The following is a 144,179-nucleotide window of genomic DNA, read 5'->3' as shown; positions in this document are numbered from 1 at the left end:
TAAAACCAAAACCAACTCCTTGTGGGTCAAAGTAATTTCAAACATTTATGGGTCTGCGGGGGGTCTTATTCGTGATGATGATAAATTACAATTTCTTATTCTTCGGTGTGGTCTAACATAATTAAAGCAGGGCTTTCCATTGACTATATTGGTGTTCCATTTTCTAACTCTTTCGTTCGAAAGTTTGGAGACGGGTTGTCAACGTCGTTTTGGAATGATATTTGGGTCGAGAATATAAAACTTAAAAACAGGTTCAAGAGACTTGCACATTTGGAAACTGATTTGGAGGCAACTGTGGGTCAAAGAGTGCTGCGAAACGGGTCAGAGACTTGGTTCAGCGGGTCGTGGGTCAGAATTCCTTCAGGACGAGCTGGTTCAGAACTGACGGGTCTACAAAATCTCGTGCAGTCCATCGAGATAAATCCAGGCAAATGTGATTCATGGTGGTGGAATTTATGTAATACAGGAACATTCAAAACAAAGGTTCTATCCGGATTAATTGATGAAAAGATCCTTCATCCTAATGCCTCTTCTTCTTCGGGTACAATGCGCAACTTGCTTATGCCCAAAAAGGTTGAAGTATTCGTTTGGCAGGTCCTAAAAGGAAAAATTCCGGTATTGGTTGAGTTGGATAAAAGGGGTTTCGATCTACATTCGGTCTGTTGTCCAAATTGTGATAATGATATCGAGAGTATTAGTCACTCCCTTCTATCGTGTGATAAAGTTCGTGATGTTTGAGGTACAATTTTTTGATTGGTGGAGCATCCCTCATCCTCCAAACTTAAATCTTACCTCCCTTCTAAAAAATAATAATGTGCAATATATTGGGTCGGATATATGTAAAATCATATGGCAAGCGGTCACGTGGACAAGTGTTTATCTTTTGTGGAAATTCCGGAATGAGAAGGTCTTCAAGAATAAAGTGTGGAACGTGCCGGTTGCGTTGAGTGAAATACAAGTTAAAATTTTCGAATGGGTTGCGAGAAGATACAAAGACAATGACATCGAGTGGCATGCATGGCTCCATAATCCATGTAGTTTTCTTATATAAACGTTATTAACTTGTACATATTGTGCCATCTTGGCACTCGTTGTGTTGTATGTTGAGAACTTTGATAGTTTGCTTTTTTGAGCGCTACCTGTTTTTTATTAATAAAATGTTTGATTTCCTTTCAAAAAAAAAAAATTGTATACCTACTATTTGGCTCCTTAAGGTTGGTCGTTTCAACATGATGAAAACCACATCAAAAAATATATTTTCAAAAAAGTCCCTCAAACTATATTACGTGCGCAAAATTTTCAAACGTAAAATAGTAAAATCATTATTTTATTTAAAAACTTTAAACAAACTCTACCCAAATTTACAACGGACCGTATCTTCCCGCTCGCATCGAGTTAAATTTTTCCTACTTCACCGTTCAATTCGAAATAATTTTACGAACACAACACAACTACCTATAGGTGAAACAGATTGTTTTTAAAAAATGCTAAATATTTTGAGATATTCTTTATACATATACGTACTGAAATGCCCCGTTTATATACATTATAAACGATTCACAATAGTTGATTTCATTGCGAGGTATTTGACCTCTATATGATACATTTTACAAACATTGCATTCGTTTTTAAAAGACAAACTTTCTTTACATCGAAAGTTGATGACATGCATAACATTTCATAATACATCCAACTATAGTTGACTTAATAATAATCTTGATGAACTCATCGACTCGAATGCAGCATCTTTTGAAATATGTCATGAATGACTCTAAGTAATATCTCTAAAATGAGCAAATGCACAGCGGAAGATTTCTTTCATACCTGAGAATAAACATGCTTTAAAGTGTTAACCAAAAGGTTGGTGAGTTCATTAATTTATCATAAACAATCATTTCCAATAATATAATAGACCACAAGATACTCATATTTAGAAAACAATCTGTGCAGGTCTACTCCTACTATAAAATCATTCATATGAAGAACACCGAAACCTTTCAAAATAACTCACCAATGGTAGCTAATGCATCATGCAATGCAAAATCATCTCACCGTGGTAGTTAATACAATATAATTTCAATAACGGTAGCTAATGCATCATGCAATGCAAAAATTTCTCACCATAAATAATTTTACAACGGTAGCTAATGCGTCGTGCAATGCAAAATCATCTCACCGAGGGTAGCTAAAACGGTAGCTAATGCGTCGTGCAATGCAAAATCATCTCACCGTTACTAACTACTAAACAATATTACAACGGTACCTAATGCGTCGTCCAATGCAAAATCATCTCATCGTGGGTAGCTAAAACGGTAGCTAATGCGTCGTGCAATGCAAAATCATCTCACCGTTACTAACTACTAAATCGAACCATTTCGGTAGCTAATGCGTCGCGCAATGCAAAATCATCTCACCGATGGTCGATAATACAATCTTATAGAAATCGAACCTCTGAATCCAAATAATTCTATCATAGAATGTAGTTTTGAATACTTGTGTCTATTTCGTCAATCATTTATAAAAACAGTTCATGTATTCTCAGTTCAAAATATATCTCAAAAGCATTTAATAACACATTTATAAAAACATCGCATGTATTCCCAGTCCCAAAAATGTAAAGAGTAAAAGGGAATCAAATGAACTCACTCTACAATATTTTGTAGTAAAAATATTCATACGACGAAACTGAACAATGCAGGGTTTGCCTCGGATTCACGAACCTATATCATTCGTATATATATTAAAACATATACTTGTAATCGAACAAATATACATATTATTATTAGTGATGTAATTTTCATATTAGTAACTTATTTATTTCATTATTAATATATATTCATTTTATATATGTAAAATGTAAATTTTGTTATGTTATACGTATTAAATATTTTACATATATATATATATATATATATATATATATATATATATATACACACACATATATATATATATATATATATATATATATATATATATATATACATATATATATACATATATATATATATATATTTCATTTGCTTGTTAAAATAATAATTATAATAATACTAAAATAATATTAGTAGTGATTGAAATAATATTAATAATGATAATACTAGTATTGATAATAATGATAATAATATTAATGATTCTATTAATAATAATATTAATGATAGTTTTAATAATAATTCTTATAATAATGATAATAACGGTAAAAATACCCAATGATAATATTAATAATGCTTATAATAATAATAATAATTGCTATAATACTTATAACTATGATAAAACTAATAATTCTTATAATTCTTATAATAACAATATTAATAACAACAACAATAATAATAATCATGATAATAACAATAATAATAATAATAATAATAATAATAATAATAATAATAATAATAATAATAATAATAATAATAATAATAATAATAATAATAATAATAATAATAATAATAATAATAATAATAATAATAATAATAATAATAATAATAATAATTGAAATAAAAGTAATAAAAATATACCCTTTAAAAGCTTTTTGTAAAGAGAATTTCCCCGGACCGGACTCGAACCCGAGACCTCTCGAATACCGATTAACACTCTAAACCGTTGGGCTGTTGCCCATTTCCTGATTAAAACCCAGTCGAATAATACTTGATCTATCCTTCTGTTTCTTTCTTCTTCTTCCTCAAAACTTAATCAATTAAAACCAATTCAATCAATTAATTGATAATTTTAAGTTCATTAATTGAAACAGAATTAACCATTTGTGGTTATTTGAATTAATCCTAATCAGAAAATAAAAAACAATAAAGAAAATAGCTGAAGAACACGTTTTGAACTCAAAATCAAATTTGGATTTCTAGAATGTTTTAGACCCTGAATCCTTCATGAGAAAGATTCTAAATTGACCCTGTAAACTTTCTCCATCATCAATTTAATCTGAAACACCAAAACAAACGCGAATTTCTTGATGAACACTTTAGTTGACTTTGAAAACCCAAGATTTTGACCTCAAAATTTGAATTTGATATGGAAAATTGGAATTTAAGATTTTGCGGATAGTTTGAAATGGAGATTACAAACACAACTGCATTAATACATTTTGAATTTTAATACGAAATCGTGATTTGGCCAAAAAGTTCAAGAGAATAGAATAACTCTCTAATTTCTGTTTAATTTCAAAATGCAGAGAAAATTGAATGGGTCTGAGTGATTGAATGGGTAATAATACTTATAATAGATCCTAATTTGTTGTGTATTGAATTAAGATGTTGATGCTTAACAGAATTCACCATTTAGTCGACAAAAAAGATTATTCGTTCTGTAAAATAGAATAAAAATCGAATTGTAAAATCAAAAAATTGGTACGATTGATCCTTCATGTTTAACACTTTAGAAGACATAAACAAAATCGCTCACAGTAAGATAGTTACGTGAAACCGATTCAATCATATACGTGATTCTCTGATTTTTTTTTATAATCAGTATTATTTTATAATATAATAATAATAATTATATATATATTAATAAAAAAAATTAATAACAGTATTATCAATTATGATAATAAAAATTAATAATAATGATTATATTAATAATGTTTAAAAAATGGTATTTATAAAATTAATAATATTAATATTAATAACAATACTAATTATAATACTAATATTAATAATATTATTAATATCATTGATAAATATACTAATAATAATAATAATTAATATAATATTTACATTTCATCTTTACTTTCAATAATCATAACCTTTTTATTATAATTATAACATAACAATAATAATAATAATGATAGTATTAATAATACAAATATTAATATTAATAGTATGTATGAAAGTAATAATAATATTACTAATACATTTATATTTTAAACTTGTAATTACATTCCATATATTACAACTTACTAACTATTTATATTTACTATCTATATAATATATAATAACATATATTTAATATTTAATATTATAGTATATATAATAATAATAATCATATTAATAATATTAATAATAATATTACTTAATAATAATAATACTAGTAATGATAACAATATTAATACAACAATTAAATTCATCTTGTAATTAAGTTTAATATATTTCCAGTTATTATATCATGTCCACCGATTATATATTTTATTGAATCTTCAATATTTATTAATTATCTATATATTACAATATATATATATATATAATATTACATATGTATAGAATTCATATATATTTACATATTTATTTACACATAATTGTTCGTGAATCGTCGGGAACAGTCAAAGTCAAATGCATTCATGAAAAAAATAGTTCAAGCATTTTGAGACTCGGTTTAATAGACTTTGCTTATCTTGTTGAAATCATATAAAGATTAAGTATAAATTTGGTCGAAAATTTTCGGGTCGTCACAGTACCTACCCGTTAAAGAAATTTCGTCCCGAAATTTGAGTGAGGTGGTCATGGCTAACAATAAAAATGTTTTCATGACGAGTATGAGTTGATAAATAGAGTTTTATCATCATTGAGTAATATAGATAAAACAATTCGATTGTTCGAAGAGTACGAATGAAGCTGTCACAAAAGAGTGAATTGAAGAAATAAAGTTTCGTCTTATCTTTTGACGTAGATATGGTTAATTTCTGAAGTTCGAGGGATTTAGGAAAAATCTTCTTAATAATATTTGATTCTTCGGTAATTAAGGAGCTTAGGATCTTCTTTGATTAAATGCGTTAACTTGTCTCGATTGCTCTGTCGGATATTTCATTATAAATTCATTCCCTTCGTTTCCCTTATATTTTGGAGTTCCATACTTTTGTTTTCTCTTCTCGAATTTAAGTCAAGCAAATAGTGGTCCAGAATTCGTAGGTATGGAGTTTCAAATGAACATGACTAATGTTCTAAGAGATAGATTGTAATAGCCCGATCTTGATTGGTTATATTACCAGAATTTAAGAGAAAAGATAGAACTATCAGGAAGATATATTCTTGATATGTTTAGAGATTAGGTAGAATGTAAGAGTCATGTAACATGGCACATGATGACGTTATGATCTGTGAATCATCACGTTCCATTAGAAACTCAGCATGACTTACTGTAATATAATCACGTTGATCAAGTGTCATTATATTATACTAACTCATGCTTCAGTTCCTAACATTACTTCAAAAACATTCATATTTTAAATTCGAATTTTCAGAATTTAGAAACTAAAACAGTTTCCTTTCTGATGTAATACAGATAACGCGAAGAGATAAATGATTTCAGATAAGAATAGTTAAGAAAATATCTTCAGAAATATCGAGGATATTTATAACCAAAGATATGATGATATCTTAGAATTTGTAGTATCGATGGATGATGATGAAGGTTTGTCCGTAAAGGTTTAGAGTTAGGAGCCAGGTATTCGTTAATAACTTCAGCAGATACTGGATCATTTGGATTCTTTGAAGGCAGGTTTAGTCGTTGTAATTTGTCCACAGCCTTTTTCATGGTTTGGTCAATCCGTACTCCAGTTCCAACATTTTTGAGCGTTGTCAACATACTATACTTTATCATCAAACTATTGGCTGTTAAGACCGTTTACAGTTTTTGCTGCTTTATTCTATTTTTTCAACATTCCGAGTATTAATTCGCAGACTGGGTGCTTTTCAGAATTTCAGAATTGAAGATCATAATTCTAAGAGATAAATGTTATATGTATACATATAACTATTGATGTAGAAATACTGCGAGATTCAAAATACTGATTGCTGATTTTCCCGGTACTTGGTATGGCAATTCTCGTTACAAGATGCGGATAAGTATATGATAGGGTTTTAATGAACAAATATAATGGTTTTTCGGATAGACTTAAGCTGATGAGTAATGAAGTTGCTGGTAAGTTTACTGCTAATGTGATGGGATATAAACGGTTCGCCAGTAACGACAACGAAAGACAAACTTATATATCAAAGTTATAATAAGGCTAATCCGAATGAAAAGTAAAAATTGATTTGCTGGAGCTGTGACAAAATTGGCTACTTGGAGAGGGATTGCAAAGTTATTTTTGGTAATAACAATGCCAAAGGAGCTAGCACAGATACGTGTTAACGTTTACTCAGGTTCCGAGTATTTTCCAGGTGTATAACTATATGCATAAATCTTTCCTTTCGTAGATGAAGTGCGGTAGGTTCATCCTCTCGATTGAGGTATTTTCAAGAATCATGAAAGATTTGAATGCAGATTGAAATTGTCAAGATACAAATGAGGTTTAAGATGAAATCAAGTGGCAAACTTGAAGAAATGTTTAGTTTTATATGTTATAATCAATATTTTTAATTCATTTTAATTGTCCAATGTTAATAGTCCACAGTTAGTAGTCCACAATTAGTAGTTCAACAATTCATATATAGTTTAATATATGATATTCGAATTAATTAATACGTGTCGTGACCCATTGTATACAAGTCTCAGACTCGATCACAACTCAAAGTATATATATTATTTATAATCAACATCAACCCTGTATAGCTAACTCGAGCATTACCGCATATAGAGTGTCTATGGTTATTTCAAATAATATATATATATGATGTCGATATGCTATGTCAAAACATTGTATATGTGTCCCGATTTATACGACGATATTTAAAGTGCGTAAAATAAATAACAGAAATTAAATGACGATAAAAAAAATTGCGAGAATTAAAATTGCGATAAATAAATTGCGATAAATAAATGTAATAAGGAATTAACAGTTAGCTAGGAACAGTTAGCTAGGATTTTGTTAGCGTGGATTCTTAACAAAATTTCTCATGGTTAACTTGTTTGTTTCTAACAAATTTTATTTTGTCAAATATTTTCTTCATTATGCCACTTGTTGGATTCTGATAGGTCAAAATCTAAATATGAAATTGAATGAAAATGGTTATTCTGCGGTGAACGGATTCGTATATCTGTGGATGTAAGTAGGATAGTAAATGACTATTGAATCAGATTCGATGACTGTACAGTGTAGCTTATTAATGTGAAATTTAAATATTCCTCCGGTATTACCTACCCGTTAAAATATTTTTACCATTAACAGTTTGTACAAAAGAATTTTTAATTACAATCTTTATGAAAACATATATACATATATATTTTCTTTAGATGTAATCATGGATTTAATGAGTCAATATGATATTAAACTCATTTGATTTACCATTAGAACAAGAATATATAATCTCTAAAACATTAGAGATTACATAATCGCCATGTCGAACGAAGATAAATGATATAGCACGATTACGTAGAACAAAGATAATCGATGTAGAACAGATATGTAGAATACATAATCTCTAAGACTTTAGAGATTACATAATCGCCGCCTAATAGTTCTCTAATGAAGTTATGAATCAATACTTCATCGTTGATTTTTATTAGTACTTCTTGGTATCTATGGTGCGTACGACGTTGATGCTCGAGGTACAGATTGTGATGTTGAATCATGGGATGTGGATGTTGTGGATGGTGGTACTGGTTATGCTGCTGGTGCTGCTGATGCTCGTAGATATTGTACCATATTCTCCAGAGTCACTATTCGAGCGCGAAGCTCGTTGACTTCTTCTATTATACCGGTATGATTGTTGGTTCGGACGAGCGGACAAATAAGATCCAGAATTTGCGATAGTATATAATCATGACGAGATACTCTGGAAATGAGTAAGAAAATAGTATTACGAACAGGTTCGCGGGTAAATACTTCAGGTTCTTCACCAAGAGGTGAATTCGGTTGGTGGAAGGGATCGCCTTCTTCGCATCTCCATTGATTAAGTTGACTACGAACCCATCCCTAATTCATCCAGAATTGATGATGGCTGATTGGTTGATCCATTCCGGTCACACTGCTTTCGGATCTTGAGTAAAACCCCATATCAAAATCTAAGGGACTTGAACTAGTGGCGAATTCCATTTCGTACGATTGAATAAAGAATTTTTTGATATGAAATAATTTTAGACTATCGGATGGTATTCTAATTATATAGAATATCTATATATATAGAACAAAAGATTTCGTAGATTATGGAGGAATTTACGGAATATGTCAGGCAAAGTTTACAGTAACAGATACGCTAAGATATGAACTAGCAGATACGCTAAGATATGAATTTTGTCTATACACTATTCATTTAATTAACGCAGTAAGATGTATCTAGACTAGGAATGATAATCATGTAATTTTCTAAGGATGATAAGCAGGTAATTTTCGACATGAAATGATAAGCAAAACTTTTGACATGTAGACACTGTCGATGTTCAAACTCACTAATGCATCTAAACAACTACCTGTTAGACACACTAATGCAAGACCTGGTTCGCTAAGATCACCGCTCTGATACCAACTGAAATGCCCCGTTCATATACATTATAAACGATTCAAAATAGTTGATTTCATTACGAGGTATTTGACCTCTATATGATACATTTTACAAACATTGCATTCGTTTTTAAAAGACAAACTTTTTTTACATCAAAAGTTGACTACATGCATACCATTTCATAATACATCCAACTATAGTTGACTTAATAATAATCTTGATGAACTCATCGACTCGAATGCAACATCTTTTGAAATATGTCATGAATGACTCCAAGTAATATCTCTAAAATGAGCAAATGCACAGCGGAAGATTTCTTTCATACCTGAGAATAAACATGCTTTAAAGTGTCAACCAAAAGGTTGGTGAGTTCATTAGTTTATTATAAACAATCATTTTCAGTAATATAATAGACCACAAGATACTCATATTTAGAAAACAATCTGTGCAGGTCTACTCCTGCTATAAAATCATTCATATGAAGAACACCGTAACCTTTCAAAACAACTCACCAACGGTAGCTAATGGGTCGTGCAATACAAAATCATCTCACTGTGGTAGTTAATACAATATAATTTTAATAACGGTAGCTAATGCATCGTGCAATGCAAAAATTTCTCACCGTAAATAATTTTACAATGGTAGCTAATGCGTCGTGCAATGGAAAATCATCTCACCGAGGGTAGCTAAAACGATAGCTAATGCGTCATGCAATGCAAAATCATCTCACCGTTACTAACTACTAAACAATATTACAACGGTAGCTAATGCATCGTGCAATGCAAAATCATCTCACCGAGGGTAGCTAAAACGGTAGCTAATACGTCGTGCAATACAAAATCGTCTCATCGTTACTAACTACTAAATTGAACCATTTCGGTAGCTAATGCGTCGTGCAATGCAAAATCATCTCACCGATGGTCGATAATACAATCTTATAGAAATCGAACCTCTGAATCCAAATAATTCTATCATAGAATGTAGTTTTGAATACTTGTGTCTATTTCATTAATCATTTATAAAAATAGTTCATGTATTCTCAGTTCAAAATATATCTCAAAAGCATTTAATAACACATTTATAAAAACAGCGCATGTATTCCCAGTCCCAAAAATGTAAAGAGTAAAAGGGAATCAAATGAACTCACTCTACAATATTTTGTAGTAAAAATATTCATACGACGAAACTGAACAATGCAAGGTTTGCCTCGGATTCACGAACCTATATCATTCGTATATATATTAAAACATATACTTGTAATCGAACAAATATACATATTATTATTAGTGATGTAATTTTCATATTAGTAACTTATTTATTTCATTATTATTATATATTCATTTTATATATGTAAAATGTAAATTTTGTTATGTTATACATATTAAATATTTTACATATATATATATATATATATATATATATATATATATATATATATATATATATATATATATATATATATTTCATTTGCTTGTTAAAATAATAATTATAATAATACTAAAATAATATTAGTAGTGATTGAAATAATATTAATAATAATAATACTAGTATTGATAATAATGATAATAATATTAATGATTCTATTAATAATAATATTAGTGATAGTTTTAATATTAATTCTTATAATAATGATAATAACGGTAATAATACCCAATGATAATATTAATAATGCTTATAATAATAATAATAATTGTTATAATACTTATAACTATGATAAAACTAATAATTCTTATAATTCTTATAATAACAATATTAATAACAACAACAATAATAATAATCATGATAATAACAATAATAATAATAATAATAATAATAATAATAATAATAATAATAATAATAATAATAATAATAATAATAATAATAATAATAATCATAATCATAATAATAATAATAATTGAAATAAAAGTAATAAAAATATATCCTTTAAAAGCTTTTTGTAAAAAGAATTTCCCCTGGACCGGACTCGAACCCGAGACCTCTCGAATGCCGGTTAACACTCTAAACTGTTGGGCTGTTGCCCATTTCTTGATTAAAACCCAGTCGAATAATACTTGATCTATCCTTCTGTTTCTTTCTTCTTCTTCCTCAAAATGTAATCGATTAAAACCAATTCAATCAATTAATTAACTGGATAATTTTAAGTTCGTTAATTGAAACAGAATTAACCAGTTGTGGTTATTTGAATTAATCCTAAACATAAAATAAAAATAAATAAAAAAAATAGCTGAAGAACACGTTTTGAACTCGAAATCAAATTTGGATTTCTAGAATGTTTTAGACCCTGAATCCTTCATGAGAAAGATTCTAAATTGACCTTGTAAACTTTCTCCATCATCAATTTAATCTGAAATACCAAAACGAACGCGAATTTCTTGATGAACACTTTAGTTGACTTTGAAAAGCCAAGACTTTGACCTCAAAATTTGAGTTCGATATGGAAAATTGGAATTTAAGATTTTGTAGATAGTTTGAAATGGAGATTACAAACACAACTGCATTAATACATTTCGAATTTTAATACGAAATTGTGATTTAGCCGAAAAGTTCAAGAATAATTTCTGTTTAATTTTTGAAATGCAGAGAAAATTGAATGGGTCTGAGTGATTGAATGGGTAATAATACTTATAATAGATCCTAATTTGTTGTGTATTGAATTAAGATGTTGATGCTTAACAGAATTCACCATTTAGTCGACAAAAAAGATTATTCGTTCTGTAAAATAGAATAAAAATTGAATTGTAAAATCAACAAATTGGTACGATTGATCCTTCATGTTTAACACTTTAGGAGACATAAACAAAATCGCTCACAGTAAGATAGTTACATGAAACCGATTCAATCATATACGTGATTCTCTGATTTTTTTTATAATCAGTATTGTTTTATAATATAATAATAATTATTATATATATATTAATAAAAAAATTAATAACAGTATTATCAATTATGATAATAAAAATCAATAATAATGATTATATTAATAATGTTTAAAAAATGGTATTTATAAAAGTAATAATATTAATATCAATAATAATACTAATTATAATACTAATATTAATAATATTATTAATATCATTGATAAATATACTAATAATAATAATAATTAATATAATATTTACATTTCATCTTTACTTTCAATAATCATAACCTTTTTATTATAATTATAACATAACAATAATAATAATAATAATAATAATGATAGTATTGATAAAACAAATGTTAATATTAATAGTATGTATGAAAGTAATAATAATATTACTAATACAATTATATTTTAAACTTGTAATTACATTCAATATATTACAACTTACTAACTATTTATATTTACTATCTATATAATATATAATAACATATAACATATATTTAATATTTAATATTACAGTATATATAATAATAACAATCATATTAATAATATTAATAATAATATTACTTAATAATAATAATACTAGTAATGATAACAATATTAATACAACAATTAAATTCATCTTGTAATTAAGTTTAATATATTTCCATTTATTATATCATGTCCATCGATTATATATTTTATTGAATCTTTAATATTTATTAATTATCTATATATTACAATATATATAATATTACATAAGTATAGAATTCATATATATTTACATATTTATTTACACATAATTGTTCGTGAATCATCGGTAACAGTCAAAGTCAAATGTATTCATGAAAAAAAAATATTTCAAGCATTTTGAGACTCGGTTTAATAGACTTTGCTTATCGTGTTGAAATCATATAAAGATTAAGTTTAAATTTGGTTGAAAATTTTCGGGTCGTCACACGTACGTATATGTATAATAAACAACCTAAACTAACCGCATCATATCAATGGTTCTTTTCCCCTTTTATGCAATTTTCCTGGCATTAAAAATGCCGAGTCCATTAGGTAATACCCGTAGCAACGCGTTTTTATTTCTCTAAATACTCAACGCTACGTTAAATATAAATATGCAAGCCGAACAACCCGCCGCAACACGCGGGCTGATCTGGATCTCGTTTGACCTATTTGAAACTTTGGTCAATTTGAAAAGTAAGGTCAAAGAATAGCTCAATGTTTCGATCTTTTTCAAGACCTCCAAATATATGATGTCGTAACATGTATCACCGTGAATCAAATGTCACTCGTTTGTAAATGACTAAAGTATGTCTTTACTGGTGTCTTACTCAAAATATTGAAGTAAATATTGCTCATTTGGTTGCTTCCGCAATGAATCAGCTTCGTTATGCAGAACAAGACCTCTTCCGTACGGAGCGTTTCTGAATCGTTTATTTGGTAAAATTAGTGTCCTTGAAGGTCTTGTGGGATGACAGTCGATAACAACATTACCAATCAACATGCATGGCCTTCATTGGTGAAACTTCGGCATCATCGAGCTCAGATTCAGGAAATTCGTCCACTGCTCGTAGTCATGCTCGTCGTTAGTTGTGTTTCATTACTAAGTTTTCTAACTAGTACGAATGCTTGTCGTTATTAGTGTGATTTAATTTCTATAACTTTGTATGGTCTTCATTTAATTCCCGTCATTGAAATGTGTTTTAATTTCAGTAACTTTGTATCATATTCAATTAATGTTTGTAGTTGAAATGTGTTTTAATTTCAGTAACGTTAATTGTTAGAAACTGAATATAACTAAAATTATCCATTCATTTAATAGAAAATACAAAATTTATCTTACATAACTAGAAACAGAAAATAAATTAATCAAATTAAATAACTTAACACTAAACAGAAAAACATAACATATATGACCCAACTACTAATTAACATTAATTTCACGTTTCTAGCTCGATGTTTTTCAATTTTGAGTTTGTCTTCAAGCTTATTCTTTTCCCTTAACAATCCGGGTATAATCTGCGCGACACTAGCACACATGGGTGAATCATACTAGTTTATCCAACCGCAACTTGAGAACTACGAACAAAACATGAAATTAGTTTGTCGTTACTGGGCACAAATATTAAACAAAGTATTTTACCATACCGGATAACTAGGACAACCATAGAACCGACGTCCTAGATTCCGTTCTGACCAAGACGTTTGGAGAACAGCAACTTCACCACACTCACAGTATACCTCCATTTACAATGTAAAGATGATAGAGTTTGAGGTTAAGAAAATGTTAATAACAGTGTTTAAATAAGCAGAAATGGTCAGCTGAGAATGTCGTCTCAGATGATCTTTTGGGATGACATATTGTCCACGAAAGTTATGTGTGAAATTTTCCACTTCTTTGGAGCCAAAAATAATTTCTACGATTGAAAAAAGGACAGGATTTTTGTCGGGCGACATTCGGGAACGACAAGTCGTACGGGAAAATATGGTGCGCAATTTTATGCCATTTGGAGCCACTTTTTTCCCGAAAAATTATTAACAAAATGAATATTACTTTTCAGGACGACATGTCATCCTGAAAGAATCGTCCAGGAAAAAAAGTTGAAGATTTTAGAAAAGCTAGTCAAAATATTTTGTTTTGTCTTTTAGTGGACTTTTCTGGATGACATTTTGTAGTCCCGAAAAGTGTGGTTCATTTTTGTGTTTTTTTTAGTGATTCCCCCTATCGAGACTTAGTATTACTAAAAAGGTTAATAGAAGATCACAACGGAAAACATATTTTGATATTTCATGTTGCAGACAACTAGCAAATACGTCAACTGTTTTCATAACAATTTGTTCGGTAGTAAACTCATAACGACACAAGAAGGATTAAATAAGTGAATGGAACCTTGAATTTGAACGAAAAGTATGGTTGATAGGTATTGAGCACTATATGTGATAAATCTGTATTTTTAACCATGGGTGATAGGATTGGAAACATAAAACAACACAGCCAATCTATAATCAATGTCACAAACCACATCATGTATAATAAGCTGTAACACCCTGAAATTTCAAGAAATTATAGTTACCTTTTTTTGTAAGGTTATGTGACTAGTTTTATTTATTTAAGTTAAATGAAAATTTAAAGAATGTTAAATAAAAAAGCTGTAGTTAGTTGAAACTAACGAAGGACCTTATGTGAAAGTTAGAATAAGGACTTTTCAAATTACTTTGTGGTGGAGAGGGTTAAAAGTGACAAGTTAACCAAATTTGGTAAGAATTAAATTTGGAAATGTGAGGGTCAACATACACTTGAGCAAAAATTAGAAATTGAGTGAGCTTTGTGAGGGTGTCAACTAGGAGCAAGAAAGAAGAAGATCAAAGCCCCAAAATTGAGTGTTAAATTCGCACGCAATCATGAAGTTAAGTAATTTGTAGCGATTTAACCTTGTTGGAGCTATCAATCCATCCATATCTTCCACAATCTAAGTGTAGTTAGGGTTCTAAACCCAAGAAGAACAAAGGTACGATTTTTATAAAAATTTGTGATTTAAGGTTTATTTATGTTATGTGTAGTCGCTAGACATGGATTATGATATATGTTTTTAAAGAAAAAGAATTTGGGAAAGAAGTGCTTGTAAATCATGTTTAAGAAAAAGAAAATGAAAGTGGGTTTAATGCAAAAGATGAGGATGCAAACAAATCTATAGTTGAAATTGGAAAAACTTGAAATTTATTAGTGATTTATTAATGATTTTGAACTAAGTTAATAAATAGAATTGTTGGTTAACTAGTATTTATGTTGAATTTAAGTTGTTAGGTGAAGGGAGTATTAAGGGATTTAACTCTTATGACTTAAAGTGTATGTTTGTGTAATTATTTATATATGATTTATGGAATAGCGATATTGTGATGGGTGCTAGTAGGGTGCAAGAGATCAAGGTAGCTAGCACATCGTCGCAAGGTGAGTTTCATAGGTAAATTCATTTACTAATTTAATGTGTCAATTATATGTTCGATTTTATGATGTGTTAATCGTTATGTTCATGAATATTATTGTTGAACGGAGCAAGTATTTTGTTTATGGTAAATCAATAAGGTAAAGATTTTGATAAAGCTAATTTTACTAGTTTAAGTACGATTGTGATATTGAGAAAGATACACTTCTTAACAAGTTGAGAATTTAAGTGTTAAGTATTTCAAATGTGTTACAGTGTTTATTTATTTCATGATTTAATTGATGAACGAATATGACAATATTGCTAGAAGATTAATACTTATTGCGCAATATAATTGTGATGTACTTATGTAGATTATAAAATACGGTTAAGGAAATTGAAAGTGTCTACGGACTAACTCATGAGTTCGTAGAGGAGTATTACGATAGTCAAATTATTACAGATACGATTGTTAATGACTAGTTAGTGTTGAATATGGTGGACGATATTATAATGTTGATGTGTAAAGTCACTAATACAATTTCAAGATGTTAAAGAAGTCCTTCAAAGATGTTAATAGTAAAGGAACTCGAGTAGAGCAATGGATATGAGTTTATGATGGACTAATAATGAAAAAGTGCCGCTATGACAAGCCGATCATGAAGGCCACAATAGGTAAGTGATGATGCACTTGTACATACACGAGTAAGCAAGGTAAGTATTATGAGAATGATGATTTATGATTATTGATAATGTTAAAAACGAACATATATTTCATAGCATTATTCCTCAAGAAAGACAAGCTTTTAGTTGCAATTGTTCTATTTACAAGTGATATTCGTTTAAATAATAAAAGGTGAAGACAAAAGACAGATTCGACGAATTGAAGACGCAAACGACCAAAAAGCTCAAAAGAACAAAAGACAATCAAAGAGGTTCCAATTATTGATAAGAAACGTCTCGAAATCACAAGAGTACAAGATTCAAAACGCAAAGTACAAAATATAAAATTGTACGCAAGGACGTTCGAAAATCCGGAACCGGGACCAGAGTCAACTCTTAACGCTCGACGCAACGGACTAAAAATTACAAGTTAACTATGCATATAAATATAATATAATATATAATTAATTATATTAATTATATATATATTATAAACCGTCGGTAAACAAAGAGCCAAACTCCTCTGAGCTGTAAAAGTAACCTCCGCGACTCGCGGAGTTTGAAGAGGTTTTCACCGCGAGTTGCGGAGCCCCAAAATTCGACTTTTCCTATAAAAGCAACCGAATTCTGATCGCAATTCATAATCTTTTTTCTTCCTCATTCATACGTAAAATTTATATTTATATTTATAATTTATATTTTAATTTTAATTATAATTCTAATAATAAGGGTATGTTAGCGATTATTGTAAGGGTGTAAGTCGAAATTCTGTCCGTGTAACGCTACGCTATTTTTAATCATTGTAAGTTATGTTCAACCTTTTTACATTAATGTCTCGTAGCTAAGTTATTATTATGCTTATTTAAAACAAAGTAATCATGATGTTAGGCTAATTACTAAAATTGGGTAATTGGGCTTTGTACCATAATTGGGGTTTGGACAAAAAAACGACACTTGTGGAAATTAGACTATGGGCTATTAATGGGCTTTATATTTGTTTAACTAAATGATAGTTTGTTAATGTTAATATAAAGATTTACAATTGGGCGTCCCTATAAATTACCATATACACTCAATCGGACACGATGGGCGGGGTATTTATATGTACGAATGATCGTTCATTTAACCGGACACGGGAATGGATTAATAGCCACTAGAATAATTAAAACAGGGGTGAAATTACATTCAAGGGTAATTGGTGTAATTGTTAACAAAGTAGTAAAACCTTGGTTTACACGCAGTCGATAACCTGGTGTATTCATTAAACAAAGTATTAAAACCTTGTTACAATTCGAATCCCCAATTAGTTGGAATATTTAACTTCGGGTATAAGAATAATTTGATGAGGACACTCGCACTTTATATTTATGACTGATGGACTGTTATGGACAAAAACCAGACGGACATATTAAATAATCCAGGACAAAGGACAATTAACCCATGGGCATAAAACTAAAATCAACACATCAAACATCATGATTACGGAAGTTTAAATAAGCATAATTCTTTTATTTCATATTTAATTTCCTTTATTTTATATTTAATTGCACTTCTAATTAGCGCACTTTTATTTATTGTTATTTAATCGCACTTTTAATTATCGTACTTTTTAATTACCGCAAGTTTATTTTATCGCACTTTTATTATTCGCAATTTCATTATCGTTATTTACTTTAAGTTTTAATTTAAGTCTTTTATTTATTTAATATTTTACATTAGGTTTTAACTGCGACTAAAGTTTTAAAATCGACAAACCGGTCATTAAACGGTAAAAACCCCCCTTTATAATAATAATATTACTTATATATATGTTTGTATTTTTATAAAAGTAAACTAATATAGCGTTAAGTTTTGTTTAAAGATTTCCCTGTGGAACGAACCGGACTTACTAAAAACTACACTACTTTACGATTAGGTACACTGCCTATAAGTGTTGTAGCAAGGTTTAAGTATATCCATTCTATAAATAAATAAATATCTTGTGTAAAATTGTATCGTATTTAATAGTATTTCCTAGTAAAATATAAACTATTTCGTACCCCCACGCTATGACATCAAGTATTTTTGGCGCCGCTGCCGGGGAACACTCTTAAACGCCGGAAGCGCAACGCTAATATAAAAAAAAAAGGATTTTTTGTTTACTTTTATTAAAATTCGCTTTTGTAAAAATACGTTTTAAATATTCGAAAATATAAAAAGAAAAACAAAAATATAAGTATTTTTAAGATTTTGTTAAATATTTAAGTTTTATAAGTTTCTTTATTTTTATTTTAGTTTATAAAAATATAAGTTTTATTTTAATATCTTTTATTTATTGAAAAACAGAAAACAGAAAATAAAAAAAAATAAAGAAAAAACGCGTCGAATATTTAAACCTGTCAGCTGAATTCTGGAACCCCGCGACTCGCGGGGTTTGATGCAATAAATACCGCGACTCGCGGAGGGTACCTGACACACGAACAGAAACCCTAATCCTGCATCTATTACGGTAATTATTAATTAATTATTATTAAACCCTAATTATTATTATTATTATAATTAATTTTATTTTAACTTTTACTTTTTAATTAATTTGTATTTAGTATTAATTAGTTTAATTAAATTGTAAAATTAGTAGTTTTATTAAATAAAAAAATATAAAAATAATATTTTTATAAAAATTGTACTTTTTACAACTTTTTATATATTTTTATATTTTGTCCCTTTTTAATCGTTGTAGCATAACTTTTGTATTTTTAGCTCATATTTAATTTTAAACTTAGTTTTTGCTATAGTTATTTTTACTCCTAGATTTTTAGGCTTTGCCGTAGAATTCCTTAAGTGCTTTTTCTTTAGACTAAGATTTAGGTGCTTTAGAATTTTGCGACGCCTTTTTAAGTTTTAGTTTCTTTTTAAGTTATTTCCATTTGGGATTTAGTTTTTCTTGTAAGCTTTAATATTTTTAGACACCTTTTACTATGTATCAATTATCATTCCAATTAGTAATTTCAATTTGCAATTATAATTTTAAGTTAGTTGTAGTAATAAGGTTAGGTTAGTTAAGTATTTTTAAGTTTTGATAAGTTTCTTTTATTTTATTTTTTTCATCACTTTTTTTCAACCATTTTTTCTTTTTCTACCTTTTGCGACGAACTCTTTTTCTCTCTTATTTCTCGCCATTCTAGTTTTTAGGACTTAGAATTTTTTCTACTTCTTATCTAAATTTTTTAAAATTACGAAAATTTATTTTAAGTGGTTAAATTAATAGACATCAAAATTTTCTGGTTCGTAGTAATAGTTGGATTTGTACGTGGACCGGGTTATTGGAGCCAAACAGTCCTTAATTATATTGAGACCAAACGAATCCTGCCCCTCTGCTGCATCTTTTGGCTATTCGAAACGTGGGCAAAATCAGAAAAGTCTATTGATTGGATAACTTATTATAATTTTTCTTTCCTTTTTAAAACTAATAGGATAGGATATTCAGTGAATGCACCGAGCAAGACGTTCATCACCTTTTGTACGTTCACCACCTGTAACTAGATCAAGACATTTAGCAAATATAACCGCCGTTGATTTTTCTTTAGAATCGTCATCCAGTCGACCAAGTACTTCAGTTCAAATTTCCGATAATCCATTTTTTGAACCCAACATCACAATTGAGAATCCGGAAAATATTCAGGAACGGTTCGTAGATCCTGAACCACTAAACCTTCCTCCGGAACCACTAATCATTCAAACAGAGATTGTTGATGAACGAACCATTAAATCAGAATCATCTAGTGATACCGATTCAACAAATTCAATTATGGAGAATCTGGAACCTTTAAGTATGGAAGACCGAATGAAAGCTAAACGCACTGGCCAAGGTCACGCAATTACTCATCCAGACATTAATGCGCCAGATTATGAAATCAAAGGACAAATTCTACACATGGTGACTAATCAATGCCAATTTAGTGGTGCGCCGAAGGAAGATCCAAATGAACATCTACGTACCTTTAATAGGATCTGCACACTATTTAAAATCCGAGAAGTGGAGGATGAACAGATATATCTCATGTTATTTCCCTGGACTTTAAAGGGAGAAGCCAAAGATTGGTTGGAATCGTTACCTGAAGGGGCAATCGATACATGGGACGTTTTAGTTGACAAATTTCTTAAACAATTCTTTCCTGCATCTAAAGCCGTAAGACTTCAAGCAGAAATTGTTACGTTTACACAGAAACCAAATGAAACTCTATATGAGGCGTGGACAAGATATGGAAAGTTGTTAAGAGGATGTCCGCAACATGGTTTAGACACCTGTCAAATAGTACAAATATTCTACCAAGGATGCGACATCACTACAAGAAAAGACATAGATATAGCAGCTGGTGGTTCTATTATGAAGAAAACCGAAACTGATGCTTACAAAATTATTGATAACACTGCTTCCCACTCACATGAGTGGCACCAAGAAAAAGATATCGTTAGATCATCTAAAGCAGCTAGAGCCGATTCTAGCCATGACTTAGATTCCATTTCCGCAAAGATAGATGCTGTGGAGAGACGAATGGAAAAGATGACTAAGGATATTCACTCAATACGAATTAGTTGTGAGCAGTGTGGAGGACCACATTTGACAAAAGATTGTCTCAGTATTGAATTAACAATGGAACAAAGAGAGAATATTTCATACATAAACCAAAGGCCTGGAAATAATTATCAGGATAATTATCAACCGCCAAGACCGATTTACAATCAAAACCAGAATTATAACCGAAATATTCCATACAACAACCAACAAGGTCCTAGCAATCAACAAGTATCCAATAATACTTACAATCAGCAAAGACCTAATTTTCAAAACAAACCACCACAACAAACCGATGATAAAAAGCCGAATTTAGAAGATATGATGACGAAGCTAGTTGAAACTCAAACGCAGTTTTTCACATCTCAAAAACAAACTAATGAACAAAATGCTCAAGCATTTAGAAATCAACAAGCTTCTATTCAAAATCTGGAACAAGAAGTAAGTAACCTAGCAAGATTAATAGGTGATAGAAAACCGGGAAGTTTACCAAGCGATACAAATGCTAACCCCCGGAATGAAACAGCTAAAGCTATTACCACAAGAAGTGGTACAACACTTAAACCACCTGAAATACCTGTAACTTCTGATGAAACTATTCCTACTCCACAAGAACCACAACCTGATCAAGATAAGGAAAAAGAACCGGTAGTTGAAAAAGTTAATGAAGATAACACAGTTAAGGATAAACCTTATGTTAAACCATACCAACCACCACTTCCTTACCCGAGTAAAATGAAGAAAGAGAAACTTGAAGCCGAGCAATCCAAATTCTTGGATATGTTTAAACAGATAAATGTAAATCTTCCTTTCATTGATGTGATTTCAGGAATGCCTAGATATGCTAAATTCTTGAAAGATCTAATCTCAAATAGAAAGAAAATGGAAGAACTCTCGGCTGTTACTATGAATGCTAATTGTTCAGCAGTGCTGTTGAATAAGATACCAGAAAAATTATCTGATCCAGGAAGTTTCACAATTCCATGTTTTCTGGGTAGTCTTAGTTCAATAGAAGCATTGGCAGACTTAGGTGCTAGTATAAATCTAATGTCGTATTCACTATACGCTAAACTAGACCTTGGAGAATTGAAACCAACAAGAATAAGCATACAACTAGCCGATAGATCAATAAAATATCCTAGAGGGATAATGGAGAACATGCTAGTTAAAGTTGGTACTTTAGTATTTCCAGTAGATTTTGTTGTTTTGGACATGGAAGAAGATTCTCAAGTTCCTCTCATATTAGGAAGACCATTCTTAAACACGGCTAAAGCAATGATAGACGTGTTCGGTAAGAAACTGACCCTAAGTATAGAGGATGAGAGTGTTACCTTTTCAGTTGATAGAGCAATGCAACAACCACAATCTGCAGATGATACATGTTATTATATTCAAACTATAGATGCACATGCAGAATTATTAGAAGAATTTCCAGAATTACAAGGAACAGGAGAATGTTCTTTAGGAGAAGGTAATGAACCAATTGATGAAGCTGAAATGTTAGCTACACTTATAGCTAATGGATATGAACCAACAATGGAAGAAATTCAAATGCTAAAAGAAGAAGACAGATATCGATATAAATCATCGATAGAAGAACCTCCGAAATTAGAGTTAAAGCCACTTCCAAACCATTTGGAATACGCTTATTTACATGGTGAATCTGAATTACCTGTAATAATATCGTCTTCTCTTACTGAAAATGAGAAATCACAACTTATTTCTGTGTTGAAAGCTCATAAACCAGCCATTGCATGGAAGATTCATGATATTAAAGGAATAAGTCCTTCGTATTGCACACATAAAATCCTTATGGAAGAAGGTCATAAAACGTATGTGCAACGCCAACGAAGACTAAATCCTAATATGCAAGATGTAGTTAAGAAAGAGATTATTAAACTGCTAGATGCAGGTTTGATATATCCAATTTCTGATAGTCCATGGGTAAGCCCAGTTCAATGCGTACCTAAGAAGGGTGGCATGACTGTCATTACAAATGAGAAAAATGAGCTTATTCCTACTAGGACTGTAACAGGATGGCGTGTATGTATTGATTATAGAAAATTAAATGACGCCACCAGAAAAGATCACTTTCCCTTACCTTTCATAGATCAAATGTTGGAAAGATTAGCTGGAAATAGTTACTATTGTTTTCTAGATGGATTTTCCGGATATTTTCAAATTCCAATAGCACCCGAGGACCAAGAGAAAACCACATTCACGTGCCCTTATGGTACTTTTGCTTACAAACGCATGCCATTTGGACTTTGCAACGCCCCTGCAACATTTCAAAGGTGTATGATGGCGATTTTTCACGACATGATAGAAGAATGCATGGAAGTATTCATGGATGACTTTTCAGTCTTCGGTGATACATTTAAATCATGTCTAGTTAATCTGGAACGAATGCTAATTAGATGCGAAAAATCAAATCTAGTACTTAATTGGGAGAAATGCCATTTCATGGTTAAAGAAGGCATCGTTCTTGGACATAAAATTTCAAAAGAAGGAATTGAAGTGGATAGAGCTAAAGTAGATGTAATTGCTAAACTTCCACATCCCACCAATGTTAGAGGAGTTAGGAGTTTTCTAGGGCATGCCGGTTTTTACCGACGTTTCATAAAAGATTTTTCTAAAATTGCCACTCCTATGAATAAACTCCTAGAAAAGGATGCGCCATTCATCTTTTCAGATGAGTGTATCAAATCTTTTAATATTCTTAAAGAGAAACTCACTAATGCGCCGATCATGATAACACCAAATTGGAATCTACCATTTGAACTAATGTGCGATGCAAGTGATTTTGCAATGGGAGCCGTTTTAGGACAAAGGATTGAAAAACGATTTCAACCTATATATTATGCTAGTAAGACGTTACAAGGAGCACAAACAAACTATACAACTACTGAAAAAGAACTCCTTGCTATTGTCTTTGCTTTTGACAAATTTCGATCATATCTCGTTCTAGCAAAAACGGTGGTCTATACCGACCATTCTGCTCTTAGATACCTATTTTCAAAACAAGATGCTAAACCAAGATTAATCCGTTGGATCTTACTCTTACAAGAGTTTGATATTGAAATCCGAGATAAAAGAGGAGCAGAAAATCTCGCCGCTGATCATCTTTCTCGTCTTGAAAATCCCGAATTAGAAGTTCTAAATGAATCGGCCATACAAGACAACTTTCCTGATGAATATCTATTGAAGATAGATTATAAAGAAATCCCATGGTTTGCAGACTATGCAAACTACTTAGTTTGTGGATTCCTTGAAAAAGGATTATCGTACCAAAGACGAAAGAAATTCTTCAGTGATATAAAACACTATTTCTGGGAAGATCCACATCTGTTTAAAAGTTGTCCCGATGGAATAATACGCCGATGTGTATTTGGAGATGAAGCTAGTAAAATTTTAAACCATTGTCACACAGGACCAACAGGAGGGCATTATGGGCCTCAACTAACAGCAATAAAAGTTTATGAAGCTGGATTCTATTGGCCTACAATTTACAAAGACGCACACCTTCTTTGCAAATCCTGTGATGCATGTCAAAGGGCCGGAAAAATAAGTCAACGTGATGAAATGCCACAAAATGTCATCCAAGTATGTGAAGTATTTGACATTTGGGGTATTGACTTTATGGGTCCATTTCCAAAATCTAATAATAATCTATATATACTCGTAGCCATTGATTATGTATCTAAATGGGCGGAAGCACAAGCTCTCCCAACTAACGATGCACGAGTTGTAGTCAACTTTTTAAAACGTCTTTTTGCAAGGTTTGGAACATCGAAAGCTTTAATAAGTGATCGGGGTACTCATTTCTGTAATAATCAACTTGAGAAAGTTCTTAAAAGATATGGAGTAACTCATAAAATCTCCACCGCATATCATCCACAAACAAGTGGACAAGTTGAAAATACCAACCGAGCTTTAAAACGTATTCTAGAGAAAACCGTAGGATCAAATCCGAAGGAATGGTCCATTAAATTGGAGGATGCACTCTGGGCTTTTAGAACAGCCTACAAAATTCCAATTGGAACCACACCTTTTAGACTTGTTTATGGAAAAGCATGTCATCTTCCAGTAGAAATTGAACACAAAGCATTTTGGGCTTTGAAGACATGTAATCTTGATTTACATGAAGCCGGACGTCTACGATTAAGTCAACTAAACGAATTAGAAGAATTAAGACATGAAGCATACGATAATTCGTTAATCTATAAAGAAAGAACGAAGAAATGGCATGATAAAAGAATCAGAAGTTCAAAAGAATTTAAGGAAGGAGACAGAGTTCTTCTTTTCAATTCACGATTCAAGCTATTTCCTGGAAAATTGAAATCAAGATGGTCTGGACCATTCATAGTCAAAAGAGTTTTCCCATACGGAACGATAGAATTAATAAATTCAAATGGGATTGAATTTAAAGTTAATGGTCACAGAGTTAAACACTACATAGATAGTCCGATGGAAGTCGACAATGAAGTTAATCACAATTTCGACACCACAGCTAACTAAGTGTGGGGAGAATCAAGTCTTTAAAGGATAATATGTATTTCTGTTAGAGTTAGATTGTCTGTTTTCGTGTAGTTCTCGAAAATGGAACCCGAATGGTCTTTCCCTAGCAGACCCTAAAGAACTAGTCTTCTCCCCCCATTCTGAATTTTTATTTTTTTAGGTTTTTACAAAATGAAGACTGCCTGTGAGCTAAACCATGGTCTAATGCTACACGCTTTGATCACTAAACGTAATAATGACATACTACCGAGTGAAATAGTATCAGTAATCAGAGAAAGAATGGACGGAGTTAGAAAAGAATCCAGATGCGAAGATAATAAGTTACAATTTGGTAAAGGAAAATCAAAATCCGCAGTGAAAAGAAGAGCACGACACCTAGAAAGATGTCACAAATGCGGAAAATGGTCACATGGAGGTAAATGTTCCAATAATCAAACCTATTCAAATACCGAATTTGTTACTTTATGCAGAGACGGACCGTTCATATGTTTAGAAGAAAAGACACTGAATGCTCGAGGTTACGCCTATGTAGCCATGGAAAATCAATTAAACCGACTATCTTATGAATGGGATAGATCATATAACTAAGAAATCTATTTCACAGGTATGTCTGTACAGTTTTTATTTTTATTTTTAACCTTTTGATAATAAACGCTAATTTGTTCGCTAAAAAGTATTAAATTGGTATTGAATAAAATTAGGTTTGGCGACCGAAATTATTGATATCATTCAAAAATTTATTACATCACTGCGAAATTTAACGTTTATTCTTAAGGTATAAATATCTTTAATCAATCAAACCAAAATATTTCAAAAATTCGTCATGAGTTAAATTAGGTCTTGGAACCGAAATAACTTTACCGAAAAGAGGGGCGCATATTTTTGATAATATTTGATTGATTAAAGTGGGATAAAAAGACAAAAAGATTTTTAAATTTATTTTTACCATGTTTTTAAAATTAATATTTAAATCTTAAATTAATATTGTAAATTTTGTAAAAACAATATATTTAAAATTGTAAATATTTGAAAAATTAATATAAGTTTGATATGAATTTATGAATTTTTAAATTAAGTTTGGTGTGAATTTTTAAAATATAAATTTTTAATTTTATGCATTTCAAATTTTAAGTTTGGTGTGAATTTTTAATTATAATTTTGAATTTTATATTTAAGTTGTGTGAATTTAAAAACAAAAATTTACTTTATCTCATTAAGTTAAGAATATGATTTTTAAAATTCGTCGTAAGTTGAAGACTAGGTCTTTGAACTGAAATTACTTTACCCGAGGGAGGGACGAGAACTTTTAATATCATTATTTTTAATCTTATTGAATTAAAGTATGCCAAAAACATTGAAAAAACCCAAAAATCTTAGCTTTTAAAACAATCGCTACAAAAAGACAAATTTTAAAATTTTGTCGAAGGACGGACTAGGACATCGATCCGAAACGACCTCGTCCTAAATAACAAGGGAAACAAAATTTTAAAATTAATTACTTAATTGTTTTAATAAGTTAATGATTATAAAAAAAAAAAAAATACCAAACTCCGCGAGTCGCGGAGTTTGGAGGGTTAATCCCCGCGACTCGCGGGAGAGTCGGATTACAGAAAAAAAATAAAGAGCTGCAACAGCTCAGTTTCACACACCCAAAACAGAAAATAGCTGCGAAATACTCCGAAAATACCCGAGAAAAAACCCCCAAAATCACAATTTTTAACCGTTAATCACCAAATCTTTTGCTAAAATCATGTTGAGAAGGATGCTATCTAAGAATTACTCAAGAAAAACGGTAAATTTCTAGACCTAAACACCATTTAATCCGAAATTTGGTGTTCTTGAGTCATTTTTTTTCCAATTTGATTTTGATGCTTTTAGTGTAATTAGACTTAAATTGTTTATGTATTATGCTTGTATAACTTAGATTGATGCTGTTTAACATGATTAGAAGCCTTAAACTTCAAATTTTGAGTAATCTAGGGTTTGTGTTCTTGAGCAAATTTGGGGCTTTTTGATATAAACAGGTTATGGCCGATTTTTGTCATGAATTGTTGCTAAATTGAGTAGTGTAACATGTCTAGGTAGTTAAATGATCCAAACTTTGAGCCTAAACATGATTTTGAGAATTAAAGTGGACTTTTTCAAGTCTAAAATTCATGAACTTGATTTTTGAAAGATAATGCCATTTGAGACTTGTTTAATTGCTAGTAATGATTATTTTGACATGTTATTTGAGTTGAATGCTTATGAACTTGGCGAACATTTTCGTATATGCTTATTTGAAAAAGTGTAGATTTGATAAAAATGTGAAAATGAGCTTAAGTTTGATATAAATTGATAATGTCATTGTAATTATTTTGATTGATGATTTTGCTGACACTAATGCATATTTGGATGCACAAAAATTGTGTTTGATGTGTTTTGCAGAATGAAAGGGGTGAATCTTCATCCCAAGCCCGCAATGCTCCTGCTGAGAATTTGGAACAACAGGAGGTGGATAACTACTACAAGCAGGATATACCTCATCCAGTCATGACCTTTTCCGATATGCACTTGGAAGAGTTGCACCCGAACCTGAGATTTGACAGACTTTGGATAGATTATCCAAAATATCAAAGGGGTTTGCATACTCTTCATTCTAAGGTTGTTGAGGTACCAAGGGTCATAGAATGGGGACCCTTAGAAGCTGTAGAATTGGCCGGGCCAATTAGGGAATTACTTGTACAGAGGTATGGTAATTCTTCTTTTAATGACTGGGTACATTTATTCACCATACGTAGACCTGTATATAAAGTATGGTGTGAAGAATTGTTATGTAGTATAGAGTTGAATGATCAGGTAGCTAGTTTAACCGATCGTTCTTTTATTAGATTTTTGTTAGGCGGTTCGATGCGCCACATGTCTTTACTGGACATGGCTCAGGCTTTACGTATATATACGCCTGAGGAGTTAGCGTCTGCCGATTGTAGAGGATTGATACTAAACGGTAGAAAGATAGATGAAAATTTTGATACACACGGTGTGTGGAGTCAAATGACAAGCCATCACCATTTCAAAGGAGGAAATTACTCTTATTTGGATATAGATAGAGCCGAATTAAGAGTGATACATAGGTTTTTAGCTAATTCGATTACACAAAGGGGTAAGAACAAGGAAAAAGTAAATGAACAGGATTTGTTTTACCATATGTGTATTCGAGACCCACAAAGCGCTGTAAGTATACCATATTGTGTGGGTTATTATTTATCAGCTATGGTTCGGGGGATGCGACCGCATAGCATAATAGGATGTGGTATTTTTATTACTTTGATTGGTGAATATCTCGGTGTGGATATAAGTCGGGGGGATTATTAGTAGAAGAACCAGAACCCCGCGATACTATAGGTTTAAATGTATACCATGGTGCGAAAGTTTTGAAGAGGCGAAATAACGCCGCAGTACGATACCATGGTAGACATCCACAGGTGGAGAGAAACCAGCAGCAAGGTAATGTAGGAGGGGGGAATGAGATGCAAGAAATGCATAGGTTTATAGCTTCTCAGGAATACGAAAATGCTAGACAGAGAGCATTTGAAGATTGGCAAGTTCATCAGAACCAAATCATAGCTCATTGCCAACATATAGGTAGAAACTATATTCCTACACCGAAACCCATCTTCCCTCCCTGGTCTATAGAGATGCAGCCACCGTATCCTACGTATGACCCTGCCGAAGCATTCTATAGCACCTATGGTTATGCCTGGAACCCCTATTGGTACCAATATCATCCTTAGTTTACTTATTATTATTTTTTTTTAATTTGTAATTATTGATACGTTTAATACTTTTGTTAATATTGTAATCATTTTTATAATTGTCTAACTTTTATTCTTAGATTTTAATAATTTTTGAATGTGGGGTAATATACCAAACTTCAAAAATATGTATATATGTTTGCAGTTTATCTTATGTACACAACAGGGTAAAACAACGCATTTTCAAAGACTGGCATTAAGTTCAGCAAAAGCAACTAATTTTGACGACAAGATGCAAAATATATGTGAAATAACAACAAGACGGAATGAACAAATGATGTGCACCATTTATCATTCAGCAAACAAACGCCAATATATTTGGAAACTTTGGTAAAATTTAATCATTTTCACACAAATCACCCTCAATAATTTAAATTGTTACTGATTTCTTGCAAATGAGGGCATTGCAAGATCTTAAGTGTGGGAAGGGGTTAAATTCTTTCGGATTTTAAAATTTTTATCTTAAACACTTGGTTACCATTAAAAATACTAGTAAAGCAGTAGTTGTATTAGAATCTAGTGCTCTCTGATAAAAAAAGAACAGCCCTAGTCTTATATACTGACTACCCAATTCTAGTAAAATTTTTCAAAATTTTCAATTAAATGAATTCAAAATCATGTTTATACATATTTATGAACGATAAAACTAGGTTTTAACACCGAAATTATTGTTACCTCGGAAAGGACATAAATTGAGAAACAAACTAAAATGTTAAAATTCATTTAAAATGGAATAGAGGACGATAAAAAGGAAAATAAAAGCCAAGTGTGGGAAAATTTACCAAGTTATCTTAAACATATGTCACATATATCTGTAACAAATAACTGAAAATACTTTTGCTTTGGACTAAACTAAACTGTTTTTACTCGATGAAAGAAAAGAAGAGATGGATCTACATGATGAATCAATTCCATCATTAAAAGGAAGTAAAGTCTTCCGAAAAAGACACGCGCTTCTTGATTTAGGTCATGAAGTTGTCGTCCAGACCAGCTGTAGGTTGACGAAAAATCTAGAAAAGTCATCACTAAAATCAGCAGGAAATCCACGGACCTCAGCATTAAACAGGGTCGCCAAGTGGTCAGATTTATCCTAACCATGAGAAGGATTTATCTCGTACAATGGGGGGGCACCATGCAAATTAGCTGGATAAGACTAATGAATCAGATCCCCAGAAAGGATAATCTCCTTAAAGATGAAAAATCAGCTTTTAAGACTGATATTACTCAATCCTAGAGATTGACCTTAAAGATTGAGAATTACAAACTCATGGAATTCAATGATATCTAAACTCGAGCTTGAACGAGAAAATATTTTGATCAAAATTACAAACCGATTTGTTTTCTGAAAACCCTATTTTCAATGCGTTCATTACCATTGAACGTAAAATCCTAGGAATTCACCTGGAATTCATTAGGTCACCTGAACTAAATCGGGTGTCAACCGTAAGAACGGTGGTTGCATAGCATGGTCAAAGACAGGACCTTGTGCCAGACCGAAAAATTATAAGGGTGAGCTTTACTATTTCTCCTACCAAGGATAGTAATTGCGTCCGACACGTTATAGACCATAATTAAAAGCATGTCAGGGGACATTGCCTTAACAGTTGCTTGTTCAACGCTTTCCTTTACAACCGGATGGTAGTTTACCGAAAGGTAATATACGGGGCAAGTAAACTGGACGTGTTGCTTTCCAAATACAAGGTTAGCAAGTGGGTGACACAAAACCGCAAGTTTTGAGCTAAAATTTTCAAATCTGAAACCCACCAAACCCACAAAAATATTTTGCAAACACCGGTAAAGGGTTATTCCGGAAAACTTATCTAGGGTAAAAACTAGATTTCAAAAGATCAAATGTTTTCATAAAGATCCAATTTTCTTAATGGATCTAAATTTTTATAGTCATGTGGGACTGTAAACCATATCGTTACTACCATTGTTTATATCACCGTATAGAAATCACTGATGTACAAAGTGTGAAGAATAAAGAAGTGATTCTTGTATTTCAAGACGATATTGCTTGAGGACAAGCAACGCTCAAGTGTGGGAATATTTGATAATGCTAAAAACGAACATATATTTCATAGCATTATTCCTCAAGAAAGACAAGCTTTTAGTTGCAATTGTTCTATTTACAAGTGATATTCGTTTAAATAATAAAAGGTGAAGACAAAAGACAGATTCGACGAATTGAAGACGCAAACGACCAAAAAGCTCAAAAGAACAAAAGACAATCAAAGAGGTTCCAATTATTGATAAGAAACGTCTCGAAATCACAAGAGTACAAGATTCAAAACGCAAAGTACAAAATATAAAATTGTACGCAAGGACGTTCGAAAATCCGGAACCGGGACCAGAGTCAACTCTTAACGCTCGACGCAACGGACTAAAAATTACAAGTTAACTATGCATATAAATATAATATAATATATAATTAATTATATTAATTATATATATATTATATATATATTATAAACCGTCGGTAAACAAAGAGCCAAACTCCTCTGAGCTGTAAAAGTAACCTCCGCGACTCGCGGAGTTTGAAGAGGTTTTCACCGCGAGTTGCGGAGCCCCAAAATTCGACTTTTCCTATAAAAGCAACCGAATTCTGATCGCAATTCATAATCTTTTTTCTTCCTCATTCATACGTAAAATTTATATTTATATTTATAATTTATATTTTAATTTTAATTATAATTCTAATAATAAGGGTATGTTAGCGATTATTGTAAGGGTGTAAGTCGAAATTCTGTCCGTGTAACGCTACGCTATTTTTAATCATTGTAAGTTATGTTCAACCTTTTTACATTAATGTCTCGCAGCTAAGTTATTATTATGCTTATTTAAAACGAAGTAATCATGATGTTGGGCTAATTACTAAAATTGGGTAATTGGGCTTTGTACCATAATTGGGGTTTGGACAAAAGAACGACACTTGTGGAAATTAGACTATGGGCTATTAATGGGCTTTATATTTGTTTAACTAAATGATAGTTTGTTAATGTTAATATAAAGATTTACAATTGGGCGTCCCTATAAATTACCATATACACTCAATCGGACACGATGGGCGGGGTATTTATATGTACGAATAATCGTTCATTTAACCGGACACGGGAATGGATTAATAGCCACTAGAATAATTAAAACAGGGGTGAAATTACATTCAAGGGTAATTGGTGTAATTGTTAACAAAGTAGTAAAACCTTGGTTTACACGCAGTCGATAACCTGGTGTATTCATTAAACAAAGTATTAAAACCTTGTTACAATTCGAATCCCCAATTAGTTGGAATATTTAACTTCGGGTATAAGAATAATTTGATGAGGACACTCGCACTTTATATTTATGACTGATGGACTGTTATGGACAAAAACCAGACGGACATATTAAATAATCCAGGACAAAGGACAATTAACCCATGGGCATAAAACTAAAATCAACACGTCAAACATCATGATTACGGAAGTTTAAATAAGCATAATTCTTTTATTTCATATTTAATTTCCTTTATTTTATATTTAATTGCACTTCTAATTAGCGCACTTTTATTTATTGTTATTTAATCGCACTTTTAATTATCGTACTTTTTAATTATCGCAAGTTTATTTTATCGCACTTTTATTATTCGCAATTTCATTATCGTTATTTACTTTAAGTTTTAATTTAAGTCTTTTATTTATTTAATATTTTACATTAGGTTTTAACTGCGACTAAAGTTTTAAAATCGACAAACCGGTCATTAAACGGTAAAAACTCCCCTTTATAATAATAATATTACTTATATATATATGTTTGTATTTTTATAAAAGTAAACTAATATAGCGTTAAGCTTTGTTTAAAGATTTCCCTGTGGAACGAACGGACTTACTAAAAACTACACTACTTTACGATTAGGTACACTGCCTATAAGTGTTGTAGCAAGGTTTAAGTATATCCATTCTATAAATAAATAAATATCTTGTGTAAAATTATATCGTATTTAATAGTATTTCCTAGTAAAATATAAACTATTTCGTACCCCCACGCTATGACATCAATTATTGTAATGTTTCCTCTTATGAATATATTATGTTGTAGATATGTGATGTTATGATGCCTTAGTTATGACTTGTATTATATGCCATGGAGCACAGGCGAAGGAGAAATGATTCACAATCCTTATAAAAGAGATTCGCTACTGCGCAAGCGAGTCGTTCGTGAAGCATATTACAATCTAAAGATTTGACGTGTTTATCATTAGTCATTTCTTACATTCTATGTTGCTCACTAAGCTATTTCTTACTCCATATTAGTTGTTGACATGTTGTAGGTCCTTGAGAAGCGGCAAGAGATTATAATGTGGAATTGCATGAAAGATTGAGTGAAGAGGGAGAATACGAATCACACAAGCTTCCTAAAGGTGTGTAACAAGTGTCGAGAAAGTAGTGATTTTGCAACAAAAAAAAAAGTAATGTAAGTAGATGTTTCGAGTAAGTGAACACAACTATGTAAATCTTGTTACTATTATTTGTAACAAACTGATGACCGGGCTAGATGTAAGATGACAATTATGCCTTTAGGTTTGTTTATGTATTAATATGTGCTTTTATTTTTAATAATGTGTTTATTATTAAGCGTGTATGTGATTAAGACCAGTTTGTGACAAGGGTCACATAACAAGTTCGTTTATGGAATTTGGACTCCTTTAGGGTTGCAAATTAAGTATGAAAGATATCAGATAACTGATAAATACCCGTGTGTTGTGGGGTATGGGTTTTTAACCCATTTATAAGCATGTTTCCATACTTTTCTTGCATTTTCCTAAGTTGAAACAAGAAACCCGTACTTTATTTGTATCGCTCTTAAACCCAAGTTGAATCTAAGTGTGTAATTGGATCAAGAAGCTTTAGATACTATTATCTTGCATCCTTGTTATCATCAAACCAGTTTAGCGTGCTTGATCTGGCTTTGATTTCTTGTGTAATTGGGGTATTTGGGTGTAAATGGGTTTTGTGCTTTATGAGCTTGAGTCTTGTGATTTTGAGGTTGTTTGTGTTGTTATTTGCTTGATAGTTGTTCCATATGTGTTGTATATGCTTTGTGTTCAAGAAATTTACCAGATACATCACAAAATAGTGATTTTTGGGTTGAAACCAATCAAAACAACTGTTGCTGCTATTCTTTATCACTCGCATAAGTGAGCATGCATTCGTATAGTTGGGGTGATCAACCGTTTGGTGAACCGTACGAGTGAGTGGTTTATAAGACTGCTGATTTGCTTGATATGACACGTATGGTTAAGAGGCGACTCGTACGAGTCACTAGTCACTCCTGTGGTGAATCGTATGTATCAGTTGGTTCTGGGTTGTATGTTTCGTCATAGACCAAACGTACGAGTGAGTTGTCAACCGCACGGTGCTGGTAATTAGTGGGTGGGTCTATCTTCGAATAGAGTTTAAGTAGCAAATCATGTTAATGTGGATTACTCTGATTACCTTGTGTAGTGTAGTGATTGTCATGCTAGTTGGATAATTGCATGTTATGTGAATTATATGTTGTATAAGTGCACTGTGCTTGATACCCGCCATTCCAAGAGAGTTTGGGGACTCGCAAATTTTCCTAGGGAGGTTGTAGTCAGTATGAGGTTAACCATTCCGAGGGAGGATGGGTCTCAATATGCTGATGGGTGACTGATTCAGTGGAAAGGACTATCTGTAGATGCTAGCCTGATCAGCTAGGTCGTGTGCCCGTACTAGCCATCGTTCCTCGTATTGTCTTTCTTTGTATTCTTGTTGGTTATAAGCATGATAGTTTATTGATGTATGATGGATTGATTAAGCTTAATCTGTAGATAGATTCCATTTATTTAGCAGTGCGCTAACCCCCCAAATTCCTCCCCCTACATGTTTAGGTACTGCTGTTGGGATCGGGCTATAACGTTGAAGACATGTTTGACCCTGTGAACTCTGATGTGGACTCTTGTAATTTTTTTGTAATAAAGTAATACCATTTGTGATTGTTAAACTTAATTACGTTGATTTATGGAAAGATGTAGTTAATGTTATGTTTTTATTTAAGACTCCCGCTGTGATATCTATATAAAAAAATGGCCATTGTTACAAGTTGATATCAGAGCATTGTTTGACAGAAAGTACATGCGTTTATCTTGTTCTCAAACCTTGATGTAGAGCAAAACATGTCCGTGGGTGGGGCTAAGTTAATGTAGGGATACGTGTGCGTTTGTTCTGTTGAGCTAACCAGTTATTTAAGCTTTTATGTGAGCTGTTTCGTAGCACGGGTATAGCTGTCAGGGATGCAAACGCTACTGGCCCGACAAACCCCGGAACATACAGAGCACCTGATGAGGGTGTTGAGTCCGATGATGATCAATTGAGTTATATTTTAGAGTTAGAAAGTAAATTGAAAGAACCTCAAGATAGAGTTTCCGAGCTTGAGTTAGTAAATCCTACGAGAAATGACGATACACCACCTGGATTTCCAACAGAACAATGCCAAACAGTATCCAATATGAACTAGACTCAATTCCAATACCCAATACAAAATCATATACCCCAACAGTACTACATGCAACCACAAAACACTTTTCCTTATCAAAATGCAATGATGATAAACCCGTACCAAATGCATATGTTCCAACGACTGTTTGTTCAACCCCATAAGAAATGTACGTACAATCAGTTCTTAGATTGCAAATCCCAGAGTATTCGGGAAGTTCTAACCCATCGAAAACTATGAAATGGTTGATGGAGGTTGAAAGGGCTATGGAAGCTTGTCAACGCGAATCGGAGTTGCGGGTTATGTACGCTAGTATATTTCCCAAGGGTAGAGTTATGGTTTGGTGGAATGTATTGATGTCAAGTATCCCAAAGGAGTATCTTAAGAAGATTACTTGGGAACAGTTTCAATGGAAAGTTTGTGAGCAATATTGTACCTCGTTTGACCTTAATCGACTGAAGGCTGAGTTTGCCTCAGATGACAATCGATGAAGTGATTGGTCAGTTCATGGATGAGTTGAGGTTTGTAGCTTGGTGGGTACCAGATGAAGCATCAAGGATTCAACATTTTGTGAATGTGATCTCGCCAGAGTATAGAATGTCAGTGAGAATGGCAACGAGTTTGTGTTAGGCCTTTGTTATGGCCGAAATGGTAGAAAGTGACTTGAAAGTGTCAAGAGGGATGATGACAGGGAGTATGATGACTCCGATTGGTCAAACGGGTAGTCAAACTAGTGGTAAGTCAAAGAAATCGTTTGGATTTAGACATAAAGGTAAGAGTCGACAGGGTGGTTCAGGGTCTGGATCAGGTAGAGGGGATTGGTGTCACACTTGTAAATTTACACACAGTGGTCAATGTTCATAAGCAATGAGACGGTGTTTAAGATGTGGTGTTGTTGGGCATGAGTCCCAAGCGTGTTCATTTCCAGGAAGTGTATGTTGGAGTTGTCATCAACTAGGGCATCGTGCAGTAAGTTGTCCGTCAAAGAGTGCGAGTTCTAAGGCAGGGTCAGGTGAGCATTTGGCATCATTCAGAGGTTCTACTTCCTCGAGTGGAAAAAAGAGGAAGAACCCTCCAACAGCAGAGGCAAGGGCTTTTCAGATGTCAGTTGAGATGACTACTGAAACTGACGATGTGATCAGCAGTATGTTTTTTGTCAACTCAATACCTGCTCGTATTGTTTGATTATGGTGCAAATAAGTCTTTTGTATTGTTAGACTTTTGTGCTAAGTTGAAATTACCTACTACTGTGTTGCCTGAGCCATTTAGAGTGGAGGTAGCTGATAGAAAAACCACACCCTTCTCAACGTTTGTGACTGGGGTTAGTATTGATTTTGAAGGAAAGTAATTCCCTATGATTTGTTTAATGTTACTCATTCCTAGTTTTGACGTAGTGTTAGGAATGGATTGGTTGAGCCCGCTTAGGGCTAGTATTAAGTAGGGATGGCACCCGCGTGTCGTGGGCACGGATCCACCACATCCATCACCCGCACTCGCAGATTTTTTGAAGATCCATTAGCCCATGGATCTTGGTTAACAGATTTATTTTTAGATCCATGCCCATACTCACGAATATTCGCGAATCATGGGTTTACCCAAGGATCTTATTCATGAAGTATATGTAAATTAAAGTATTTAAAAATAAAAAATAAATATCATTACATAATTCAAAGTGACATGAAACATATCTGCTAATCAGTAACCAATATCTATAATATAATAAAATAAGAAAACATGGTTGCTAAACCTAACCATACAGTAGGTTGGCTAATTACTTAATTGATAGGTAAAAATTAAATTTCTAAGATGGTCTAATAAACGAAACAAACAACAACATGCTTTGATTATATAATACATGGAATGTGTAGTTGTGAGATGCTCTAGTTACTAAAACATTCGATACCTAAATGATATAAAGGATGTAGAAACTTATACGGAGTAAATTATTACTTATTGGCCATATATTCAAGGTGGAAATTTTCACCCATTTAGAACGGGTATATCCGTGGATTATTCAAATGGGTATTACGGATTTTTGGATCGGATGGAACCCGTGTTGTGGCCCCAGAGGAACGAGGTGGGTATGGTTTTCCTTTGATTTTGATGATGAAAGCGAAGAAGTCATTAGACAAAGGTTGTGAGTCATTTCTTGCATATGTTATTGATGTTAAGAAATAAAAGAAAACGGTTTTCGATATTCCAGTGGTTTCTAAATTCTCAGTAGTGTTTCCAGACGCGTTACTAGGTCTGACATCAGTGAGGGAAGTTGAGTATAGAATTGAATTAGTACTGGCAACTACTCCAGTTGTTAAGGCCCCGTATCGTTTAGCTCCATCTAAGATCCGTGAGATGATGTCACAGATTCAGGAATTCTTAGATCGTGGGTTTATTCGACTGAGTTCTTCACCATGGGGTGCTCCGGTGTTGTTTGTCAAAAAAATATAGTTCAATGCTTATGTGTATCGATTATCGCTAGTTGAACAAAAGAACAGTGAAGAATAAGTACCCGTTACCTAGAATAGATGATTTGTTCGATAAGTTACAGGGTGCTTCGTATTTTTCAAAGATAGATTTGCGATCAGGGTATTAGCATGTTCATGTTGCGGAATCGGATATATCAAAGACAATGTTCAGAACGAAGTATGGTCATCAAGAGTTTTTGGTCATGCCATTTGGGTTAACAAATGCGCCGGTAGTTTTCATGGATTTGATGAACAAAGTGTGTCGACCATTTCTCAACAAGTTTGATAGTGTTCATCGATGATATCCTAGTGTAATCTAAGATAGAAGCTGATCATGTGATTCATTTGAGACATGTTTTGGAACTGTTAAAGCCTGAAAGGTTGTATGCAAAATTTTCCAAGTGTGAGTTTTGGTTAGGAGAAGTTCAGTTTCTCGGTGACGTGATTTGTGTCGAGGGTTATTGAAGTTGATCCGGTAAAGATGGAAGCGGCAATGAATTGGAATTCTCTAAGGACTCTGACTGACATTAAGAGTTTTCTAGAATTAGCCGGTTATTATCGCAGGTTCATGAAAGATTTCTCGAAAATAGTGTATATATATGTATATATATATGTATATATATATGTATATATATATATGTGTATATATATATATATATACATATATATATACATATATATGTATATATATATATACATATATATATATATATATACATATATATATATATATATATACATATATATATATATATATATATATATATATATATATATATATATATATATATATATATATATATATATATATATATATATATATATATATATTATCGCGATAATGTTTAATTCCTGATTCTACTGCTTAGTGAATTAGATATTTGAAACTGCATGTGAAGAATTGCAGATACTAAAGGTTGAAGCTTTACAGAATATGCTTGATATGATATTGTTTATCTTGAGAAATAGACATTTGTAAAGTAATTCGTATGTTAGCTTTGCATGTTTTATATATGAAAAATCCAAAAATAATTGCATTGTTGTTTATCTGCATTTAGTCATGGTTTTATAATTTTACTACTCAGTTCTTAAGGTATTCACTGTGTGAGGAACCTCGTTATTTAAAACCTGAAAGTTGGTTGTGTGAAGCTTAATGGAACAAAGGGTGATTAAACTATACTGGAGAGATCAGTCCCAGGGGGAGCGGAAAAAGCTCTAAGTTATAAAATTTTTAAAAGTTTAGACCTTCGGTCGACAGTCAAGGCCTTCGGCCGATGGAAAAGACTATCGACCGATAGTCAAGACCATCGGGCAGTAGGTCTTGACCATCGACCGATGGTCACTGAAGAGGTATAAAGGACCTTGAATCATTCGGGTCAGTCACTTGCTATTTTTGGAGCAATTTTTTCCATTGATTTTCAATCTACTACGAAAGGAGTTTTTAAACGATCACATTGTGCTGTTTTTCTTAGGGATTACAGCGCCACTTACCAGGTATTCTAACTCATTTTCATTTGAAAGTTATGATTAATTTTAGGTTTAAAAAGTTAAAAACCATATTTGCGTGATTCGTTATTGTCCTGAGTTTGTTTATGAAATTAGTGCATCACTTAGTGTTAATCAGCTTTGTCTGGTCATTATCCATGTGATTTTGATCAAAATTACTTCATTTTTATGAAAAAGGGTGAATTATTGGGTCTCAGATCTGATGAACTACCATCGGCCATAGGTCTCTTGACCATCGACCGATGGAGTCTCTTCTCAGGCCGTAGGTCATTACCTTCGACAGTAGGTCTCAATGTAGAACCGATGGTGTCAATCAGGAGTTGGTTTAGACCATCTGCCCGAGGGTCTACACCATCGAACCGATGGCCACTCTATCGATCGATAGTCCTTATCTTGGTCCGATGGTGCAGTTTAATTTATGATATTGTCTGTTTTATTAGATATTTACTTGTTCTGTCCTAATTATCTAATGTTAGTACTTTTAGTTTATCTAAGAATGTCAGGTGGAGTGTTTGTTGGAACATGGACGTTTGATCTTGAACGTAGGAGAGTTTTGGCCAAACACCGACCAATTCAAGTGGAATCCAAAGTCGTTGCGACTCGTACCACTCACGAACAATGGAAAGGCCTGGACTGTCTGACCTTTATTGAAATAGGATATTATTACTGTCCTAAGCTAGTTCGAGAATTCTATACCAGTATAGCACTAGAAGAAGGTAAGAAACGTTTTGTTCATGCTAACTTCTTCAGGAAATCCTTTAAGTGGACACTGGATGAGTTCTCAGATCATTTACAAGTACCATATTGGGGAACCAAAATCTACAGTCCTAGTAAAGATGTTAGGAAGATTCCTATCAAGTTTTGTGCAGGAGGAGTGGCTAGTCATATCTGTAAATCGGGGTACACTCTGGGTCAAGGTAAGATTGAGGTTGGTGATATTCAAGACGATCTGGTACCTCACCTAAGGATTATCAAGAGAAATGTCACATTTAGAGATATCAGTGATTATGTTCTATCTGGTACTGAAGCAGTTCTTTTATACTGTCTTACAGAGCGTATTAAGGTGAACTTTGGTCACATCCTCATTCACATCATGAAGGACGTTATGGAATCGGAAAGACCATTCCCTTATGTTGTTCTTTTGAACCATTTGTTTAATGAGCTCGATCTTTTTCGAAGAAGTTACAAAATGAAACCAGTGCCAGAAGATTCTATTGTGGGATAAGATTTAAAGTGATTATCTTTAAGTGTTTGTTTTGAAGTTATTTATGTCATGTATAATGTGTTATTTGAGAATGCTAGCCTGTTAGCATTGATACATTAATCAGAATTTGTAATAACGATATGTGTGATGTGTAATTGTGTGATCATGATACTAATCTTCCATGAATAATGATGTAATGTGTTTTGTAATGATTACATTGTGTTAAATGTTATGATTTGAATTTTCGATACTCATGAGAATTGTGTTTGCAGTTGTTATTTAATATGTCAGGTGTGCAAGGAGAACCCGACCAGGTCGTTCATGGATCGGATACTGAATCATCAGGAGGAGGTCCTGAGTTTGTTAATCTTCCAGGGTTAAAGGCATGTGTTGGATCAAATATGACTGCTTGTTTGAACGATAAGGGTCCAAATGCCTGAAAATACAAGGGAGTTATCGAGTTTCTGAAATGTTCAAGAGTTTATGCAGCGGTTTCTATGCCGTGCACTGCTTATTATTCACATCAGAGGGAATTTTGGGAACACGCCAAAGTTGAAACTGAGAATGAGAAGAAAGTAATAGTGTGCTCCTTTTCCAGTCAAGTGGTGAAAGTGTCTGAGCAGATAATTCGTGACACGTTTCTATTTGAAGATGAGGATGATATGCCTAAGAAACTTTCGAAAACAAAGATTACTGGATGCATGCTGAGATGCAAGTATACTGGTGACATTTCAAAGGCTACTATCAAAAGGAATGGGTTTACTCCGCCATACCGATATCTTTCTCTTGTGGTTCTACGATGTTTAAGTCCTTTGCAAGGCGGTTTTGATGAGCGGAGTGAGATATATCAGGGGATGTTTGTTGCGTTGGTTTTAAAAGCTGATTCTAATTTCTACGATGTTATATTTGATTTAATGGTTGATAATGTAGCTAGCAAGTTATATCTGGTTTATCCAAGATTCCTGCAGATACTGTTTAACAATCAAACCACTAATCTGTCGAGGTTGAAAAAGGATGCGATCAAGCAGAACCACATGACTGATCTGACTTTCAATCGTTTGAATCAAAAGAAGAGTGCTAATGATGGTAAGCTAGTATGCCATCTTGCTAGGGAAGATTATCATTGTCCACCAGGAAAGAAATGGAGAAACGAAAATAGTAATTCAGATAGAGAGCCTGATTTCGAGATTGCGAATAATGATGAAGAAGTGGATCAACCATTGAATACTCAAACTGTTGGTGGTTCAAGTGCTGGTCATTTGGTTGATGAGTTTGGTGATGTGCTTCCTGATGCTGGTGATGATGACACAACGAGAGGTCTTAATAGAAGATTGGTAGAAGATGAGGAATCTCAGGTGTCAACAAAATTTAAACCGAAAAGGAGGTTTAGACTGGTTTTAAAAGATGGCGGTGGATCATCTACTAGAAATCAACAGAATACTCAACCACCACCACCACCACCAACTCAAGGATAACAACAACAACGGTAATCAACACAACAGTCTCCGCCTGTAGATCAACAAGTGTCACAGGAGACTGTGTCAACTCCTACACTGAACGCACCTTCGCCAGCAGGAACTCAGGGAGGTGTCGGATCTTCAACACTTCGGACATTGAATGATTGATATGTTCAAGCTATGGCAGATAATCTAAGGATGAGGAAGGAGATGGATAAGAAGTTTGAGAAGTTACAGGAAGAGAATAGAGTCAAATCTGAGGATGTTGAAAGGTTGAATATGCAAGTTGATTTGTTACAAAAGAAGGTTGGTGATCAATCTTTGTTGTTAACTGATGCAAAGAAGGAAGCTGCAGATTCTAAAGCTTTGGCAGCATCAGTAATTGCTCGTCTGAATGCCTGGGATGAAAAGTTTGAGCTAGTTGAGATGACAGAGGATAAACCTGAGAACAGAATTGTAGAGGCTCCTGGATCTTCAAAAGCCACTGCATTGTCAGTAATTCCTCTTAATTTTGATTATAGTTTTAGTAAATTCTTTTCTAAACAGGATGAGCTCAAGCATACTGTTGTTTATGATGATCTATATGAGGGGGAAATTCCTCACAACTACATTAGAGCAGAGCTAGACGAAATGGTGCGTTTAGAACGAGAAGAGGCTGAAGCAGCTGATGAACCGTCTGAAGATCCTCCTTCAGAGGATGATTCTTTTAGTCCAGAAGTTACAGAGGTTTTTAGTGATATAGATGTTGATGATCTGGTTGAAGATGTGACTCATGAAGAATTTCCTACTTATCAAAATGATAAGAATGAAGATCTTCCTGGTTTTGATGAATTGTTTAAGACTAATGATGATTTGTTGAACCGAAAGTGTATAGAAAAGGAAAAGATTGAAGTTTTGCCTAAGGGATTTTTTCCAGTTAAGTATAATAAAGAGAAGGTTGAAAAGTTGGAAGCTGACTGGAGAGACATTTTGAGAATTAGAAAATATTGTGAAATCCCGAGACTTGAGCCGAAGTATTTGAAAATGATAAATCTTAGAAAGAGTGGTAAGGGAAGAATTCTGGCATGGGCATACATTGAAGAATTCAACATGTTTGCGATTAAGAAAGAATTTGGTGTTGATTATATCAAGCATGGGCAAGAATTCAAGTCGTTACCGTATTTTGAGCTAATGCAAGTTGCCAGGTTGAGAATGTTGTACTGTGGTATGAAGGATAGATCGTCAGTTTTGGTAAAGAAAGTTCGAAATGCCTTCAGATCTAAGAATTGGGAAGGATTTTGACCGCAGTTTCCAAGAATTAGCTACAAGGTTAATCCTAGAACATGTGTGATGTGTCAAAAGTATGTGCAGTAGTGCTTAACTTATCTTTCAACTTTTAAATTTATAGAACCTTTATTTAATACACTTTAACATCCTAACGAGGAATAAAACCCGATCAGATGTAGTATTTTAGGTTATCGTCCCAAGAGAGCGTGATTGCGGATAAGAGTTGTTTTATTTAAATAGTATAATTCTTTTTAAAGAATTAAAGATAGATTTTTAAGTCTTTTATGGGATAGATTCTTATCTCTTAGGAAAGAGATGCTTTAAAAAGATAAACAAAGTAATAAAATAAAACAAGCAATTGAAGATTCAAAATAAAAAGATAAAAGTAAAAGCAGTTACATAAACAACTAACTTATACAGGATCATATTAGGCAAGTTTCATAACTTATATTAACACATAGTAGAATAATAATCATAGACCAACTATCATCCCTTAATAGGTTAAGCTAAGTGTCGCATATCATTCAACACGTAGGACTTAAAGCATATGCTAGATATGTGATGTGCATAACTAACATAATAATTCTTCATGTTTAATTCAATTACATGATACACATTAATCTTGTGATGAGGATCAACATGCAAATAGACTGAAAAATCATATAAGCTATTAAACACCAAGTAGATCAACTCAAGTTACTAGCTGAAAGTCAATTAATACTAAGTTCTCATGCAATCATTAATTAAACCAATCCAAACAAAGGTTCTTCGATTAAGTCTAACAATACCAAACTCTATTATATGAGCGTAATTCAAAGTAAACAAGTTTATCACTATTATGCTGTTTAACTTAGTTGCATGGAATCCAATTTAACAAGTTTGATGGACTAGATTTAAACAAGTAGCATGAATCGAATAATAGATCATCGTATCAAGTGCTAATCAATCCTAAAAACATGTTATTTAATCATTAAGCATGGCAAACAAGTGTATTTAAGCAAAACAGACTCGAAACTGTAACATCCCGCGTTTTTCCGTTAAATATATTTTTAACACCGTCTTTTTATTTAAATAATATCTTTCGCTATTTAAATTCCCAATTTCCGTTGACTAACGTTTATAATATTCTCGTTATTTAATTATAACATCACTCGTCTACTCGAGCGTTTTTAAAATATTCGATCGGTCAAATCCCGCACCCGCTTCTAAACTCGAGGGACTAAAATTGACACGGGGCAAACTAGTTGACTAGGTCAACTAGTCCACCCCAATCACCACCATTCAATCCCTCCATCTCTCTCTCTTTCTTTCTTTTTTTCTCTCAAGAACACAAACATAATTCATCATCTAAATTCGGATCGGGAAGCAAACTTCAAAACAAATTACATATTCGTGATCCTCTCATCATCCTCTTCGATTTGGTACCAATTTCATCCATTTTGGGTAACATTTCTAAAACACTAAATTTCTCTAAATTCGTTTTATATACTTGAAATTGTGTTAGTTAGTGTCTATGGCTCGTGTATAACATGAATATATGATTTGGTTGCTTGATTTGTTGATTTTGGTGTGACTAGCTTGAAAATGAAAATCGTATGCTTAATCTTTGATTTGGATGATTAAAGGTTGTTAGATTGTTAAAGTTCATGTTTTAAAAGTGTTACTAGCATCATTAGCTTCATGTTGATATATAGATTGATCAAAGAAATTTCAAAAACGTGATTATTGATTTTGGTGTTGCTTGACTAGGGTTTGCTAGTTCTTGAAATGAATTTTTGGATGCTTGAATGCCATGGAATGTTAATTGTTAGTGATTAGTTGTAATGTATGCTTCATTACCTTCAAAACGGCATATCATATGTGTAAATTGGATTCCCGGAACTTAAAATGCATATTGATGAACTTGAGGCTTTGAAATGAGCGTTTATTGATCACATGACGAGAATTCGATTGTTGTAAATGATGTTTTTGTTTGAGGATTTGTGTTTAGTTGTGTTCCTTGTCAAAAGAGCTTTCCAACGGTATAAGATACGTCTTCTAATTGTTTGCGGTTTGCGTTTTGCGTTTGTTTGAAGTTTTGACCAAGACTTGAACCTTGAAAACGACCTGACACCAGACCATGTGTTATGTCGCGGCGCGACACCCCTTGCCGCGGCGCGACATTTGCCTTGTCCAGATTCTGTCCAACTTTTCCATTTTATCAAAAATGTTTGCCATGTTCTAGACCTCCAATTCACATGCAACTTGTTTTAACATGCTTATATATGAATAACTAGCATAGAAAATTTGTCCGAGACCCGACCCGATCCCGTTGACTTTGACTTTGACCAAGTTTGACTTTTAGTCAAACTTAACCAAACTTTTATACAATCATTCTAACATGCTTTTATACTTGTTTCTTGTATGAAACTTGACAACGTGATTCACATGCTATACTTAATCGAGTCGTAACGAGCCATAGGACTAATTGAACATCTTTGACCGTTTGTGTTTACCGTTATTGATACAACCTATATGTTTAGGTCAAGACTAGCTTTGTCTTTGCACACGTTTACTTTGTGAAGTACATTTATACTCGCGCAATCAAAGGTGAGATCATAGTCCCACTTTTACTCTTTTTGAACTTACATTTGGGATGAGAAAACATAAACATTTCTTTACTAAGTGAACACAAGTACAGGAAAACAAACATTCTACATACGAGTTTAGAACAAAATCCTCAATTCGATTATCATTAGTTACACTTGCCGGGTGTAAGCGAGAACTTATGTTGTATGGATCCATATGGGTTTGACAAACCCTCATTCAAACGGTTCGCTACCGTTTACGAATGAAATATATTTTCGAGAAACAGTGTATGTTCTAGCACTAAGTGATGGGGTTCAATGGAAGGAAATGTTAAGCATTGATAATTGGGTGCTCGTGAAACAAACTTTTGGAATGTATTACTATTATTTCATTGATGCAAATCTTGTGGTTCACTTGTACTTACTTACTTAAACCTATGATTTCACCAACGTTTTCGTTGACAGATTTCTATGTTTTTCTCAGGTCTTGCACGATATGTGAAACATGCTTCCGCTTACTATTTGATACTTGCATCCGATATCGAGTATACATGCATTTCATGGAGCGTCTTTTGACTTTACTTTAAACCGTGTCGCCTAGATTTCATTCGTATTGTAACGTTGTAACTTAACTATTGGTTGAACAATTCTTGTAAACTTTGGGAACAATCTTTATTTTGAAATGAAGGCGACATATTTTGGTCAAACTTTGTCTTAAAGACTTATGACCACGTAACGGGACCTAAGTAGACGGCGCCGTCAAACATGATTTGGTCGGGTTGCTACAGATGGTATCAGAGCTGGTTTAACCTTAGCCGTAAAGGTAGTCACGCGCGCCGGCTGTCAGGCCGGGCACTCATACGGACTATGCTTTTTGGCGGGTTAATCGTAGAGGGGGTTCTCACAGTGTTACCTGTGACGAAGCATTGGCTCTTACCCCTTGCGATCCCTTGGAATTTGAGGGTTGGCAGTTTGGCAGAAATGCGGGCCGTAAAATCAGTGTCTGAGGTACACTCAGTGGTCACCAAGCGGTTAGCTGGAAAGGCACTGGGTGGGTTTCTACCCCATCTGTAGCTACTTGCAGGGTCGCTACAGATGGTATCAGAGCGTTGGTTGTAGGGATTTAGAGTTCATTAGTGTCAACCCCGAGTCATAGGGTACATAAGTGAATCTAGACTACAACCGGCATATAGACTGAAGTAGGAATTATTTGACTAATTGTGCATTTATACTCGAACTCTTCTATCATATCTAACTCGTATTCGATCTTGATCTTACGTTGATAAATTTTGTTGATGCGCCACCTTGACTTTATGAAGTAATGTTAAATGCACATGAGAATCAGGGTAATATAATTTCCGGGATTATATTACGGTGATTCACATGGACGTTCCGACATTATGACGTAAAGAATTTAAGGCGAGTCAAGGAAAAATTTCCTCTCTATCCTATTTCCATACTCCGGTTAGTATTGTTGAAAATACTAACCAACGATATTCTTGTCTCATGAAGGAACAATGGCTCACCAAGGTCAACACAATACTCCTCTCGAAACTCTGGAACAAGCTCTTCAACGAATGATAACCACCGCCGTGGGTACGGCCGTGGCCGATCACTTTTCTAACAACAACAATCATGGGGCCGGTAATTCAATCGAGGGTTGCTCCTACAAGAACTTCATGAAGTACAATCCTCCCACTTTCAATGGAACCGAAGGACCGGTTGCTCTCACCCGATGGTTCGAACAAACAGAAGCCGTTTTTAGCATAAGCGGTTGTCGGGACCAAGATAAGGTCAAGTTTTCCACCCTCACTCTCACCGGTATTGCTCTCTCATGGTGGAACACGTATGTACAATCGGTGGGTATCGATGAAGCCCTTACACTCTCTTGGACCGAATTAAGAGAAAGAATGACCACCGAATACTTCCCGCGCGAAGAGACTCGAAGGCTCGAACAGGGGCCAAGAAATTTAAAAATAGCCCGAGATGACCTCGAAGCTTATAATCAACGGTTTGCCGAACTAACCTCAATTTGTCCAAACCTCCGGGCTCCCGGGCCCCAAGGAGTTGAGTTTTACATGGATGGCCTCCCTAAGAGCATTCCACACGGGGTAATGCCATTAAGACCCGCCGACCTACAAGAGGCTGTTATGATAGCCCGCCGATTTATAAAAACGGTGGATGAAATTGAAGCGCTGGCACCAACGGCCGAGGCCCAACCAGTTAACAACAAAAGAAAACAGGAAGCCTCTCCATCAAGCAACCACAACCACAACGACTCCACCAAGAAGCCTTTCACCCCCGGCGGCAGGAAAAATTATGCTGGAACACGACCTTTTTGCAACACGTGCCACAAACATCATTATGGAAAATGTGGCGGACCATTTTGCATCAAGTGTCAAAGAAGTGGCCATGTGGCCCATAGTTGTAAGGGTGCCGCCCCCGTCGCTAAAAAGGTGCCCAGTGCACGCAGAAGGGGTGCTTGTTTTGAATGTGGACAACTGGGTCATTTTAAGAATGCATGTCCCAAGAAGAACGCCCACCCTAATGTACGCGAATGAGCTTTCAACCTTAACACATAGGATTCCCGGAACGACAATTAGTTACGGGTACGTTTCTTCTCAACGACTCTTATGTTTCATGTTTATCCGATTCGGGTATCGATAAATGTTTTGTATCCAAGGCTTTGGAGCCTACTCTTTGCACTCCACCCCTCCCCCTAGATATTACTTACGCCATTCAAGTGACCAACGGAAAACCATTGCGTATCGATAAATTTTATCGGAGGGAGTACGTTAAACTTATTGGGTAGGTAATTTGAACTTCGATTTGACATCTATAGAACTAGGGAGCCCAAAACCTATACGTTAGGAAGGGAATGTTTTCCCCACATATATGTGATTTTAGTGAACTAAATGATTTCCGTTTAAGAACCGATATCCTCTTCCCCGTATCAACAACCTCTTGAACCGTTACACGGATCTCGCGTATATTCTAAAATCGACCTTCATTCTGGTTATCATCAATTGAGGGTTAAGGGAGAAGATGTCTCCTAAACCGCTTTCCGAACCCGCTACGATAGTTATAAATTTCTTTTAGTGCCGTTCAGTTTATCTAAGGCTCCGCCCGTATTCATAGACCTCCGGAACCGCGTATGCAAACTTATCTAGACAAATCCGTTACCGTACTTATAATTGATGTTTTAAGCTATTCAAGCGGAAAGGAAAAACGGACAACGTCTCCGTCTTACGCTCGAACTCTTGAGAAAAGAGCAACTCTATGCCGAATTCTCCAAGTGAGAATTTTGGTTAAACGAAGTCCAAATTCTAAACCATGTTGTTAGTGGTCAAGGTAAAAAAAAAAAAAAAAAAAAAAAAAAAAAAATTTAATTAATTAATTTTGGAGAAACCCTCACGACTCCGACTTGTATTCGTAAAATTTTGGATCTCGCGATTATTACCAAAGATTAATTTCCAATTTTTCCCGTATCGCTCGTCCTTTAACCTCGTTAACGTACTAAGGGAAAGAATTAAACATTTTTCGTGTCCGGACTTTGAACGTGATTTTTTTCACACCAACCTTACTAGATAAATTCGTGTGGCACCAAAATGGAACTCAAATATAGAAATACTTCTACGTGAACGCCTGAAAGGCAACCCCTCTCGACTCGAAATCAAGGAAGCTGAAATTCGTTATTTTACACGGAGAATTTGAATACTTATTTATGGATCCGATCAATCTTCTCGTTATCGCGTACCACGATACATAGCTCTGCTATTTCACTATTACCGTCTGATATTACTGAGACCAAAGATAACACACAATCCAAGGATACCCCTTTTCTTCTTTGACTTAACGTCCTTGTGCTTCTGTTATACGGCCAACTACTACTCAACCCCGAGAATACTGATAACAACCATACCCGGGACACATTTTCGATTATTGTCGAACCATAGTTATACTTCCGAATGAATGGCAAATTCTTTCAACATCAGTCGTTTTCGCATAGTTTTATCGACGAACTACAAACTGTTTGGTATGCTCACATCGAGGCGGAAACTTCTCTCGCATTACACTCGTACTTCCGTTTAAGGAAATCCTTATTCTAAATTCTCAATGGAGAGCGACTCTTCACGTCATACAAGTATTCGCCGCGAGGGTGGATAGTCCTAACAATCGTTTTCGAAACCTGATAAGAACTTGCCCCGACGAACGTTTTTGGAAACCGATAAATCTTCCGCGACGCGAACTTTCTTGAGAAACTTGTCCTAGATAACGTTTTCAATTCCTAGCAAACTTGTTCAATATGCCTTAGGGAAATGTACCCCGTTTCGGATCGAGATCCTCGTTTCACTTCTAGATTTTGGAGTACCTTACAAAAAGCCTCGGGACCGCGTTTAGACATGAGTACCGCGTACCATCCACAACTCGACGGACCGAACAAACATACGATTTAAGCCTTGAAAACCATAATACGAATTTGTATTACCAACTTCAAATTTACTTGAGAAAAGTATTTGCTTTTAGCCGAATTCTAGCACTACAATAATTTTTATTCGAGTATTAACGCCACATCTTTCGAGAACTCATATAGCCACAATTGTCATTTTCTAAATTGTTGAACCGAAGTAGTTGACATGCAAACCACCGGACCCGGACTCATTCATGAGATAACCGTTATGATCGTTCAAATCCAAGAAAGGCTCAAGGCGGACCGTAGTCGCCAAAAGAGCTATGCCGATGTTAGACGTGGACCTCTCGAATTCCAAGTGGGTAACCGCGTAACGTTAAAAGTCGCACCTTAGGAAGGTGCAATCCGTTTCGGGAAACGTAGGAAGCTAAATCCGCGATACACAAAAACCTTTTAAAATCCTGGGGCGTTTCGGACCCGTTACTAGCCGTTTAGATTTTCCGGCTCATTTCGAGTCTCCGTTTATCCTACATTCAATGTATCAACTTAAAGACGCGTTTTGCGAAACGAGAACTTGTTATCTCCTTTGATGAACTCACCATCGACGATAACCCTCACTTCCTAGGAGGACCGGTTGAAACCATGAATCGTGAAGCCAAACCTTAAAACAACATACGACCCCGACCTTCAAGTTCGTTGAAATGCTCAAGGACGTACCTTCACTTATTCGTAGAATTTACAACGCAAGATCTCGAGGAAGATTCAACAACTACTACTTCCAACTAAATTTCGGGACGAAATTTCTTTTGAGGTGTGGATAATGTAACATCCCGCGTTTTTCCGTTAAATATATTTTTAACACCGTCTTTTTATTTAAATAATATCTTTCGCTATTTAAATTCCCAATTTCCGTTGACTAACGTTTATAATATTCTCGTTATTTAATTATAACATCACTCGTCTACTCGAGCGTTTTTAAAATATTCGATCGGTCAAATCCCGCACCCGCTTCTAAACTCGAGGGACTAAAATTGACACGGGGCAAACTAGTTGACTAGGTCAACTAGTCCACCCCAATCACCACCATTCAATCCCTCCATCTCTCTCTCTTTCTTTCTTTTTTTCTCTCAAGAACACAAACATAATTCATCATCTAAATTCGGATCGGGAAGCAAACTTCAAAACAAATTACATATTCGTGATCCTCTCATCATCCTCTTCGATTTGGTACCAATTTCATCCATTTTGGGTAACATTTCTAAAACACTAAATTTCTCTAAATTCGTTTTATATACTTGAAATTGTGTTAGTTAGTGTCTATGGCTCGTGTATAACATGAATATATGATTTGGTTGCTTGATTTGTTGATTTTGGTGTGACTAGCTTGAAAATGAAAATCGTATGCTTAATCTTTGATTTGGATGATTAAAGGTTGTTAGATTGTTAAAGTTCATGTTTTAAAAGTGTTACTAGCATCATTAGCTTCATGTTGATATATAGATTGATCAAAGAAATTTCAAAAACGTGATTATTGATTTTGGTGTTGCTTGACTAGGGTTTGCTAGTTCTTGAAATGAATTTTTGGATGCTTGAATGCCATGGAATGTTAATTGTTAGTGATTAGTTATAATGTATGCTTCATTACCTTCAAAACGGCATATCATATGTGTCAATTGGATTCCCGGAACTTAAAATGCATATTGATGAACTTGAGGCTTTGAAATGAGCGTTTATTGATCACATGACGAGAATTCGATTGTTGTAAATGATGTTTTTGTTTGAGGATTTGTGTTTAGTTGTGTTCCTTGTCAAAAGAGCTTTCCAACGGTATAAGATACGTCTTCTAATTGTTTGCGGTTTGCGTTTTGCGTTTGTTTGAAGTTTTGACCAAGACTTGAACCTTGAAAACGACCTGACACCAGACCATGTGTTATGTCGCGGCGCGACACCCCTTGCCGCGGCGCGACATTTGCCTTGTCCAGATTCTGTCCAACTTTTCCATTTTATCAAAAATGTTTGCCATGTTCTAGACCTCCAATTCACATGCAACTTGTTTTAACATGCTTATATATGAATAACTAGCATAGAAAATTTGTCCGAGACCCGACCCGATCCCGTTGACTTTGACTTTGACCAAGTTTGACTTTTAGTCAAACTTAACCAAACTTTTATACAATCATTCTAACATGCTTTTATACTTGTTTCTTGTATGAAACTTGACAACGTGATTCACATGCTATACTTAATCGAGTCGTAACGAGCCATAGGACTAATTGAACATCTTTGACCGTTTGTGTTTACCGTTATTGATACAACCTATATGTTTAGGTCAAGACTAGCTTTGTCTTTGCACACGTTTACTTTGTGAAGTACATTTATACTCGCGCAATCAAAGGTGAGATCATAGTCCCACTTTTACTCTTTTTGAACTTACATTTGGGATGAGAAAACATAAACATTTCTTTACTAAGTGAACACAAGTACAGGAAAACAAACATTCTACATACGAGTTTAGAACAAAATCCTCAATTCGATTATCATTAGTTACACTTGCCGGGTGTAAGCGAGAACTTATGTTGTATGGATCCATATGGGTTTGACAAACCCTCATTCAAACGGTTCGCTACCGTTTACGAATGAAATATATTTTCGAGAAACAGTGTATGTTCTAGCACTAAGTGATGGGGTTCAATGGAAGGAAATGTTAAGCATTGATAATTGGGTGCTCGTGAAACAAACTTTTGGAATGTATTACTATTATTTCATTGATGCAAATCTTGTGGTTCACTTGTACTTACTTACTTAAACCTATGATTTCACCAACGTTTTCGTTGACAGATTTCTATGTTTTTCTCAGGTCTTGCACGATATGTGAAACATGCTTCCGCTTACTATTTGATACTTGCATCCGATATCGAGTATACATGCATTTCATGGAGCGTCTTTTGACTTTACTTTAAACCGTGTCGCCTAGATTTCATTCGTATTGTAACGTTGTAACTTAACTATTGGTTGAACAATTCTTGTAAACTTTGGGAACAATCTTTATTTTGAAATGAAGGCGACATATTTTGGTCAAACTTTGTCTTAAAGACTTATGACCACGTAACGGGACCTAAGTAGACGGCGCCGTCAAACATGATTTGGTCGGGTCGCTACAGAAACAATTCAAACATCATTACAGAAACTCGACCATATAGATCTGGAAAATAACCAGAAACTGTACGGATGAAGCACACGAAGCCGGCGGCTTTGTTCCAGCCAAGCCGGCTTGGGTTGGTGAAGCCGGCGGCTTCATCTGATTCGCAGATAAAGTTCAGTTTTCGTCCACGTAACCACTATGAACGTTTAGTTCATAGTAGAAGACGAACAGAGACAATTACAATAGATAAAATAGATTAAACAATAAAATAAAGATAGAATCATACCTTAAAAAGGTAGATGTAAGAAACTTGAATTAAAACTTGAATAATTCTTGAGTACAATGAATAAATCTAATATAAGGGTTTAGAGAAAACCCTAAAAGAAAAACGAACTAAACAAAATTATTGAATTACGGAACTGCCTTCTAAAACTGAGACCAGATACCTCTATTTATAATATTCAGAAACGGTAGCCAAGCCAGCGGCTTCAGTGGGAAGCCGGCGGCTTGCCTTTGGTCGGTGACTCCTTCTGCAAGTTTAACTTAATCTGCAAGCACAAAATCTCTAACCGTCATAATTAAGCCGGCGGCTTGGTGGAAGGTCGGTAGCTTTAGTGATCCAGCAAATCTTTCTGATTTTGTTTCCATTTTTACTTGAATTTGGTAGATAAGTTGAGAAACCGTGTTCATTATGCCGGCGGCTTCCTTTGCTTTTTACTTGGGCAACAAGTTCTTTCAAGTTTACAGAAATTCTGGAACATTCTGAAGTATACAACTCCAAAGCCGGCGGATTCCTTTACCCTAGACCGGCGGCTTCACAGCCTTTTCTGCAATTTTCTCTGTTTTTGATCCAGTTTGATACATAACTTTGATAAAATCATTAGAAATACATTTTTCCCATTTTACCCATTTTAGTGTGTTTTAGGATTAAAATGTCTTTAAAATACTAAGATAACTCCTCAAAATGTTATCAAAAAACTATATAATTTAGGAGTTCCCAAGGTGAATCTTGAAGAATTGTAAAGTATAAGCGGGCAAAAATGATGAAGAAATTTCCTTTGAGAAAGTTGCCGTAGAATTGGAGTCAGAGATTCAGATGGTGGTGCTCTGAGGATCGATCAGAGGAAGTTGTTATTGTGTTTGATAAGAAAAAAGAGAGTGATGAAGATTTCATTCATGTGATGGATCCTATTTGGTTGCAAAACTGTACCGAAGCTGATATTTTCACTTTATACTATAATCGTATATTGTATCGCAAGGAGAATAAGGTGCAGGCTGAACAGTATGTGAAGGTTGCAAAGTTGTGTTACCTGAACAACATGGTGATTGATCCACACGAATGAATCAGATAACTGAAGACTTTTGATATAGAACTAGGTCTTAGGGGGGAGTTTGTTGGTGCATTAATCCCAAGTTCTATATTGTAATAAGTTCTATTACTTTGTGGTTTACATTTCAGTCATGTATGAACAATATTGGTTGATATATTTCATTTGATATGTTTAACCAATGCCAAGAAATGGTTTAGAGCTATTTGGTTGGCAGCTCAGACCATCGACCGATGGTAGGGACCATCGGTCGAGGGACAAAGACAAGGTCAGAGACCTATGACCGATGGTCACTGCAGACATATATATGTGTATATATATATATATATATATATATATATATATATATATATATATATATATATATATATATATATATATATACCCTACACCCTGTGACCGACCTATTTCGATTATGCTATCATCCCTACACACACCCTAACCGAATACACACCCTAAGGCGTCGATTTCATCAACAATTCGTTGGTTTCATTGTTCCCGAAGCGTATACGTATTCGTCTTGACCTAGATTAGTGTTTTTTGCCTCTAATCATAGTTAAACGTTTTATCTAAGATCCTTAGAACGTCTACACGTAGTATGCAACGGAAACATAAAGTATAAGATGTTAAAACCAATAATAGGTTGATACTTCTCTAAGTACTTTTATGTTTTTGATAATAAAAATGATGATATAAGAAAAAATTGTTGATGAATGGTGTGTTTGGACGAAACTAGCTGGAACTTATGGCTGCAGTTGTAGCTTATTTTGAAGCTGGAGGCTGGAGTTAGAAGATTTTTGTCTTTGATTAGTAAAGTAGTTGGAGCTGAAGCTTATAGTTGTAACTAGCCCCTTGTACCATTCATCATTCTTCCCTTAACAAGTGGATAGTCCTCTCAAACTTAGCCCCTTGCCTCATTCATCATCACTTACAAAGCAAGTGCATAGTCCTCTCGGAACTAGCCCCTTGCACATTCATCATTCATTACGTCACAAGTGCATAGTCCTCTCCAAACTGGCCCCTTGTAACGTTCATTATCATCCCTATGGTACTTGGACTTGGCCTTGCAACCCATTTATCCGCCCAAATTACCCTCAAATAACTCACTCCATAGCCATTATGATTTTCATTTTGGTCGTGTGACGCACAAAATTATCGACTTAGGCATTATACATTCAACATTTCACTTCATTTAATCATCATATAATCATATATCATTCATGTAGCATAGACTACTTATAATAATTATAAGCCATTTCTAGTAGTAATCGTGTGATTATATACGTCTAATCATAAATACACATAGATTTCAATCTAGATAATCTTAAGGTGGATTACCTAAGTCTCATAAACCACTGCTCTGATACCAACTTGAAACGCCCTTAAAACCCAAATCCAGGAAACGAAAAATATATATATTTTAAAAAGAACAGGTGCGGCGCACCTCCCTTCAGATGCGGTGCCCCTCTACATTGGTGCGGCGCAATTAATCTCAATTGTGGTGCACCTTAAGGATGATTTTTGGAAATTCAAAGTCAGTAGCTAATGCTCCAGGTGTGGTGCAGCGCACCTCCTTTAGGTGCGGCGCACCACCTGCTGATTCTTCAGTTTCAACCTTTTTAAACTCCTTCTGTCCCGTTTTTATTTATCCATTTTGAGACCAATATGCACAATTCAAAAACCACTTGTTTCAGCTTCAAACGTTACACCAAATCAACGTTCCTTAGACCCAAAATGACACTTGACCCAATTCAACATACAAAACCACCTTGTTCATACTTGAAAACTGTAAAATTCAACAACCTTGACTCACAAGCATTTATACACATGATCATCCACATTTAAAACACAACTCATTATATCATAAATCATCACTCTTAGACGTTACAGGTCAACATCTTCTAAATCTTGTTAACAATGCTACTCCTTTTAAATTTCACTTACATAACTTAAATCACTTAAACACACACTTTAGAAATTCATATTCAGTTGCCTCATAGTTGAGAGCGACACATTCAAATGATAATAATAATAATAATAATAATGTAACATCATCCATTTATATATATATATATATATATATATATATATATATATATATATATATACATACATACATACATACATATATACATATATATACATACATATATACACACACACACACACACACATATACATATATATATATATATATATATATATATATATATATATATATATATATATATATATATATATATCACAGTGGAAGTCTTAAATAAAAACACAACATTAATTACATCTTTTCGTAAATCCACATAATTAAGTTTAACATTCATAAACGGTGTTACTTTATTTCAAACACATTTACAAGAGTCCACATCAGAGTTCACATGGTCAAACATGTCTTCAACTTCATAGCCCGATCGTAAAAGCAGTACCTAAACCTGCAGGGGAGAAATGTGGGGGCTTAGCCCAACGCTAAGTGAATGGAATTTATCTACAGATTAAGCTTAAGCAATCCATCATACAACAATCAACTATCATGCTTACAACCAAAAAGCATACAAACAAAGACAATAAGAGGATTAGCATCTTGTACGGGCACACAACTAGCTGATCAGGCTAGCATCTACTGATAGTCCTTTATGTTGAATCAGTCACCCATCAGCAGATTGAGACCCAACCTCCCTTGGAACGCTTTACCTCATACGGACTAAAACCTCCCTAGGAACAGTTGCGAGTCCCCAACCTCCCTTGGAACGGCTAGTGTCAAGTACAGTGCACATATACAACATATAATTACATAGCATGTAATTATCCAACTAGCATGGCAATCACTACACTACACAAGGTAATCATAGTGATCCACAGTAGCATGATTTTCTACATAAACTCTATCTGAAGATAGACCCACTCACAAATTACCAGGTGCGGCTCAGATTCTAACTAATAAGCTTTCTCTTTATATTTTCCACCTGAGAATAGACATAACACAGTCAGTATTAATGTCTTGATCAACCTAACAACAAGACAACAACACCATATACCAACACTTAAACACTTAAACAACTGGTTTGCCAACCGTATGAGTAACACCCTCACTCACAATTTTGAGAACCATCAACCGTGAGGTTGACAACTGACTTGTACGTATGGTCTATGACCAAACATCCAACCCAGAACCAACGGATTCGTATGGTTCGCCACACGAGTGAACAGTGACTCGTATGAGTCGCCTCTCAACCGTACGGGTCATCTCAAGAAAAACAACAGTGTCATAAAGCACTCACTGGCATGGTTCACCACACGATTGATCACCTCAACAGTACAAGTGAATGCTCATTCGTGCGAGTGATGAAGAGCAGCAGCAGCAGCTTTTTTGACGGGTTTCAACCCAAAAATCACTATCTGTGATGTTTCTAGTAACTTGCTTAAGCACAAAGCATATACAACACATATGGAACAATTATCAAGCAAAGAACAACACAAACAACCTCAAAATCACAAGATTCAAGCTCATAAAACAAAAAACCCATTTACACCCAAAAACCCCAATTACACAAGAAATCAAATCCAGATTCAAGCACACAAACCTGGTTTGATGATCACAAGGATAAAAGATAATAGTCTCTAAAGCTTCTTGATCCAATTACACACTTAGATTCAACTAGGGTTTGAGAGAGATACAAACAAAGTACGTGTTTCTTGTTTCAACTTAGGGAAATTTCAAGGAAAGTCTGGAAATAGGCTTATAAATGGGTTAAAACGCCATACCCCACAACACACGAGTATTTATCTATTATATGATATCTTTCGTACTTAATTTGGCAATGCCAATGGAGTCTAAATTCTATAAATTAACTTGTTCCGTGATCCTTGTCACAAACTGCTCTTAATCACATACACGCTTAATAATAAACACATTAGTAAAATAAAGCACATATTAATAAATAACAAACTTAAGGGCATAATCGTCATCTTACGTCTAGCCCGGTCATCAGTCTCTTACAAATCCACCCCTTAAATAGATTCTGTCCTCAGAAACTACTCTTGGTCAAACAAATGAGGGTAACGAGTCTTCATCAACTCTTCTTTCTACTACGTAAGATTAGACCCCAAACTGTGCTTCCACTTTATCAACACCATCGGGATCTGTTTATTTCTCAACTTGGTTATCTTGTGATCAACTATACGAATAGGCTCTTCTACCAATTTATTACACAAATTAACCTTCAAATCTACTAACAGTATGATCTGCGTCTCGTCATCTACCTTACACGTACGTAAGTAACACACATTAATGTATTATGAATAATGGCTAACTCTGGCGAAAGATCCAGTATCACTATCTGATCAATAAGAATTTCACTGATTGGAAACGGCCCAATGTACCTTGGTGCAAGCTTACCACGTTTACCAAATATGATAACCCCTTTCCACGGTGAAACTTTCAGATACACACGCTCACCCACACTAAAGGTTACTGGATGTTTACGCGGATCAGCAATCTTTTACTGTCTATCTCTGGCAGCTTCTAACTTTTCTTGAGCAATAGCAACTTTCTCTGCTGTTATATGAACAATTTGCGGACCTGTAAATTGTTTCTCTCCGGCTTCTAACCAACAAGTTGAAGTTCTGCAATGACTCCCATACAACATCTCGTAAGGTGCCATCCCTAGACTCGAATGATACGAATTATTTTACGCTAAATCAGCCCATGAACCACCATACTCTAATACACACGCCCTTAGCATATTCTGTAAGGTCTGTATTGTTCTTTAACTTTGACCGTCTGTCTGAGGATGACAAGTTGCACTTAAATTAACATGTGTACCTAAATACTGTTGTAGATTGTTCCAGAAGTCGACACGAATCTAGGACCCCTGTCTAACACAATCAATAACAACACAACATGACGACTAACACTTAATGACGTTGTCTCACGAGTAACAAGAAAATGAGCACTCTTAGTCAAACGATCAACTATTACCCAAATCATATCATGTTTTCTCTGAGTTCTAGGTAATGTTGTTACAAAAATCCATCATTATATGCTACCATTTCCATTATGAATTCTGTAACTGACGTAATGAACCATACTGTTTCTAATATTCCGCCTTCACTTGCGCATAAATATGACACTTTTCAATAAAACGTGTGATGTATGTTTTCATAGTTAGCCACCAATACACTGATTTCAAGTCATGATACATTTTATTACTTCCTGAATGTACTGTCAATCTGGATTTGTGAGCTTCAGTTTTGATTAAATCCCTCAAGTCTCCAAGCATAGGCACCCAAATACGAATATTTAATGTCTTAAGTCCACGTGAGTCATTAATTGAATGTAATTTTCGTGTAGTCATAAGTTCATATTTAATATGTTCATCCTCCAAAGCATAGGCTTGAACAGTTCATAATAGATCAATCAAATTGAAGTTATAATCAAACGCAAAAATTTCACATTCTCACCAGACTTTTTATGACTTAACGCATCTGCTACGACATTTGCTTTACCCGGATGGTACTTGATTTCATAATCGTTGTCTTTAATCAACTCTTACCAGCGTCTCTGACGCATATTCAGTTCTTTTTTAAAGAAAATATATTGCAAACTCTTATGATCTGTACAAATAACACAAGGGTTCCATACAAATAGTATCTCCACAATTTCAAAGCAAACACTACTTCAGTCATTTCAAGATCATGCATTGGGTAGCTTCTCTCATGAATTTTCAACTATCGTGAGGCGTAGGCAATCATTTTGTCTCTCTGCATCAATACACAACCTCACCCGGCTAATGACGTATCACAATAAACCACGAAGTCATCTGAACCTTCTGGTAATGCTAACACTGGAGTCTGACACAACAGCTATTTCAATGTCTGAAAAGCCTTTTCTTGTTCCACATTCCATCAAAATGCTACGTCTTTTCGAGTCAACTTAGTCAATATATCACATGTTTTTGTGAGTTGATTAACCATATTAATTCAATCTTTTTGATTGAGGGATCAGAACTGAACTATTTTGACATGCTTTTAGAATTCAGGCACTTTCATATTCAATCAAGCATATACATAACAATTTTCAAATATATCAACAAGCATTCACTAACTTTCATCCTAGACTTCAATAATCATGTTAAATTAATTACTTTAACATTTTGAAATGTTAGATTATGATCAACGACTTAGTCCTCATTTGAGATCGCACGATCTATTAGGTAGTCAGTTGAGCACAAATCTATTGACGTTGTTCGCTATCACATCAATGTACTTTTGATTTAATTGACCAGAACCATCTCACGATGTTTCCAGCAACCCTGTCAGCCATGAGCTTCTATCTTAAACTTATTCGTTTCATTTCAGATAACATTGCTTGTCTCAAATTTATCGCATACTTTGACAAGACGCATACCGGTCGCTATAAACCCCATACTTGAACAGAACTTGTATGATGTATAATGGATGGATAGTAGTGATATATTTGAGTAATGGAATAATATGCTAAGATATCCTCCAGAAGATGTCCCTCTAGGCCAATAGGTACAACCCCATACCACAGGCAAAAGATGTAAAGTCTAAGAGATAGCGTTGTGGACTGAATGATTTGAGTTCTCTATATCCGATGATCTGACGATCTCCTCCCCACGGATGTAGATAACCAAATCATTTGATTAACCTCCGATCTAAACATTTGTTATCTTTGACTGAGGTACCTTGAAATCCTTCAAAATTGTTCAATTCTCGATCAATGATTCTTTATTTTCGCAAGGTGGTGCATCATCTTTACTTACAAACCTAATAAACATAAATAACGTAGATAAAATACAGCACATTTTTTTTTAGATTTTATTATGTTACGCTTTTCTCAATGCTATAATACATGGCATAAAACAAAATAAATAGAAACAATACAAATAAAATGATGATGCACCATCGCCTTTGACGTCAGTCGTATCTTCACCGAAAAACCAATCTTCTGATATTGAAATCTGTAACCCGATGTTGCTGCTTATTCAGACCATTTAATGTATGTGATACACGATTGCACTCCTCAACCCATTCATAGAGAGAAACACCTCCCTTTGGATACCCAACATGTATAATGTAGACTTTTGGTCCAAGCATTAAAGGTAAATAGAAACAAGTATGCATCCTAGACAAAGTATGCTCACCTTGGGGACTTACAATATTATCCTTCTCTACCGAGTATAAATCGTTGTAGGGGAGACCTCAATCGTCTGTTGAGTTTCTGAACTATCATTTCTCAGTACATATTCAGGGATAATTGGGTGACTACCCTCAACTACTGTAAACCTGTCCATGAGTTCCTTATCATGATGTTTATGCGTTATTAGTGTGATCATATCTATCTAGAATTAGGTCAGTAAAGTCTAGTAATACATTATCAATCATCCTGTATCACTTATTTACACAAGTAACATGTCAGTTCAGTATTGCAGTCACTTCCCCACAGATATACTAAGCAACTCATTTTCAAGATTTTCAGCTTTCTATGGATTTTCTATTTTTCAATATTTTATTTGATTTTCAGGTATTCTGATTTTTATAATTTTTATGTTTTATCTATACAAACGCAAAGGAAAAATAAACATAACATAAACTAGCATGTAACTATATAAGAACTAAACTAACTATCATGCAAACATAAATTAATCATGCAAGCAACTAAAACTATCATGCAAATGAACACAAACTATGCAGCCAGTTCGATAGCATTCACTCCTCAGTCTCTTTAGCAGGTTCCTCTGTATTAGGAACTACCTTAGTTTCAGGAAACACATCTTTTAAAACTTTAACACCTATTTCTTTTAACAAGAAATCAAAACGTGGTTTATCAAAAGCTTTTGTGAAGAGATCAGCCCTTTGGGTCGTAGTGTCTATCTGCACTACATCTATCAGCTTCTTTTCATAGCAGTCTCTAATAAAATGGTATTTAATCCCTATGTGTTTTGTTTTAGAATGATTAACGGAATTCTTAGTGACAGCTATAACAGTAGTATTATCAACATAAATTGGAGTGTTAGAAATATGCAAACCGTAGTCACGTAGCTGCTGTTGGATCCAGATAACCTGAGATGTACAGCTCACTGCAGCAATATATTCAGCTTCACGAGTTGATTGAGCCACTGCTGTCTGCTTCTTACACTGCCAAGTAACCAGTCTGCTTCCCAAAAATTGACAACCCCCAGGAGTTGATTTGAAATCTTTCTTACATCCACCATAGTCTGAATCACTATACGCTGTAAGTTCAAAACTATCATTACACGGATACCATAACCCCAAACTTGGTGTATCTTTCAAATATCTCAGAATCTTCTTAACCACGAGCATATGATGAATATTAGGATTCACCTGATACGAGCACACAGACAAACCGCAAACATAATATCTGGTCGAGAAGCTGTAAGATACATTAGGGACCCAATGATAGCCCTGTATAAAGTTTGATCCACCTTAGCACCTTCACTATCTGGTGAAATCATGTGATTCACCGACAACGGAGTCTTAGTCGGTCTCTCTGCTTCCATTTGAAAACGTTTTAGGAAATCAGCAACATACTTGGTTTGATGCAAGAAGATGCCTTTAACCGTCTGAGCTACCTATACACCTAAGAAAAACTTGATAGTCCCCATGGAACTCATTTTAAACTTCCGTTGCATAACCCTTTCAAAATCATCAACCATCGTCTGATTCGTCGATCCAAATATGATGTCATCAACATAAACCTGCACAAGCATAAGATGTTGTCCCTTCTTCTTGATGAAAAGAGTCTGATCAATGAGACCTATTCTAAAACCATTTTCAAGCATGTAGTTGGACAAAGTAGCATAACACGCTCTAGGAGCTTGATGAAGCCCATACAGTGCCTTTTCAAGTCGATAAACATTTTCGTGAAAATAAGGATCTTCAAAACCAGGCGGTCGTTCAACATAGACTCTCTCATTAATTTCACCATACAAATTGTAAGACCCAAATAGTTATTGTACAAAAGTGTAAATAAGATGTGCATGGTGTGTGAAGTGTTATGTAATTAAAAACTACAAAGAAAGACTGACCTGGCAAATGGAGCGTCGCGTCATGTTGAGGGCGCGTGCCGCGCAACTTACTGTCGACAGATTCCTTGTTTTAATTGAAGTTTAATGAGGGGTATAATGGTCCTTTCACATGGGGCCGATTTTAGGGCACTTATGGCCAGATTTTTGGTGGTTGAAGCACATTCAACATAACCACCAACTCCATCTTTAATTCCACTTCAATCTAGAGAGAGAAATACTTTAAGTGAGAGAAAGCTTGAATCAAGGAGGAAGGAGCTTGATCTGGGTCAAAACTCAAGTATTAAAGTTGTTCATCTAATCACTAGCTTCGTTGTGATTGTGGTGGTAAGCTCTAATCTTGATTTTCTTACTTTAATTGTTTAAGAGTTAGGGTTTTGGGTTAGTGATGAACATAAAACCCATTTGTGGTGATTTTGGGTGTTCTTGGGTAAGATTGAGTCATGAAGACTCTATAGCATCTAAACTTGGGTTTCAAACTGTTAATTTGTGTCTATGAGTTTTAATTGGTTAGTTAATTACTAGCACACCTAAATTTAAGTAAATGGGTGTTATGTGAGTTAGTGGATGACCCGAAATGGGTGTGTTGACTTTAAATGGTCAAATGGGTATTAATGGACCTAAGTTGGTTAATGTGTGTGAAAGATGCTTAACCTCGTGTTGAAAAGTGTTTTAAGGCCCATTTTTGGCTAGTGTTAGGGTTTTGGCGAAAGTTGACCCAATTTTAGGGTTAAGGGTGCAAATGGGTCGAAATTGCACCATGGGTCAAAATGACCTTAAGGATGGTGAGTGAGTTGGTTGACCAACTAGAATGAATGATTGATTATGTGTATAATGTAATAGGTACATTACTGATGGTTATGCGAGGTGTATATAAAATAGCTATTAATTTTAGCAGGAAAATACTATTAAATACGATACAATTTTACACAAGATATTTATTTATTTAGAGAATGGATATACTTAAACCTTGCTACAACACTTATAGGCAGTGTACCTAATCGTACAGTAGTGTAGTTTTTAGTAGGTCCGGTTCGTTCCACAGGGAAAATCTTTAAACAAAGCTTAACGCTATATTAGTTTACTTTTATAAAAATACAAATATATATATAAGTAATATTATTATTATAAAGGGGGGTTTTTACCGTTTAATGACCGGTTTGTCGATTTTAAAACTTTAGTCGCAGTTAAAACCAAATGTAAAATATTAAAAATAAATACAAGACTTAAATTAAAGCGTAAAGTAAATAACGATAATGAAATTGCGAATAATAAAAGTGCGATAAAATAAACTTGCGATAATTAAAAAGTACGATAATTAAAAGTGCAATTAAATACAATAACAATAAAAATGCGATAATTAGAAGTGCAATTAAATATAAAATAAAGGAAATTAAATATGAAATAAAAGAATTATGCTTATTTAAACTTCCGTAATCATGATGTTTGACGTGTTGATTTTTAGTTTATTCTCATGGGTTAATTGTCCTTTGTCCTGGATTATTTAATATGTCCGTCTGGTTTTTGTCCATAACAGTCCATCAGTCATAAATATAAAGTGCGAGTGTCCTCGTCAAATTATCCTTATACCCGAAGTTAAATATTCCAACTAATTGGGGACTTAAACTTTAACAAGATTTTAATACTTTGTTTAATAATTACACCAGGATGTCGACTGAGTGTAACCCAAGGTTTTAATATTTTGTTATCAATTATACCAAGTGTCCTGTACATAATTTCACCCCTGTTTTAATTATTCTAGTGGCTATTAATCCATTCCCGTGTCCGGTTAAATGAACGATTATTCGTACATATAAATACCCCGCCCATCGTGTCCGATCGAGTGTATATGGTAATTTATAGGGACGCCCAATTGTAAATCTTTATATTAACATTAACAAACTATCATTTAGTTAAACAAATATAAAGCCCATTAATAGCCCATAGTCTAATTTCCACAAGTGTCGTTCCTTTGTCCAAACCCCAATTATGGTACAAAGCCCAATTACCCAATTTTAATAATTAGCCCAACATCATGATTACTTCGGATTAAATAAGCATAATAATAACTTAGCTACGAGACATTAATATAAAAAGGTTGAACATAACTTACAATGATTAAAAATAGCGTAGCGTTACACGGACAGAATTTCGACTTACACCCTTACAATATTCGCTAATATACCCTTATTATTAGGATTAAAATTAAAATTAAAATTAAAATATAAATATAAATATTTACGTATATATATAGAGAGGATGGATATATATGTTGGTTTTTGCGATCAGAATTCGTTTACTTTTATAGGGAGTTTCAGAATTTGGGGCTCCGCGACTCGCGGCATTTTTTTGCCTTCAAACTCCGTTAGTCGCGTTGTTTGAAAATACAGCTCACTCCAAATTGGATTTTAGTCTGCCGACGGTTTTAAATATTAATAAAATATATATATATATATATATAATTTTTAAGAATTATTTATATATTATATTATATTCATGTGCATAGTTGACTTGTAATTTTTAGTCCGTTGCGTCGAGCGTTGAGAGTTGACTCTGGTCCCGGTTCCGGATTTTCGAACGTCCTTGCGTACAATTTAATATCTTGTACTTTGCGTTTTGAATCTTGTACTCTTGTAATTTCGAGACGTTTCTTATCAATAATTGGAACCTCTTTGATTGTCTTTTGTACTTTTGAGCTTTTTGGTCGTTTGCATCTTCAATTCGTCGAATCTGTCTTTTGTCTTCACCTTTTATTATTTAAACGAATATCACTTGTAAATAGAACAATTGCAACTAAAAGCTTGTCTTTCTTGAGGAATAATGCTATGAAATATATGTTCGTTTTTAGCATTATCAAATATTCTCACACTTAAGCGTTGCTTGTCCTCAAGCAATATCATCTTGAAATACTAGAATCACTTCTTTATTCTTCACACTTTGTACATCAGTGATTTCTATACGGCGGTATAAACAATGGTAGTAACGATATGGTTTACAGTCCCACATGACTATAAAATTTAGATCCATTAAGGAAATTGGATCTTTATGAAAACATTTGATCTTTTGAAAATTAAATCTAGTTTTTACCCTAGATAAGTTTTCCGGAATAACCCTTCACCGGTGTTTGCAAATTCTTTTTGTGGGTTTGGTGGGTTTCAGATTTGAAAATTTTAGCTCAAAACTTATGGTTTTGTGTCACCCACTTGCTAACCTTGTATTTGGAAAGCAACACGTCCAGTTTACTTGTCCCGTATATTACCTTTCGGAAAACTACCGTCCGGTTGTAAAGGAAAGCGTTGAACAAGCAACTGTTAAGGCAATGTCCCCTGACATGCTTTTAATTATGGTCTATAACGTGTCGGACGCAATTACTATCCTTGGTAGGAGCAATAGTAAAGCTCACCCTTATGATTTTTCGGTCTGGTACAAGGTCCTGTCTTTGACCATGCTATGCAACCACCGTTCTTACGGTTGACACCCGATTTGGTTCAGGTGACCTAATGAATTCCAGGTGAATTCCTAGGATTTTACGTTCAATGGTAATGAACGCATTGAAAATGGGTTTTTAGAAAACAAATCGGTTTGTAATTTTGATCAAAATATTTTCTCGTTCAAGCTCGAGTTTAGATATCATCGAATTCCATGAGTTTGAATTCTCAATCTTTAAGGTCAATCTCTAGGATTGAGTAATATCAGGCTTAAAAGCTGATTTTTGATCTTTTAAGGAGATTATCCTTTCTGGGGATCTGATTCATTAGTCTTATCCAGCTAATTTGCATGGTGCCCCCCATTTTACGAGATAAATTCTTCTCATGGTTAGGATAAATCTGACCACTTGGCGACCCTGTTTAATGCTGAGGTCCGTGGATTTCCTGCTGATTTTAGTGATGACTTTTCTAGATTTTTCGTCAACCTACAGCTGGTCTGGACGACAACTTCTTGACCTAAATCAAGAAGCGCGTGTCTTTTTCGGAAGACTTTACTTCCTTTTAATGATGGAATTGATTCATCGTGTAGATCCATCTTTCTTACAGTAAATCAGGTAAAACTTTTTAGTTTAGTCTAAAGCAAAAGTATTTTCAGTTATTTGTACAAAAATATGTGATATATGTTTTGAATAACTTGGAGAATTTTCCCACACTTGGCTTTTATTTTCCTTTTTATTGTCCTCTATTCCATTTTAAATGAATTTTAACATTTTGGTTTGTTTCTCAATTTATGTCCTTTCCGAGGTTACAATAATTTCGGTGTTAAAACCTAGTTTTATCGTTCATAAATATGTATAAACATGATTTTGAGTTCATTTAATTGAAAATTTTGAAAAATTTTACTAGAATTGGGTAGTCAGTATATAAGACTAGGGCCGTTCTTTATTATCAGAGAGCACTAGATTCTAATACAACTACTGCTTTACTAGTATTTTTAATGGTAACCCAGTGTTTAAGATAAAAATTTTAAAATCTGAAAGAATTTAACCCCTTCCCACACTTAAGATCTTGCAATGCCGTCATTTGCAAGAAATCAGTAACAATTTAAATTATTGAGGGTGATTTGTGTGAAAATGATTAAATTTTACCAAAGTTTCCAAATATATTGGCGTTTGTTTGCTGAATGATAAATGGTGCACATCATTTGTTCATTCCGTCTTGTTGTTATTTCACATATATTTTGCATCTTGTCGTCAAAATTAGTTGCTTTTGCTGAACTTAATGCCAGTCTTTGAAAATGCGTTGTTTTACCCTGTTGTGTACATAAGATAAACTGCAAACATATATACATATTTTTGAAGTTTGGTATATTATCCCACATTCAAAAATTATTAAAATCTAAGAATAAAAGTTAGAAAATTATAAAAACTATTACAATATTAACATAAGTATTAAATGTATCAACATTACAAATTACAAAATAAATAAAACTAAGTAGACTAGGGATGATACTGATACCAATAGGGGTTCCATGCATAACCATAGGTGCTATAAAATGCTCCGGCTGGGTTATACGTAGGATACGGTGGTTGCATCTCTATAGACCAGGGAGGGAATATGGGTTTTGGAGTAGGAATATAGTTTCTACCTATATGTTGGCAATGAGCTATGATTTGGTTTTGATGAACTTGCCAATCTTCAAATGCTCTCTGTCTAGCATTTTCGTACTCCTGTGAAGCTATAAACCTTTGCATTTCTTGCATTTCATTTCCCCCTCCTACATTACCTTGCTGTTGGTTTCTCTCAACCTGTGGATGTCTACCATGGTATTGTACTGCGGCATTATTTCGCCTCTTCAAAACTTTCGCACCATGGTATACATTTAAACCTATTATATCGCGGGGTTCTGGTTCTTCGACTAATAATCCCCCCCGACTTATATCCACACCGAGATATTCAGCAATCAAAGTAATAAAAATACCACCTCCTATTATACTATGCGGTCTCATCCCCCTAACCATAGCTGATAAATAATAACCCACAAAATAAGGTATACTTACAGCGCTTTGTGGGTCTCGAATACACATATGGTAAAACAAATCCTGTTCATTTACCTTTTCCTTGTTCTTACCTCTTTGTGTAATCGAATTAGCTAAAAACCTATGAATCACTCTTAATTCAGCTCTATCTATATCCAAATAAGAGTAATTTCCCCCTTTGAATCGGTGATGGCTTGTCATTTGACTCCATACACCATGTGTATCAAAATTTTCATCTATCTTTCTACCATTTAGTATCAACCCTCTACAATCGGCAGATGCTAACTCCTCAAGCGTATATATACGTAAAGCCTGAGCCATGTCTAGTAAAGACATGTAGCGCTTCGAACCTCCTAACAAAAATCTAATAAAAGATCGATCGGTTAAACTAGCTACCCGATCATTTAATTCTATACTACACAACAATTCTTCACACCATACTTTATATACAGGTCTACGCATGGTGAATAAACGTACCCAGTCGTTAAAAGTAGAATTACCATACCTCTGTGCAAGTAATTCCCTAATTGGCCCGGCCAATTCTACAGCTTCTAATGGTCCCCATTCTATGACCCTAGGTACCTCAACAACTTTAGAATGAAGAGTATGCAAACCCCTTTGGTATTTTGGATAATCTATCCAAAGTCTGTCAAATCTCAGGTTCGGGTGCAAATCTTCCAAGTGCATATCAGAAAATGTCATGACTGGATGAGGTATATCTTGCTTGTAGTAGTTATCCACCTCCTGTTGTTCCGCATTTTCAGCAGGAGCATTGCGAGCTTGGGATGAAGATTCACCCCTTTCAGTCTGCAAAACACATCAAACACAATTTTTGTGCATCCAAATATGCATTAGTGTCAGCAAAATCATCAATCAAAATAATTACAATGACATGATCAATTTATATCAAACTTAAGCTCATTTTCATATTTTCATCAAATCTTCACTTTTTCAAATAAGCATATACGAAAATGTTCGCCAAGTTCATAAGCATTCAACTCAAATAACATGTCAAAATAATCATTACTAGCAATTAAACAAGTTTCAAATGGCATTATCTTTCAAAAATCAAGTTCATGAATTTTAGACTTGAAAAAGTCCACTTTAATTCTAAAAATCATGTTTAGGCTCAAAGTTTGGATCATTTAACTACCTAAACATGTTACACTACTTAATTTAGCAACAATTCATGATAAAAATCGGCCATAACCTGTTTATATCAAAAAGCCCCAAATTTGCTCAAGAACACAAACCCTAGATTACTTAAAATTTGAAGTTTAAGGCTTCTAATCATGTTAAATAGCATCAATCTAGGTTATACAAGCATAATACATAAACAATTTAAGCATAATTACACTAAAAAGCATCAAAATCAAATTGGGGAAAAAATTGCTCAAGAACACTAATTTTCGGATTAAATGGTGTTTAGGTGTAGAAATTTACCGTTTTTCTTGAGTAATTCCTTGATAACATCCTTCTCAACATGATTTTAGTAAAAGATTTGATGATTAACGGTTAAAAATTGTGATTTTGGGGGTGTTTTTTCGGGTTTTTGCGGCTTTGTTTTCGCAGTTTTTTTCTGTGTTGTGGGTTGGGACTGATCAGTTCGATCAGTATATATTTTTTTCTGGATTTTTCATCCTCCGCGAGTCGCGGTGGATTTCCCTTTCAAACTCCGCAACTCGCGGAGTTTGTATTTTTTTTTTTTTAATATCTTATACTAATTAAAACAATTAAGTAATTAATTTTAAAATTTTGTTTCCCTTGTTATTTAGGACGAGGTCGTTTCGGATCGATGTCCTAGTCCGTCCTTCGACAAAATTTTAAAATTTGTCTTTTTGTAGCGATTGTTTTAAAAGCTAATATTTTTGGGTTTTTTTTAATGTTTTTGGCATACTTTAATTCAATAAGATTAAAAATAATGATAATAAAAGTTCTCGTCCCTCCCTCGGGTAAAGCAATTTCGGTTCAAAGACCTAGTCTTCAACTTACGACGAATTTTAAAAATCATATTTTAACTTAATGAGATAAAGTAAATTTTTGTTTTTAAATTCACAAAATTTAAATATAAAATTCAAAATTAATATTAAAAATTCACACCAAACTTAAAATTTGAAATGCATAAAATTAAAAATTCATATTTTAAAAATTAAAAATTCGTACCAAACTTAATTTAAAAATTCATATTATAAATTCACACCAAACTTATATAAAATTTTCAAATATTTACAATTTTAAATATATTGTTTTTACAAAGTTTACAATATTAATTTAAGATTTATGTATTAATTTTAAAAACATGGTAAAAATAAAATTAAAAATCTTTTTGGCTTTTTATCCCACTTTAATCAATCAAATATTATCAAAAATATGCGCCCCTCTTTTCGGTAAAGTAATTTCGGTTCCAAGACCTAATTTAACTCATGACGAATTTTTGAAATATTTTGGGTTGATTGATTAAAGATATTTATACCTTAAGAATAAACGTTAAATTTCGCAGTGATGTAATAAATTTTTGAATGATATCAATAATTTCGGTCGCCAAACCTAATTTTATTAAATACCAATTTAATACTTTATAGCGAACAAATTAGCGTTTATTATTAAAAGGTTAAAAATAAAAAAATAAAATAAAGACTGTACAGACTTACCTGTGAAATAGATTTCTTAGTTATATGATCTATCCCATTCATAAGATAGTCGGTTTAATTGGTTTTCCATAGCTACATAGGCGTAACCTCGAGCATTCAGTGTCTTTTCTTCTAAACATATGAACGGTCCGTCTCTGCATAAAGTAACAAATTCGGTATTTGAATAGGTTTGATTATTTGAACATTTACCTCCATGTGACCATTTTCCGCATTTGTGACATCTTTCTAGGTGTCGTGCTCTTCTTTTCGCTGCGGATTTTGATTTTCCTTTACCAAATTGTAACTTATTATCTTCGCATCTGGATTTTTTTCTAACTTCGTCCAATCTTTCTCTGATAACTGATACTATTTCACTCGGTAGTGTGTCATTATTACGTTTAGTGATCAAAGCGTGTAGCATTAGACCATGGTTTAGTTCACAGGCAGTCTTCATTTTGTAAAAACCTAAAAAAAATAAAAATTCAGAATGGGGGGAGAAGACTAGTTCTTTAGGGTCTGCTAGGGAAAGACCATTCGGGTTCCATTTTCGAGAACTATACGAAAACAGACAATCTAACTCTAACAGAAATACATATTATCCTTTAAAGACTTGATTCTCCCCACACTTAGTTAGCTGTGGTGTCGAAATTGTGATTAACTTCATTGTCGACTTCCATCGGACTATCTATGTAGTGTTTAACTCTGTGACCATTAACTTTAAATTCAATCCCATTTGAATTTATTAATTCTATCGTTCCGTATGGGAAAACTCTTTTGACTATGAATGGTCCAGACCATCTTGATTTCAATTTTCCAGGAAATAGCTTGAATCGTGAATTGAAAAGAAGAACTCTGTCTCCTTCCTTAAATTCTTTTGAACTTCTGATTCTTTTATCATGCCATTTCTTCGTTCTTTCTTTATAGATTAACGAATTATCGTATGCTTCATGTCTTAATTCTTCTAATTCGTTTAGTTGACTTAATCGTAGACGTCCGGCTTCATGTAAATCAAGATTACATGTCTTCAAAGCCCAAAATGCTTTGTGTTCAATTTCTACTGGAAGATGACATGCTTTTCCATAAACAAGTCTAAAAGGTGTGGTTCCAATTGGAGTTTTGTAGGCTGTTCTAAAAGCCCAGAGTGCATCCTCCAATTTAATGGACCATTCCTTCGGATTTGATCCTACGGTTTTCTCTAAAATACGTTTTAAAGCTCGGTTTGTATTTTCAACTTGTCCACTTGTTTGTGGATGATATGAGGTGGAGATTTTATGAGTTACTCCATATCTTTTAAGAACTTTCTCAAGTTGATTATTACAAAAATGAGTACCCCGATCACTTATTAAAGCTTTCGGTGTTCCAAACCTTGCAAAAAGTCGTTTTAAAAAGTTGACTACAACTCGTGCATCGTTAGTTGGGAGAGCTTGTGCTTCCGCCCATTTAGATACATAATCAATGGCTACGAGTATATATATAGATTATTATGAGATTTTGGAAATGGACCCATAAAGTCAATACCCCAAATGTCAAATACTTCACATACTTGGATGACATTTTGTGGCATTTCATCACGTTGACTTATTTTTCCGGCCCTTTGACAAGCATCACAGGATTTGCAAAGAAGGTGTGCGTCTTTGTAAATTGTAGGCCAATAGAATCCAGCATCATAAACTTTTCTTGCTGTTAGTTGAGGCCCATAATGCCCTCCTGTTGGTCCTGTGTGACAATGGTTTAATATTTTACTAGCTTCATCTCCAAATACACATCGGCGTATTATTCCATCGGGACAACTTTTAAACAGATGTGGATCTTCCCAAAAATAGTGTTTTATATCACTGAAGAATTTCTTTCGTCTTTGGTACGATAATCCTTTTTCAAGGAATCCACAAACTAAGTAGTTTGCATAGTCTGCAAACCATGGAATTTCTTTATAATCTATCTTCAATAGATATTCATTAGGAAAGTTGTCTTGTATGGCCGATTCATTTAGAACTTCTAATTCGGGATTTTCAAGATGAGAAAGATGATCAGCGGCGAGATTTTCTGCTCCTCTTTTATATCGGATTTCAATATCAAACTCTTGTAAGAGTAAGATTCAACGGATTAATCTTGGTTTAGCATCTTGTTTTGAAAATAGGTATCTAAGAGCAGAATGGTCGGTATAGACCACCGTTTTTGCTAGAACGAGATATGATCGAAATTTGTCAAAAGCAAAGACAATAGCAAGGAGTTCTTTTTCAGTAGTTGTATAGTTTATTTGTGCTCCTTGTAACGTCTTACTAGCATAATATATAGGTTGAAATCGTTTTTCAATCCTTTGTCCTAAAACGGCTCCCATTGCAAAATCACTTGCATCGCACATTAGTTCAAATGGTAGATTCCAATTTGGTGTTATCATGATCGGTGCATTAGTGAGTTTCTCTTTAAGAATATTAAAAGATTTGATACACTCATCGGAAAAGATGAATGGAGCATCCTTTTCTAGGAGTTTATTCATAGGAGTGGCAATTTTAGAAAAATCTTTTATGAAACGTCGGTAAAAACCGGCATGCCCTAGAAAACTCCTAACTCCTCTAACATTGGTGGGATGTGGAAGTTTAGCAATTACATCTACTTTAGCTCTATCCACTTCAATTCCTTCTTTTGAAATTTTATGACCAAGAACGATGCCTTCTTTAACCATGAAATGGCATTTCTCCCAATTAAGTACTAGATTTGATTGTTCGCATCTAATAAGCATTCGTTCAAGATTAGCTAGACATGATTCAAATGTATCACCGAAGACTGAAAAGTCATCCATGAAAACTTCCATGCATTCTTCTATCATGTCGTGAAAAATCGCCATCATACACCTTTGAAAGGTTGCAGGGGCGTTGCAAAGTCCAAATGGCATGCGTTTGTAAGCAAAAGTACCATAAGGGCACGTGAATGTGGTTTTCTCTTGATCTTCGGGTGCTATTGGAATTTGAAAATATCAGGAAAATCCATCTAGAAAACAATAGTAACTATTTCTGGCTAATCTTTCCAACATTTGATCTATGAAAGGTAAGGGAAAGTGATCTTTTCTAGTGGCGTCATTTAATTTTCTATAATCAATACATACACGCCATCCTGTTACAGTCCTAGTAGGAATAAGCTCATTTTTCTCATTTGTAATGACAGTCATGCCACCCTTCTTAGGCACGCATTGAACTGGGCTTACCCATGGACTATCAGAGATTGGATAAATTAGACCTGCATCTAGCAGTTTAATAATCTCTTTCTTAACTACATCTTGCATATTAGAATTTAGTCTTCGTTGGCGTTGCACATACGTTTTATGACCTTCTTCCATAAGGATTTTATGTGTGCAATACGAAGGACTTATTCCTTTAATATCATGAATCTTCCATGCAATGGCTGGTTTATGAGCTTTCAACACAGAAATGAGTTGTGATTTCTCATTTTCAGTAAGAGAAGACGATATTATTACAGGTAATTCAGATTCACCATGTAAATAAGCGTATTCCAAATGGTTTGGAAGTGGCTTTAACTCTAATTTCAGAGGTTCTTCTATCGATGATTTGTATCGATATCTGTCTTCTTCTTTTAGCATTTGAATTTCTTCTGTTGTTGGTTCATATCCATTAGCTATAAGTGTAGCTAACATTTCAGCTTCATCAATTAGTTCATTACCTTCTCCTAAAGAACATTCTCCTGTTCCTTGTAATTCTGGAAATTCTTCTAATAATTCTGCATGTGCATCTATAGTTTGAATATAATAACATGTATCATCTGCAGATTGCAGTTGTTGCATTGCTCTATCAACTGAAAGGGTAACACTCTCGTCCTCTATACTTAGGGTCAATTTCTTACCGAACACGTCTATCATTGCTTTAGCCGTGTTTAAGAATGGTCTTCCTAATATGAGAGGAACTTGAGAATCTTCTTCCATGTCCAGAACAACAAAATCTACTGGAAATACTAAAGTACCAACTTTAACTAGCATGTTCTCCATTATCCCTCTAGGATATTTTATTGATCTATCGGCTAATTGTATGCTTATTCTGGTTGGTTTCAATTCTCCAAGGTCTAGTTTAGCGTATAATGAATACGGCATTAGATTTATACTAGCACCTAAGTCTGCCAATGCTTCTATTGAACTAAGACTACCCAGAAAACATGGAATTGTGAAACTTCCTGGATCAGATAATATTTCTGGTATCTTATTCAACAGCACTGCTGAACAATTAGCATTCATGGTAACAGCCGAGAGTTCTTCCATTTTCTTTCTATTTGAGATTAGATCTTTCAAGAATTTAGCATATCTAGGCATTCTTGAAATCACATCAATGAAAGGAAGATTTACATTTATCTGTTTAAACATATTCAAGAATTTGGATTGCTCGGCTTCAAGTTTCTCTTTCTTCATTTTACTCGGGTAAGGAAGTGGTGGTTGGTATGGTTTAACATAAGGTTTAGCCTTAACTGTGTTATCTTCATTAACCTTTTCAACTACCGGTTCTTTTTCCTTATCTTGATTAGGTTGTGGTTCTTGTGGAGTAGGAATAGCTTCATCAGAAGTTACAGGTATTTCAGGTGGTTTAAGTATTGTACCACTTCTTGTGGTAATGGCTTTAGCTGTTTCATTCTGGGGGTTAGCATTTGTATCACTAGGTAGACTTCCCGGTTTTCTTTCACCTATTAACCTTGCTAGGTTACTTACTTCTTGTTCCAGATTTTGAATAGAAGCTTGTTGATTTCTAAATGCTTGAGCATTTTGTTCATTAGTTTGTTTCTGAGATGTGAAAAACTGCGTTTGAGTTTCAACTAGCTTCATCATCATATCTTCTAAATTCGGCTTTTTATCATCGGTTTGTTGTGGTGGTTTGTTTTGGAAATTAGGTCTTTGCTGATTGTAATTATTATTGGATACTTGTTGATTGCTAGGACCTTGTTGGTTGTTGTATGGAATATTTCGGTTATAATTCTGGTTTTGATTGTAAATCGGTCTTGGCGGTTGATAATTATTATGATAATTATTTCCAGGTCTTTGGTTTATGTATGAAATATTCTCTCTTTGTTCCATTGTTAATTCAATACTGAGACAATCTTTTGTCAAATGTGGTCCTCCACACTGCTCACAACTAATTCGTATTGAGTGAATATCTTTAGTCATCTTTTCCATTCATCTCTCCACAGCATCTATCTTTGCGGAAATGGAATCTAAGTCATGGCTAGAATCAGCTCTAGCTGCTTTAGATGATCTAACGATATCTTTTTCTTGGTGCCACTCATGTGAGTGGGAAGCAGTGTTATCAATAATTTTGTAAGCATCAGTTTCAGTTTTCTTCATAATAGAACCACCAGCTGCTATATCTATGTCTTTCCTTGTAGTGATGTCGCATTCTTGGTAGAATATTTGTACTATTTGACAGGTGTCTAAACCATGTTGCGGACATCCTCTTAACAACTTTCCAAATCTAGTCCACGCCTCATATAGAGTTTCATTTGGCTTCTGTGTGAATGTAACAATTTCTCCTTGAAGTCTTACGGCTTTAGATGCAGGAAAGAATTGTTTAAGAAATTTTTCAACTAATACGTCCCATGTATCGATCGCCCCTTCAGGTAACGATTCCAACCAATCTTTGGCTTCTCCCTTTAAAGTCCAGGGAAATAACATGAGATATATCTGTTCATCCTCCACTTCTCGGATTTTAAATAGTGTGCAGATCCTATTAAAGGTACGTAGATGTTCATTTGGATCTTCCTTCGGCGCACCACTAAATTGGCATTGATTAGTCACCATGTGTAGAATTTGTCCTTTGATTTCATAATCTGGCGCATTAATGTCTGGATGAGTAATTGCGTGACCTTGGCCAGTGCGTTTAGCTCTCATTCGGTCTTCCATACTTAAAGGTTCTGTTACTTCCATAATTGAATTTGTTGAATCGGAATCACTAGAGGATTCTGATTTTATGGTTCGTTCCTCAACAATCTCTATTTGAATGATTGGTGGTTCCGGAGGAAAGTTTAGTGGTTCAGGATCTACGAATCGTTCCTGAATATTCTCCGGATTCTCAATTGTGAGGTCGGGTTCAAAAAATGGATTATCGGAAATTTGAACTGGAGTACTTGGTCGACTGGATGACGATTCTAAAGAAAAATCAACGGCAGTAATATTTGCTAAATGTCTTGATCTAGTTACAGGTGGTGAACGTACAAAAGGTGGTGAACGTCTTGCTCGGTGCATTCACTGAATATCCTATTAGTTTTTAAAAGGAAAGAAAAATTATAATAAGTTATCCAATCAATAGACTTTTCTGATTTTGGCCACGTTTCGAATAGCCAAAAGATGCAGCAGAGAGGCAGAATTCGTTTGGTCTCAATATAATTGAGGACTGTTTGGCTCCAATAACCCGGTTTACGTACAAATCCAATTATTACTACGAACCAGAAAATTTTGATGTCTATCAATTTAACCACTTAAAATAAATTTTCGTAATTTTAAGAAATTTAGATAAGAAGTAGAATAAAAATCTATGTCCTAAAACTAGAATAGCGAGAAATAAGAAAGAAAAAGAGTTCGTCGAAAAAGGTCGAAAAAGAAAAATGGTTGAAAAATAAAAGGTGACGGAAAAAATAAAAGAAACTTATAAAACTTAAAAACACTTGACTAACCTAACCTTATTACTACAACTAACTTAAAATTATAATCGCAAATTGAGATTACTAATTGGAATGATAATTGATACATAGGTAAAAGTCGTCTAAAAATATTAAAGCTTACAGGAAAAACTAAATCCCAAATGGAAATAACTTAAAAAGAAACTAAAACTTAAAAAGGCGTCGCAAAATTCTAAAGTACCTAAATCTTAGTCTAAAGAAAAAGCACTTAAGGAATTCTACGGCAAAGCCTAAAAATCTAGAAGTAAAAATAACTATGGCAAAAACTAAGTTTAAAACTAAATATGAGCTAAAAATACAAATATTACGCTAAAACGATTAAAAAGGGACAAAATATAAAAATATACACAAAGTTGTAAAAAGTTACAAATTTTTATAAAAATATTATTTTTATATTATTTATTTATTAAAACTATTAATTTTACAATTTAATTAAACTAATTTCACTAAAATATAAATTAAATAAAAAGTAAAACTTTAAAATAAAACTAATTATAATAATAATAGGTAATTAGGGTTTATAATAATAATTAATAATTACCCGTAATAAATGCTAAATTAGGGTTCTGTCGGTGTCAGGGTAGCTCCGCGAGTTGCGGTATTCCAAGCAGCAAACCCCGCGAGTCGCGGGGTTCCAAAATTCAACTCTGGTACAGTTTTAAATTTGACGTTTTTTTATTTTATTTTATATTTTCTGTTTTTATATTTTCTGTTTATATCAAAATATTTGTATAATTAAAACTTATATTTAAAAACTTAAATAAAAATAGAACTACTTTATAATTTTAAAAATATCTTAAAAATAGATTTATATATATTAAATTTTTTTTTCGGTTTTTTTTTTATGTTTTAAATAAAAACAAAATACTTAAATAAAACTTATATAAAAATAAAGAAACTTTATAAAACTTAAATATTTAACAAAATCTTAAAAATACATATATTTTTGTTTTTCTTTTTATATTTTCGAATATTTAAAACGTATTTTTATAAAAACGAATTTTAATAAAAGTAAACTAAAAATCTTTTTTATTTTTATTTTTATTAGCGTTGCGCTTCCGGCGTTTAAGATAGATTGTTCCCCGGCAGCGGCGCCAAAAATAACTTGATGGTTATGCGAGGTGTATATAAAATAGCTATTAATTTTAGCATGAAAATACTATTAAATACGATACAATTTTACACAAGATATTTATTTATTTAGAGAATGGATATACTTAAACCTTGCTACAACACTTATAGGCAGTGTACCTAATCGTACAGTAGTGTAGTTTTTAGTAGGTCCGGTTCGTTCCACAGGGAAAATCTTTAAACAAAGCTTAACGCTATATTAGTTTACTTTTATAAAAATACAAATATATATATAAGTAATATTATTATTATAAAGGGGGGTTTTTACCGTTTAATGACCGGTTTTTCAATTTTAAAACTTTAGTCGCAGTTAAAACCAAATGTAAAATATTAAAAATAAATACAAGACTAAAATTAAAGCGTAAAGTAAATAACGATAATGAAATTGCGAATAATAAAAGTGCGATAAAATAAACTTGCGATAATTAAAAAGTACGATAATTAAAAGTGCAATTAAATACAATAACAATAAAAATGCGATAATTAGAAGTGCAATTAAATATAAAATAAAGGAAATTAAATATGAAATAAAAGAATTATGCTTATTTAAACTTCCGTAATCATGATGTTTGACGTGTTGATTTTTAGTTTATTCCCATGGGTTAATTGTCCTTTGTCCTGGATTATTTAATATGTCCGTCTGGTTTTTGTCCATAACAGTCCATCAGTCATAAATATAAAGTGCGAGTGTCCTCGTCAAATTATCCTTATACCCGAAGTTAAATATTCCAACTAATTGGGGACTTAAACTGTAACAAGATTTTAATACTTTGTTTAATAATTACACCAGGATGTCGACTGAGTGTAACCCAAGGTTTTAATATTTTGTTATCAATTATACCAAGTGTCCTTGTACATAATTTCACCCCTGTTTTAATTATTATAGTGGCTATTAATCCATTCCCGTGTCCGGTTAAATGAACGATTATTCGTACATATAAATACCCCGCCCATCGTGTCCGATCGAGTGTATATGGTAATTTATAGGGACGCCCAATTGTAAATCTTTATATTAACATTAACAAACTATCATTTAGTTAAACAAATATAAAGCCCATTAATAGCCCATAGTCTAATTTCCACAAGTGTCGTTCCTTTGTCCAAACCCCAATTATGGTACAAAGCCCAATTACCCAATTTTAATAATTAGCCCAACATCATGATTACTTCGGATTAAATAAGCATAATAATAACTTAGCTACGAGACATTAATATAAAAAGGTTGAACATAACTTACAATGATTAAAAATAGCGTAGCGTTACACGGACAGAATTTCGACTTACACCCTTACAATATTCGCTAACATACCCTTATTATTAGGATTAAAATTAAAATTAAAATTAAAATTAAAATATAAATATAAATATTTACGTATATATATAGAGAGGATGGATATATATGTTGGTTTTTGCGATCAGAATTCGTTTGCTTTTATAGGGAGTTTCAGAATTTGGGGCTCCGCGACTCGCGGCATGTTTTGCCTTCAAACTCCGCGGGTCACGGATTTTGAAAATACAGCTCACTCCAAATTGGATTTTAGTCTGCCGACGGTTTTAAATATTAATATAATATATATATATATAATTTTTAAGAATTATTTATATATTATATTATATTCATGTGCATAGTTGCCTTGTAATTTTTAGTCCGTTGCGTCGAGCGTTGAGAGTTGACTCTGGTCCCGGTTCCGGATTTTCGAACGTCCTTGCGTACAATTTAATATCTTGTACTTTGCGTTTTGAATCTTGTACTCTTGTAATTTCAAGACGTTTCTTATCAATAATTGGAACCTCTTTGATTGTCTTTTGTACTTTTGAGCTTTTTGGTCGTTTGCGTCTTCAATTCGTCGAATCTGTCTTTTGTCTTCACCTTTTATTATTTAAACGAATATCACTTGTAAATAGAACAATTGCAACTAAAAGCTTGTCTTTCTTGAGGAATAATGCTATGAAATATATGTTCGTTTTTAGCATTATCAAATATTCCCACACTTAAGCGTTGCTTGTCCTCAAGCAATATCGTCTTGAAATACTAGAATCACTTCTTTATTCTTCACACTTTGTACATCAGTGATTTCTATACGGCAGTATAAACAATGGTAGTAACGATATGGTTTACAGTCCCACATGACTATAAAATTTAGATCCATTAAGGAAATTGGATCTTTATGAAAACATTTGATCTTTTGAAAATTAAATCTAGTTTTTACCCTAGATAAGTTTTCCGGAATAACCCTTCACCGGTGTTTGCAAATTCTTTTTGTGGGTTTGGTGGGTTTCAGATTTGAAAATTTTAGCTCAAAACTTATGGTTTTGTGTCACCCACTTGCTAACCTTGTATTTGGAAAGCAACACGTCCAGTTTACTTGTCCCGTATATTTCCTTTCGGTAAACTACCGTCCGGTTGTAAAGGAAAGCGTTGAACAAGCAACTGTTAAGGCAATGTCCCCTGACAAGCTTTTAATTATGGTCTATAACGTGTCGGACGCAATTACTATCCTTGGTAGGAGCAATAGTAAAGCTCACCCTTATGATTTTTTGGTCTGGCACAAGGTCCTGTCTTTGACCATGCTATGCAACCACCATTCTTACGGTTGACACCCGATTTGGTTCAGGTGACCTAATGAATTCCAGGTGAATTCCTAGGATTTTACATTCAATTGTAATGAACGCATTGAAAATGGGTTTTTAGAAAACAAATCGGTTTGTAATTTTGATCAAAATATTTTCTCGTTCAAGCTCGAGTTTAGATATCATCGAATTCCATGAGTTTGAATTCTCAATCTTTAAGGTCAATCTCTAGGATTGAGTAATATCAGGCTTAAAAGCTGATTTTTGATCTTTTAAGGAGATTATCCTTTCTGGAGATCTGATTCATTAGTCTTATCTAGCTAATTTGCATGGTGCCCCCCATTTTACGAGATAAATCCTTCTCATGGTTAGGATAAATCTGACCACTTGGCGACCCTGTTTAATGCTGAGGTCCGTGGATTTCCTGCTGATTTTAGTGATGACTTTTCTAGATTTTTCGTCAACCTACAGCTGGTCTGGACGACAACTTCTTGACCTAAATCAAGAAGCGCGTGTCTTTTTCGGAAGACTTTACTTCCTTTTAATGATGGAATTGATTCATCGTGTAGATCCATCTTTCTTACAGTAAATCAGGTAAAACTTTTTAGTTTAGTCTAAAGCAAAAGTATTTTCAGTTATTTGTACAAAAATATATGATATATGTTTTGAATAACTTGGAGAATTTTCCCACACTTGGCTTTTATTTTCCTTTTTATTGTCCTCTATTCCATTTTAAATGAATTTTAACATTTTGGTTTGTTTCTCAATTTATGTCCTTTCCGAGGTTACAATAATTTCGGTATTAAAACCTAGTTTTATCGTTCATAAATATGTATAAACATGATTTTGAGTTCATTTAATTGAAAATTTTGAAAAATTTTACTAGAATTGGGTAGTCAGTATATAAGACTAGGGCTGTTCTTTATTATCAGAGAGCACTAGATTCTAATACAACTACTGCTTTACTAGTATTTTTAATGGTAACCCAGTATTTAAGATAAAAATTTTAAAATCCGAAAGAATTTAACCCCTTCCCACACTTAAGATCTTGCAATGCCCTCATTTGCAAGAAATCAGTAACAATTTAAATTATTGAGGGTGATTTGTGTGAAAATGATTAAATTTTACCAAAGTTTCCAAATATATTGGCGTTTGTTTGCTGAATGATAAATGGTGCACATCATTTGTTCATTCCGTCTTGTTGTTATTTCACATATATTTTGCATCTTGTCGTCAAAATTAGTTGCTTTTGCTGAACTTAATGCCACTCTTTAAAAATGCGTTGTTTTACCCTGTTGTGTACATAAGATAAACTGCAAACATATATACATATTTTTGAAGTTTGGTATATTACCCCACATTCAAAAATTATTAAAATCTAAGAATAAAAGTTAGAAAATTATAAAAACTATTACAATATTAACATAAGTATTAAACGTATCAACATTACAAATTACAAAATAAATAAAACTAAGTAGACTAGGGATGATACTGATACCAATAGGGGTTTCATGCATAACCATAGGTGCTATAAAATGCTTCGGCTGGGTTATACGTAGGATACGGTGGTTGCATCTCTATAGACCAGGGAGGGAATATGGGTTTTGGAGTAGGAATATAGTTTCTACCTATATGTTGGCAATGAGCTATGATTTGGTTTTGATGAACTTGCCAATCTTCAAATGCTCTCTATCTAGCATTTTCGTACTCCTGTGAAGCTATAAACCTTTGCATTTCTTGCATTTCATTTCCCCCTCCTACATTACCTTGCTGTTGGTTTCTCTCAACCTGTGGATATATACCATGGTATTGTACTGCGGCGTTATTTCGCCTCTTCAAAACTTTCACACCATGGTATACATTTAAACCTATTGTATCGCGGGGTTCTGGTTCTTCGACTAATAATCCCCCCCGACTTATATCCACACCGAGATATTCAGCAATCAAAGTAATAAAAATACCACCTCCTATTATGCTATGCGGTCTCATCCCCCTAACCATAGCTGATAAATAATAACCCACACAATAAGGTATACTTACAGCGCTTTGTGGGTCTCGAATACACATATGGTAAAACAAATCCTGTTCATTTACCTTTTCCTTGTTCTTACCTCTTTGTGTAATCGAATTAGCTAAAAACCTATGAATCACTCTTAATTCAGCTCTATCTATATCTAAATAAGAGTAATTTCCCCCTTTGAATCGGTGATGGCTTGTCATTTGACTCCATACACCATGTGTATCAAAATTTTCATCTATCTTTCTACCATTTAGTATCAACCCTCTACAATCGACAGATGCTAACTCCTCAGGCATATATATACGTAAAGCCTGAGTCATGTCTAGTAAAGACATGTGGCGCATCGAACCTCCTAACAAAAATCTAATAAAAGATCGATCGGTTAAACTAGCTACCCGATCATTTAATTCTATACTACACAACAATTCTTCACACCATACTTTATATACAGGTCTACACATGGTGAATAAACGTACCCAGTCGTTAAAAGTAGAATTACCATACCTCTGTGCAAGTAATTCCCTAATTGGCCCGGCCAATTCTACAGCTTCTAATGGTCCCCATTCTATGACCCTAGGTACCTCAACAACTTTAGAATGAAGAGTATGCAAACCCCTTTGGTATTTTGGATAATCTATCCAAAGTCTGTCAAATCTCAGGTTCGGGTGCAAATCTTCCAAGTGCATATCAGAAAATGTCATGACTGGATGAGGTATATCTTGCTTGTAGTAGTTATCCACCTCCTGTTGTTCCGCATTTTCAGCAGGTGCATTGCGAGCTTGGGATGAAGATTCACCCCTTTCAGTCTGCAAAACACATCAAACACAATTTTTGTGCATCCAAATATGCATTAGTGTCAGCAAAATCATCAATCAAAATAATTACAATGACATGATCAATTTATATCAAACTTAAGCTCATTTTCATATTTTCATCAAATCTTCACTTTTTCAAATAAGCATATACGAAAATGTTCGCCAAGTTCATAAGCATTCAACTCAAATAACATGTCAAAATAATCATTACTAGCAATTAAACAAGTTTCAAATGGCATTATCTTTCAAAAATCAAGTTCATGAATTTTAGACTTGAAAAAGTCCACTTTAATTCTCAAAATCATGTTTAGGCTCAAAGTTTGGATCATTTAACTACCTAAACATGTTACACTACTTAATTTAGCAACAATTCATGATAAAAATCGGCCATAACCTGTTTATATCAAAAAGCCCCAAATTTGCTCAAGAACACAAACCCTAGATTACTCAAAATTTGAAGTTTAAGGCTTCTAATCATGTTAAATAGCATCAATCTAGGTTATACAAGCATAATACATAAACAATTTAAGCATAATTACACTAAAAAGCATCAAAATTAAATTGGGGAAAAAATTGCTCAAGAACACTAATTTTCGGATTAAATGGTGTTTAGGTGTAGAAATTTACCGTTTTTCTTGAGTAATTCCTTGATAACATCCTTCTCAACATGATTTTAGTAAAAGATTTGATGATTAACGGTTAAAAATTGTGATTTTGGGGGTGTTTTTTCGGGTTTTTGCGGCTTTATTTTCGCAGTTTTTTTCTGTGTTGTGGGTTGGGACTGATCAGTTCGATCAGTATATATTTTTTTCTGGATTTTTCATCCTCCGCGAGTCGCGGTAGATTTCCCTTTCAAACTCCGCGACTCGCGAAGTTTGTATTTTTTTTTAAATATCTTATACTAATTAAAACAATTAAGTAATTAATTTTAAAATTTTGTTTCCCTTGTTATTTAGGACGAGGTCGTTTCGGATCGATGTCCTAGTCCGTCCTTCGACAAAATTTTAAAATTTGTCTTTTTGTAGCGATTGTTTTAAAAGCTAATATTTTTAGGTTTTTTAATGTTTTTGGCATACTTTAATTCAATAAGATTAAAAATAATGATAATAAAAGTTCTCGTCCCTCCCTCGGGTAAAGCAATTTCGGTTCAAAGACCTAGTCTTCAACTTACGACGAATTTTAAAAATCATATTTTAACTTAATGAGATAAAGTAAATTTTTGTTTTTAAATTCACAAAATTTAAATATAAAATTCAAAATTAATATTAAAAATTCACACCAAACTTAAAATTTGAAATGCATAAAATTAAAAATTCATATTTTAAAAATTAAAAATTCGCACCAAACTTAATTTAAAAATTCATATTATAAATTCACACCAAACTTATAAATTTTTTTTAAATATATTGTTTTTACAAAGTTTACAATATTAATTTAAGATTTATGTATTAATTTTAAAAACATGGTAAAAATAAAATTAAAAATCTTTTTGGCTTTTTATCCCACTTTAATCAATCAAATATTATCAAAAATATGCGCCCCTCTTTTCGGTAAAGTAATTTCGGTTCCAAGACCTAATTTAACTCATGACGAATTTTTGAAATATTTTGGGTTGATTGATTAAAGATATTTATACCTTAAGAATAAACGTTAAATTTCGCAGTGATGTAATAAATTTTTGAATGATATCAATAATTTCGGTCGCCAAACCTAATTTTATTCAATACCAATTTAATACTTTATAGCGAACAAATTAGCGTTTATTATCAAAAGGTTAAAAATAAAAAACTAAAATAAAGACTGTACAGACTTACCTGTGAAATAGATTTCTTAGTTATATGATCTATCCCATTCATAAGATAGTCAGTTTAATTGGTTTTCCATAGCTACATAGGCGTAACCTCGAGCATTCAGTGTCTTTTCTTCTAAACATATGAACGGTCCGTCTCTGCATAAAGTAACAAATTCGGTATTTGAATAGGTTTGATTATTTGAACATTTACCTCCATGTGACCATTTTCTGCATTTGTGACATCTTTCTAGGTGTCGTGCTCTTCTTTTCGCTGCGGATTTTGATTTTCCTTTACCAAATTGTAACTTATTATCTTCGCATCTGGATTCTTTTCTAACTCCATCCAATCTTTCTCTGATAACTGATACTATTTCACTCGGTAGTGTGTCATTATTACGTTTAGTGATCAAAGCGTGTAGCATTAGACCATGGTTTAGTTCACAGTCAGTCTTCATTTTGTAAAAACCTAAAAAAATAAAAATTCAGAATGGGGGGAGAAGACTAGTTCTTTAGGGTCTGCTAGGGAAAGACCATTCGGGTTCCATTTTCGAGAACTACACGAAAACAGACAATCTAACTCTAACAGAAATACATATTATCCTTTAAAGACTTGATTCTCCCCACACTTAGTTAGCTGTGGTGTCGAAATTGTGATTAACTTCGTTGTCGACTTCCATCGGACTATCTATGTAGTTTTTAACTCTGTGACCATTAACTTTAAATTCAATCCCATTTGAATTTATTAATTCTATCGTTCCGTATGGGAAAACTCTTTTGACTATGAATGGTCCAGACCATCTTGATTTCAATTTTCCAGGAAATAGCTTGAATCGTGAATTGAAAAGAAGAACTCTGTCTCCTTCCTTAAATTCTTTTGAACTTCTGATTCTTTTATCATGCCATTTCTTCGTTCTTTCTTTATAGATTAACGAATTATCGTATGCTTCATGTCTTAATTCTTCTAATTCGTTTAGTTGACTTAATCGTAGACGTCCGGCTTCATGTAAATCAAGATTACATGTCTTCAAAGCCCAAAATGCTTTGTGTTCAATTTCTACTGGAAGATGACATGCTTTTCCATAAACAAGTCTAAAAGGTGTGGTTCTAATTGGAGTTTTGTAGGCTGTTCTAAAAGCCCAGAGTGCATCCTCCAATTTAATGGACCATTCCTTCGGATTTGATCCTACGGTTTTCTCTAGAATACGTTTTAAAGCTCGGTTTGTATTTTCAACTTGTCCACTTGTTTGTGGATGATATGAGGTGGAGATTTTATGAGTTACTCCATATCTTTTAAGAACTTTCTCAAGTTGATTATTACAAAAATGAGTACCCCGATCACTTATTAAAGCTTTCGGTGTTCCAAACCTTGCAAAAAGACGTTTTAAAAAGTTGACTACAACTCGTGCATCGTTAGTTGGGAGAGCTTGTGCTTTCGCCCATTTAGATACATAATCAATGGCTACGAGTATATATAGATTATTATGAGATTTTGGAAATGGACCCATAAAGTCAATACCCCAAATGTCAAATACTTCACATACTTAGATGACATTTTGTGGCATTTCATCACGTTGACTTATTTTTCCCGCCCTTTGACAAGCATCACAGGATTTGCAAAGAAGGTGTGCGTCTTTGTAAATTGTAGGCCAATAGAATCCAGCATCATAAACTTTTCTTGCTGTTAGTTGAGGCCCATAATGCCCTCCTGTTGGTCCTGTGTGACAATGGTTTAATATTTTACTAGCTTCATCTCCAAATACACATCGGTGTATTATTCCATCGGGACAACTTTTAAACAGATGTGGATCTTCCCAAAAATAGTGTTTTATATCACTGAAGAATTTCTTTCGTCTTTGGTACGATAATCCTTTTTCAAGGAATCCACAAACTAAGTAGTTTGCATAGTCTGCAAACCATGGAATTTCTTTATAATCTATCTTCAATAGATATTCATCAGGAAAGTCGTCTTGTATGGCCGATTCATTTAGAACTTCTAATTCGGGATTTTCAAGACGAGAAAGATGATCAGCGGCGAGATTTTCTGCTCCTCTTTTATCTCGGATTTCAATATCAAACTCTTGTAAGAGTAAGATCCAACGGATTAATCTTGGTTTAGCATCTTGTTTTGAAAATAGGTATCTAAGAGCAGAATGGTCGGTATAGACCACCGTTTTTACTAGAACGAGATATGATCGAAATTTGTCAAAAGCAAAGACAATAGCAAGGAGTTCTTTTTCAGTAGTTGTATAGTTCGTTTGTGCTCCTTGTAACGTTTTACTAGCATAATATATAGGTTGAAATCGTTTTTCAATCCTTTGTCCTAAAACGGCTCCCATTGCAAAATCACTTGCATCGCACATTAGTTCAAATGGTAGATTCCAATTTGGTGTTATCATGATCGGCGCATTAGTGAGTTTCTCTTTAAGAATATTAAAAGATTTGATACACTCATCGGAAAAGATGAATGGAGCATCCTTTTCTAGGAGTTTATTCATAGGAGTGGCAATTTTAGAAAAATCTTTTATGAAACGTCGGTAAAAACCGGCATGCCCTAGAAAACTCCTAACTCCTCTAACATTGGTGGGATGTGGAAGTTTAGCAATTACATCTACTTTAGCTCTATCCACTTCAATTCCTTCTTTTGAAATTTTATGTCCAAGAACGATGCCTTCTTTAACCATGAAATGGCATTTCTCCCAATTAAGTACTAGATTTGATTGTTCGCATCTAATAAGCATTCGTTCCAGATTAACTAGACATGATTCAAATGTATCACCGAAGACTGAAAAGTCATCCATGAAAACTTCCATGCATTCTTCTATCATGTCGTGAAAAATCGCCATCATACACCTTTGAAAGGTTGCAGGGGCGTTGCAAAGTCCAAATGGCATGCGTTTGTAAGCAAAAGTACCATAAGGGCACGTGAATGTGGTTTTCTCTTGGTCCTCGGGTGCTATTGGAATTTGAAAATATCTGGAAAATCCATCTAGAAAACAATAGTAACTATTTCCGGCTAATCTTTCCAACATTTGATCTATGAAAGGTAAGGGAAAGTGATCTTTTCTGGTGGCGTCATTTAATTTTCTATAATCAATACATACACGCCATCATGTTACAGTTCTAGTAGGAATAAGCTCATTTTTCTCATTTGTAATGACAGTCATGCCACCCTTCTTAGGTACGCATTGAACTGGGCTTACCCATGGACTATCAGAGATTGGATAAATTAGACCTGCATCTAGCAGTTTAATAATCTCTTTCTTAACTACATCTTGCATATCAGGATTTAGTCTTCGTTGGAGTTGCACATACGTTTTATGACCTTCTTCCATAAGGATTTTATGTGTGCAATACGAAGGACTTATTCCTTTAATATCATGAATCTTCCATGCAATGGCTGGTTTATGAGCTTTCAACACAGAAATGAGTTGTGATTTCTCATTTTCAGTAAGAGAAGACGATATTATTACAGGTAATTCAGATTCAAAATGTAAATAAGCGTATTCCAAATGGTTTGGAAGTGGCTTTAACTCTAATTTCGGAGGTTCTTCTATCGATGATTTGTATCGATATCTGTCTTCTTCTTTTAGCATTTGAATTTCTTCTGTTGTTGGTTCATATCCATTAGCTATAAGTGTAGCTAACATTTCAGCTTCATCAATTGGTTCATTACCTTTTCCTAAAGAACATTCTCCTGTTCCTTGTAATTCTGGAAATTCTTCTAATAATTCTGCATGTGCATCTATAGTTTGAATATAATAACATGTATCATCTGCAGATTGCGGTTGTTGCATTGCTCTATCAACTGAAAAGGTAACACTCTAGTCCTCTATACTTAGGGTCAATTTCTTACCGAACACGTCTATCATTGCTTTAGCCGTGTTTAAGAATGGTCTTCCTAATATGAGAGGAACTTGAGAATCTTCTTCTATGTCCAGAACAACAAAATCTACTGGAAATACTAAAGTACCAACTTTAACTAGCATGTTCTCCATTATCCCTCTAGGATATTTTATTGATCTATCGGCTAATTGTATGCTTATTCTGGTTGGTTTCAATTCTCCAAGGTCTAGTTTAGCGTATAGTGAATACGGCATTAGATTTATACTAGCACCTAAGTCTGCCAATGCTTCTATTGAACTACGACTACCCAGAAAACATGGAATTGTGAAACTTCCTGGATCAGATAATTTTTCTGGTATCTTATTCAACAGCACTGCTGAACAATTAGCATTCATGGTAACAGCCGAGAGTTCTTCCATTTTCTTTCTATTTGAGATTAGATCTTTCAAGAATTTAGCATATCTAGGCATTCCTGAAATCACATCAATGAAAGGAAGATTTACATTTATCTGTTTAAACATATTCAAGAATTTGGATTGCTCGGCTTCAAGTTTCTCTTTCTTCATTTTACTCGGGTAAGGAAGTGGTGGTTGGTATGGTTTAACATAAGGTTTAGCCTTAACTGTGTTATCTTCATTAACCTTTTCAACTACCGGTTCTTTTTCCTTATCTTGATTAGGTTTTGGTTCTTGTGGAGTAGGAATAGCTTCATCAGAAGTTACAGGTATTTCAGGTGGTTTAAGTATTGTACCACTTCTTGTGGTAATGGCTTTAGCTGTTTCATTCCGGGGGTTAGCATTTGTATCACTAGGTAGACTTCCCGATTTTCTTTCACCTATTAACCTTGCTAGGTTACTTACTTCTTGTTCCAGATTTTGAATAGAAGCTTGTTGATTTCTAAATGCTTGAGCATTTTGTTCATTAGTTTGTTTCTGAGATGTGAAAAACTGCGTTTGAGTTTCAACTAGCTTCATCATCATATCTTCTAAATTCGGTTTTTTATCATCGGTTTGTTGTGGTGGTTTGTGAAATGTCCCGTTCTTATTGATTAAAAATGTTCCATATTAATTGATTTCGTTGCGAGGTTTTGACCTCTATATGAGACGTTTTTCAAAGACTGCATTCATTTTTAAAACAAACCATAACCTTTATTTCATAAATAAAGGTTTAAAAAGCTTTACGTAGATTATCAAATAATGATAATCTAAAATATCCTGTTTACACACGACCATTACATAATGGTTTACAATACAAATACGTTACATCGAAATCAGTTTCTTGAATGCAGTTTTTACACAATATCATACAAACATGGACTCCAAATCTTGTCTTTATTTTAGTATGCAACAGCGGAAGCTCTTAATATTCACCTGAGAATAAACATGATTTAAACGTCAACAAAAATGTTGGTGAGTTATAGGTTTAACCTATATATATCAAATCGTAACAATAGACCACAAGATTTCATATTTCAATACACATCCCATACATAGAGATAAAAATCATTCATATGGTGAACACCTGGTAACCGACATTAACAAGATGCATATATAAGAATATCCCCATCATTCCGGGACACCCTTCGGATATGATATAGATTTCGAAGTACTAAAGCATCCGGTACTTTGGATGGGGTTTGTTAGGCCCAATAGATCTATCTTTAGGATTCGCGTCAATTAGGGTGTCTGTTCCCTAATTCTTAGATTACCAGACTTAATAAAAAGGGGCATATTCGATTTCGATAATTCAACCATAGAATGTAGTTTCACGTACTTGTGTCTATTTTGTAAATCATTTATAAAACCTGCATGTATTCTCATCCCAAAAATATTAGATTTTAAAAGTGGGACTATAACTCACTTTCACAGATTTTTACTTCGTCGGGAAGTAAGACTTGGCCACTGGTTGATTCACGAACCTATAACAATATATACATATATATCAAAGTATGTTCAAAATATATTTACAACACTTTTAAAATATATTTTGATGTTTTAAGTTTATTAAGTCAGCTGTCCTCGTTAGTAACCTACAACTAGTTGTCCACAGTTAGATGTACAGAAATAAATCGATAAATATTATCTTGAATCAATCCACGACCCAGTGTATACGTATCTCAGTATTGATCACAACTCAAACTATATATATTTTGGAATCAACCTCAACCCTGTATAGCTAACTCCAACATTCACATATAGAGTGTCTATGGTTGTTCCGAAATATATATAGATGTGTCGACATGATAGGTCGAAACATTGTATACGTGTCTATGGTATCTCAAGATTATATAATATACAATACAAGTTTATTAAGTTATGGTTGGAATAGATTTGTTACCAATTTTCACGTAGCTAAAATGAGAAAAATTATCCAATCTTGTTTTACCCATAACTTCTTCATTTTAAATCCGTTTTGAGTGAATCAAATTGCTATGGTTTCATATTGAACTATATTTTATGAATATAAACAGAAAAAGTATAGGTTTATATTTGGAAAAATAAGTTACAAGTCGTTTTTGTAAAGGTAGTCATTTCAGTCGAAAGAACGACGTCTAGATGACCATTTTAGAAAACATACTTCCACTTTGAGTTTAACCATAATTTTTGGATATAGTTTCATGTTCATAATAACAATCATTTTCTCAGAATAACAACTTTTAAATCAAAGTTTATCATAGTTTTTAATTAACTAACCCAAAACAGCCCGCGGTGTTACTACGACGGCGTAAATCCGGTTTTACGGTGTTTTTCGTGTTTCGAGGTTTTAAATCATTAAGTTAGCATATCATATAGATATAGAACATGTGTTTAGTTGATTTTAAAAGTCAAGTTAGAAGGATTAACTTTTGTTTGCGAACAAGTTTAGAATTAACTAAACTATGTTCTAGTGATTACAAGTTTAAACCTTCGAATAAGATAGCTTTATATGTATGAATCGAATGATGTTATGAACATCATTACTACCTTAAGTTCCTTGGATAAACCTACTGGAAAAGAGAAAAATGGATCTAGCTTCAAAGGATCCTTGGATGGCTCGAAGTTCTTGAAGCAGAATCATGACACGAAAACAAGTTCAAGTAAGATCATCACTTGAAATAAGATTGTTATAGTTATAGAAATTGAACCAAAGTTTGAATATGATTATTACCTTGTATTAGAATGATAATCTGCTGTAAGAAACAAAGATTTCTTGAGGTTGGATGATCACCTTACAAGATTGGAAGTGAGCTAGCAAACTTGAAAGTATTCTTGATTTTATGTAACTAGAACTTGTAGAATATATGAAGAACACTTAGAACTTGAAGATAGAACTTGAGAGAGATCAATTAAATGAAGAAAATTGAAGAATGAAAGTGTTTGTAGGTGTTTTTGGTCGTTGGTGTATGGATTAGATATAAAGGATATGTAATTTTGTTTTCATGTAAATAAGTCATGAATGATTACTCATATTTTTGTAATTTTATGAGATATTTCATGCTAGTTGCCAAATGATGGTTCCCACATGTGTTAGGTGACTCACATGGGCTGCTAAGAGCTGATCATTGGAGTGTATATACCAATAGTACATACATCTAAAAGCTGTGTATTGTACGAGTACGAATACGGGTGCATACGAGTAGAATTGTTGATGAAACTGAACGAGGATGTAATTGTAAGCATTTTTGTTAAGTAGAAGTATTTTGATAAGTGTATTGAAGTCTTTCAAAAGTGTATAAATACATATTAAAACACTACATGTATATACATTTTAACTGAGTCGTTAAGTCATCGTTAGTCGTTACATGTAAGTGTTGTTTTGAAACCTTTAGGTTAACGATCTTGTTAAATGTTTTTAACCCAATGTTTATAATATCAAATGAGATTTTAAATTATTATATTATCATGATATTATCATGTATGAATATCTCTTAATATGATATATATACATTAAATGTCTTTACAACGATAATCGTTACATATATGTCTCGTTTAAAAATCATTAAGTTAGTAGTCTTGTTTTTACATATGTAGTTCATTATTAATATACTTAATGATATGTTTACTTATCATAGTATCATGTTAACTATATATATATATATCCATATATATGTCATCATATAGTTTTTACAAGTTTTAACGTTCGTGAATCACCGGTCAACTTGGGTGGTCAATTGTCTATATGAAACATATTTCAATTAATCAAGTCTTAACAAGTTTGATTGCTTAACATGTTGGAAACATTTAATCATGTAAATATCAATCTCAATTAATATATATAAACATGGAAAAGTTCGGGTCACTACAGTACCTACCCGTTAAATAAATTTTGTCCCGAAATTTTAAGCTGTTGAAGGTGTTGACGAATCTTCTGGAAATAGATGCGGGTATTTCTTCTTCATCTGATCTTCATGCTCCTAGGTGAACTCGGGTCCTCTACGAGCATTCCATCGAACCTTAACAATTGGTATCTTGTTTTGCTTAAGTTTTTTAACCTCACGATCCATTATTTCGACGGGTTCTTCGATGAATTGGAGTTTTTCGTTGATTTGGATTTCATCTAACGGAATAGTGAGATCTTCTTCGATGAATTGGAGGTAACTCAAGTCCGTAAGCTACTGGTCCGACACGATCAATAATCTTGAATGGTCCAATATACCTTGGATTTAATTTCCCTCGTTTACCAAATCGAACAACGCCTTTCCAAGGTGCAACTTTAAGCATGACCATCTCTCCAATTTCAAATTCTATATCTTTTCTTTTAATGTCAACGTAGCTCTTTTGTCGACTTTGGGCGGTTTTCAACCGTTGTTGAATTTGGATGATCTTCTCGGTAGTTTCTTGTATAATCTCCGGACCCGTAATCTGTCTATCCCCCACTTCACTCCAACAAATCGGAGACCTGCACTTTCTACCATAAAGTGCTTCAAACGGCGCCATCTCAATGCTTGAATGGTAGCTGTTGTTGTAGGAAAATTCTGCTATCGGTAGATGTCGATCCCAACTGTTTCCGAAATCAATAACACATGCTCGTAGCATGTCTTCAAGCGTTTGTATCGTCCTTTCGCTCTGCCCATCAGTTTGTGGATGATAGGCAGTACTCATGTCTAGACGAGTTCCTAATGCTTGCTGTAATGTCTGCCAGAATCTTGAAATAAATCTGCCATCCCTATCAGAGATAATAGAGATTGGTATTCCATGTCTGGAGACGACTTCCTTCAAATACAGTCGTGCTAACTTCTCCATCTTGTCATCTTCTCTTATTGGCAGGAAGTGTGCTGATTTGGTGAGACGATCAACTATTACCCAAATAGTATCAAAACCACTTGCAGTCCTTGGCAATTTAGTGATGAAATCCATGGTAATGTTTTCCCATTTCCATTCTGGGATTTCGGGTTGTTGAAGTAGACCTGATGGTTTCTGATGCTCAGCTTTGACTTTAGAACACGTCAAACATTCTCCTACGTATTTAGCAACATCGGCTTTCATACCCGGCCATGAAAAGTGTTTCTTGAGATCCTTGTACATCTTCCCCGTTCCAGGATATATTGAGTATCTGGTTTTATGAGGTTCTCTAAGTACCAGTTCTCTCATATCTCCAAATTTTGGTACCCAAATCCTTTCAGCCCTATACCGGATTCCGTCTTCCCGAATATTAAGATGCTGCTCAAATCCTTTGGGTATTTCATCCTTTAAATTTCCTTCTTTTAAAACTCCTTGTTGCGCCTCCTTTATTTGAGTAGTAAGGTTATTATGAATCATTATATTCATAGATTTTACTCGAATGGGTTCTCTGTCCTTCCTGCTCAAGGCATCGGCTACCACATTTGCCTTCCCCGGGTGGTAACGAATCTCAAAGTCGTAATCATTCAACAATTCAATCCACCTACGCTGCCTCATATTCAGTTGTTTCTGATTAAATATGTATTGAAGACTTTTGTGGTCGGTATATATAATACTTTTGACCCCATATAAGTAGTGCCTCCAAGTCTTTAATGCAAAAACAACCGCGCCTAATTCCAAATCATGCGTCGTATAATTTTGCTCGTGAATCTTCAATTGTCTAGACGTATAAGCAATCACCTTCGTTAGTTGCATTAATACACAACCGAGACCTTGCTTTGATGCGTCACAATAAATCACAAAATCATCATTCCCTTCAGGCAATGACAATATAGGTGCCGTAGTTAGCTTTTTCTTCAATAACTGAAACGCTTTCTCTTGTTCATCATTCCATTCAAATTTCTTCCCTTTATGCGTTAATGCAGTCAAGGGTTTTGCTATTCTGGAAAAGTCTTGGATGAACCTTCTGTAGTAACCAGCTAGTCCTAAAAACTGGCGTATGTGTTTCGGAGTTTTTGGGGTTTCCCACTTTTCAACAGTTTCTATCTTTGCCGGATCCACCTTAATACCTTCTTTGTTCACTATGTGACCGAGGAATTGAACTTCTTCCAACCAAAATGCACACTTTGAAAACTTAGCGTACAATTCTTCCTTCCTCAATACTTCTAACACCTTTCTCAAATGTTCACCGTGTTCTTGGTCATTCTTTGAGTAAATAAGTATGTCATCAATGAAAACAATGACAAACTTTTCAAGGTATGGTCCACACACTCGGTTCATAAGGTCCATGAACACAGCTGGTGCATTAGTTAAACCAAACGGCATGACCATAAACTCGTAATGACCGTAACGTGTTCTGAAAGCAGTCTTTAGAATATCATCTTCTTTCACCCGCATTTGATGATACCCGGAACGTAAGTCAATCTTTGAATAACAGACGAGCCTTGTAGTTGATCAAATAAGTCGTCGATTCTCGGTAGTGGGTAGCGGTTCTTGATGGTAAGTTTGTTCAACTCTCGGTAGTCGATACACAACCTGAATGTACCATCTTTCTTCTTGACAAACAAAACAGGAGCTCCCCACGGTGATGTGCTTGGTCGAATGAAACCACGCTCTAAAAGTTCTTGTAATTGGCTTTGAAGTTCTTTCATCTCGCTGGATGCGAGTCTGTAAGGAGCACGAGCTATTGGTGCAGCTCCTGGTACAAGATCTATTTGAAATTCAACGGATCGATGTGGGGGTAATCCCGGTAATTCATTCGAAAATACATCGGGAAATTCTTTTGCGACGGGAACATCATTGATGCTCTTTTCTTCAGTTTGTACTTTCTCAACGTGTGCTAGAACAGCATAGCAACCTTTTCTTATTAGTTTTTGTGCCTTCAAATTACTAATAAGATGTAGCTTCGTGTTGCCCTTTTCTCCGTACACCATTAAGGGTTTTCCTTTTTCTCGTATAATGCGAATTGCATTTTTGTAACAAACGATCTCTGCTTTCACTTCTTTCAACCAGTCCATACCGATTATCACATCAAAACTCCCTAACTGTACTGGTATCAAATCAATCTTAAATGTTTCGCTAACCAGTTTAATTTCTCGATTCCGACATATATTATCTGCTGAAATTAATTTACCATTTGCTAATTCGAGTAAAAATTTACTATCCAAAGGTGTCAATGGACAACTTAATTTAGCACAAAAATCTCTACTCATATAACTTCTATCCACACCCGAATCAAATAAAACGTAAGCATATTTATTGTCAATAAGAAACGTACCCGTAACAAGCTCCGGGTCTTCCTGTGCCTCTGCCGCATTAATATTGAAAACTCTTCCGCGGCCTTGTCCATTCGTGTTCTCCTGGTTCGGGCAATTTCTAATAATGTGGCCCGGTTTTCCACATTTATAACAAACTACATTGGCATAACTTGCTCCGACACTACTTGCTCCGCCATTACTCATTCCGACACCATTTGTTCCTTTCGTTCTATTAACCCCTGGTCCGTAGACCTCACACTTCACCGCGCTATGACCATTTCTTTTACACTTGTTGCAAAATTTGGTGCAGAATCCCGAGTGATACTTTTCACACCTTTGGCATAGCTGCTTCTGATTGTTGTTGTTGTTGCTGTTGCGGTTATTATTGTTGTTGGGATGATTGTTGTAGTTGCTGTTGTTGTTGTTGTTGTTGTTGTTGTTGTTGTTGTTGTTGTTGGGCCATTTGTTGTAGTTGCGATTGATGTTACGATTGTTGGGATAATTGTTGCGATTATTGTTGTAATTGCTGTTGTTGTTGTATTGGTGATTCTTATCACCGTTTTCCTCCCACTTTCTTTTGACTTGCTTCACATTGGCCTCTTCAGCAGTCTGTTCTTTAATTCTTTCTTCAATCTGGTTCACTAGTTTATGAGCCATTCTACATGCCTGTTGTATGGAGGTGGGCTCGTGTGAACTTATATCTTCTTGGATTCTTTCCGGTAATCCTTTCACAAACGCGTCGATCTTCTCTTCCTCATCTTCAAATGCTCCCGGACACAATAGGCACAATTCTGTGAATCGTCTTTCGTACGTGGTAATATCAAATCCTTGGGTTCGTAACCCTCTAAGTTCTATCTTGAGCTTATTGACCTCGGTTCTGGGACGGTACTTCTCGTTCATCAAGTGCTTGAATGATGACCACGGTAGTGCGTACGCATCGTCTTGTCCCACTTGCTCTAGATAGGTATTCCACCATGTTAACGCAGAACCTGTGAAGGTATGCGTAGCGTACTTTACTTTGTCCTCTTCAGTACACTTACTTATGGCAAACACCGATTCGACCTTCTCGGTCCACCTTTTTAATCCGATCGGTCCTTCGGTTCCATCAAATTCCAAAGGTTTGCAGGCAGTGAATTCTTTGTAGGTGCATCCTACACGATTTCCTATACTGCTAGATCTAAGGTTATTGTTGGTATGTAGCGCAGCCTGTACTGCGGCTATGTTTGAAGCTAGAAAAGTACGGAATTCCTCTTCATTCATATTCACGATGTGTCGAGTAGTCGGTGTCATTTCCTTCAAAATAGTCAAATGGAACAAGTTAATCATACATAATATTAAGAGTAGTTAATAGTATTTCGTAGCATAATATGAACTCATTTATAAAAGCTTTTTCTTCATATTAGCATTTTATAAGTTTAAATTCGGGTAGTACCTACCCGTTAAGTTCATACTTAGTAGCTAATATACAATTCAACTACTACAATTCTATATGAAAAACTGATTATAATAATATTTCGCGTTCAAACTTTTATACAATATTTTACAAACTTACAATACCGCTTATTTTACATAAAGTATGAAATATAGCACACAATAACTTTGATACAAGATAGTTGTGAAGATAATTCTAGCTAGTACACAAGTCGTTCAGCAAAGGCAATAAAGACACGTAATTCATACGTCCAGAAACAAGTCATGCATTCTGGTTTTACTAGGACTACTTCCCATCCTTGGTCTTGTGAAACATAACCGTTATGGCCGTTGATAAGACAGCGTGTTGTAACGTCGTCAAAGGGACGAGGGTTACGTAATGTCCAACAGTCCCGTAACAATCTAAAAACCTCATTTCTTACCCCAATTACCGACTCCGTCACTTGTGGGAACGTTTTGTTTAATAGTTGTAGGCCGATGTTCTTGTTCTCACTTTGGTGAGAAGCGAACATTACTAATCCGTAAGCATAACATGCTTCTTTATGTTGCATGTTAGCCGCTTTTTCTAAATCACGAAGTCCAATATTCGGATATATTGAGTCAAAATAATTTCTTAACCCATTGCGTAAAATAACATTTGGGTTCCCCGCAATATATGCGTCAAAGTAAACACATCGTAACTTATAGATTTCCCAATGTGATATCCCCCATCTTTCGAACGAAAGCCTTTTATAAACCAAGGCATTCTTGGAACGTTCTTCGAATGTCTTACAAACTGATCTCGCCTTAAATAGTTGTGCCGAAGAATTCTGACCGACTCTAGACAAGATTTCATCAATCATGTCTCCGGGTAGGTCTCTTAAAATATTGGGTTGTCTATCCATTTTGTGTTTTTATACTGTAAAATAGACAAGAGTTAGATTCATAAAAAAATACTTATTAATACAAGCAATTTTTACATATATCATAAAGCATAAGCACACTATATTACATATATTACACCACACGAATACAACTATCTAATTCCGACTCGCTTGTTTCTTCTTCTTCGGTTTTGGTTCGTTTTGCCAAGTTTCTAGGGATATATGATGTTCTCCTAATACGAGCCGTCGTTATCCACATTGGTTTAGAAAAACCTGGTGGTTTAGAGGTTCCCGGGTCATTATTACAACTTAAGGACTTCGGGGGTTGACGATACATATAAAGTTCATCGGGGTTGGAATTAGATTTCTCTATTTTTATTCCCTTTTCCTTATTATTTTCTTTTGCCTTTTTAAATTCAGTTGGGGTAATTTCTATAACATCATCGGAATTCTCGTCGGAATCCGATTCATCGGAGAATTGGTAATCCTCCCAATATTTTGCTTCCTTAGCGGAAACACCATTGACCATAATTAACCTTGGTCAGTTGGTTAAGGATTTTCTTTTACTTAACCATTTTATTATTTCCCCCACCGGTTCTATTTCTTCATCCGGTTCCGATTCTTCTTCCGGTTCCGGTTCCGACTCTTCTTCCGGTTCCTCTTCGGGAACTTGTGAATCAGTCCACGAATCATTCCAATTTACATTTGACTCTTCATTATTATTAGGTGAGTCAATGAGACTTGTTCTAGAGGTAGACATCTATCACATAATATCAAACGCGTTAAGAGATTAATATATCACATAATATTCACATGTTAAAAATATATAGTTTCCAACAAAATTTGTTAAGTAATCATTTTTCAAGTAAACACGGTCGAAGTCCAGACTCACTAATGCATCCTAACAAACTCGATAAGACACACTAATGCAAAATTCTGGTTCTCTAAGACCAACGCTCGGATACCAACTGAAATGTCCCGTTCTTATTGATTAAAAACGTTCCATATTAATTGATTTCGTTGCGAGGTTTTGACCTCTATATGAGACGTTTTTCAAAGACTGCATTCATTTTTAAAACAAAACATAACCTTTATTTCATAAATAAAGGTTTAAAAAGCTTTACGTAGATTATCAAATAATGATAATCTAAAATATCCTGTTTACACACGACCATTACATAATGGTTTACAATACAAATATGTTACATCGAAATCAGTTTCTTGAATGCAGTTTTTACACAATATCATACAAACATGGACTCCAAATCTTGTCTTTATTTTAGTATGCAACAGCGGAAGCTCTTAATATTCACCTGAGAATAAACATGCTTTAAACGTCAACAAAAATGTTGGTGAGTTATAGGTTTAACCTATATATATCAAATCGTAACAATAGACCACAAGATTTCATATTTCAATACACATCCCATACATAGAGATAAAAATCATTCATATGGTGAACACCTGGTAACTGACATTAACAAGATGCATATATAAGAATATCCCCATCATTCCGGGACACCCTTCGGATATGATATAGATTTCGAAGTACTAAAGCATCCGGTACTTTGGATGGGGTTTGTTAGGCCCAATAGATCTATCTTTAGGATTCGCGTCAATTAGGGTGTCTGTTCCCTAATTCTTAGATTACCAGACTTAATAAAAAGGGGCATATTCGATTTCGATAATTCAACCATAGAATGTAGTTTCACGTACTTGTGTCTATTTTGTAAATCATTTATAAAACCTGCATGTATTCTCATCCCAAAAATATTAGATTTTAAAAGTGGGACTATAACTCACTTTCACAGATTTTTACTTCGTCGGGAAGTAAGACTTGGCCACTGGTTGATTCACGAACCTATAACAATATATACATATATATCAAAGTATGTTCAAAATATATTTACAACACTTTTAAAATATATTTTGATGTTTTAAGTTTATTAAGTCAGCTGTCCTCGTTAGTAACCTACAACTAGTTGTCCACAGTTAGATGTACAGAAATAAATCGATAAATATTATCTTGAATCAATCCACGACCCAGTGTATACGTATCTCAGTATTGATCACAACTCAAACTATATATATTTTGGAATCAACCTCAACCCTGTATAGCTAACTCCAACATTCACATACAGAGTGTCTATGGTTGTTCCGAAATATATATAGATGTGTCGACATGATAGGTCGAAACATTGTATACATGTCTATGGTATCTCAAGATTATATAATATACAATACAAGTTTATTAAGTTATGGTTGGAATAGATTTGTTACCAATTTTCACGTAGCTAAAATGAGAAAAATTATCCAATCTTGTTTTACCCATAACTTCTTCATTTTAAATCCGTTTTGAGTGAATCAAATTACTATGGTTTCATATTGAACTATATTTTATGAATATAAACAGAAAAAGTATAGGTTTATAGTCGGAAAAATAAGTTACAAGTCGTTTTTGTAAAGGTAGTCATTTCAGTCGAAAGAACGACGTCTAGATGACCATTTTAGAAAACATACTTCAACTTTGAGTTTAACCATAATTTTTGGATATAGTTTCATGTTCATAATAACAATAATTTTCTCATAATAACAACTTTTAAATCAAAGTTTATCATAGTTTTTAATTAACTAACCCAAAACAGCCCGCGGTGTTACTACGACGGCGTAAATCCGGTTTTACGGTGTTTTTCGTGTTTCCAGGTTTTAAATCATTAAGTTAGCATATCATATAGATATAGAACATGTGTTTAGTTGATTTTAAAAGTCAAGTTAGAAGGATTAACTTTTGTTTGCGAACAAGTTTAGAATTAACTAAACTATGTTCTAGTGATTACAAGTTTAAACCTTCGAATAAGATAGCTTTATATGTATGAATCGAATGATGTTATGAACATCATTACTACCTTAAGTTCCTTGGATAAACCTACTGGAAAAGAGAAAAATGGATCTAGCTTCAAAGGATCCTTGGATGGCTCGAAGTTCTTGAAGCAGAATCATGACACGAAAACAAGTTCAAGTAAGATCATCACTTGAAATAAGATTGTTATAGTTATAGAAATTGAACCAAAGTTTGAATATTATTATTACCTTGTATTAGAATGATAATATACTGTAAGAAACAAAGATTTCTTGAGGTTGGATGATCACCTTACAAGATTGGAAGTGAGCTAGCAAACTTGAAAGTATTCTTGATTTTATGTAACTAGAACTTGTAGAATATATGAAGAACACTTAGAACTTGAAGATAGAACTTGAGAGAGATCAATTAGATGAAGAAAATTGAAGAATGAAAGTGTTTGTAGGTGTTTTTGGTCGTTGGTGTATGGATTAGATATAAAGGATATGTAATTTTATTTTCATGTAAATAAGTCATGAATGATTACTCATATTTTTGTAATTTTATGAGATATTTCATGCTAGTTGCCAAATGATGGTTCCCACATGTGTTAGGTGACTCACATGGGCTGCTAAGAGCTGATCATTGGAGTGTATATACCAATAGTACATACATCTAAAAGCTGTGTATTGTACGAGTACGAATACGGGTGCATACGAGTAGAATTGTTGATGAAACTGAACGAGGATGTAATTGTAAGCATTTTTGTTAAGTAGAAGTATTTTGATAAGGGTATTGAAGTATTTCAAAAGTGTATAAATACATATTAAAACACTACATGTATATACATTTTAACTGAGTCGTTAAGTCATCGTTAGTCGTTACATGTAAGTGTTGTTTTGAAACCTTTAGGTTAACGATCTTGTTAAATGTTTTTAACCCAATGTTTATAATATTAAATGAGATTTTAAATTATTATATTATCATGATATTATCATGTATGAATATCTCTTAATATGATATATATACATTAAATGTCTTTACAACGATAATCGTTACATATATGTCTCGTTTAAAAATCATTAAGTTAGTAGTCTTGTTTTTACATATGTAGTTCATTATTAATATACTTAATGATATGTTTACTTATCATAGTATCATGTTAACTATATATATATATATCCATATATATGTCATCATATAGTTTTTACAAGTTTTAACGTTCGTGAATCACCGGTCAACTTGGGTGGTCAATTGTCTATATGAAACATATTTCAATTAATCAAGTCTTAACAAGTTTGATTGCTTAACATGTTGGAAACATTTAATCATGTAAATATCAATCTCAATTAATATATATAAACATGGAAAAGTTCGGGTCACTACAGTTTGTTTTGGAAATTAGGTCTTTGCTGATTGTAATTATTATTGGATACTTGTTGATTGCTAGGACTTTGTTGGTTGTTGTATGGAATATTTCGGTTATAATTCTGGTTTTGATTGTAAATCGGTCTTGGCGGTTGATAATTATTCTGATAATTATTTCATGGTCTTTGGTTTATGTATGAAATATTCTCTCTTTGTTCCATTGTTAATTCAATACTGAGACAATCTTTTGTCAAATGTGGTCCTCCACACTGCTCACAACTAATTCGTATTGAGTGAATATCTTTAGTCATCTTTTCCATTCGTCTCTCCACAGCATCTATCTTTGCAGAAATGGAATCTAAGTCATGGCTAGAATCAGCTCTAGCTGCTTTAGATGATCTAACGATATCTTTTTCTTGGTGCCACTCATGTGAGTGGGAAGCAGTGTTATCAATAATTTTGTAAGCATCAGTTTCAGTTTTCTTCATAATAGAACCACCAGCTGCTATATCTATGTCTTTCCTTGTAGTGATGTCGCATCCTTGGTAGAATATTTGTACTATTTGACAGGTGTCTAAACCATGTTGCGGACATCCTCTTAACAACTTTCTAAATCTAGTCCACACCTCATATAGAGTTTCATTTGGCTTCTGTGTGAACGTAACAATTTCTCCTTGAAGTCTTACGGCTTTAGATGCAGGAAAGAATTGTTTAAGAAATTTTTCAACTAATACGTCCCATGTATCGATCGCCCCTTCAGGTAACGATTCCAACCAATCTTTGGCTTCTCCCTTTAAAGTCCAGGGAAATAACATGAGATATATCTGTTCATCCTCCACTTCTCGGATTTTAAATAGTGTGCAGATCCTATTAAAGGTACGTAGATGTTCATTTGGATCTTCCTTCGGCGCACCACTAAATTGGCATTGATTAGTCACCATGTGTAGAATTTGTCCTTTGATTTCATAATCTGGCGCATTAATGTCTGGATGAGTAATTGCGTGACCTTGGCCAGTGCGTTTAGCTCTCATTCGGTCTTCCATACTTAAAGGTTCTATTACTTCCATAATTGAATTTGTTGAATCGGAATCACTAGAGGATTCTGATTTTATGGTTCGTTCCTCAACAATCTCTGTTTGAATGATTGGTGGTTCCGGAGGAAAGTTTAGTGGTTCAGGATCTACGAATCGTTCCTGAATATTCTCCGGATTCTCAATTGTGAGGTCGGGTTCAAAAAATGGATTATCGGAAATTTGAACTGGAGTACTTGGTCGACTGGATGACGATTCTAAAGAAAAATCAACGGCAGTAATATTTGCTAAATGTCTTATTCTAGTTACAGGTGGTGAACGTACAAAAGGTGGTGAACGTCTTGCTCGGTGCATTCACTGAATATCCTATTAGTTTTTAAAAGGAAAGAAAAATTATAATAAGTTATCCAATCAATAGACTTTTCTGATTTTGCCCACGTTTCGAATAGCCAAAAGATGCAGCAGAGGGGCAGGATTCGTTTGGTCTCAATATAATTGAGGACTGTTTGGCTCCAATAACCCAGTCCACGTACAAATTCAACTATTACTACGAACCAGAAAATTTTGATGTCTATCAATTTAACCACTTAAAATAAATTTTCGTAATTTTAAGAAATTTAGATAAGAAGTAGAATAAAAATCTATGTCCTAAAACTAGAATAGCGAGAAATAAGAAAGAAAAAGAGTTCGTCGAAAAAGGTCGAAAAAGAAAAATGGTTGAAAAATAAAAGGTGACGGAAAAAATAAAAGAAACTTATAAAACTTAAAAACACTTGACTAACCTAACCTTATTACTACAACTAACTTAAAATTATAATCGCAAATTGAGATTACTAATTGGAATGATAATTGATACATAGGTAAAAGTCGTCTAAAAATATTAAAGCTTACAGGAAAAACTAAATCCCAAATGGAAATAACTTAAAAAGAAACTAAAACTTAAAAAGGCGTCGCAAAATTCTAAAGTACCTAAATCTTAGTCTAAAGAAAAAGCACTTAAGGAATTCTACGGCAAAGCCTAAAAATCTAGAAGTAAAAATAACTATGGCAAAAACTAAGTTTAAAACTAAATATGAGCTAAAAATACAAATATTACGCTAAAACGATTAAAAAGGGACAAAATATAAAAATATACAAAAAGTTGTAAAAAGTTACAAATTTTTATAAAAATATTATTTTTATATTATTTATTTATTAAAACTATTAATTTTACAATTTAATTAAACTAATTTAACTAAAATATAAATTAAATAAAAAGTAAAACTTTAAAATAAAACTAATTATAATAATAATAGGTAATTAGGGTTTATAATAATAATTAATAATTACCCGTAATAAATGCTAAATTAGGGTTCTGTCGGTGTCAGGGTAGCTCCGCGAGTTGCGGTATTCCAAGCAGCAAACCCCGCGAGTCGCGGGGTTCCAAAATTCAACTCTGGTACAGTTTTAAATTTGACGTTTTTTTTTTTTTTATATTTTATGTTTTTATATTTTCTGTTTATATCAAAATATTTGTATAATAAAAACTTATATTTAAAAACTTAAATAAAAATAGAACTACTTTATAATTTTAAAAATATCTTAAAAATAGATTTATATATATTAAAATTTTTTTTTTTCGGTTTTTTTTTTATGTTTTAAATGAAAACAAGATACTTAAATAAAACTTATATAAAAATAAAGAAACTTTATAAAACTTAAATATTTAACAAAATCTTAAAAATACTTATATTTTTGTTTTTCTTTTTATATTTTCGAATATTTAAAACGTATTTTTATAAAAACGAATTTTAATAAAAGTAAACTAAAAATCTTTATTTTTATTTTTATTAGCGTTGCGCTTCCGGCGTTTAAGATAGATTGTTCCCCGGCAGCGGCGCCAAAAATAACTTGATGGTTATGCGAGGTGTATATAAAATAGCTATTAATTTTAGCAGGAAAATACTATTAAATACGATACAATTTTACACAAGATATTTATTTATTTAGAGAATGGATATACTTAAACCTTGCTACAACACTTATAGGCAGTGTACCTAATCATACAGTAGTGTAGTTTTTAGTAAGTCCGGTTCGTTCCACAAGAAAAATCTTTAAACAAAGCTTAACGCTATATTAGTTTACTTTTATAAAAATACAAATATATATATAAGTAATATTATTATTATAAAGGGGGGTTTTTACCGTTTAATGACCGGTTTATCGATTTTAAAAATTTAGTCGCAGTTAAAACCAAATGTAAAATATTAAAAATAAATACAAGACTTAAATTAAAGCGTAAAGTAAATAACGATAATGAAATTGCGAATAATAAAAGTGCGATAAAATAAACTTGCGATAATTAAAAAGTACGATAATTAAAAATGCAATTAAATACAATAACAATAAAAATGCGATAATTAGAAGTGCAATTAAATATAAAATAAAGGAAATTAAATATGAAATAAAAGAATTATGCTTATTTAAACTTCCGTAATCATGATGTTTGACGTGTTGATTTTTAGTTTATTCCCATGGGTTAATTGTCCTTTGTCCTGGATTATTTAATATGTCCGTCTGGTTTTTGTCCATAACAGTCCATCAGTCATAAATATAAAGTGCGAGTGTCCTCGTCAAATTATTCTTATACCCGAAGTTAAATATTTCAACTAATTAGGGACTTAAACTGTAACAAGATTTTAATACTTTGTTTAATAATTACACCAGGATGTCGACTGAGTGTAACCCAAGGTTTTAATATTTTGTTATCAATTATACCAAGTGTCCTTGTACATAATTTCACCCCTGTTTTAATTATTCTAGTGGCTATTAATCCATTCCCGTGTCCGGTTAAATGAACGATTATTCGTACATATAAATACCCCGCCCATCGTGTCCGATCGAGTGTATATGGTAATTTATAGGGACGCCCAATTGTAAATCTTTATATTAACATTAACAAACTATCATTTAGTTAAACAAATATAAAGCCCATTAATAGCCCATAGTCTAATTTCCACAAGTGTTGTTCCTTTGTCCAAACCCCAATTATGGTACAAAGCCCAATTACCCAATTTTAATAATTAGCCCAACATCATGATTACTTCAGATTAAATAAGCATAATAATAACTTAGCTACGAGACATTAATATAAAAAGGTTGAACATAACTTACAATGATTAAAAATAGCGTAGCGTTACACGGACAGAATTTTGACTTACACCCTTACAATATTCGCTAACATACCCTTATTATTAGGATTAAAATTAAAATTAAAATTAAAATATAAATATAAATATTTACGTATATATATAGAGAGGATGGATATATATGTTGGTTTTTGCGATCAGAATTCATTTGCTTTTATAGGGAGTTTCAGAATTTGGGGCTCCGCGACTCGCGGCATTTTTTGCCTTCAAACTCCGCGAGTCGCGGAGTTTGAAAATACAGCTCACTCCAAATTGGATCTTAGTCTGCCAACGGTTTTAAATATTAATATAATATATATATAATTTTTAAGAATTATTTATATATTATATTATATTCATGTGCATAGTTGACTTGTAATTTTTAGTCCGTTGCGTCGAGCGTTGAGAGTTGACTCTGGTCCCGGTTCCGGATTATCGAACGTCCTTGCGTACAATTTAATATCTTGTACTTTGCGTTTTGAATCTTGTACTCTTGTAATTTCGAGACGTTTCTTATCAATAATTGGAACCTCTTTGATTGTCTTTTGTACTTTTGAGCTTTTTAGTCGTTTGCGTCTTCAATTCGTCGAATCTGTCTTTTGTCTTCACCTTTTATTATTTAAACGAATATCACTTGTAAATAGAACAATTGCAACTAAAAGCTTGTCTTTCTTGAGGAATAATGCTATGAAATATATGTTCGTTTTTAGCATTATCAATTACCTTGAAGTTGCAAGCTTGGTTTATCGATTCAGCAAAGGCGTAAGGTGAGTGGAGTAATTATAAATGTATGTATATGGTGTATTTATTTGTATGCTATGGTATGACCCATGGAGCCAGGAGTGCCATAGTGTGTGTAAATGTGCTATGATGTGAACCACAGAGCCGGTAGCATCATGGTGCAAGTTGTGATGTGAACCACGGAGCCGGTAGCATCAAAGTGTGAACCACGGAGCCGGTAGCACTATAAAATGAGGTGTGAACCACGGAGCCGGTAGCACCAAAGTGTGAACCACGAAGCCGGTAGCACTATAAAAGAGTATGACTCAAATGCGTAGTGACGTGAATCACGGAGCCGGTAGCGTCATAGCATTGCGTATGGTGTGAACCACGGAGCCGGTAGTACCATGACGCATTTATGGTTAACCATATAGTTGTTTATGTATATGTGTGATGTATCATATTATATTATTACGGAGCTTATGATATTGTTATTGCTAGTTGCGGTATTTGGAGGTGTTTAGCTTACTTGGAGTTGTATGCTAATTGTTGTTACTAGCGATAATCTCGGTGTGTGTGTGTGTGTGTGTGTATGTGTAGGTGTATGCAAGTAGGTATATTATATATGTATGTGTATAATTATTTCATTCACTAAGCTTTGCTTACCCTCTCGTTGTTTACCTTTTTATAGGCTCCAGCGTGGATAAGGGTAAGGGCGTTCGTTTGGATTAGCGATCCCGCTTTGTTAAGATAATAGAAGCTTTTGGATTTAGCCTTTTGAAGTTCGACCGAGATATGGGTAGTTTAAACCCCAAACACCATGCTCTAGGTGTCGTTTGGAAGTTAAACTTTTTGTGGTCGAAACTTATATTTTTGTACTAAATTCGTGATTCACTCGTTTTTATTATTAAAATCTCTTAGTTTTACATATTGTAACATGTTATGAAAACCGTTTCGTCACAAGGTGTCGGGAAGTGGGCGATATTTTTTGCTAAGTTGGTTTTTGGACAGGCCGTATTGGAGCGCCGCTCCCGGCCAAGGTGGCGCGCCGCGCCGCCCTACTGTACAAATTTTTTTTATATATATATTCGCGTGTTCGATTGCATAGTGGTTTGGGTTGTTACAAGTGGTATCAGAGCATGGTCTAAGAGATTTAGGTGACTTGAGATAGGTGCCTAGACTTAGACTTAAATTGTGTATGCGTTTTATGCGGGACTTGTAGGAGACGGGTCGGATCGGGTTTGGTTAGTGCATAGGTTTATGTGAAATGTGAACTAACCTTGTGCTAATTATTTCGTGTTGTGTTTTTGGAATCATCAAGCGAGATAGACGTCATACTAACAAGTTAATGCGACGTGGTCACGTAACAATGATTAGCTACCATTGTTACGGGTTCAAATCGTGTCGAACAAGTGATGTACGACGATTGTTGAGCAAGATGGGGTAGTGTGGTGTATATGTATGTACGTATGTGTTAAGTACTTTCGTTTCATCATTTAACCTATTTCGTTTTATAGAATGAAGACGAGAAATGGACCCGAAAATGATAACGGAGGTACGAGTGAGGACGCCGAGTTTACGGCCAAGGTTAAGGCCATTTTTAAACGTCAAAAAGCAGAGTACCTCGTGGAGATCAAGAAGATGTTCCTAGATTCGATTGACGAGCAATTAGTCAATGTAGTCACGGAACAAGTTAAGGCCGTTCTTCACGAAGATAATGTGGGAAGACGGGACTTTTTCTATAAGAATTTCAAGGATTCTCAACCTCCCACCTTTGAAGGTGAACGATACCCTCTTAAGAGTGCCTGATGGATCTCCGATATGGAGGGGGCCTTCCGTACTTGTGAATGTCCTCTCGATAAGAAGACAAGGTACGGGTGTAGTATGTTGAGGGGCGATGCCAAGTTGTGGTGGGACGCTAAAATCCAAGTTTATGGTGAAGAGCAATGCATGGAATTCACTTGGGAGGAATTCAAGGCGGAATTCTTCAAGGAATACCGAACTTTGGCTGATCTTACTAGGCTTAAGGACGAGTTGCATTCCTTGAGGCAATGGTCGATGGATTTGAATACTCTCAAATCCGTGTTTTTGTCTAAGACCCAATTTTTCCCGGAGTATGTCGGGAATGATAAAATGTTGAAAGAAGATTTTTACCGAATCTTGAACGACAACTATCAAGAGAAGATTAGCGTAACCGCGGTGAAAACTTTTGATGAGTTGTTCGACATGGCTAAAGGTTTTGAAATGCTTGTTATGAGAAATGGTGGTTTTACTTTTGGTAAAAGGAAGTTCGAGAATTCGAGTCAATCGAGCTTTTCAAACAAGAAGTCTAAGAAGGGTTCTGAGAGCGTTGGTAGTGTCAAGAAGGGTATGTCCAGGGGTTTTGGATCTAAATGTTATAATTGTAGGCAACAAGGACACATGGCTCGCGATTGTACAAGTGCGACTTCAACACCAAAACTCACTTGTTATAATTGTGGCAAGGAGGGTCACCGTAGGACGGAATGTCCCGATTTGAGAAACGATCAAGTGAAGAAACTAGAGAAGGCGGCGGGTACGGCAAGGGGTCGGAACTATTTGATGACGAATGATGAAGCCAAGCAATCCAACGAAGTTGTCTCAGGTACTTTCATGGTTAACTCTAATCCTGCAAGGATTCTATTTGATAGCGGTGCTAATTTGTCATTTGTGTCTCCAAGATTTATGCCTAAGTTAAATAAACTACTAGTTAAGTTAAGTCGTCCAGTAGAAGTTGAAATAGCAGATGGCAAGACGGCGCTAGTGGTTGATGTGTGTAAAAATTGTAATGTTGTGTTTGGTGCCGAAAGTTTTAAAATCGATCTCATTCCGATGACTTTGGGTGATTTTGATATTGTCATTGGTATGGATTGGCTCGATCGTTATAGAGCCGATATTGCATGCCATGATAAGTTTATTCGGGTAAAGACCCCAAGTGGGGGAGAGTTGATTATTCATCGCGATAAGCAAAGAAGACTTGTGCCGATATGCACTTTTGCACGGGCACATCATTTCCTTGTTAGTGGTGGCATGACTTTTCTTGCCCATGTTGTTGATACTCGTGATGAGCCACAGTCCATTCGTGAAATCCCGGTGGTAAGTGAATTTGAAGACGTTTTTCCGGAGGAGTTACCGGGTGTTCTGGCGGAAAGACAAGTTGAATTTCGCATTGAGTTGGTTCCGGGGGCTACCCCCATTGCTAAAACTCCTTATCGTTTAGCATCGATGGAAATGCAAGAGTTGTTAAATCAAACCCAAAAGTTGCTTGAGAAAGGTTTTATTCGACCAAGTGCTTCGCCATGGGGCGCTCCGGTTTTATTCGTAAAGAAGAATGATGGTAGTATGCGGATGTGCATCGATTATCGGGAGTTAAATAAAGTGACGATCAACAATCGTTATCCATTGCCTTGGATTGATGATTTGTTTGACCAACTCCAAGGTGCGACGTATTTCTCTAAAATCGACCTACGGTCCGGCTATCACCAAATGCTGGTCCGTGAGGAAGATATCGAGAAAACGGCTTTTCGAACGCGTTATGGGCATTTTGAGTTTGTAGTTATGCCTTTTGGTCTTACGAATGCATCGGCAGCATTCATGGATCTTATGAACCGAGTGTGCCAACCTATGAAGGAACATGAACACCATTTGCGGGGTGTGATGAAGACGTTGCGGAAGGAGAAGTTGTATGCTAAGTTCTCCAAATGTGAATTTTGGCTAAGGGAGGTTCAATTCCTTGGTCATATTGTGAACAAAGATGGTATTCAAGTAGATCCGGGGAAGATTGAGACGGTAAAGAGTTGGGGACGACCGACTACGCCCACGGAAATTTGAAGTTTTCTCGGATTGGCTGGTTATTATCGTCGGTTTATTCAAGACTTTTCCAAGATTGCTTCTCCATTGACGAAATTGACAAGAAGGAACGCGCGATTTAATTGGGAGAACGAGCAAGAAAATGCTTTTCAATTGTTAAAAGAGAAGTTGTGTCAAGCTCCGGTGTTAGTGTTGTCGGAAGGTGTAGAAGACATGACGGTTTATTGTGATGCTTCTCTAAATGGGCTCGGGTGTGTTCTAATGCAAAGAGGTAAAGTCATCGCTTACGCCTCTCGACAACTAAAGGAGCACGAAAAGAGATACCCGACTCATGATGTTGAATTGGCGGCGTTGGTTCATGCGTTGAAAATTTGGCGCCACTACTTGTATGGTGTCAAAAGTACGATTTATTCGGATCATAAGAGTTTGAAACATCTCTTTAACCAATGAGATTTGAATTATCGCCAACGTAGTTGGATGGATGTGGTAAAAGATTATGATTGTGAAATACTTTATCAGCCGGGCAAGGCGAATGTGGTCGCGGATGCGTTAAGTCGAAAGAGTCAACATCCGGCGTTACGATTGGGATTGTTACGTATGATTATTACTAACGATTTTCTTGTAAAACTTGGTGAGATTCAAATAGAAGCTTACGTTCACAACAAGCATGAGGAACGGATCGTGGGGCAAACGGAGTTCATTACTATGGGCCCGCATGGGTTATTGTCTTTTCAAGGAAGAGTGTTGGTGCCTAGAATGGGAGATTTCCGACGAGTGCTACTTCATGAGGCACATAAATCAAAGTATTCTATTCATCCGGGCGCGACGAAAATGTATCTTGACTTGAAGAAGGATTATTGGTGGCCGGGTATGAAACGTGATGTTGTTAAGTATGTTGAACAATGCGTCACGTGTTTGCAAGTTAAAGCCGAGCATCAAAAACCGTATGGTAAGTTGCAACCACTAGAAATCCCAAAATGGAAATGGGAGCACATTACCATGGATTTCATCACAAAGTTACCTAAGACGGCGAGAACCCAATTTGATACGATTTGGGTGATAGTTGACCGATTGACGAAAAGTGCCTTGTTTCTTCCTATTCGGGAAGCGATATCGTCAGAGACTTTGGCTAAGTTGTTTATCAAGGAAGTGATATCAAGGCACGGAGTTCCTATATCTATTATTTCGGATCAAGATACTCGTTTTACATCTCGATTTTGGGAAAAGTTTCATGAAGATATGGGTACACAATTGAAATTAAGCACGGCGTACCATCCTCAAACGGATGATCAAACCGAGCGTACGAACCAAACATTAGAGGATATGTTACGAGCGTGTATTATTGATTTCGGTGGTAGTTGGGTTGAGCATTTACTTTTGGTGGAATTCTCGTTCAATAATAGTCATCATACTAGTATCGGGATGCCACCTTACGAGATGCTTTATGGGCGAAGGTGTCGAACCCCGATTTGTTGGGGTGAAGTGGGTCAAAGAGAAATCGGGAGTACCGATTTGGTTTTAGAGACGAATAGCAAAATTGAGATGATTCGGACTCATCTGAAAGCTGCCCAAGATAGAAAAAAGTCGTATGCCGATAAACGTAGACGATTGATTGAGTTCCAAGAAGGCGATAAAGTGATGCTTAAAGTTTCGCCATGGAAGGGTGTTATTCATTTTCGAAAGCGGGGAAAGTTAGCTCCTCGGTTTATCCGGCCATTTAAAATTTTAGCTCGTGTTGGTGAAGTAGTGTATCGTTTGGAATTACCCGAAGAGCTTGCGGGGATCCATAATACATTTTATGTTTCCCATCTCCGTAAGTGCCTTGCGGATGATTCTTCATGGATGTCGTTAGACGAGATTGAACTAAACAATAAGTTAGAGTACGTGGAGGAGCCGATTGCTATACTCGACGAAAAGGTGAAAAAGTTGAGAAATAAAGAAGTGAGAACTTTTAAGGTTCAATGGCGCCGTAGTATAGGTTCCAAGTTCACTTAGAAGCCCGAAGAGTTTGTGTTAGTGTATCATCCCGCTTGTCATGAGGCTTGGATCGCGAGGACGCGCTCCGATTCATGTGGGGGAGAGTTGTAAGACCCAAATAATTATTATACAAAAGTGTAAATAAGATGTGCATGGTGTCTGAAGTGTTGTGTAATTAAAAACTACAAAGAAAGACTGACCTGGCAAATGGAGCACCGCGCCATGTTGAGGGCGCGCACCGCGCGACTTACTATCGACAGATTCCTTGTTTTAATTGAAGCTTAATGAGGGGCATAATGGTCCTTTCACATGAGGCCGGTTTTAGGGCACTTATGGCCAGATTTTTGGTGGTTGAAGCACATTCAACATAACCACCAACTCCATCTTCAATTTCACTTCAATCTAGAGAGAGAAATACTTTAAGTGAGCGAAAGCTTGAATCAAGGAGGAAGGAGCTTGATCCGGGTCAAAACTCAAGTATTAAAGTTGTTCATCTAATCACTAGCTTCTTTGTGATTGTGGTGGTAAGCTCTAATCTTGATTTTCTTACTTTAATTGTTTAAGAGTTAGGGTTTTGGGTTAGTGATGAACATAAAACCCATTTGTGGTGATTTTGGGTGTTCTTGGGTAAGATTGAGTCATGAAGACTCTAGAGCATCTAAACTTGGGTTTCAAAGTGTTAATTTGTGTCTATAAGTTTTATTTGGTTAGTTAATTACTAGCACACCTAATTGTAAGTAAATGGGTGTTATGGGTGTTATGTGGGTTAGTGGATGACCCAAAATGGGTGTGTTGACTTTTAAATGGTCAAATGAGTATTAATGGACCTAAGTTGGTTAATGTGTGTGAAAGATGCTTAACCTCGTGTTGAAAAGTGATTTAAGGCCCATTTTTGGCTAGTGTTAGGGTTTTGGCGAAATTTAACCCAATTTTAGGGTTAAGGGTGCAAATGGGTCGAAATTGCACCATGGGTCAAAATGACCTAAGGATGGTGAGTGAGTTGGTTGACCAACTTGAATGAATGATTGATTATGTGTATAATGTAATAGGTATGTTACCTTGAAGTTGCAAGCTTGGTTTATCGATTCAGCAAAGGCGTAAGGTGAGTGGAGTAATTATACATGTATGTATATGGTGTATTTATTTGTATGCTATGGTATGACCCATGGATCCGGGAGTGCCATAGTGTGTGTAAATGTGCTATGATGTGAACCACGGACCCGGTAGCATCATGGTGCATGTTGTGATGTGAACCACGGAGCCGAGAGCATCAAAGTGTGAACCACGGAGCCGGTAGCACTATAAAATGAGGTGTGAACCATGCAGCCGGTAGCACCAAAGTGTGAACCACGGAGCCGGTAGCACTATAAAAGAGTATGACTCAAATGCGTAGTGACGTGAACCACGGAGCCGGTAGTGTTATAGCATTACGTATGGTGTGAACCACGGAGTTGGTAGCACCATGACGGGTTTATGGTTAACCATATAGTCGTTTATGTATATGTATGATGTATCATATTATATTATTACGGAGCTTATGATATTGTTATTGCTAGTTGCGGTATTTGGAGGTGTTTAGCTTACTTGGAGTTGTATGCTAATTGTTGTTACTAGCGATAATCTCGGTGTGTGTGTAGGTGTATGCAAGTAGGTATATTATATATGTATGTGTATAATTATTGCATTCACTAAGCTTCGCTTACCCTCTTGTTGTTTACCTTTTTATAGGCTCCAGCGTGGACAAGGGTAAGGGCGTTCGTTTGGATTAGCGATCCCGCTTTGTTAAGATAATAGAAGCTTTTGGATTTAGCCTTTTGAAGTTCGACCGAGATATGGGTAGTTTAAACCCGAAACACCATGCTCTAGGTGTCGTTTGGAAGGTAAACTTTTTGTGGTCGAAACTTATATTTTTGTACTAAATTCGTGATTCGGGACGATGTGGGCCCTGTGATGCCCCGTACAAAACCATCGTGTACGAATCATCAACAACAGGATCATTACAAGGTTAAGTACTATATACGTTATCAAAAAGAGATTGCATTCATAAATAAAGTGATGTCTAAACCAACATTGAATGTTTTACAATCCCAAAGCATGCTTCACTAAGTAGAAGCAAATAATAAGTGTATGTGACCACAACGGTCGTTACAAGTCATAGTTCAAAAGTACTAATGTTTGAATGCAAAATAAAGTAGTTCATGCGATAACAACTCTAAGCAGCGGGTGTCTACAGCACGACTAGTACACAACGGAAGCTAACCTCAAGCACCTGAGAAAAACATGCTTAAAAACGTCAACACAAAGGTTGGTGAGCTATAGTTTAAGTATAACAGTAAGTAAGGTAGGCCACGAGATTTCAGTGCTACAAAGAGCGTTTCAAAATAGTATGATAAAGTATATGTTAACCGTGGGCACTTGGTAACTAACTTAACGTTTATACCCCCTGAAAGTACACTTGGCAAGTGCGTATGTCTATGAAGTATTAAACACTCGTTAAATGCTAGCGCTACTAGCCCGAGTGGGGATGTCAAACCCTATGGATCCATATCTAAGATTCGCGTTCACCGGTTCAAAAACCAATGACTAAACGTTACTGAGCTAAAGGAAATGTTTCTACCGTTATATAACCCACACATATATAAAGTTTAAGTACTCGTGCCTAGTATGTAAAACATAAAATCCGCATGTATTCTCAGTTCCCAAAATAAGTTAAAGTAAAAAGGGAATGCTATAACTCACAATGATAAAGTAGCAGTAAAGTATGACTCAGAAAGTAAGCAAGTAATGAAGGTTGTCCAAACGGGTCCTCAACCTAAGTCAAATAGTACTAAGTCAGTAAATCGTCTGAATAGGTTTAAAAGTATGTAAATAAGGTCTTAAGGGTCATCATCATTCATCATCAAACAAAAGGCGTAAGGTAAGTTTCGTTTATGAAAGTAGTTTAAAACAAAGACTGAATTCAGTCAGTCACCATGGCCTCTACCCTTACTGAAATAAGGTGAGAACAGTGGCCATGGCTCCTTATATGACTCCCTTAAGTGTGGTAAAATTTACAGAAGCAAACTTGTCTTCGTTTGACCGTGGCGACGGTCTAAGTGCGAGTAGGTCAGAAATTTCTGCACAACGTTAAAAGGACATAGTGACGATCGAAGGGCCATAAATCCTAAACCGTAACTCGGATTAAGACGAATACTATATGAAAAGTTATCTACTCGAAAAGATATATTTGAAAATCAAGGTCTCAGTAGCCCAGGTCTATGGTCTGTTACAGAAACAGTAGGACAGAGGGCTGTAAACAGAAAACAGGAAGTTAAAAGTGAGTTCCGGTGGTCTTGGTGCTTGATGCTTATCACGGTTCTCATCCTTGATGCGTATAGCTTCAAGTGTACAACTCGTTGATGTGTTTACATCATCTTGACCAAGATTTGACCATCATAACCCAAGTGCAAGTCTAAGACATGAAGCACAACTCACTTAAGAGTTGTATGAAGTTTGATGAACCAAAGTTACATCAAAGTCTTAGATCTAACACATACATGGACTTTAAAGCTAATAACAAGTTACAAACTTGAAAGTAAACTAACTAATCAAGATCTTAAGATGTAGAACATAGTTCTTAGTTAGATCTTGAAGATCCAAGACTCAAAAGTCTAGATCAAGCATAAGTATACAAAGTTATATTTAAAGAAAACTTATTTATATGTTCTTGAACTTTCAAGTTAACTTTTAGTTCAAGATTAATGAGATCAAGACTAACTTGTAGTACTTGACCATTTAAACTAATTACATGAAATTAAAGTGCAAGAATGAAGAAGTAAACTAAGTAAACAAGTAATTTGTTCATGGTTGTTCATACTTTAAAGATTCTAACCAAAGTTTGATCTTTAAGAAAGTAAACTTTAAAGTTTACTTCATGAATCACAAGTATAACTTTAATCAACACATAAACTTACAATCTTTCAAGAAATTAAATGTAGAACATAACAAGTAAGTTAGGTTCTTATGTGTTCTTGTTAATACTAGATAAATGGAGAATGAAACTAGTAAGTTTGATTCTTGAAACCAAGTAAGTAACTACAACTAGTAAGTAACAATTAACAAACAAGTAATCAAACAACAAGTAACAAGAGATGATGATGATTGTGTAGCCAAGGCTACATTTTTTTGTCAAGAAAGGAGGAAGAAATGGATCAAGTTACTTACAAAGAAAGGAGAGAATAATGAGAGAAAAAGAAATGCAAGTTGAAGTGTTTTTGGAATGAGAGTAAAGTGAGTGAGCAAGTAATGAAAAAATGAAACCAAAACTCCCTTATGGAAGGGTTAGGCCGACGGTTTAGGCACACATGGGGAGGAGGGAAATGTTTAATGGTCACTAGAATGTAAAGCTTGAAAAAGATGGATATTAGAGTTGATTTCATGGGGATTATGTGCCAACTAGATTCCAAGTCTTCCTAAACTAACTAGTTATAATTAAATGGATACTTACATGAATGAATGGGTTAAATAAGTCCATTAAAGTGTAGGGTGGGCTTCTAAAGTCCACTAATACTAATAAAGGCCCAAGTTCAATTAAAAGCCCAAGTATGTATGTAATTAACAAGTTAATCCAAATAAAAGCCCAAGTAACTAACTAACAACTTTAGTTAATTAAAATGATTAATAAAATCAATCATGAATGTAAATAATACTTGAAAATATTATTCGTGTAAGTTTCGGGTGTCACAAAGACGTTTCGGGCAATTAAAGTCAAGTACGTTTAGTCATGGCAACATGTAAATGTAATAACATACATTTGTTTAATCACACGTATTAATAATAATTATTATTAATAATTAACGTTGGAAAATCCAGGGTCGTTACAGGCCCGGTGTTGTAAAACTCATTTTTATTATTAAAATATCTTAGTTTTACATATTGTAACATGTTGTGAAAACCGTTTCGTCACAAGGTGTCGGGAAGTGGGCGATCTTTTTCGCTAAGTTGGATTTTGGACAGGCCGTATTGGAGCGCCGCTCCAGGCCAAGGTGGCACGCCGCGCCGCCCTACTGTACAAAAAAAATATATTTTATATATATTCGCGTGTTCGATTGCATATTGGTTTGGGTTGTTACACAAATACGCACTCTTGACATCCATATGATAGACTTTGAAGCCCATAAACGATGCAAATGCCTAGAAAATTCTAATTGCCTCTAGTCTAGCTACTGGAGCCAACACTTCATCATAATCAATTTCAGGGATTTGCTGATATCCCTTCACCACCAATCTCACCTTGTTCATGATCACTATACCCTGTTCATCCTTCTTATTCTTCAAAACCCAATGAAGACCATAGGGCTGGCAACCATGAGGCGAATTAACAAACTTCCAAACTTTCATATGCTTAAATTGTAACAGCTCTTCTTGCATTGCACTTACTCATTCATCATACTGTAATGCCTCATAGGCATCTTTGGGTTCAATTTGACAAACATAGCAGGAATGTGCATGCACGAATACTCTACCCGTCTTATTCAAGGAAGAATAGAAAGCTGTCACAACATGTGCTCTCACAGTCTCTTCATCTTCTGACATATTAGGACTTACATTCGCAACCAGAACTTCAGATGTAGATTGAACTCCAGAAGTCGACGCTTCATATGTAGTAGCATGAGGAATACTGATATGTGGAATACCTGTTGGATCAACAAGATAATCATCCAAACATTTCGGACGAATGATAACTCGGTTTGACCTTCGTACACCTTCTACTTCAGTTGGTTGTTCAGACACTGTCACAGTTGGTGGTTGATTATAGAGAGGGTTAACATGTTCCTCCGTCACCTGTGGTGGATTTCTTTCCTCTAATTATTCAAAGTCATTGTCATCATCAGTTTCATACACAATTTCCACATTAGGATCAGTATTACCTTGAACACCTTGAGAACTCTACTTAGACTCTGAACTGGACTCGGATGAGGACTCTGAATCTGATTCTGAGTCTGATTAGCAATAGAAATAACATTCTCTGTAGACTTCTGAGCATCATACAATATCTGTGCAATCACTTCATCATCAGTAATTTCTGGTGGAAGATTAAAAGAATCAAATAGCTTATCATATTCAAATTGCCATGCGAATCCTTTACAAACACGAGCAGGAGCGTTGTGTTGAATATCAACATCAAAACGATCTTTAACACATCTGGTTTCTGTATTGTACACTCTCTTATTAGGATTCTCATAGCCCAAGAAAATACCAGAGACAACCTTCGGATTAAATTTCCCTCCAGTGTCCCGTACCATGATAGTACAAGGAGCACTAAAAGGTTCAAGATGTTTAATGTTTGGCTTTCTCCTATGCAACAGTTCATAACAAGTTTTTTCAAGCCTCTTAACAACCAAAACTCTGTTCATGACATAACAAGCTGTACTCACTGCTTCACCCCAGAAACTAATGGGTAAACATGAATCAACTAACATTGTTCTAGTAGTCTCAATCAATGTTCTATTCTTTCTTTCAGTGACACCATTTGACTGCGGTGTGTAAGCAGGACTGAACTGTTGTTGTATCCCCTTTTCATTATAAAAATGCAGCATCTGTTGATTCTTAAATTCCGTACCATTATCCGTACGAATCTTTCTCACTTTTAACTTATATAAACTTTCAAGCTTCAAAATCAAAACTCTAATGTGCTCAAAAGTATCTAACTTATTCTTCAACATAACAACCTGATAGTGCTCCAAATGAACATATATTTAGGCCAATATCCTTCCAATATGTAAAATTTTCATTTGCAATTGTTCTATTTTCAAGTAATATCTGTTTAAATAAATAAGTGCGAAGACTGAAGACGCAAATGAAGATTTGAAGACGCAATTGACCAAAAAGCTCAAATATACAAGATACAATACAAGTGGTTCAATTTATTAATGATTAACGTCTAAATATTGATAAGAGTACAAGCTGCGAAACGCAAAGTACAAGATATCTAAGCATACGAAAAGACGTTCAAAAAATCGGAACTGAGACATAAACCGAGCATCAACGTACAAGTCAACGGAGCTAAAATTACAAGTCAACTATGCACAAGAATATAATATAATATATATAATTCATAATAATAATATTAATATAATAATAAATATAATAAAATAATAAATAAAAAAATTACACCGTGTGTAATCATGTAAAATGAAATATAATATAATAATAATATAATAATAATAATATCTTGGTGGATGAATCAACACATATAATTTAATAATCACACTTGCAATATTCATTTACTGTGTATCTATTTGCAAATCAAAGCCACCGGACTTTGAAAGGCAAGTTGAATATTAAATTATCAACTAATTCACAATAGTACTTCAAGTGGCCTATAAAAGGAGAAGCAGAACACGGAGAACAAACACACCATATTCAAGTATCTCTTACTCTCTCAAATATATTTATATTTATAATTATAATTTTAATATTAAGTTAATAATAATAAGGTTATAGTGGCGAATGTTTTAAGTTTGTAAGTCGAAATTCTGTTCGTGTAACACTACACGATTAATACTCATTGTAAGTTATGTTCAACCTTTTTAAATTAATGTCTCGTAGCTAAGTTATTATTATGCTTATTTAAGCCGAAGTAATCGTGATGTTGGACTAAATATTAAGACGGGGTAATTGGGCTTTGTACCATAATTGGGGTTTGGACAAAAGATTGACACTTGTGGAAATTGGACTATGGACTATTAATGGGCTTTATATTTGTTTAACTGAATGATAGTTCGTTAATTTAATATAGAGATTTAAAATTTGATGTATTTATAAATAACCACATACACTCGATCGGACACGATGGGCGGGATATTTATAAATACTAATAATCGTTCATTTAACCGGACACGGGGATGGATTAATAGTCAATGGACTCATTAAAATAGGGGTGGATTACATACAAGGACACTTGGTGTAATTGTTAATAAAGTATTAAAACCTTGGATTGCACATAGTCGATAACCTGGTGTAATCATTAACAATGTATTAAAACCTTATTACTGTTTAAGTCCCCAATTAGTTTGAATATTTGACTTCGAGTATAAGGATAATTTGACGAGGACACTCGCACTTTATATTTATGACTGATGGACTGTTATGGACAAAAAATCATATGGACATATCGAATAATCCAGGATAAAGGACAATTAACCCATGGTAATAAATTAAAATAAACACGTCAAACATCATGATTACGGAAGTTTAAATAAGCATAATTCCTTTATTTTATATCTCATCGTCATTTTATTTATCGTCATTTTAATTATCGTAATTTTAATTATCGCATTTTTATTTATCATCATTTACTTTACGCTTTAAATTAAGTTGTATTTTTATTTAATATTTCACATTAGGTTTTAATTGTGACTTAAGACGTAAAATCGACAAACCGCGAGCTCCCTGTGGAACGAACCGGACTTACTAAAAACTACACTACTCTACGATTAGGTACACTGCCTATAAGTGTTGTAGCAAGGTTTAGGTATATTCCATTCAATAAATAAATAAATAAATAACTTGTGTAAAATTGTATGGTATTTAATAGTATTTCGCAGTAAAATTATAACTATTTCGTATACACCTCGCATAACATCAAGTATTTTTGGCGCCGCTGCCGAGGAGTCGAAAAATGCTATATTTTTATTCTATAATTTTGTAAAAATATTTTGTATTTGTAAAAATGAATGATAAAAAAAAATTTAATAAAAAAAAATAATAATAATAAGCAACAAAACGAAGTGGACAAAGGGTAAACGCCATCCATATTGCAAGTGGGTAGAGATCACATTACTTAATATATGTCCCCATCTCAAGTCTCGAAAAAATAAATAAATAAATAAATAAACGTAAATAAATAAATCAAGATATTAGGCCATGTTGTCTAAGATCTGAATCTACACATTTGTATAGAAAATTACTAAAAGAGATGTCTCTGTATGACACTTTATAACATGGTGGGTAATGGCCCTAGTGGACAAATTATTTAATCATAGTGGACGAAAAATTAAAAAGTAATTCTAACCAACTTATTTGTCAATCGTTACTTAAATTAGTTTCTTATTTAACTACTGTCATTTTTGTTTAATTATTAGTATTTGTTTAGAACCTCTAGAACGTTGCTAGTTTTAAAAAAAACATTAATTAAGTAAAACACACCCTCTTTATCAATTCTTTTCGTAACCAGTAGACAAAATTAGGAATCAATCCCTTTCTTGCTATAAAGTTGATGTGGAGACTTTAACTTTTTGGTGTCATATTGGTTGTCAATTCTTCTTTAATCACGTATATTTACTTTTTGAAAGAAATGTTTGTCTACTATAATTATTATAACAAGAAGATATTATTATTATTACGGGCTTGTTTCAAGATGGTGTGAACATGTTGGCCTGTTACGAAAGATAAATGGGATTAGCTTTGTCTACTATATTGTCGTCGTTGATTTTTCTTTAGAATCGTCATCTAGTCGACCAAGTACTCCAATTCAAATTTTCGATGATCCATTTTTTGAACCCAACCTCACAATTGAGAATCCGGAGGATATTCAGGGACAATTCAGATATCCTGAACCACTAATCATTTCTCTTGAATCACAAATCACTCATCCAGAGATTGTCGAAGAAGAAACCATTAAATCAGAATCCTCTAGTGATTCAGATTCAACAAATTCAATCATGGAAAATCTGGAACCTCTAAGTATGGAAGATCGAATGAAGGCTAAACGCACTGGGCAAGGTCACGCAATTACTCAATCAGACATTAATGCGCCAGATTATGAAATCAAAGGACAAATCCTACACATGGTAACTAATCAATGCCAATTTAGTGGTGCGCCGAAGGAAGATCCAAACGAACATCTTCGAACCTTTAATAGGATCTGTACTGTATTCAAAATCAGAGAAGTTGAAGATGAACAGATCTATCTCATGTTATTTCCCTGGACTTTAAATGGAGAAGCCAAAGATTGGTTAGAATCGTTACCTGAAGGGGCGATTGATACATGGGATGTCTTAGTTGAAAATTTTCTTAAACAATTCTTTCCGGCATCTAAAGCCGTGAGACTTCAAGGAGAAATCGTTACGTTCATGCAGAAGCCAAATGAAACTCTATATGAGGCGTGGACAAGATTTGGAAAGTTGTTGAGAGGATGTCCTCAACATGATTTAGACACTTATCAAATAGTACAAATATTCTACCAAGGATGCGACATTACTACACGCAAAGACATCGACATAGCAGCTGGTGGTTCCATTATGAAGAAAACCGCAACTGAAGCTTACAAAATTATTGATAACACAGCCTCCCACTCACATGAGTGGCATCAAGAAAAAGACATCGCTAGATCATCTAAAGTAGCTAGAGCTGATTCTAGCAATGACTTTGATTTCATTTCCGCAAAGATAGATACTTTCGAAAGACGAATGGAAAAGATGACTAAGAATATTCACACAATACGCATTAGTTGTGAACAGTGTGGAGGACCACATTTGACAAAAATTGTCTCAGTATTGAACAAACAATGAAACAAAGAGAGAATGTTTCATACATGAACCAAAGGCCTGGAAATAATTATCAGAATAATTATCAACCGCCAAGACCAAACTACAATCAGACTTATAACCAAAATGTTCCATACAACAATCAACAAGGTCCTAGCAATCAACAAGTATATAACAATACTTACAATCAGCAAAGACCTCTTTTTCCAAATAAACCACCACAAACCAATGATAAAAAGCCAAATTTAGAAGACATGATGTCGAAGCTAGTTGAATCTCAAACTCAATTTTTCACATCTCAGAAACAAACCAATGAACAAAATGCTCAAGCATTTAGAAATCAACAAGCTTCGATCCAAAATCTGGAACAAGAAGTAAGCAACCTAGCAAGGTTAATAGGAGAAAGAAAACCGGGGAGTCTACTTAGCGATACAAATACTAATTCCCGAAATAAAACAGCTAAAGCTATTACCACAAGAAGCGGTATTACACTTAAACCGCCTGAAATGCCTGTAATTTCTGATGACTCAATTCCTACTACACAGATACCACAATCTAATCAAGATAAGGAAAAAGAACCGGTAGTTAAAAAGGTTAATGAAGATAACACAGTTAAGGGTAAACCTTATGTTAAACCATACCAACCACCGCTTCCTTACCCGAGTAAAATGAGAAAAGAAAGACTTGAAGCCGAGCAATCCAAATTCTTGGTTATGTTTAAACAAATAATTGTAAATCTTCCTTTCATTGATGTGATTTCAGGAATGCCAAGGTATGCTAAATTCCTGAAAGATCCAATCACAAATAGAAGAAAAATGGAAGGACTCTCGGCTGTTACAATGAATGCTAATTGTTCTGCAGTGCTGTTAAATAAGATACCAGAAAAATTATCAGATCCTGGAAGTTTCACAATTCCATGTTTTCTGGGTAGTCTTAGTTCAATAGAAGCATTTGCAGACTTAGGTGCTAGTACAAATTTAATGTCGTATTCACTGTACACTAAACTAGACCTTGGAGAATTAAAACAAACACGAATAAGCATACAACTAGCCGATCGATCAGTAAAATATCCTAGAGGGATAATGGAGAATATACTAGTTAAAGTTGGTACTTTAGTATTTCCAGTAGATTTTGTTATTCTAGACATGGAAGAAGATTCTCGAGTTCCTCTCATATTAGAAAGACCATTCTTAAACACGGCCAAAGCAATAATAGACGTGTTTGGTAAGAAACTGACCCTAAGTATAGAGGACGAGAGTGTTACCTTTTCAGTTGATAGAGCCATGCAACAACCGCAATCTACAGATGATACATGTTATTACATTCAAACTATAGATTCACATGCAGAATTGTTACAAGAATTTCCAGAATTACAAGGAACGGAAGAATGTTCCTTAGGAGAAGGAATTGAACCAATTGATGAAGCCGAAATGTTAGCCGTACTCATGGCTAATGAATATGAACCAACAACAGAAGAACTTCAATTATTAAAAGAGGAAGACAGATATCGATACAAATCATCGATAGAAGAGCCACCGACATTAGAGTTAAAGCTACTTCCAACCCATTTGGAATTTGCTTATTTACATGGTGAATCTGAATTACCTGTAATAATATCGTCTTCTCTTACGGAAAATGAAAAATCTCAACTCATTTCTATGCTAAAAGCTCATAAACCAGCTATTGCATAGAAGATTCATGACATTAAAGGCATAAGTCCTTTGTATTGCACACATAAAATCCTTATGGAAGAAGGTCATAAAACGTATGTGCAACGCCAACGAAGACTAAATCTAAACATGCAAGATGTTGTTAAGAAAGAAATTATTAAACTGCTCGATGCAGGTTTAATTTATCCAATCTCTGATAGTCCATGGGTAAGCCCAGTTCAATGCGTACCTAAGAAGGGTGGCATTACTGTCATCACAAATGAAAAAGATGAGCTTATTCCTACTAGAACTGTAACAGGATGGCGTGTTTGTATTGATTATAGAAAATTAAATGACGCCACCAGAAAAGATCACTTTCCCTTACCTTTCATTGATCAAATGTTGGAAAGATTAGCCGGAAATAGTTACTATTGTTTTCTTGACGATTTTTCCGGATACTTTCAAATTCCAATAGCACCCGAGGATCAAGAGAAAACCTCGTTCATGTGCCCTTATGGTACTTTTCTTACAAACGCATGCCATTTGGACTTTGCAACGCCCCTGCAACCTTTCAAAGGTGCATGATGGCGATTTTTCACGACAAGATAGAAGAATGCATGGAAGTTTTCATGGATGACTTTTCAGTCTTCGGTGATACTTTTGAAACATGTCTAGTTAATCTTGAACGAATGCATATTAGATGCGAGCAATCAAATCTAGTTCTTAATTAGGAGAAATGCCATTTCATGGTTAAAGAAGGCATCGTTCTTGGTCATAAAATTTCAAAGGAAGGAATTGAAGTGGATAGAGCTAAAGTAGATGTAATTGCTAAACTTCCACATCCCACCAATGTTAGAGGAGTTAGGAGTTTTCTAGGTCATGCCGGTTTTTACCGACGTTTCATAAAAGATTTTTCTAAAATTGCCACTCCTATGAATAAACTCCTAGAAAAGGATGCTCCATTCATCTTTTCGGATGAATGCATCAAATCTTTTAATATTCTTAAAGAAAAACTCACTAATGCGCCGATCATGATAACTCCAAATTGGAATCTACCATTTGAACTCATGTGCGATGCAAGTGATTTTGCAATGGGAGCCGTTTTAGGACAAAGGATTGAAAAACGATTTAAACCTATCTATTACTCTAGTAAGACGATACAAGGAGCACAAAAAAATTACACAACTACTGAAAAAGAACTCCTTGCTATTGTCTTTGCTTTTGACAAATTTCGTTCATATCTCGTTCTAGCAAAAACGGTGGTCTATAACGACCATTCTGCTCTTAGATACCTATTTTCAAAACAAGATGTCGAACCACGATTAATCCGTTGGATCTTACTCTTACAAGAGTTCGATATTGAGATCCGAGACAAAAAGGGAGCAGAAAATCTCGCCGCTGATCATCTTTCTCGTCTTGAAAATCCTGAATTAGAAGTTCTAAATGAATCGGCCATACAAGATAACTTTCCTGATGAATATCTTTTGCAGATCGATTATAGTGAAGTTTCATGGTTTGCAGACTATGCAAACTACTTAGTATGTGGATTCCTTGAAAAAGGATTGTCGTACCAAAAACGAAAGAAATTCTTTAGTGATATAAAACACTATTTTTGAGAAGATCCACATTTATTCAAAAGTTGTCCCGATGGAATAATACGCCGATGTGTATTCGGAGATGAAGCTTGTCAAATCTTAAACCATTGTCACACAGGACCAACAGGAGGGCATTATGGGCCTCAACTCACAGCAAGAAAAGTCTACGACGCTGGATTCTATTGGCCTACAATTTTCAAAGACGCACACCTGCTTTGTAAATCCTGTGATGCTTGTCAAAGGGCCGGAAAAATAAGTCAATGTGATGAAATTCTACAAAATGTCATTCAAGTATGTGAAGTATTTGACATTTGGGGTATTGAATTTATGGGTCCATTTCCAAAATCTCATAATAATCTTTACATTCTCGTTGCCATTGATTATGTATCTAAATGGGCGGAAGCACAAGCTCTTCCAACTAACGTGCACGAGTTCTAGTCAACTTCTTAAAATGTCTTTTTGCTAGGTTTGGAACACCGAAAGTATTAATAAGTGATCGGGGTACTCATTTTTGTAATAATCAACTTGAGAAAGTTCTTAAAAAATATGGAGTAACTCATAAAATCTCAACTGCTTATCATCCACAAACAAGTGGACAAGTTGAAAATACCAACCGAACATTAAAACGTATTCTAGAGAAAATCGTAGGATCGAATCCGAAGGAATGGTTCATGAAATTGGAGGATGCACTCTGGGCTTTTAGAATAGCCTACAAAACTCCAATTGGCACCACACCTTTTAAACTCGTTTACGGAAAAGCATGTCACCTTCCAGTAGAAATTGAGCACAAAGCATTTTGGGCTTTGAAGACATGTAATCTTGATTTACATGAAGCTGGACGTCTACGGTTAAGTCAACTAAACGAATTAGAAGAATTAAGACATGATGCATATGAAAATTCGTTAATCTATAAGGAAAGAACGAAGAAATGGCATGATAAAAGAATCAGAAGTTCAAAAGAATTTAAAGAAGGAGACAGAGTTCTTCTTTTCAATTCACGATTCAAGCTATTTCCTGGAAAATTGAAATCAAGATGGTCTGGACCATTTATAATCAAAAGAATTTTCCCGTGCGGAACAGTAGAATTAATAAATTCAAATGGGATTGAATTTAAAGTTAATGGTCACAGAGTTAAACATTACATACATGATCCGATGGAAGTTGACAATGAAGTTAATCATAATTTCGATACCACAGCTAACTAAGTGTGGGGAGAATCAAGTCTTTTTAAGGATAATATATATTTCTATTAGAGTTAGATTTTCTGTTTTCGTGTAATTCTCGAAAATGGAATCCGAATGGTCTTTCCCTAGCAGACCCTAAAGAACTAGTCTTCTCCCCCCATTCTGAATTTTTATTTCTTTTAGGTTTTACGAGATGAAGAATTCCTTTGACTTGAACCATGGTCTAATGCTACACGCTTTGATTACTAAACGTAATAATAACATACTCCCGAGTGAAGTGGTGTCATTTATAAGAGGCAAAATGGACGAAGTGAGAAAAGAACTCAGGAACAATCATAATAAGATACATTTTGGTAAAGGAAAATCAAAATCCGCAACAAAAAGAAGAGCACGACACCTTGAAAGATGTCATAAATGCGGAAAATGGTCACACGAAGGTAAATGTTCGAACAATCAAACATATTCAAATACCGAATTTGTTACTCTATGCAGAGAAGGACCGTTCATATGTTTAGAAGAAAAGTTATTGAAAAATCGAGGTTACGCCTATGTAGCTATGGAAAACCAAATCACACGACTCTCCTATGAGTCAACTAAAGCAGGGCTCTAAGAATTCTATCTCACAGGTAAGTATGTACAGTTTTTATTTTATTTTTATTGCTTTTAACCTTTTGATAACAAACGCTGAATCGTTCGTTATAAAGTATTAAATTGATATTCAATAAAATTAGGTATGCGAAACCGAAATTATTAATATCATACAAAAATTTATTATATCACTGCGAAATTTACCGTTTATTCATAAGGTATAAATATCTTTAATCAATCAATTCAAAATATTACAAAAATTCGTCAGGAGTAAAACTAGGTAAAATAGCCGAAATTACTTTACCCAAAAGAGGGACATATATTCTTGATAATATTTGATTGATTAAAGTGGGATAAAAGACCAAAAAGATTTTAATTTTATTTTTATCATGTTTTTAAAATTAATATTATAAATTGTTAAAACCAATATATTTAAGTTTTTAAATATTTTAAAAATTAATATTTTCAATATAAGTTTGTAAAATTAATGTATAAAAATATTAATGATCTTTTTATGAATTTTTAATTTTATGCATTTTAAATTTAAGTTAGGTGTGAATTTAAAAAGCAAAAATGTACTTTATTTCATCAAGTTAAAAATTTGATTTCTAAAATTCGTCATGAGTTGAAGACTAGGTCGTTGAACCAAAATTGCTTTACCCGAGGGAGGGACGAGAAATTTTTTTTTCATTATTTTTAATCTTATTGATATAAAGTATGCCAAAAACATTAAAAAACTCGAAAATTTTTGCTTTTAAAATAATCACTTTAAAATGACAAATTTTAAAATTTTGTCGAGGAACGGACTAGGTAAACGTACCGAAACTACCTCTATCTAAAGTAAAAGGAAACAAAATGTTAAAAATTATTCATTTAAATTGTTTTAATAAATTAAGGTTTTATAAAAAATAAATATTATGTATATATATGTTTGTAGTTTATCTTATGTACAAAACAGGGTAAAACAGCGCACTTTCAAAGACGACATTAAGTTCAGCAAAAGCTACCAATTTTAACGACAAGACGTAAAATATCAAATGTGATATAAAACAATATGTTTGCAAACTCGGTATTTTTAATCATTTTCTACGCTAATCACCCTCATGAATTTAAATTTTTACTGATTTCTTGCAAATGAGGGCATTGCAAGATCTCAAGTGTGATAATACCGAAATTATTGTTGCCTCGAAAAGGACATAAATTGAGAAAAAACCCAAAATGCTTGAATTCATTTAAAATGGAATAGAAGAGAATAAAAAGGCAAAGAAAGAAATAAATAAAATCTAAGTGTGGGAAGAATTCACCAAGTTCTTTAAAACATATATCACATATTCTTGTACAAGATTATTGCAGGTGCTTTTGTTTTGGACAAAATTAATTGTTTTACCCGATTTACTGTATTATATTTGAAAGAAAGATGGATCTACACGATGATCAATTCCATCATTAAAAGGAAGTAAAGTCTTCCGAAAAAGAAACACGCTTCTTGATTTAGGTCAGGAAGTTGTCGTCTAGACCAGCTGTAGGTTGACGAAAAATCTAGAAAGGTCATCTCTAAAATCAGCAGGAAATCCACGGACCTCAGCATCAAACAGGGTCGCCAAGTGGTCAGACTTATCCTAACCATGAGAGGATCTGTCTCGGCAAATGGGGAGGGCGCCGTGCAAATTAGCTTGATAAGACTAATGAATCAGACCCCCAGAAAGGCTAATCTCCTTAAAGATTAAAAATCAGCATTTAAGCCTGATATTATTCAATCCTTGAGATTGACTTTAAAGATTGAGAATTACAAACTCATGGAATTCGATGATATCTAAACTCGAGCTTGAACGAGAAAATATTTTGATCAAAAATAAAACCGATTTGTTTTCTGAAAACCATTTTCAATGCGTTCATTACCATTGAACGTAAAACCCTAGGAATACACCGGAATTCATTAGGTCACCTGAACCAAATCGGGTGTCAGCCGTAAGAACGGTGGTTACATAGCATGGTCGAAGACAGGACCTTGTCGTTTGATCTTTACTATTGCTCCTACAAAGGATAGTAATTATATCCGACACATTATAGACCATAAACATCTGCATGTCATTAGACATTGCCTTAACAGTTTCTTGTTCATCGCTTTTCTTTACAATCGGACGGTAGTTTACCGAAAGGTAATATACGGGACAAGTAAACTGGATGTGTGCTTTCCGATACAGGGATAGTAGTGGATTACACGAACCTAAAAGTTTTAGCCAAAATATTGATCCATAAAAATATTTTGCAACACCGATGGTGGGTCAAATCGGAAAACTTGTCTAGGGTAAAATCTAGCTTGAATTTTCAAAAGATCAAATGTTTTCATAAAGATCCAATTTCCTTAAAGGATCTAAATTTTCATAGTCATGTGGGACTGTAAACCATATCGTTACTATCATTGTTTATACCGCTGTATCAAAATTACTGATGTATAAAGTGTGAAGAATAAAGAAGTGATTCAAGTGTGATTTTATTTCAAGTTCTATATTGCTTGAGGACAAGCAACGTTCAAGTGTGGGGATATTTGATAGTGCTCCAAATGAACATATATTTAGGCCAATATCCTTCCAATATGAAAAATTTTCAGTTGCAATTGTTCTATTTTCAAGTAATATCCGTTTAAATAAATAAGTGCGAAGACTGAAGACGCAAATGACCAAAAAGCTCAAATATACAAGTTACAATGCAAGTGGTTCAATTTATTGATGATTAACGTCTACATATTGATAAGAGTACAAGCTATGAAATGCAAAGTACAAGATATCTAAGCATACAAAAAGACGTTCGAAGAACCGGAACTGAGACATAAACCGAGCATCAACGTACAAGTCAACGGAGCTAAAATTACAAGTCAACTATGCACAAGAATATAATATAATATAATTCATAATAATAATATTAATATAATAATAAATATAATAAAATAATAAATAAAAAAAATTACACCGTGTGTAATCATGTAAAATGAAAAATAATATAATAATAATAATAATATCTTGGTGGATGAATCAACACATATAATTTAATAATCACACTTGCAACATTCGTTTGCTATGTATCTATTTGCAAATTAAAGCCACCGGACTTTGAAAGGCAAGTTGAATATTAAATTATCAACTAATTCACAATAGTACTTCAAGTGGCCTATAAAAGGAGAAGCAGAACACGAAGAACAAATACACCATATTCAATTATCTCTTACTCTCTCAAATATATTTATATTTATAATTATAATTTTAATATTAAGTTAATAATAATAAGGTTATAGTGGCGAATGTTTTAAGTTTGTAAGTCGAAATTCTGTTCGTGTAACACTACGCGATTAATACTCATTGTAAGTTATGTTCAACCTTTTTAAATTAATGTCTCGTAGCTAAGTTATTATTATGCTTATTTAATCCAAAGTAATCGTGATGTTGGACTAAATATTAAGACGGGGTAATTGGGCTTTGTACCATAATTGGGGTTTGGACAAAAGATTGACACTTGTGGAAATTGGACTATGGACTATTAATGGGCTTTATATTTGTTTAACTGAATGATAGTTCGTTAATTTAATATAGAGATTTAAAATTTGATGTATTTATAAATAACCACATACACTCGATCGGACACGATGGGCGGGATATTTATAAATACTAATAATCGTTCATTTAACCGGACACAGGGATGGATTAATAGTCAATGGACTCATTAAAATAGGGGTGGATTACATACAAGGACACTTGGTGTAATTGTTAATAAAGTATTAAAACCTTGGATTGCACATAGTCGATAACCCGGTGTAATCATTAACAATGTATTAAAACCTTATTACTGTTTAAGTCCCCAATTAGTTGGAATATTTGACTTCGGGTATAAGGATAATTTGACGAGGACACTCGCACTTTATATTTATGACTGATGGACTGTTATGGATAAAAAACCAGATGGACATATCGAATAATCCAGGACAAAGGACAATTAACCCATGGTAATAAATTGAAATCAACACGTCAAACATCATGATTATGGAAGTTTAAATAAGCATAATTCCTTTATTTTATATCTCATCGTCATTTTATTTATCGTCATTTTAATTATCGTACTTTTAATTATCGCATTTTTATTTATCATCATTTACTTTACGCTTTAAATTAAGTTGTATTCTTATTTAATATTTTACATTAGGTTTTAATTGCGACTTAAGACGTAAAATCGACAAACCGGTCACTAAACGGTAAAAACCCCCCTTTATAATAATAATAATATTACTTTTATATATATATATATATATATATATATATATATATATATATATATATATATAGATATATATATATATTTATTTATTTATACAAATATAGTTTAAAAATATAGCGTTAAACTCAGCGAGCTCCCTGTGGAACGAACCGGACTTACTAAAAACTACACTACTCTAAGATTAGGGACACTGCCTATAAGTGTTGTAGCAAGGTTTAGGTATATTTCATTCAATAAATAAATAAATAACTTGTGTAAAATTGTATCGTATTTAATAGTATTTCACAGTAAAATTATAACTATTTCGTATACACCTCGCATAACATCACAACCCAAGAGAAACGCGAATATTCATCAGTAACCACTGAGCAGTAAGTATCTCCAGTGATAGTCTTGTGATTAACTGGACTGAAGAGATCCATGTGCAACAACTCCAGAGGAACAGTAACCGAATGATGCTTCTTCGTAGCATGAGATTTCTTTGTTTGTTTCCTTTTCTAACATGGAAGACAGCCTTTAGGAATATGAAAACTTTTAACATTAACACCATCAACTAGTCCATTGTGGACTAAATTATTCATCTTCCTTAGACTCAGATAACCCATACGCTTGTGCCATAAGATTGACTCATGTTCAGCAGCTTTAGAAACGAAGGCCTGATGGCTTGTAGCTACTTTCACATGAGCCTTCGCATATAAAGAATATAAAGATCTTTGCACATAGGAGCGGTCATAAGAATCATGTCTTTCGGAATCACAAACTCTTTCCTCAAAATATAACAAAACTTGTCATCAATAGCAACTGTATATTTTTTTCAGCAACCTGTGAAACTGAAAGCTGATTGTTCGACGTCTGCTCTACAAAATTAACTTTATCAAAGCTGACATTTTCATTAGCAATCACCCCTTGTGCAGTAATATAACCTCCTTGACTACCTGCAAAAGAAACTGGTCCACCATCTACTGTCTTGACATTAGAAAGTAAAGACAGGTTCCCTGTCATGTGCCAGGACGCCCTACTATCAACAATCTATGTATTGCAGTGGGGATTGTAGACGACTTGCACATGTAAATTAGGAGATTAGTTCGAGAGGGCGACCCATGCCCTAATGGCAGTGGGTTTCCCATCAACACCAACTACTGGTAATTCCACCCAATGACCCTTAGATCCCGAGGGACCGTCAGAGGTCTGAACACCCTTAACTTCATATTTACGTTTCCAAACTGTATTCTTAGGTAATGGTTTCCTGTAATATTCATTAGTTTGTAAAACTTTAACTTCATTTGAACGAACAGAAGATGATTTTGATAAGGAGAAGATGATCTCTGATTAAAAGATCTTTTAGGACTCAGATCAATCTTCCTATGAGGTGTCTGATTAATGGGTTTGAAATTCATAGCCCGAAGCCCCAACATCCCACAGTTAAAATATTTAACATTATCAAAATAATTAGAATGAAAATCTGATTCCTAGAAGGTGAAAACTGTCTCCTAGGTGGTGTGGTCTGATGTTTAGCCGGTGGGGGTGACGAAACTTGTTGTTTAATAGTTTGTCGACGACTAGGGGGAACATACCTCGGCACACTTCCGGAATTAGAACTCTCACCTTTTGGTGGAAGTTCAACTTTAGGATCAACAAGCTCCGAACTTGATACGTTACCTACTTTCAAAAAATTAACTGGAGATAACGTAGTGTTCTTCTTTCTAGTCTGCTTACGCTTTTCAACACTCTTCATCGGAGTTTTCTGACTATCACTCTCCCTACATGCATTCTTAGGCTTTTTCAGAATAGTGATGGGTTAGTCACAGGTCTAAACGGTTTGCTGTTTTTCTTGGTGTCGATATCAGTATCAGACTCCGTCTCATAGACAACTTCTACCGGTTTCTTACTCTCAACATCCTCACTTTTAGTCTCAACAAGTGTCCCTTTAGACTCACCATACTATTGTTCCACAACCTCATCCTTACTCTTCTCACTAGGTTTCATAATAAACTCATTCCTAAGAGGTGGAGCAACCTGATGGTAACCTAGACCTTTCTGTTTATCATTCTTAGGAGGATTAAAAGTCTGTTTAACATACGCTATTCTCTGCCAGTTGTCAATCCTAGCCTTTTCAGATTCATACTTCAACTTATATGAATCCCTTTCCGTCATAAGTGTCTCTATCTGACTCAACTGCATATTAATTACCTTTTCATCATCTATTATATTTGCCTTTAAGTGACTTACTTGATTTTCTAGAGTCTTAATGGCATCTACATACTTTTTCTGCTTATTAAGGTAATAAACTGCATCCTGATAGTTCTTTTTGTTTGTCTGATTTTCTAAACTCAAATTCTTAAGCTCAAGTCTAAGTTTCGAACAATTTTCACAAGCAATAGGAATTTCGCTAAGCTTAGAAATTACACATTCAAGTCTAGCTATTTCCTGTTCAAAATCAATGCATTTAGAACAAACAGACTGAGGTTCAGTGCATACCTTATCATTGGTAGAAGTGTTGGCCATGAGAGCATAATCGTTTCGATCGTCTTGTGAATCTGCATCCGATTCTGATTCGGACTCCGAACTTGTACTGTCACTCAGAATAATCAGCATCATAACCTCCCGCGCCTTCAACCTTAGCATTACCATCAGACTCTTTCACTGTTACCACCATTTCCTCAATACCTGTAATACCATTGTTAATCAAATGCTCTAGTTCTTTCCTAAACCAGGTACTCATATGACAACTCAGTCCCAAAGATTCATCATCATCGGAAGAATCTGTAGTAAACTCTTAATCTGATAAATCCTTAGCCTTGCGGAACTTATCATACAAACAATCTCGGATTCTCTTTCTAAGACAGAGCTTCATAATTTCCTCAGCTCTCTTCAATCTAGCATCACACTTGTAAACATAGCATTTACAATCAGGATTATCCTTACCTACACAACCCGCCCTCATTCTTATAACCCTTTCTTCCTCAATTTTAGCTTCAGTTTTACCAACAAAGACCACATTTGCTTAATCGATTTCAACAGAAATAGACCAATCACAAACTTCATCAGCATAATTAATAGTCAAGGCTTTAGATTGACCACTAGTGGTAGTATCCTTTGAAATCTCCTCAATTGGAACTGTATACCTTGCATTAGATTCAATAGGAGTATTATGGAATGGATTATGAAAACCAGGCTTAGCAGGTCTTGTGCACGTTCTTTTGAAGTGACCAAGCTCATCAAAATTATGACATCTAACCTTTGACATATCAAAACCAAACTTAGTATTTCTGTTGATGCTTAATGTCCTCTGACTCGTTTTCTTCAAATATTTGTGTACCTGTCTCACAACACTACCCATAGCCCACAAAATATCCATTCTTTCTATCTCATCCTCATCAATTTGATCATAATCTTCATTCTCATGATGACCATTAACAATTTTCCCACTGATCATATCATTATACGAATTAACCACTATAGCAGCTAGTGCCATATTTTCCTGGATAAGCTCGATAGGTCTCATCTTGATATTCTCAGTTTTTAGCACTGGAGTGTGATTCTGTTGCACTTGAGAGGTTTCAATCATTTTGGCGGATTAAACCTGTGCTTGGGACTTAGCTTGAAAGTACCCAGTCACTGCTGACTGTGCAGAAGTATGTGAATGAGCACATGAAATGTAGGCTGTCTGCAATGGAACATGTACTACTGGAGAAGAAGTACCAGTTGCAGTAGCCGCAGCAGTTCCAAGTCGTTTTCTCTTAGCTTCAACTTGAACATCCTTTTCCATAAGCTTGGATGTAAAAGCAGTCAACGTCAACTGTCGACCAGAGGTAATAGCTCTGCTCTGAATCTGTTCAATTTCAGCATCCCACCTTTCGGGAAGTCCATCTTTCAAAACCCGTATAGTCTTAGCATCTGACACCTCAATTCCAAAATCAGCCATCTCATAGACAAAAAGTCGGTATCTAGACAAAGTCTACCCAAGAGTCTCGAAAGGAAGAGCAGCAAACACTCTTCATTCAACTTTTAACACTTTACCCTTAGTTGCACGGTAAGTTGCAGTACCCTTTGTGGCTAACTGAAGAGCAAGTCAAAGTGTATATGATATCTTATTCTTGTTCTTAAACTGCTGAAAAATGTCTTTAGACAAGGCCTGAGTAAGCTATGCATAACATCTACATTCCAAGTTATACTGTTCACGTTTAATAGGATCGTGATGTTTCTTTCTGTTCAGCATTTCCCCTACAGGCCAGACATACTCAGTTTCAATGAACTCCCACAATCTAGAGTCTATACCGTTCAGATATATCATAAATCTGCTTTTCCAGTCCAAGAAGTCCTTAAGGTTCTTGATCAAACCAAAATCGTCTGGTTAGGGTAGATTTCGGGTTTGAGTGCTTGATTTGGGAAAAAGAGTAAGTCGAATGTTTTAACTCCAATAATTGTGCAAACCCTGATTTGGAATCTGGATTCCAAGGGCGTAAAACAATCGATTGAATTAACCTTATTCGATTGTTGTCGAATAAGTTAATATCTAAGAGTGGGGATTAATTCTGACGATGATCGGAGCATTGATCGGAATAGAGTTAACGACTGGAGTAATGCTACCGTAGTTGATTTAGGCAGAGTAACATTAATGTATCCAGTGTTGTATGAATGAATGATCTTGTCATCGTATTTATAGGTGTTGCGAGGGAATGATGACGTGGCGCTTGTCCCTTTCATGGTTGTAACAAACTTTGCCAATCCCGAGGGGTGACGTGGCACCTGTCCTTTTCATGGGAATAATCGAGCAGATCCTAACAAACTTTCCTAGATTTGTGGGCTGATGTGGCATGCAACTTGTTTGTATGTGTGTTCCGGGATTGAGTATTCATTCCGGGATGACGTGTCTACTCCGGGACAGTGCACTTTCTCCGGGACGGCGTGCTTGTCCCGGGAGGGTATCTTTATGCCAGGTTGAAATACCGAACCGAGAAGTGGTGACGGTACCAGCAGCATGTCGTTTCCGTCTAAGGTGTCACGGAGCTCTCAGTCTAATCCGGGAAGGTTTTGCTTTCTACTCGTTCCAAGTGTTTCTTCACGGTTATAGTTATCATGACTGGCTACATGATGACGGATGATGTCGGGGAGTAGTCCTTCTTCCGGGATGGACCCTGCCGGGTAATATCCTTGCCGGTCGCTATTTGTTAATGTCGTTTTGAGACGGATCATTATGCGTATCATTAAGTCCCCCCAGTTTGGTGAAGTCGGCTGGGACAGCTGCGTTTCCAAACTTAAGTTAACATGACCCACGCGCGTGATTTGACGTGCAATTAATGTTGTCTTAATCATAGTAAAGTGCTTATCGTGTTTCAATGCACCTTTTTGAGTTTTATGGGACCCGCATAGGATTTTTGCCTATATAAACGATCATTTATCTTCATTCAAGCCTTTCTACCTTCGATAGTATTCACTTTGCATAATACAGAGAAACAATTTTCTTATCTTCTTCAATTTGAATCTCTCTATTTTCTTCTTCACTCAATATGGCTCCCAGATCTGCTAATATTCTTCATGACGTATTACGTGCGCTAGCAACGTCGATCAATCCTATCTTGATAGAATTTGTTATATATGCCCTCAACTACAAGGCTTGGGGTTAGTGATTTCAAGGTGACAGCAACGCGCTTGTGGGCCCCCACCAAATCATTGTGCTATCTATTTAAGACCCTTTGAGGTCTCAAATCTGAGATACCCATTTACTCGTTTCTTCATGAAGGTTTTAAATTTCTATGGCCTTAGTGTTGCTCGTTTGCATCTGAATGGGGTTCGTGCGATATTGCTGTTTGAAATGTATGTTAATGGTTTAGGTATGGTCCTAAGCTTGAACATATTCAAAAGCATTTTTTGGCTATCGTCCTATCTCAGAGGGTGGTACACGTTTACTGCTGAGATTGATTTCCTTGGGGAGGCACCAGCGATTGCAGATAATGGGGTGCAATCGTTCATTTTTTACCAAGTGTTCTGACTTTCCATTGAGGAACGCACAATCCTATATGTTTAGGTCGGTGACTATTCAGCAGCCGAGACAGTTGTCTGAGCTGGGCGAATTGATGGTTGACCAGTTGAGGGGCCTGAGGATTCCTCAACGATCTTATGATGAGCAGGTGTTGGTAATGGCTAACGTTAGCAACAACTGGACCCATTCTAATAGGATTCCTGTTGCTCTCAGAGGCGGGAGAGGTATTTATCCGTGCGACATTTTCCATCTTTTTTTCGTAGTCATGATTTATAAAATGACGTTTTATGATCTGTGCAGAGTTAACTGTGTCGGAGGTTTTGAGGGCGACGAGTCTGGATGGCATGGTTTTTACCGACAAGGTGTTTTAGGGTATGCCTCCGGAGTCTTCCAGCCGTCACAGGGCGCCGCCTCCTGAAGACTTGGAATCTTCCAATGGCAATTCTTCAGAGGGTGTGCTGATCTGTCGTACCAGGTATCGGATTGAGCCGTCTGCGGCAGCTGAAGGTACGCCTTTGACTCGCACTCTCTTTAACTTGCCTAATAGTATCTTGTGCTGACTACATTGCTTTCTTTCATGTATGCATGGGTAACGCTGGTGTGACTTCTACGGGGGCGCATGCATCTGCCCCCATGGTTCCGTTGTTGGAGGGAGCTACTCCCCAGGAGAGCTTGAGCCGGTTGTGGGGGAGAGTCGGGTGGCTGAGGAGGAGCCAGCTACTGAAAGGGAGTCGGTTCAAGGGCGCCATTCCGGCAAAGAGCCCGCCGTGGAGGCCTCGGATGCTCGCTCCCGGCTGACAACAAATACTGGGCAGAATGTTTACATTCTGCTTGACTGTAATGTCGAGCCATTCCGTGATCTTCTTCACTGTGATGCTTCAGACTACCCAGTTTATAGGGAATATCTGGACTTCATAACCTTTCCGGCTTTGAAAGAGGCGTTGGCCTCTCTTTTCGCCATCCAGGCACAACACTTGTGTTCTCAGTTTGCCGTGTTTACTCAACATCTTGCGGCAGATGAATTAAACCTGAGCGAGGCTGATGCTCGTCGCATTCACGAGCATTGTGTGATGTTTGAGAATGATAACCGTTGCGTGGCGGAGTTATCGAGGATGATCACTCGCCTTGAGAGGGAGCTGGCATCGGCGAAGGAGGCATTGGATCCCACCCGGGATGAGTTACGTGTTTCCCGAGAAGTGCAGGAAACGTTGAAGGCGGCACTTGCCCAGGAACAGGAGAAGGTAGCCCTACTTTCTGATGACAATAAGAAGTTATCAGAGAAGGTGTTGGCCACGTTAGGCGAACTTACCCGCCTTCAACATGGTATTCCTGTGCTTTTTGGCCGTCTCCTGAAGTCATCCATTGTTCATCAGCCGTTCAGCACCTTTATTGAGGCTATTAAGAGGCTGACTAAGTTTGAGGTGTTGAAGGCGGTGCAATGTTTCTTGTCGCCTGGTAGCGCAGCTCAAAAGATGAAGACTGATTTGAGCACTACCTGTGTCCAGGACTGCCAGCAGGCACATGAGGCTCTTGGCCAGATTAATTTTGAAGATTTAGACAAAATCTGCAGGGACAAGAACTCATCCGTGGAGGATATTGTAAATTACCAACCATAGAGATATGCACTCGGTTGTGCTTTGTATGATTAATATGACTTCTTTATATCTTGTTACATATTGTGTATAAACTAGTTTATTTTGCTTCGAGTTGGGTATATTGTCATGACAAAAATGTAGATATCTAGACTACGAGTGAGTATGGTCAAGTTTTTTATACGGTAGAACCGGACCATCAATGATATGGTCAGACACCCTTGTTATCCGAGAAGGTTCTTCAAGGGGTGTCCTCCTACGAACGAAAGCTAGAAAGCATTTCTTCTGGCGGTAGGTCTGAAATATGCCAAAAGACTTTTGATTTTACTTGTGTCATATTCAGAGTCGTTACAGTGCATAAGTATATAAAATGAAACTTTATTGATGACTTATACATAGAAATGATTTGAGTACATAAGTGTTTTTCATTTCTGCCATCCGAGTGGGTGATCAGTCCTCCCGGTCGCAGACAAGTTACACATGATATTTCTTCAAATGAAAGGCATGCCAAGGGCGTTGTATCGGAAC

Source organism: Rutidosis leptorrhynchoides, chromosome 3, assembly GCF_046630445.1.
Source record: "Rutidosis leptorrhynchoides isolate AG116_Rl617_1_P2 chromosome 3, CSIRO_AGI_Rlap_v1, whole genome shotgun sequence".
NCBI lineage: Eukaryota > Viridiplantae > Streptophyta > Magnoliopsida > Asterales > Asteraceae > Rutidosis > Rutidosis leptorrhynchoides.
Note: the sequence above shows the minus strand (reverse complement) of the source record.